This window comes from Microcaecilia unicolor, chromosome 1 (assembly GCF_901765095.1).
Source record: "Microcaecilia unicolor chromosome 1, aMicUni1.1, whole genome shotgun sequence".
NCBI lineage: Eukaryota > Metazoa > Chordata > Amphibia > Gymnophiona > Siphonopidae > Microcaecilia > Microcaecilia unicolor.
The window spans coordinates 49409351-49553529 of record NC_044031.1 but is presented as its reverse complement, the minus strand read 5'-3'; the positions used below and the strand labels follow the sequence as shown (position 1 = coordinate 49553529).

The 144179-nt window shown below is 44.2% G+C and overlaps 2 protein-coding genes across 7 annotated transcripts in view; both read left to right on the top strand.

Moving 5' to 3' along the window:
- LOC115466518 overlaps positions 1-59333 on the top strand; it is a 63225-nt gene extending 3892 nt beyond the window's left edge. The window contains exons 2-7 of the mRNA XM_030197840.1: positions 14093-14302; positions 25145-25184; positions 37556-37740; positions 41162-41269; positions 46657-46737; positions 59057-59333. Coding sequence (XP_030053700.1) covers positions 14093-14302; positions 25145-25184; positions 37556-37740; positions 41162-41269; positions 46657-46737; positions 59057-59329 — 897 coding nt within the window. The 3' untranslated portion in view covers positions 59330-59333. The remainder of the gene's footprint in view (positions 1-14092; positions 14303-25144; positions 25185-37555; positions 37741-41161; positions 41270-46656; positions 46738-59056) is intronic.
- A 14951-nt stretch (positions 59334-74284) lies between these two features.
- On the top strand, positions 74285-143225 carry D2HGDH (D-2-hydroxyglutarate dehydrogenase). 6 transcript variants are annotated; one of them, XM_030197141.1, is made up of 11 exons: positions 74285-74340; positions 74548-74661; positions 100913-101328; positions 103756-103813; positions 110826-110965; positions 112824-113017; positions 120092-120260; positions 121981-122124; positions 134850-134992; positions 139056-139221; positions 142325-143225. In XM_030197141.1, the coding sequence occupies exons 1-11, from the start codon at positions 74309-74311 to the stop codon at positions 142588-142590; spliced, it is 1842 nt and encodes a 613-aa protein (XP_030053001.1). In that variant the 5' UTR covers positions 74285-74308; the 3' UTR covers positions 142591-143225. The 6 variants fall into 6 exon arrangements, with proteins under 6 accessions (XP_030053001.1, XP_030052991.1, XP_030053031.1 ...); XM_030197131.1 differs by having other exon boundaries at positions 121981-122130; XM_030197156.1 differs by lacking the exon at positions 74285-74340 and adding an exon at positions 80574-80741 and having other exon boundaries at positions 74351-74661; positions 121981-122130.
- The last annotated feature ends 954 nt before the right edge of the window (positions 143226-144179 follow it).

Here is a 144179-nt window from a genome sequence, read left to right as displayed (position 1 = left end):
TTTCCTGTATGCACCGCTGCTGCTGTGCTCTGCTGGTCACGCAGCACGCCCCTCTGATCTTTCCCTTACTTTCCAACTCGTGATTCAGGCAAGTGTGCCCCTGTCCTCTGGACACTTGTTGGCACCAAGCAAGGAGGTTGGCAATGGCACACCGCAATGAAATCATGCACCCAAGTGCAATCTGATTGGCTAACTGCAGGGGAGGCGTGCAGGGATTGGCTGTGGCAAGCGCAGGGGCTGTTTTGTTTTTCCCAGTGCCTCCCTCCCTCAATGCTTGTCTGTTGTCTCGTCTGTGCTTTTGGCCCTCCTCCCAGAGCTGTGGCCGCCCAGCTCCCAGCCCTGATTCTTCTTCTGCTGCTGCTGCTGAGGAGGCTGTTGTTGCTTTTGCTTATGTTGGCGGCAATTGGCACAGGTACAAATTGTTTTTTTTTATTTATTTGTATTTGTTAATTTCTAATGTAGTGATTGGAATATATCAGTTTTTGAAATTTGCAGCTGCTATTTTTGTTTTCCACACATCGCTGTTTCTTTATTTCTGGTGTTGCTTCTTAGAGGTTCAGATTAATTTTTGTCTATATATTTATATTTTTAGGTTATGGTTACTTATTCTGTATATGATGAGGATCTGTATGTTCTGTGTGTGTGAAGGAGGCTAGGTATTTTGTTAAGCACTGAATGTCTGTGTAGCATCAATCTGTATTAATCTGGCTTGTTAATCCTTTTCAATAGGTATATTGATGTTCTAGTACCCACTACAATATTTATGTTGCTGCTTTTTCCTAGGTAAACCCTTGTTGTGAGATTCCTAGATGTTAGTGCTATTATGGTAGAGTTGCTCTACTGTTCCCCAATGACTTTTGTAGGTTTCTATATTACTTCACAATATGCCTGGTATTGGATGTTGGGTTTGTATTTAGCTCATACCTCTCATAGTAGTAGCTGAAGGTGAGTTGCATTCATGTACAACAGGTATTTTCCTGTTCCTAGAGGTTTACAGTCTAAGTTTGTACAGGAGGCAATGCAGAGTTAAATAACTTGCCCAAGCTCTCAAGGAGCAGCAGTGGGATGTAATCCCTGGCTTCCCTGGTTCTCAGTCCACTTCTCTAACCCATTAGATAACAGTTAATACAGATAATACTTTTTCCAAACATGTTTGGTAACTGTACAGTAAATTAAAGACCAGCAGATCTAAAGCCTGTTGGGCATTTGGCAACTTAGTAAAAAAAAATTGATAGGCTATTTTATGGTTGCCAGTAACCATAACATTTCTGTTACAGTTCTGCTGAATTCCACTGTTCACGTAGCCAACAGGAAGATACTGGACTGAGAGCTAGGACTGACTAGGAGTCCAGTGTTAAAGTACCTGCATATATTTCCAGAATACTGCAAATACTGTTCTGTTTAATAATTTTCATTATTGTGGTACATTATTTGAATGTTTTCTCTAGAGTGTATTCAGTGTGCCTAATACCATCAGTAACAGAGATACTAGGGGGAAATAGCTGGTGCATATGCACCAGAGACACAGCGAACGGGTCCCTCACTGCTGTGTTCAAAAGTATCCCTATTATCCCTTTACTGCCCCCACCCTAAGGAATTTAACTAGCCCCACCCTAACCACACCCTAGCCTCCCAAAACAGATGAGTCACTGACTGCATATGCCCATGAGGATTTTAACCCTCCCCTCTCTTCCAGCCTTTCAGCCTTGCACTGGTGCCTATTTTAGAAAAGTCTGCTCCCCTTGATGTCAAAACCTGGCTACGCCTCTGGGCAGGGTGCCTAGCCTTTTGAGTCACACAGTACCAACTGCTTCACCTTAGCCCTCGGAGCACATTTCCTGCTCCGCCTGAAGCATATATCATTGAAATGCCGAAGTGCGAGAGGTTGCCATACAAGTACATGCCCTTACTTAACCATTGACTATTAACCATTGACTCTCCTTGATGCCTTCAGCCTCCCCATTCCGTGCAAATCTGAGATAGACACCGCTGTATTTCTGCTACCCTGGCACGTGGCACTATCCCCACCTCCGTGCAAGAGAGGAACTGCCCCTGGTTTTGACATCATCCGTGCCACTGTTAGTATGTGACAAAACACTTCACATTTGCCCACCATTGCAGCTTAATTTGGCCTGCAACACACTGCTGTGTGTTCCATTAGGCTAGGATCCACCAGCACAGACCATGACAGCGACACCTCGCTTGTTGTGGTCTCCCCATCCCCCTAACCCTAGCTACGGCCATCTCTCCACACCAGCAACCATGCAGACTGCATACTGGTTGGCAGTGCTGTATGTAAATAATTATGCCTCGTTCCTGCATTGCTCAGTATGCAAATAATTATGTATCACTCTTGCATTTCCTGGCCTCACCCAAGAGCTATCCTTAACAATGCCGACTCCCTCAGTAACCAACAGCGCCAAAAGAGCTCACTTGCTTCTGCATTACCCGGTTTATCCACAGAGCCATCCTGACCCATTCTGAATCAGCAGTACCCAACATAACCAAGGGACCTGCATGTGGACTCACATCTTTAGCCATGTTTGGCATCCCCAATTATGACTAGAACCCAGGCTGATTAATGCTCGGTGGAGTCAGTATGCTGCAGAAGAAATGTTCCCCACACATGCATTGTTCCATGGTGAAGCAATTGAAATGTGCCTCTGTGAAGTCAACCTGTGGAAAATGTCATTAACGGAAGAAAATGTATTGGCTTATATATGTACTCCAAGCATCTGATGGGAACAATGTAAATGGTGAGAAAGATTTGAAAGAATATGAGGAACCCAATGGGTGCACCATAGACCATCGAATTGCCAGGTCCCGATATTGACCTGGGTGTAAGCTAGAGCTTCATCATCCGTTCAGCAGCAAAGCACCATCAAGCTCTACGTATCCTGTTACACGCTCTTGTGCAGAATCCTGGTGAGGCAAACCCTCACTCTGTGAATATCCTATCCACCCTAATTATGCAGGATTCCTGGTGGCGCCACCCATACTCTGGTCCTAAGAACATCTTAATTAGCAACTCCCAGGGCTTATGGGGGTGATGGTTAATAATGCCAAGCCCCACCCTGTTGTTGAGTATATGGTAACTGGCCTGCCTGGCAGTGGTCAGAGAATAGCTTAGTATACTATAGACTCTGTCCACAAAGTGATAATGAAAGAATATGCCCGAATGGGAGCAATGGAGCCATACCTACTATACTATGTCCCGTTTCCCAGACCAGACAAGAAAGGCTATCACAACAGTATGTAAAGCCAGTACGGGATCTATGCTAATAACCGTCTAGTAGACATCTTAGGACCAAAGTGTATATACCCCATAACAGGAAACACATGCAGAGGTCATCTGGAAGAAGCCAACCTCCTGGGTGACAGAAGGGTAAAGACCCAGAGGTGACAGGACAGAGCTATAAAGGGGAGGGGGTAAGCAGGAGGTAAGCCGGAGGAATATAGTAAAATAGTAAACTCAGCGGGCTAGCTATCAGAATGGACTTTGTCTGGGGTCTTTAGAAGACACTATAGAAACGGGGCTTAACCCAGCATGGGATAAGGGAATAAGTAGGCGTATATGTCTAGATGATTCTAGTTGGCACCAAGAAGAGAGGAGAGTAATGGACCTATAGGTCTATGTCCTTTCCCTTGGATGATGGCAGTCATACCAGGCAGTTCTAAAGGGTCTATAATAATACAAGGTACCAGGTTTATGGTCACTGAACTGTAATCACAAAGTTTTTAGTCCTTTGTGACCTGCGGCAATATGCAACATGACAACCAGGCACAGAGTTGAAGTTGCATTACTGCAAACTACTTACACTTTGCTCCATCAAGATCCAAAGCAACAGGCGTTTGCAGTGAACACATCCCAGGGGAGGAAGGAAACACCACCTATAAAAACGGCCCAATGTGAATTAAGTAAACAACTTTCCCCAAAGTGACTTGCCTGTGAGGAAAGGTCAAAGCAGCCAGGGCACCTCGGCCTGGAGAAGAGACGGCTGAGGGGAGATATGACAGAGGTATACAAAATACTGAGTGGAGTGGAACAGATGGCCCCGACAGTGCCAGAGGGAAGAGCCCATCTTGGAAAATCCCAAGCCACCCCTTGCTCCACCCACAGCACAAATGTTGCCACCAGGGCTGTGGGCACTTGAACAATACCGAGTGTCCCAGAGCCCTTCTTACTTTGTCAGACACAAAAATCATGCACATAATGATGTCCTATCCAGCCCTAGAAACATGGCTGCCAAACCTCAATGATGAGATCACAAGCATGGCCGCCAATGCAGGCCATTGACCTCATCAAGATGGCCACCAAAGCAAGCCACTGACCACACCAAGATGGTCACCAATGCAGGCCACTGACTTCACCATGATGGCCACCACGTTAACTGGTGATGCCTCTCCAATATGGCTGTCCAGGAAAACAATCTCCCAAAGATGGCGTCCCCTGCAATTCTATGACCTCACCAATCCAGTATGGCTTAATGAGCTTGCAGCGTGTCTGAAAGGTTAGCTAGGGCCCCTTCCACCCTGTGGAATGGCAACCTGCTGTGTTTCACATAACCTGTCCTCTAATGTTCTTTTTTTGTAGTGGAGGACATGAACCCACACCACTAAGCTCAAGGTACATGCAGTAAACAGTAGGCCAGGGTGCCACCTCTGGAAAAACCACAAGGGACCCTATCCAAGAAAGAAAGTAGCGTCCCGCCCAAAAATGCGGAGCCCTTAGCGCTGCCCAGTCTACCCCCGCTTTGCAAAATGCTCCATGTTACTCTCTCTGCAGCAGAACTGCTCACATCACACAAACAGCAGATGATCATCTCACAGCAAGGAGACCTCCATGTGTATTGAAAGGGCACTGTACTCACTCCTCTGTCCACCCATTTTGCTTCGTGCCCGGGCAGCACTTTGGCCAAGGAGGTTGCATAAAACTCGCCCTCTCCCAACCTCTGACCACCTTACCTGCAGATTCTCGTGACACTGCGAGAATAAAAGCGAAGGTCAGCATTCACGCAGCCAAGCACTGTCCAAGGCAACCTGTACCCCAGTTGGGAAAAAACAGCCATGGGAATGCAACCAGGCAGTACCTCTAAGAATTCAGCGCCGAGCAAACAGCAGCACAAGGCTCACTATGAGTGAGAGACCACCAACCACGCCGGTGCTGAGCAAGGCTGCGAGAGGCAGTAAAAACAATGCCTGGTAAGTATTCGCTGGATGCTGTTTCCATGCTGCATACTTGAGCTGCTGGAGCAGCAGACAATATGGCGACTGAACTCTTGCTAAACACCCTTCTTGCTGCCTCCAGTGACTTCTTCCCGTTCCCTCCTCACTTCCCCACTTAATCTATTTTTCCCTTATTTCTCCATTACTCATTAGCACTTCCCTTTGCTTGTCCCTGATCAGGCCTGTCTACCTCTACCTGCAAGCCCTACCCTATCCCCCCACCCCACCCTACCCATCCCCCTTTCCTAGTTGTGCCATGCCGCCGCCTGTTTGTGTGCCCACTCTGCCTAGGCATCTGGGTTGACTTCCTTTCTTAACAGTTTTCATCATTTTTTCTTTGTATTGCTTCGTGAAACCAGAAAATTTCAGTTTTTTTTATTTGACAATTTGATTTGTAGGATAGAAAATAAGAACATATTAACATCAGCGTTGCCATACTGAGACAGACCAACGGTCCATCAAGCCTAGTATCCTGTTTCCAATAGTGGTCAATCCAGGGCACAAGTACCTGGCAAGATCCCAGAACAGTAAAAGAGATTTTATGCTGCCAATCCCAAACATAAGCAGTGAATTTTCCCAAGTCCATCTTAATAATGGCTTATGAAATTTTTTAAACCCTGCTAAGCTAACTGCTTTTATCAAATTCTCTAGCAATGAATTCCAGAGTTTAATTATATGTTGAGTGAAGAAATATATTCTCTGGTTTGTTTTAAATTTACTACTTAGTAACTTCATTGCGTGCCCCCTAGTTCTAGTGCTTTTGGAAACAGTAAACAAGCAATTCATTTCTACCTGTTCCACTCCACTCAATATTGTATAGACCACTATCATAGTTCCCCTCAGCTGTCTCTTCTCCAAGCTGAAGAGCCCTAGCTGCTTTAAGGCCCCTTTTACAAAGGTATGCTAGGCACATGCTAAAAATTAGAGCGCACTAACCATGTAGATGCCCTTAGGAGTATTATGGGCATCTACATAGTTAGCGTGTCCTAAAAACGGTAGCACACCATTGTAAAAGACCAACTTAGCCTTGAGTGGAGGAGTAGCCTAGTGGTTTGTGTAGCAGACTATGATCCTGGGGAACTGTGTTTGATTCCCACTGCAGCTCCTTGTGACTCTGGGCAAATCACTTAACCCTCCATTGCCCCAGGTACAAAATAAATACCTGTATATAATATATAAACCACTTTGAATGTAGTTACAAAACCCACTGAAAGGTAGTATATCAAGTCCTCCTTCCCTTTCCTCATAGAAAAGTTGTCCCATCCTCTTTACAATTTTTGTCGCCATTCTCTGTACCTTTTCTAATTCCACTATCGGGCTCATTTTTGAAAGAGAAGGATGCCTATCTTTCGACACAAATCAGAAGATGCACGTCCTTCTCACAGGGTCGTCCAAATCGGTATAATAGAAAGCCGATTTTGGACGTCCCCAACTGCTTTCCGTCGCAGGGACGGCCAAAGTTCAAGGGGGCGAATCGGAGGCATAGCAAAGGCGGGACTTGGGCATGCCTAACACTTGGACGTCCTCGACCCATAATCGAAAGAAACAAGGATGTCCCTGATGAACACATGGATGACTTTACCTGGTCATGTTTTTCTTACAACCAAGGCACAAAAAGGTGCCCGAAATGACCAGATGACCACCGGAGAGAATTGGGGATGGCCTCCCCTTACTCCTCCAGTGGTCACTAACCCCCTCCCACCCTCAAAAGATATCTTTAAAAATATTTTTTGCCAGCCTCAGATGTCATGTTCAGGTCCATGACAGCAGTATGCAGGTCTCTGGAGCAGTTTTAATGGGTGCAGTGCACTTCAGACAGGCAGACCCAGGCCCATCTGCCCCCCTACCTGTTATATTTGTGGAGCAAAGAGTGAGCCCTCCAAAACCCACCAGAAACCCACTGTACCCACATCTAGGTGCCCCCCTTCACCCGTAAGGGCTATGGTAGTGGTGCACAGTTAGGGGTAGTGGGGTTTGGGGGGGGGGGGTTGGGGGGCTCAGCACACAAGGTAAGGGAGCTGTGTACCTGGGAGCAATTTATGAAGTCCACTGCAGTGCCCCCTAGGGTGCCCGGTTGGTGTCCTGGCATGTCAGGGGGACCAGTGCACTACAAATGCTGGCTCCTCCCATGACCAAAGGGCTTGCATTTGGTCGTTTCTGATATGGATGTCCTTGGTTTCCATTATCGCCGAAAATCAGAAACAACCAAGTCTAGGAATGACCATCTCTAAGGATGACAAAATTTCAGGATTTGGACATCCCTGACCGTATTATCGAAACAAAAGATGGACGTCCATATTGTTTCGAAAATATGGGTTTCCCCGCCCCTGGATGGGGACGTTTTGCGAGGACGTCCTCATCAAAACTTGGACGTCCCTTTCAATTATGCCCCTCCACATCTTTTTGAGTTACAGTAACCAGAATTGCACACAGTATGCGAGCTGCAGTCGTACCATAGAGCAATACAAAGGCATTATTATTATTATTTATTATTTATTGCATTTGTATCCCACATTTTCCCACCTATTTGCAGGCTCAATGTGGCTTACATAGTTTTGTTATGACGTTATCATCCTACATGTCAGACCTAATTGACTTACTAGAGAGAAATAACAAAAGTTCATCACGCACCTGCTTAAACCTTCACTGTCCCAACTGCAGAGGACTTAAATACAAATCTATGCATACATCCAGTTTCTCATACATCTGCACACATCTATGGAATGAATTACCAATCGCTATAAAAATAACACACGACTTTACAATCTTCCGAAAATTACTAAAGACTTACTTATTCATAAAGACGTACAAAAAAGATTCCCCATAACAATCTAACTCCCAAATTATTCCAATTACAACTATTACCGAACCCTCCTATTTGTTCATCTTAATTACATCCTCATGACTGAACTTTATATGTTGTCCTGATATCATTATGTTATGTTTATCTATCAATCCACTTCCAATACTACATGATTTACTCATGCACTCTTATTTGTAACAATTGTAAAATTATTATTCCGTTAATATGATTGCTATGATATTCTTATGCACCAATCTGTATCTTTATTCTGAAATTCTTATTCTATAATGTGTATATGTCGTTGTAAGATTTTGTAAGCCACATTGAGCCTGCAAATAGGTGGGAAAATGTGGGATACAAGTGCAGCAAATAAATAAATAAATTATAATATTCTCACTTTTGTTTTCTATTCCTTTCCTAATATTTCCTAACATTCTATTTGCTTTCTTAGCCACCGCTGCACATTGAGCAGAGGGTTTCAATGTATCATCAACAATGACACCTAGATCCTTTTCCTGGGCGGTAATTCCCAATGTGGAACCTTGCATCACTTTGCACTTGCTCACATTAAATATAATCCTGCCATTTGGATGCCCAGTCTCATAAGATCCTCTTGTAATTTTTCACAATCCTCTTGCAACTTAACAACGTTGAATAACTTTCCGTCATCAGCAAATTAACTACTTCATTAATTATTCCCATCTGTATATCATTTATAAACAGTGGCGTAGCTACGTGGGGCCTGAGTAAATTTGGCCCTGGCCCCCCTGGAGATGATCCCCTTGAACCCCCTCCTGCCACCAACCCTCCCCCGCCGCCGTTGCCGCTGATCACAGCAGGAACTTCCTTGAACGAAGGCGCTACTCCGGCGCTGAACTAAAGAAGACTCTCTTCGGCTGCAGCAAACGAGGTATCTAATGCGGGGGCGGGCGGCGACCGCGGTGGGGGAGGGTTGGTAGCGGGAGAGGGGTCCAATGTGGCAGCGGCTGCGGCGGCTGGAGGGGCGACGGCGGGGGGGTTGGTGGCGGGAGGGGGGCCCAATGTGGCGGCTGGGGCGGCGACGGCGGGGGGTGGCTAAACAGTGCCCCCCCACCTCAGGCTCTGGCCCCCCTCCCAGCGAGGTCTGGCTACGCCCCTGTTTATAAATATGTTTTATAAAGCAGCAGTCCCAGCACAGACCCCTAGAGAACCCCACTATCTGCCCTTCTCCATTGAGAATACTGACCATTTAACCCTACTCTCTGTTTTTAATCCACAGTAGGACATTATCTCCTATCCCATGGCTTTCTAATTTCCTCACTGTATATCCTTTTGTTCACTTTATCTGCATCTTCACAAATTGTAATTTCTTTGCTAAATTCTTCTGTAAGCCACATTGTGCCTGCATGTGTGGGAAAATGTAGGATACAAATGAACTATAAATAAATAAATACAGAGGCATTATAATATTCTTGGTCTTATTTTGCATCCCTTCCTAATAATTCCTGACATTCTGTTTGCTTTTTTGGCTGCTGCCGCACACTGAGCAGAAGATTTCTGCGTATACTGAAACTGTACTAGTGTTTGCAATGAATTCATTCAAAATAACTATTGCAACAGGCAAGAACATACTCGTACTATAATTCGACATGTCTAGTGCCTTCGACATGGTAGATCATAGAATATTACTACACCTGTTAGAATACTTCGGAATTGGAGGCCCAGTTCTCAAATGGTTCAAAGGATTCCTCACCACCAGATCCTACCAAGTAACAACGAACAATGACAGATCACCACCTTGGACACCGGAATGTGGAGTTCCCCAGGGATCCCCCCTTTCGCCAACTATCTTCACCCTTATGATGATACCACTAGCCAAACCTCTAGCCAATCACAACCTCAACCCCTACATATATGCGGATGATGTCACGATCTACATCCCGTTCAAAAGTAACCTAAACGAAATAACCAACGAGATCAACCAGAGCCTCCAAATCATGCATTCTTGGGCGGATTCATTCCAGCTAAAACTGAACGCAAAAAAAACTCAATGTCTAGTTCTCACTTCCCAATACAACACAAACAACTATACTACCATAACCACACCAAACGGCACACTTCCTATCTCAGAAAACCTGAAAATTCTTGGAGTCACTATTGACCGAAACCTCACACTCGAGACCCACGTGAAGAATATAACGAAAAAAATGTTCCACTCGATGTGGTAACTTAAGAGAATAAAACCTTTTTTTCCCAAGAAACATCTTCCGCACCCTAGTACATTCATTAGTGATAAGTCACCTGGACTACTGTAACTCTTTATACGCAGGCTGTAAAGAACAGACCATTAAAAAACTCCAAACAGCCCAGAACACCGCTGCCAGACTCATCTTTGGAAAAACTAAATACGAAAGGGCAAAACCTCTGAGAGAAACTACACTGGCTACCACTCAAGGAACGAATTGAGTTCAAGATCTGTACAACCGTCCACAAAATCATCCACGCAGATGCCCCACTCTATATGTTAAACCTAGTGGACCTACCGCCTAGAAACGCCAAAAACTCGGCCCACAAATTCCTCAATCTGAACTTCCCCAGCTACAAAGGAATTAAATACAAACAGGCATAGGCTACTACTTTTGCATATAAAAGCACACAGATCTGGAAAGCACTACCCATGGCCCTGAAAACTATGGACAATCTAACCAGCTTTCGCAAAGCTTTGAAGACACATCTCTTCAACAAAGCCTACTAAATACATCCTAATAAACCATTCCTCAAACTACTCAGGTGCATCAAAACACCTTTCACAATACCTTACCTAGCACCTTACATCTAAACCATACACCTTCAACCGATTATTGAATGTATTTAAGATAATGTAATGACTGCATCATAACAACACTCTGTAAGCCACATTGAGCCTGCAAAAAGGTGGGATAATGTGGGGTACAAATGCAATAAATAAATAAATAAATAAACAAACAACACATAGATTTTTTTCTTAAGTGCTGACTCCTAAGGTGGAGGTAACTATGTTTTGGGTTATTCTTCCCAATGTGCATCACTTTGCATTTGTCCACATTAAATTTCATCTGCCAACTGGATGCCCAGTCTTCCAGTTTCCTAATGTCAGTCTGCACAATTTTTCACAATCCGCATGTGTCTACACAACGTTGAATACTTTTGTGTCATTTGCAAATTTAGAGCCTCTTTCTATCAAGCCGTGCTAGTGGTTTCCCTGTGGCAGTTCCGACAGAGTCCATTCAAAGTGAACGGGCTTTGTCGGCATTGCCGCACCAGGAGCCACTAGAGCAGCCTGATAAAAGAGGCCCTTAATCATCTCACTCGTCATTCCGATTTCCAGATCATTTATGTTTAAATCTGTTTATTGAACATCATAAAACTTGTACATAATCACAAATCAAACCACAAATATAGTATATCTAACTCATAACCATGTTCCCATGCATTTTACATTTTCACCCCAACACCCTTCCCCTTCCCTACGCTCAGATACATATAATAAAGTATATCTCATAGCGCTTCAACATTGCCTGCATAAAACTGCTCCATACCATCCAGAGAACCAAATTGTCGGCATCCCAATACCTGACCACATGGTATCAACTTCCTATTGGCTGGGACTTTATACCCTTCAATGTAAGATGCTGCAAAGAGCCTTCGCTCTTATGACCCTTCGCCTACCAGGTCGCCTCTGTGGTGTTTGTTCTTACATCTTGATGTTCAGAATATGAACCCCAAACCCTCCCCCCCCACCTCCCCCACCCTCCCTACCCTTGCCATGTAATAAGTCCTGATCCAATGCAAGTGGCCTCGCAACGTAACGTAATCCTAAATCTATACCCATCTGATACAGCGGTAATCATCCTACCCCTCTTACATAGTTCTAAGTGCAGTCAAAAATTCAGTATGAATCTTCTCCCCCGTGAGGGCAGAGTCATCCATAAAGGTTCCCATTGCTTTCGAAACTGTTCCCCAGGTACACTATCCCATGTTTTAACCTGGCATCGATCTGTTCTCATTTGGACAATCATCTGAGATCTCCAAAAAGCCAGAGATGGTCCCAGTTCTGATGTCCAGGATTTTAAAATGGAGGTAAGCCCAAAATAAACAGCCATTTGTGCATATCCCTTAAAACCTGCCGGCGGTGAAGAAGTGTAGCTATTTTTGAAAAAGATTATTAAGGGATCTGTCAACATTGTACATCCCCATTGATGGTCAATCGCCTGCTTCCAGATCATTTATAAATATGTGAAATAGCACCAGCCCCAGTACAGATCCCTGAATCACTCCACTGTTCACCCTCCTCCATTGAGAAAAATGGTCATTTAACACTACCCTCTGTTTTCTCTCCAATAACCAATTCCTAATCCACACCAGCCTTTTTGATTGAAGGAATCAGTCAGGATTTGTGGTAAAATCCAGGATTGTGGAACTAACTCCTCTTCCTCCAGCTTCAGCCCCTGGTCCTCTCCATAGGCGGTGGGGAGCCCAACTGTTTGGGGAGGCTAGAGGGGGCGGGGCTAGGGGTGGTGCTTAATACCTTTTATTAAATTTAGATACTAGATTTGTATCATATTTCAAAGAATAAAGTGGTTGCTCAAAGCATGTATTAACCAATGTATACTATTCAAAAATGTGAAGAACAAAAGTTTTTTGTTTTCTTTTTACTCGACAGCTTTTTAATTTATTTGAAAGCTTCCCACATGTTACATGGATATAAATATCATAAAATAAAATTGCTTAAAAATTGTTTGAAGCTAGTAGAAACAGCACTAATAAAGGCTATATTTTATGCTCCTTTTTCTACACTGGCCAAATTTCAGTGAGGATATCCTGTTTACTGATGGGTTCATCTTAACTGTTGCTGTAATCTGCCTTGGGAAACCTGGTGTTATAAAGTAAAATTAAACTCTCCTTTCATTGGGGCACATTGAATCACATCTTCACCTCATCTCTTTTGTAAATGGATTATTCTGTTTTGAGCATGTTTCAGGGACAAGTGATTTTCATATGTCAAAATAATAAAAAAATATATTTTCTTTCATGCAGATCTCTCATTTGTTTTAACATAACTAAATGGGCTATAAACCCCTAATGCAGTCCATTGGTTTCCTTATATTTTGTCCTTGTGATTTCTTATACTGTGCCAAAACCTGCTCCCCCCACTCCCACCCCACCGCCACATTAAATGCCACCATCCCCCTCCAGCGTACCAATGTCCTACCTTGCTGCCCGCCTGCCCTGGTGGTGTAGTGGCCTCTGCAGCTGCGGGGGCAGGAAAGAATCCCACGCTTTCCTGCCAACTGTCGCTACTCCATCTCTGGCGCTCTCTGCTTTTCTCTTCTGTGCTGCGGGTGGCGGCGCCGCCGTTTTCCCAAAATGGCTGCTGAGACTTCGGCGGGCGGAAGCCTCAGCAGCCATTTTTAAAATGCAGCGGAGATGCACAGAACAGCAAAGTGGAGAGCGCCAGATGGAGTAGCGGCAGCAGGAAGGAAAGAATGGGATTCTTTCCTGACCCCGCAGCTGCAGAGACCACTACACCACCAGGGCGGGCGGCAAGGTAGTAGTACGTAGGAGGGGGATAGCAGCATTACTGTGGCGAAGGGGGGGGGGGTAAGCATGCCCAGCCCTGCAGGGGAAGGTAACGGTTGGGCTGGGGAGGCTTAGCCTCCCCAAGCCTTTTATACAGGGCGCCTATGGTCCTCTCCTTATTTCTGGATCCTCTTGGACCTTCAGAGACTTTCAGTCCTAGGTGCCCAAAACTCCTCACCACCAAACTTCCAGCACAGATGAAAACTAAAGGAGAAAGAACATGAGCCTAAGTGGGTTCCTGAATTCAGCAGAATCACACCTCTCCGAGGAGACTTCCCAATGACAAGAGTTTGATCTATTATATACCCCTCTCTGACCTCAATACTCAAAGTCACTAATGACAGTGAAGTCATTTAGTAAGGGACAGTTTTGTAAGAGGATTATGGAAGTAAAAGGTTAAACATAATAAATTCGACTACTTAAAAACTGCACTACTTAAAAGGTTATGTCTTTTTCTCTCTCCAGAATACTTATGTAAGATCCAAGCGAGATGGCGAAGAAACGGGGAAGAAGGAGGAAAAGGAAAAAGAAAACAATGACAAAGAAAATGGAGATGAAGAACAAAACATGCATTCTAATCATCATTATGATCTAGGTTGCTTATGTTGTGTACTCGAAATGTTAGGAATGCCTTGCAAAACAGGAAAGAACCTCACCCATATTCTAGATCAGAGCGTATAATATATATATATACTAGCCGTTGAGCCCGTTAAAACAGGCTATTGGGTTGCCGCTGCCCCCTCCCCCCGAGGTCGCCGCTGGCCCCTCCCCCCAAGTTCGCCGCTGCCGGTACCCCCCCCCCGAGTCGCCGCCAACGCCGGCCCATCTCTTCGTTATTCAACTTACATCTCCGGAGCATGCAGATCAGCTGAGCTCCCGTCGGCCTTCCTTCTCTGCCTGTGTCCCGCCCTTGTGTGACGTAACGTCGGCGAGGGTGGGACACAGGTAGGGAAGGAAGGCCAACGGCAGCTCAGCTGATCTGCCTGTTCCGGAGATGTAAGTTGAATAGCGAAGAGACGGGCCGGGTGGAGGGGTGGCGGCGGCGGCTCCGGGGGGGTGGGTGAACCAGTGGCGGCGACCTCGGGGGGGGAGGGGGAGCGGTGGCGACCTCGGCGGTTCCCTCCCCTTCATGCAGTTTCCCTCTCTGTCCCGCCCCCCCCCCCCCCCCCGTCATCACGTATTGACGCGGGGGCGGGACAGAGAGGGAAGTCTACTGTGCATTTGCGAGTGAGTACGGTCACTCGCCGTTTATATGTTTGATTTTTTTTAAAGGACCACTTTTTTTAGATTGTATCAGCTTACTCCTCTTGTTCAGTAGCTTCTGTCTCGCTGCACCCTACGCCTGGAATAAACTTCCTGAGCCCCTACGTCTTGCCCCATCCTTGGCCACCTTTAAATCTAGACTGAAAGCCCACCTCTTTAACATTGCTTTTGACTCGTAACCACTTGTAACCACTCGCCTCCACCTACCCTCCTCTCTTCCTTCCCGTTCACATTAATTGATTTGATTTGCTTACTTTATTTATTTTTTGTCTATTAGATTGTAAGCTCTTTGAGCAGGGACTGTCTTTCTTCTATGTTTGTGCAGCGCTGCGTACGCCTTGTAGCACTATAGAAATGCTAAATAGTAGTAGTAGTAGTAGTAGTAGCTCTGTGATCAGATTTTTACAAACTGAAAATCTCTATGAGTAAAAATTGATCTTAACTATCCTCTCCTTTTATTCTTGTATTTACATTATCCATATTGTGTGTGTGTGGGGGGGGGGGGGGGAGATTCTATATATGCCGCCTAAAAAATTTGTGCGGTAAACAATTCCGCCTAGGCGTATTCTATAAGAAACGTTTACGTTTACGCATGGTATATAGAATACGCCTAGGTAGACTTCACTGCGACTAGAACTCTATGCACACCCATTTACAGAGCCAGTGCTGGGAGGCGGGGCTGGTGGTTGGGAGGCGGGGATAGTGCTGGGCAGACTTATACGGTCTGTGCCGGGACTGGTGGTTGGGAGGTGGGGAAAATGCTGGGCAGACTTATACGGTCTGTGCCAGAGCTGGTGGTAGGAGGCGGGGCTGGTGGTTGGGAGGCAGGGATAGTGCTGGGCAGACTTATACGGTCTGTGCTAGAGCCGGTGGTGGGAGGCGGGGCTGGTGGTTGGGAGGCGGGGATAGTGCTGGGCAGACTTATACAGTCTGTGCTAGAGCCGGTGGTGGGAGGCGGGGCTGGTGGTTGGGAGGCGGGGATAGTGCTGGGCAGACTTATACGGTCTGTGCCGGGGCTGGTGGTTGGGAGGTGGAGATAGTGCTGGCAGACTTGTACGGACTGTGCCCTGAAGAGGACAGGTACAAATCAAAGTAGGGTATACACAAAAAGTAGCACATATGAGTTTATCTTGTTGGGCAGACTGGATGGACCGTGCGGGTCTTTTTCTGCCGTCACCTACTATGTTACTATGTCTTCTGAAAACAACTGATAACCAATGTAGTGAACAAAGGAGTGAAGAAGTATGGTTTGATTTGCGATTCATGTGGACCTTACACACATTTTTATTTCCTATTCTGTAATGAGTTTATCTTGTTGGGTAGACTGGATGGACCGTGCAGGTCTTTTTCTGCATTCATCTACTATGTTACTATGTTACACCAACGAAAAAGTGGCATAAATCTCTATGTGTAGATTTATGCGTACTGGGCTACATTCTGTAACAATGCGTATAAATTTTTGAACATCTATATCCCCGCCTATAACCATGCCCCTTTTTGCCTATGCACATTAAAATTTAGGTGCAGTGTGTTACGGAATACACTTAGCGATTTGTGCGCGTAGCTTTCAATTATTGCCAATTAGTGCTTATTATTGCTTGTTAAGAGCTGTTAATAATGTTAATTAGCTTGTTAAACCAATTAAGTTATGCTTGTTGTTATAGATTCCACCTGGATTTCCACGCATCTAGTCACGCTATATAGAATCCTGTTCGAAAATATGTCAGAACGTCCAAAATGAACAGTCATTTTCAAAACTGAAATGTCCAAATTATGAACACCAAAAAACCAGGGACAAGGACATCTGTCTGCCAGCATTTGTACAAAAATGGCCACACAGACATCCCTTCAGAGCAGAGGGACAACCTAGTGGTCAGTGCAGTGGATTTTAACAAATGGCATCCAGGTACAAAACTCAGCTTAACTCCTTCATAATATATTGTGAACCCTCCAGGTACAGAAAAAAAAACTACTGTACCTAACTGTTCACCACTACAATAGCCTTCAAGCCTGCAGGTGTCTCCTATGTGTAGATACGGTAGGTATTTTGTTGTATTTTCAAGGGCTCACAATTTTCACCAAAAAAGAACTAGCTATAGTATGATTTGAACCTGGGTCTCCTTGTTAATAGTCCACTGCACTGACCACTAGGCTTCTCCTGGGAGCTGTTTGCTGCTCTGTTGGGAATGCCCATAATGCCTAAGGCTGTCATAGAAACTGATATCCCTTTTCAGTTTCCCTTCTTAAGGGGGTGGGCGGGGGACAGCAACCACTGGGAGATTAAGGAAGGAGTCATGCCTTAATCCCTTCAGTGGTCAGATGGTCAATCAGAGCACCTTTTTGTTACTTGAGCAAGAATCTTCCATCTTAAGTAGAGGAGTGTGGTAGCCGTGTTAGTCCACTCTTAAGGTTATCAATAGAAATCAAACAAAATAAAACATGGAAAAGAAAATAAGATGATACCTTTTTTATTGGACATAACTTAATACATTTCTTGATTAGCTTTCGAAGGTTGCCCTTCTTCATCAGATCGGAAATAAGCAAATGTGCTAGCTGACAGTGTATATAAGTGAAAACATTCAAGCATTACTATGCCAGTCTGACAGGGTGGGAGGATGGGGGTGGGTCGGAGGTATGCATGGGGACATCAAAGCATATCATTGGTATTCTAACAGGATGGGTGTGGATAGGTGAGGGGTGGGGTGGTCAACAGAGACATACAGCTTTATGGTTTATAATGGGCTAGGAACCCCAAATCCTTGTTAAGTCCTTTCTGTTGGGTGTTAAAATATTCAATCATACATCTATATACAAGAAACCCACAGACAGATGCAGCTACCTCCACAACTCCAGCTTCCATCCTTCACATTGTGAGAAGCAGAGAAGCCACAGAGCCCAGAATGAAGGGGGGAAGAGAGAAAAGCCAGAGTGGAAAAACTACAGATCCCAGAATGCATTGCGGGAGGGGCGGAGGCAGGAGCATAGCGAACACAGATTTCAAACTGCATGGAAGAATAGGAGAGAGGAGGACAAACGAGTACCTGAGCTGCAGGAGAGGAAAGGAGAGCGGGCTGATTGGGAGATGGAATCAGCTGAGGAGAGGGTGGAACACCTGAGGGAGGGGGTGGAGAATGAGGGGATGGAATGGGAGGAGTTGGAGCAGGTAGGAGAAGAAGGTGTGGAAGAGGAAAGGGAGGTGGGAGAGGAAGTGGCTGGGGAAGAAGAGTGACTTCTACAGGAGCCCAAAGTATCAGAGAAGAATAATAGTCAGGAGAGATCCGGCGGGTGGTTGTCAAGAGGTAAAGTGTTGACAAGTGAGGGTGGTGGATCTTTAAAAGCCTGGCTAAGCTGTGCTGGGCAAAAAAGCCTAGCTAAGCTGAACGGTTTTGAGGCCTTGCTGAAGAGGGCGTTGTTGGAAAGCCTGGCTAGCCGAACTGTGTTTGAAGCCTGGCTAAGCTGTGCTGGGGAAAAAAAAGCCTAGCTAAGCTGAACGGTTTTGAGGCCTTGCTGAAGAGGGCGTTGTTGGAAAGCCTGGCTAGCCGAACTGTGTTTGAAGCCTGGCTAGCAGAACTGGGTTTAAAGCCTAGCTAAGTTGAACTGTTTTGAGGCCTTGCTGAAGAGGGCGGGGTGGGGAAGCCTGGCTAGCCGAACTGTGTTTGAAGCCTGGCTAGCAGAACTGTGTTCAAAGCCTGACTAGCTGAACTTTGTTGGAAGGCCGGGCTAGCCGAACTGTGTTTGAAGCCTGGCTAGCAGAACTGTGTTTAAAGTCTGACTAGCTGAACTTTGTTTAAAAGACTGGCAAGCTGAACTGTGTTGCACCGCCTTGCTAGCGGAACTGTGTGGCAGTGAGAGCGAACTGCACGGACGGGTGTGGAGTCGGAAGCGGACAGCACGGATAAGTGAGAGAGACAATTACGCGGCCGGGAGGAGCGGCTGACAACATACAAAAAGATCCATCATTTACAGCCAAGCCACAAGATACCACCGTATCTGCTCTGACCCAGGGGACAGAGACAGACACCTTAAAAGCCTGACTGCATCCTTCAAACAGAAAGGCTACAACCCCAAAATAACCTCCAAGAATATTGCCTCCTCCCTCAAAACACCCAGGGAGAATCTGCTACAGTACAAAAAGAAAAAATCCACAGACAGAATCCCCCTTGTAGTGACATACAATCCAGAGCTGGAAAAACTGAGGAAAATCATAAGAGATCTACAACCTATACTCCAGGAGGATGAATTACTGAAAGAGATATTCCCATCCCCACCAGTACTGGCCTTCCGACAGCCACCCAACTTAAAACACAAGCTAATCAGAAGTAAACTTCCATCACAGACTGAAAAGGAACAGAAGGGCACACGTCCCTGTAATTTATCCAGTTGCAAACTATGCCAAAATATTTCACAGTTATCCACAAAGGAAAGATATTCAACATAAAGGGATCTTTCACTTGCTCATCTTCCAATGTGGTATATATCATTCAGTGTAAAAAATGTAACGAAGGTTTTTTTATTGGAGAAACAGGCCAGATGCTTAAGACAAGATTCAATTTACATAGACATCACATGAACAACACAGCCAGTAGGGCCCCCACCCCGGTGGGACAGCACTTCACAGAACCAGGACACTGTACCAGTGATTTCACAGTGAGAATACTGAAAGGTAACTTTAAAACCATACAAGAACGTAAGACCTTTGAAGTCAGACTGATTGAATATTTTAACACCCAACAGAAAGGACTTACCAAGGATCTGGGGTTCCTAGCCCATTATAAACCATAAAGCTGTATGTCTCTGTTGATCACCCTACCCCTCACCTATCCACACCCATCCTGTTAGAATATCAATGATATACTTTGATGTCCCCATGCATACCTCCGACCCACCCCCATCCTCCCACCCTGTCAGACTGTCATAGTAATGCTTGAATGTTTTCACTTATATACACTGTCAGCTAGCACATTTGCTTATTTCCGATCTGACGAAGAAGGGCAACCTTCGAAAGCTAATCAAGAAATGTATTAAGTTATGTCCAATAAAAAAGGTATCATCTTATTTTCTTTTCCATGTTTTATTTTGTTTGATTTCTATTGATAACCTTGAGCAAGAATGAAACTGGTCTAAATCCAAACATCCTTCTTTTTTGCCTTGGATGTTTCTTCCTGTTCCACTATAGCTGAAAGATGTCTTAATTTTGTGCACTAGAGAACAACCCAAAGGTAAAGGTAAGAACCCCTACATGTAGTCCAGTTAAAACAACGTTATTGTCACATCTGTGGCCGTGACCACCCTCAGCCTTACCTTCTTTCTGGGGGTCAGCAGCTCTGCTGGCTTCTGTCTGTCTTTGTGTTAGTCTTGTCTCTGGCTCTGTGTGCTGATTGCTTCACTAGACCTCACCTGTGTGTGCAATGCCTCTCTGGGGAGCCAGCATCTAAAATGGCTGCCACCAGCTCTATGCCAGCTTCCAAGATGGCTCCTGCTTGTCTTTCCTGTGGGCTCACTTCCTATGTGTGTCAAGCCTCTCTTTGGGGTCAAGGTACTTCCTGCTTCTGTCCTGCTGCTGGTGACCTCATCAATGAGAGCCTTCACAAGGAAGTGCTGTGCTGGCATTCTGAGCCTTTGCATTGCCAATGCCTCCGCAGTGCCTTAGGTCCCAAAGTTAGTGTGCTGTTTGCACAGTTAGCTTTCCTTGTCTTTTCTTGTGGGCTTCCAGTCCTTCTGCTTTGCGAGTTACTATCACCTGTGGGCCTTGCCTTCTGGCCCTTCTGTGTTTATTGCTCTGTGGGCCTTCTGGCCCTTCTGTGTTTATTGCTCTGTGGGCTTTCAGCCCTTCTGTGTCTATTGCTCTGTGGGCTTCCAGCTCTTCTGTGCCCATTGCTCTGAGGGCCTCCAGTCTATCTGCGTATATCCCTTTTACCTGTGGGCTTCCAGGCCTTCTGGGGGTATTACTGCAGCCTGGGGGTTTCCAGCCTTTCTGTGGGCTTCTAGCCTTTCTGGGTGTATCTCTCTGACCTGCAGGCTTTCAGCTTTTCTGTGTTTATTATTCTCTGCGGGCTTCTAGCCTTTCTGTTATCCCTGTGCAGTGGTGCTACTCCCTGTCTGTGGTTGGTCAGCGGCTGATGCTGCAGCCATTTCTCTCCTTTCTATCTGTTAGCTACTAAAGCTCCAGTCTAACCCTTCCTCTGGCAAGCGTAGCTGTCATTCCCATTCCCTTGAGCTTAGCTTGTATGTAGCTCCTGTGTCCTCTTCCCTGCCTGTCTGCCTTGCTTTAACCTAGGTACCTGGGAGCACCGCTGGATCCTGACTCCGGTTGTTCCTGTTGCTGGTTCCAGTTCTGGGTTTCCTGTAAGCCCTACCGGCTGCTCAAACCTGAGGGCTCAACCCTCAGGGAAAGGCAGCTAAGCGTAGGTGAAGCCTACTCCAGTGTGTTCCGGTCCGGTGCATTCCAGTCCCGAGTGTTCCAGTGCAGGACTCCAGTCCGGGGTTCCAGTCCAGCCTTGTCTCTTCTCTGCTCCGAAGGTGATCTTGCCTGCCACCGCCGCTCCTCAGCCGTGGTCCAAGGACTCACGTACCCAGGGTTCCCGAGGAAAAAGCCTGACAGAATGCCAAGGCCCTCGAGAACGCGACAGTTATTCAGCATCACACATGTATGTGACCCAACACGAGGCCATGTTTCGACAGGAAAAACCATCTGCTTCAGGGTTTGAACACTTAAAGTTGGAAATCACACAATATAGGTGGCAAGCTTAATGGCGTCTAACTGGTTCTCACTGTTGTTCAGGGGTTTATCATTACAAGTTATATTATTCTGCACCTATGTTGTGTGATTTCCAACTGTAAGTGTCCGACCCATGAAGCAGACGGTTTTTCCTTTGAAACGCAACCTCGTGTCGGGTCATATTCACGTGTGGTGCTCAATAAAGTTGTTTTAACTGACCTTCAGCTGAGGAGATTTCTTGGTCCACCCCTACTTCTTGGATTTTTAATTTTGTGCCCACCCTATTCCCACCCAAAACACACCTCCAATACACCTCCTTGCCATTTGGAAGAACTGCAGTGAAATACATCCTATTTTTGCTTTTGGACATTTTCAGCAGAAGGACGTTTCTTTGGCCGTTCTTCAAAAATGAGCAGGCAAACACAGCGAAGGTGACACAAAAGATGACGTAGAAAAAACATCAGAAGATTTATTCAAAAATATGCATATTCACTGTGTTTGCCTGCTTGCATTGACCTGTGCAAAGGTTTTTTGTTCTTCTGTGCTTGTTGATTCCTTCAAAAATGAACGTCACAATCTGCTAGGTTGTTCCCAAATACACTGCTCTTGCTAGATATTTCCCAGATGACATATAAAATCCCCACTGACAGATGTAAAAGTTTGACTCTCTGCAGAAGCTCTTTCTTAATCTAAATCAGTTTTATTGTCTTCACATTTGGTCATTTGCAGTTCTGAGTACAAAAGCATACAACTGCTCATATTTAAAACCAACCCCTGAACACTTTTCCTAACACTGTACTCTAATGTGGCAAATTTCAAAGTGCGTATATGTAAAATCTGCGAGCACCTTTTATCTACAGTGTACATCAATTTTCAAAGGAAAAAATTCCCCTTTGAAAAGTGGCTCAGGGAAAGTATACACACAAATCTGTACCTGCTATTGGTGCTGACCTTTTTTTCTGTGAAACCCAAGAATGTACTTTTTGGAAATCCAAAAGTATCTGTGAAACTGCTCTCTTTGCCCCATCCCCAACCCTGTGAACACATTCCTAATATATTCATATTTCAGAAGCCCAGTGTGTCATAGGTGGAGGAAATTGTGCACTATAAATTAAAGTACATTTTACTTTCCTTGAGTAGTAAAAATCGAGCACTTCTGAGGCAGTAAGCAAATGGTACGTAACTGCATTGAAAGTTAAACATGCTTGTTTAATTAATTTATTTTTGCTTGAATGATACTGAAATGGCCAGTTGCCAATATTCAATGGCGTTTAACAGAACAGTGCCCCTGAATATTAGATTCAACTGCCCAAGCAAAATCCATGCAGTGGTAGGTCAGTCCAGTAACAGAATCAGGGTGCAGCCAGGAGTTATCTAGGCTCTGGCGATATTCAGTGTCAGTGCCCATATTTATTTATTTATTTATTTGCTGCATTTGTACCCCACATTTTCCCACCTATTTGCTGGCTCAATGTGGCTTACACTATGTTGCAAAAGGTATAATCATAAACAGAGTAAGAGGTATGGTCTAATTTAACATATTACTGTGTAAGAAATTAGGTAGATAGGTCAGTAGAATTATTTACATAACACAAAATAAAACAGGTAAGATATAATGACCAATAGTGATAATGTGATTAACATAATCAAATTAGAAGGAATTAGTATTAGTTGGTTTAGATGTAGAATGGAATCAAGTCATTAAGGAGGATTTTTATTGTAAGTCTCTTCGAATAGGTGCGTCTTCAGTAACTTCCAGAAGGTTGTCAAGTCATGCGTTGTTTTTATAGCATTCAGTAGTTTATTCCATGATTTTGGGACTTAACTAGGTCCTAAGAAGCAACAAAGTAAACGATCTGCAAGATCCAATCTGGAAGTAAGCAAAGCAGATCAGTGAGCGGTCCAAAGTATTCTTTACTGTAGAATCACAATCAAATAAAAAGCCCGACACAGCCCGTGTTTCGCCCTTGAAGGGCTGTGTCAGGGGCTATATGTAATCTTCAACTTCAAACCAACTGTATGGTGTGTAATAATGATAATTATATATGGTTGGTAGTCAGGAGACAAAGGTACCAAGGAAATAAAAACCAGCGCAATCTCTACTTCCAAATGGTGGGGTTCTCCAGATGAAATGGCAGCTTGCACTCATGCGCTGTGATATCGCTGGATATCGGGCTTTTTATTTGATTGTGATTCTACAATAAAGAATACTTTGGACCGCTCACTGATCTGCTGTACTTACTTCCACATATACTTAACTAGCAAGGTTCAAGGTGCGTTTATTTGATTACCCGCTTAGGGTCAGACCATCAAAGTGGTGTACATAGATAAAAGCAGAAACGACAGTCCTAAGGTTGCCTGGTTAGGTATACAGATACAGTGCTGAATATCAACCATATCCACATAACTTCCAGGTGAAGCAGCAGATCCTGCATATTCAATCCAATGCCCGGGCATTGCCCTGAGTAGAGTATCAGACTCTATTTTAGCAGGCGATAGTCAGCATTTAGAAAACCTGAATATCGGGAGTGAGTACCAAGAGGCCTTCAATTACTTCATAAATCCCATCATGTCAGTCAATAGTAATTCAAAAGCCCACACGACAATGTAAAGACCTGTGACAATATAAGTCAAAAGGCCTGCATAAGCAGGAGAACCTTCATCGGCTTTTTAAAACCCACCTTGTCAGTCAGCAATTCCAGAGAAACAGGAAGTCTATTCTATTCCTCCAGATCTGACATAGAAAATGAGCAAGATTGTGTTTCAGCAACGTATATTTTAGTAAGCGACAGAATGAACAGAGTGCAAAGATCTACTTGACCCGTATATTTTCAGAACAGTAGTTAAACAGTGTGATGCATCATGAATAACAAATAGGGAGTGAATGTTCAACCCACAGTGATAAACAGCTTGTAAGCATGGAGTTAACCCTGGATAATATTCAGACAGGTGCAAGGTTAGCATGGGAGCCTTTCAACTGTCCTAACATTCAGGGGTGTAGATATGGGAGGCCTTGGGGGCCCAGGCCCCCCAATCTTAGCTCAGGCTCCCCCTGTCAGGTATACATTCTTCTGAACTTCCTGTCCCTCTCATCCCCACCTCCACCTCTCCCCTTCTCCCTTCTCTCTACCCCTTTGTGGTCCGATATCAGACCTGCCAAGCGGATATGGTCCATCTTCACAAAAACAGTGACAGAGAAAAAGTAGGAAACTACAGGCTGCTAAGTTTTACTTTGGTGTTTGAAAAAATAATGGAGACACTGCTGAAGGGCAGGATAGTGAACCTCCTGGAGTCCAATGGATTACAAGATTTGACGCAACATGGTTTTACAAAGGTAAATGCTGCAAAATGAATTTGATTGATTTCTTTGACTGAGTGACCAGAGAACTGAATAAAGAACATGCACTAGATGTAATCTACTTGGATTTCATCAAAGCTTTTGATCTAGTTCCTCACAGAAGACTCATAAATAACCTGAGCGTTCTGAAATTAAGACTCAAAGTGGTGAACTATTTTGAAAAACGGTTGATTTACAGATGATAAAGGGTGGTGGTAAATGGAATCAGAGAAAAGAAGGTGAGTAATGGAGTGCCTCAAGGATCGGTACTGAGGCCAACTCTAATATATTTCTAAGTGATATTTTGCCAAAGGATTTGAAGGCAAAATTTGCCTTTTGTGGATGACAAGATTTCTAACACAGTGGACACCCCAGAGGGAGTAGAAAACATGAGAAGAGATTTACAAATATTAGAAGGTTTGGCAGTTAATATTTAATACAAAGAAGTGCAAAGTAACATGGAGAGGCATTTTTGATATGACGTCTAAGTCTAACTTTGAATGTTTTTCTCAAAATGTCAAAAATTCAAGTGGGAAATATAGCCTTTTTCAAAACAGAAAAATGTCTATCTTTCTTTTTTTTTCAAAAATGACTATTTGCTAGATGTTTTTGTGCTCTGTTTGCTTAGCTTTTTGGTCCATCTTTAAAAAAAAAAGTCCACGTGAAAAACGCACAAACTCAAGCCCAGGAGAATGCAGCACCCTAGGGAGCACTGCAGTGGACTTCACATAAAAGGTCTGAAGTACACATCTCACCATTGCTCCCTTATATTGTATAGTGAGCCCTCCAAAACTGACCAAAAACCTACTGTACCCAACTGTACACCACTGTAATAGCCGTTATGGCTGCAGGTGTCACCTGTATGTGGGTACAGTAGATTTTTGGTGGGTTTTGGAGTGCTCACACTTTCCACCACAAGTGAATCCTAATAATAAATAAATAAATAAATAGTGCAGAAGCAGGATGAGCCAGTTTGAATTTTTTTTCAACACCTAGTTCTGTCCTCTGGAGTTCCTGTTTCAGTCTTTCCTTGCTTGATTTCAATCCTAGTTGCTGGGTTCAATTACTATTATACATATATGGAATGTAAAACACTCTGATGGCCTGTGCCCTAGGGCAGTATATCAAATACCAAAAACAGAATAATGTTGAAACTTGAAACTTGGAGGAAAAAATCCTGAGGGCATACATCTGAGGAAGGTCATGTAAGGAGAAAAATGCAAATTGCCAACAATGTGTGTCAGGGACAAAGAAGTATTAACAACCCTAGAAATCCAGGAATATAGGCAAACAGCAGAAGAGATTCAGCCTAAAACAGTGTATATCAGGTACAGCTTGACATAAAACGTACAATTATGTTAAACAGCATAACAATAGTGAAATGATCAAACATAAGCATAAATGCAATCAATGAAGTAAACTTGGAGATGGCAAACGTGCCCAGATGATCAAAAGTAAATGTGGGCACTACAGGCCACTAGCGCCCGCATTTACACAGTGCCCATGATCAAAGGGCATCCAGCAAGAGTGCAAGAACACTGCACAGCTCATTTAAATTATATTTAAATGAGCTCTGCAGTAGCAGAGCTTATGTATATTATATTTAAATGAGCTCTGCAGTAGCAGAGCTTATGTATATTATATTTAAATGAGCTCTGCGGTATTCTGCCCCAATGATCAGAGTACAGTGTTCTAATCGTAGCAGAATAGCACCTTAACTTTACGCCAGCTCAGAGCTAGTGTTAGGGCTAAGACTCTGTTCCCACCCCCACACCCCTGCCTGTCAGAGTCAAGCAGCCTGGGCTGCCACTTGGGCTCATGTTCGAAAGAGAAGGACGCCCATCTTTCAACACAAATTGAAAGATGGACGTCCTTCTCCCAGGGTCATCCAAATTCACGTCCCCAGCTGCTTTCCGTCGCAGGAATGGCCAAAGTTCAAGGGGGCATATCGGAGGCGTAGCGAAGGTGGGTCTTGGGCATGCCTAACACGTCCTCGACCCATAATTGAAAGAAACAAGGACGTCCCTGACTTTACCTGGTCATGTTTTTCTTACAACCAAGGCACAAAAAGGTGCCCAAAATGACCAGATGACCACCTGAGAGAATCAGGGATGACCTCCGCTTACTCCCCCAGTGGTCATTAACCCCCTCCCACCCTCAAAAAAGATCTTTAAAAATATTGCTTGCCAGCCTCAGATGTCATACTCAGGTCCATCACAGCAATATGTAGGTCCCTTGAGCAGTTTTAGTGGGTGCAGTGCACTTCAGGCAGGCAGACCCAGGCCCATCCCCCCCCCCCACCTGTTATGTTTGTGGAGCAAACAGTGAGCCCTACAAAACCCACCACAAACCCACTGTACCCACATCTAGGTGCCCCTCTTCACCCGTAAGGGCTATTGTAGTGGTGTACAGTTGTGGGTAGTGGGTTTTCGGGGGGGTTTGGGGGGCTCAGCACACAAAGTAAGGGAGCTACTGTATGTACCTGGGAGCAATTTATGAAGTCCACTGCAGTGCCCCCTATGGTGCCCGGTTGGTGTCTTGGCATGTCAGGGGGACCAGGGCACTAGAAATGCTGGCTCCTCCCATGACCAAATGGCTTGCATTTGGTCATTTCTGAGATGGACGTCCTTGGTTTCCATTATCGCCGAAAATCAGAAATGACCAAGTCTAGGGACAACCATCTCTAAGGATGACAAAATTTCAGGATTTGGGTGTCCTTGACTGTATTATCAAAACAAAAGATGGACGTCCATCTTGTTTCGAAAATAAGGGTTTCCCCGCCCCTGGATGGGGGACGTCCAAATCGAAATGAGGATGTCCCTTTCGATTATGCCCCTCACTATTTATTTATTATATTTGTATCCCTCCACTAAAAGCAGGCTCAATGTGGCTTACATAGTAATAGTTAACACAGAATGTTGTTATGTAAAGTAGGAAATTAAGTATAACATAATAATAAAAGGATGGATGGGTAGAGACAGGTGATAGAGAGAGGAGGGTAAGGTGGACCCCCGGACCTCCCTCCAAAACTGAGACCCTGGCGGCCTAGTGCCCCCAAGTCCCCACAACCTCCCCCCGAAATAGCGACATGGGGGTTGGAGGTCCGACGGATCTCCAACCCCCCTAACCCTCCCAAATGCAAAACAAATCCCTGGTGCCCCAAGTGGGCTCCCATCTCAACCCCCACCCACCCTGGTAGTGTAGCGGACACCTCCCCCTGTACCTCCTTGTTGGAGGAGGGATTATTACGCTCCCTCCTCTTCAGCACCACCTTCAAAATTTCAGCACCCAGGCTGCACTGGGCAGGGCTTCCTGTCCATATAAGGGAGAAATTCGGGCCACCAGGGATTTCTTTTGTGTTTGGAGGTTAGGGGGGGCTGGAGATCCACCGGACTTCCAGACCCCTATGCCCTTGCATGGGGGGGGGGGGTCGGGGGGTTGGGGGTCTGCCAGACCTCCAGCCCCCCCATGTTGCTATTTTGGGGGGAGGCACAATTATGCGCTCAGGCACAATCCTCCTGCACTTTTCCCCTATGATCAGAGATATTAGCATGCTTAAATTTGTATGCTTTTATCTTTGATCATAGGGGCGATATAGCTCTGTGCTGTTCCTGCTCTATTTTTAGAGCGCTATTTGGAACAGCACAGGGTTTTTGATCATCTGCCTATAAATCCTAGAAATAAGAGTAACATGATACAGTATCAGAAATATACATACATTTAACAGCACAATAGAACCAATCATGCAATAGAAATATGATGAATGAAAGCCGAGTACAAATAACAGATCCCAATAGGCAGCATGGAAAGCACATTCGTGGATATGATATTCACAATGTCAGCACAATACAAATGAAACACCTTAATAGACTCACATTAGAACATTCAAATAACACAGATAGGATAGATACAATGGAGTCAATATTCAGCCAGTGGCAGTGAGCATTTTACCAACTACCACCGACGTTATTCCTGAATATTCAATGCAGGGCCATGTCCGGGCTTCAGCATTGAATATCTGGTTTATGCATAGCCGGCTAGCTTTGTTCCCTCTAAGCTTAGCAGCAGTCTTCCAACTGCATTGGTGCCAGTAGGGGGTGGTGCTTCAATATTGGGTTTTCAGTCACTAGGAACAGGCACATTCCCTGGATTCCTGCACAGCTTGCCTGTTCTTCACTAGTGAAAATGTGATAGTGCAACAGCACCCCCCACTGGTAGGACTGTAGGTGGAGGACTCCCACTCAGCTCACAGGAAACAGTACCGGCTAGCATATAACCAGTTAAGTCAATATTCAGAACTTAACTGGCCATGGGCTAGCGATAAAGATAGAACTGTGATTTCTGTGGTCACAGTTATGGCTAAAGTCAGACGATTAAGTATTGAATATCTAAACATAACCGACCCAGTGCTGAGTCTGTCCCTGGAACACCCCCAATGTAGCCAGCTTGCACTTAGGTGCTAACTGGTTATTTCAGTGGAGATAACCAGATAAGTACCAGTGAAAATGACTGGATAGCCGCGAACAAGTGATTTAACCTGTCAGCGGTCATTTCTGTCCAGTTAAATCACTTCAAATATTGGACAGAATGTCTACATATTAGTGACCACCTTAGAACAATCAAATAAGATAAATATGATGCTCATAATGTCAGTATAAAACATCTTAATAGGCAGCTGAGAGGGCAAGTACAGATGAGATTTACAGACAGGACAAGCTGAGTGGGACAAAGTCACTGGAATAAATGATGGGTTGCTAAATTGAAGGCAAATTATATATACAGCTGAGTACGGGTATAAAGAACTACTACTACTTAGCATTTCTATAGCGCTACTAGACGTACACAGCGCTGTACACTTGAACATGAAGAGACAGTCCCTGCTCGACAGAGCTTACAATCTAATTAGGACAGACAAACAGGACAAATAAGGGATAAGGACAAACAGCAGCAAGATTCCGGAATCCCAAAGAGTAGCAATGCAAGATTCCGGAATCCCAAAGACTACTATTACTACTACTTATCATTTCTATAGCTCTATTAGACGTACGCAGCGCTGTACACCTGAACATGAAGAGACAGTCCCTGCTCGACAGAGCTTACAATCTAATTAGGACAGACAAACAGGACAAATAAGGGATAAGGGAATTACTAAGGTGGGAACGATAAAATATGGGTACTGAACAAGTGAATAAGGGTTAGGAGTTAAAAGCAGCATCAAAACGGTGAGCTTCAAAACCTAAGTTGTTAAATCTCTGTTTATTATTGGATACTGTTCAGGCTATCTACTGTATGGAACTGCTTTTGATACCACCTGCAACATTGTAGATGTGCCTATGTATCGCATTGGTGACAATAAAAATTAAAAAAAAAAACGGTGAGCTTTTAGCCTAGATTTGAAGACGGCCAGAGATGGAGCTTGATGTACCGGCTAAGGGAATCTATTCCAGGCATATGGTGCAGCAAGATAAAAGGAACAGTCTGGAGATAGCAGTTGAGGAGAAGGGTGCAGATAAGAGAGATTTACCCAGTGAACAGAGTTCCCGGGGACGAGTGTAGGGAGAGTTAAGAGTGAAGAGGTACTGAGGAGCTGCAGAGTGAATGCACTTGTAAGGCAATAAGAGGAGTTTGAACTGTGTGCGGAAACAGATAAGGAGCCAGTGTAGTGACTTGAGGAGAGGGCTAATATGGTATAAGTTACAGAGTATACTCCAAACTAGTCCAGATGTGGAGTGAGTGGATAGCCGGTTGCCATATTTAGTAAAAGCTTGGGAGAAGAGCCAGGTTTTCACCGGGTTCCTGAAGTAGAGATAGTCTTGAGTTTGGTATAGCTCCTTGGAGTAAGTTCCAGAGCGTGGGGGTCATTCCTGAGAAGGCTCGTTGGTGGGTATCACATCGTATAATTTCTTTTGACGAGGATACAGATAACGATGCTCCTTGAAATGATCTTAGAGGTCTCAAAGGTGCATAGAGGGCTATCTTATTCTTTAAGTACATAAGTACATAAGTATTGCCACACTGGGAGAGTCCAAAGGTCCAGCAAGCCCAGTATCCTGTTTCCAACAGTGGCCAATGACCACTGGGGGAGTAACGGGAGGTCATCCCCAATTCTCTCCGGTGGTCATCTGGTCAGTTCGGGCACCTTTTTGTGGCTTAGTCGTAATAAAAACAGGTCCGGGTGAAACGTCCAAGTGTTCGTCAGGGACGCCTTTCCTTCTTTCCATTATGGGTCAAGGACGTCCAAGTGTTAGACACACCCAAGTCCCGCCTTCGCTACGCCTCCAACATGCCCCCTTGAACTTTGGCCATCCCTGCGACGGAGTGCAGTTGGGGACATCCAAAATCGGCTTTCGATTATACCGATTTGGACGTCCCTTCTGCCACAGACATGCTTTGTGACCTTGGGCAAGGCACTTTACCTCCAATGGTCTCAGGCACCCACATAGATGGTAAGCTGAGGAGCCAGCTTTTCAAAATTATTGGGGATACTAAACTCAATGGAAATTACCTTTCCCTGAACATCATCAAGGAGTTTGTTCAATATTGGTGGGGCTTAAGAGCTCACAACACCCACAGATTTGGCTCCTAAGCGTTTGGAATGTGATCACATTCCCCCCAATATTCAGCCAGTGGTGGTCAGCGTTTTTTTAAATGTTGATTGTCACCGGCTAAATTATCCCCCAATATTCAGTGCTGGGCTATGTCCAGACATGGGGGATAATTTGGGGTGGACAGGATGCCGGAGGTTATGCGGACCTGGCTGATATTTAGCCAGGGCCGCATGAGTTATGCAGCCCCAACTGATTGGGCCAGGGCTGCATAACTTTTTTTGTTTGTATTTATTTTTTTGAAAAGGACCCTGAGCTCTCTCTCACCCCTCCTGACAATGTCCCATCTTTCCCTCCTTCCCTACCCCAGCCCCATATTAAGATCCCCTTGCAAGACCCCCCACCCCTGTAAGACCCTGCAACCCCCTCCCCCTAAACCATGAAGGTAAGTCCCCAGGCTTGCCTACATCCCTGGTGGTCCAGCGAGGTCGGTTGGGGGCAAGATCACAGCCACCTCACTCTTGCCCCCAACAACCCTGCTGGACCAACAATAATGTAGGTAAGCCCAGGGACCTATCTTCATGGTTGAGGGGAGGCAGGGTTAGGGGTCTTGCGGAGGAGATCTTAATATAGGGCTGGGGGAGGGAGGGAAGGAAGGAAAGAAGGGGCATTGATGGGAGGGGTGGGAGGGGGCTTGGGAGCTTTTGGGGGGGGGAATTATGTGGGTGCTGACCCGATAGACAGAGCTGGAACTCACATAGCTAAGTGGCCTTATTTAGGACAGCTCTTGAGCACTTAGCTATGTGGGTATTGGCACTGAATATTGCTGGCACCCGCATAACCTGGGGCTCCTCCCCAATGCCACCCCTAGCACCGCCCCTGACCTGCCCAGTTTCTGTTTCGGTGGTCTCCGGGGATATTCAGCGGCACTGTCCTATTAAGTGCCGCTGAATATCCCCAGTTAGCAGCGGGAATAGGCTCCTGCCCACTTAAATCGCTTTCAATATCGGCCTAATTGTACCTTAATATTTATTACCTACTGTACCTGAATGTATACCACCTCAATAGCTTTGGAGTAGAAGTGTAGCCCAATGGTTAGTGCAGGGGGGTTAAGAACCTGGAGAACTAGGTTCAGTTCCACTGCAGCTCTTGTGATCCTGGGCAAGTCACCTAATCCTCCACTGCCCCAGGTACCAAAAGACGTAGCTTGTGAGCCCACTAGGGACAGAGAAAGTACTTGTATATAATATGGATGTACCACAGAAAGGCAGAATATCAAGAACCTAATAAATATAAACATTACCACTGCACAGCACTGTGTACATCCAGTAGTGCTTTGGCAATAATAAGTATTATCATTATTATAGGATTTTCATTCAGCCCCCCATTAATGATTTTGAAAGCTATGTGGCTCTTTACATATAATATTTGGGAGTCCCACCTCAAAGGATCTTTAACTGGTTTATAATATATAATATTCTTTCTTTTGTACTGGCCTGACTTCTGCCACCAAAATAAACCTGAAAACGTGAAGGGCCATTTTCAAAAGAACGTCCAAGCCAGATTTGGAACATCCAGCTCATTTTGTCCAAAAAAAAAAAAAGTCCACCTCAAAGCTTTTATCAAGCAGGAATGATGTCAATATTTCCTGTTCAAAAATACGTGAGAAGGATGTTTTTGCGCTGAGAATGTCCAAAATGAACACCCATTTTCCAAAATAAAACTTCCAACTTATCAATGCCAAAACAAAAACAGGGACAAGGATGTCTGTCTGGCAACATATGTACCAAAATGGTCATACAGATGTCCCTGCAGAGCAGAGAGGCAGCGTAGTGGTCAGTGCAGTGGACTTTAAAAAATGGCACCCAGGTACAATCCCCACCTTAACTCTTTTACTATGTGTTGTGAGGCCTCCAGTCACAGAAAACAATCTACTGTACCTAGGGTTACCATATGGCTCCAGAAAAAGGAGGATGGATTGAGCCAGCCGGGTTTTACTTCCATTGCTTTAAGCAATGGAAGTAAAACCTGGCTGGCTCAATTACTTCCATTGAAAGCAATGGAAGTAAAACCCAGCTGGCTCAATCCGTCCTCCTTTTTCTGGAGCCATATGGTAACCCTAACTGTACCTAACTGTATTATCACTACAAATATCTTCAAGCCTGCAGGTGTCTCCTATATGTAAATACAGTAGGTATTGTGCTGTATTTGGAGAACTCACAATTTCCACTGAGAAAGAACCTGGGTCCCCTTGTTTACAATCCACTGTACTGACAACTAGGCTGCTCCCGGGAGCTGCTTGCTGCTCTGCTGGGTATGCCCATAATACCTGAGGCTGTCATAGAGCCTGGTTTCCCCTTTCATTTCATATCTTAGGGGGGGGAGGGGGACAGCATACACTGATAGGCAGATGATCAGAAGCAAACGCAAGCGCTAGAGGATATTAGCGCCATACTAGCACCTGCGTTTGCTACCACCCTGTGATCAGAACCCCCTGAGCGCGTGAAACAATGTGCTCGCGGGCTCTGAATGCAACTAGCAGGCAAATGCATGCTAAACCTATTCCTCCCCAATGATCAGCGAGCAGCACAGCAAACATTGGCGTGCTGTCCACAGCAAACCCTACACCAGCTCTCTTATATGGTGTGAAACCCCGCCCAGCACATCCCAGGATGCACTGAGCAGGGCTGGGTGCCGCCATTTTTGAGGATAGGGGCAGGTAAGAAGGCCGCTAGACCACCAGGTTGGGGGGGTTATTTGTGGGCTACTAGGGCTTTATTTGGGGAGGATGCTGGGGGGTTGGGGGGCTGGACACTCACCGAATCCCCAGCCCCCCTGAACTTGTGTCACGGGGGTCAGGGGGACTGGAGATACACTGGACCTCCAGCCCCCATGTCGCAGGGGGGATGGGGGTACTACGCCACCAGGGCCATGCTGTTTGGGGTCTCGTGGTCCCATGGACCTGCAGCCCGTTTTTAAAATAGTGGCGTAGCTATGTGGGGCCTGGGGGGCCTGGGCCCCCGTAGATTTGGCCCTGGACCCCCCTGCCAACGACCCTCTCAATCCCCCTCCCACCGCCGACCCTCCCTCGCCGCCGTCGCCGCCACCGCCTACCTTTGCTGGCAAGGGACCCCAATCCCCGCCAGCCAAGGTCCTCTTGCTTCCTGCACAGGGCTTCTTTGTTCTGTTTCTGACATCCTGCACGCGGGAAGCAAGAGGACCTCGGCTGGCGGGGATTGGGGTCCCTCACCAGCAAAGGTAGGCGGTGGCGGGGGAGGGTCGGCGGTGGGAGGGGGATTGAGAGGGTCGTCAGCAGGGATCGGCAATGGCGGGGGGGTCGATAATGGCTGGGGGGGTCGGCGGCACCGGGGGGGAGGCTAAAATGTGCCCCCTCACCTCGGGCTCTGGACCCCCCTCCTGCCAAAGTCTGGCTATGCCCCTGGTTTGAAAGGTCTGGGCTTTTGACAGCCCAAACCTGTCAAACAAGTGCAGGTGAATTGTGCCTTAGTGCATGCTCAGGCAAAATCCTCCCGCACTTTACCCCATGATCAGAGATAATAGAGCACGTAAATTTGCATGCTATTATCTCTGATCATAGGGGCGGTAAAGCCCCGTGCTGTTCCACTGCTATTTTTAGAGCATTGTTTGGAACAGCCCAAGGTTTTAGATCATCTGGGCATGAAGGATTAAGGAGGGGTCAAGCCTTAATCCCTCCAGTAGTCAGCTGGTCAATCAGAGCAACGTTTTGTAACTTGGATGTGATTGAAACAGGTCTAGATAAAAACATCCTTCTTTTTTGCCTTTGACATGTTTTCCCATTCCATTATCGCTGAAACATGTCCTAATTTCGGGCCAGCCCTCCACACGCCTCCAACACACACTCTTGCTATTTAGACAAACTGCAGTGCTGGATGGTTTCTTATTTTTCTGCCTTTCAAAAATTGCAATTTGAACATTTATGGCAGACGGGCATTTTTTGGCCATTTTGAGACATCTAGGGGCCCTTTGACTAAGCCGCGTAGGTGCCTATGCACGCCCAACGTGCGCCAGTTCGGAACTACTGCCCGGCTACCATGTGGCTTGGGTGGTAATTTAATTTTTTACACGCACCCACTACGCGTGCCAGAAAATTTCTGACATGCAGTAATTGGCATTATACGCATGCTGACGATTACCGCCTGGTTAACGCCTGAGACCTTACCGCTAAGTCACTGGGTGGCAGTAAGGTCTCAGGCCCAAAATGGATTCGCGCCGAGTTTCATTTCGCCGCATGTCCATTTTTAGCCAAAAAAGGCCTTTTTTTTGCAGGTGTGCTAAAAAATGAACCTGCACGCGTCCAATACATACGTCTACAACAGCGCAGGCCACTTTTCGGCACACCTTAGTAAGAACACCCCCTACATAAGTACATAAGTACATAAGTAGTGCCATACTGGGAAAGACCAAAGGTCCATCTAGCCCAGCATCCTGTCACCGACAGTGGCCAATCCAGGTCAAGGGCACCTGGCACGCTCCCCAAACGTAAAAACATTCCAGACAAGTTATACCTAAAAATGCGGAATTTTTCCAAGTCCATTTAATAGCGGTCTATGGACTTGTCCTTTAGGAATCTATCTAACCCCTTTTTAAACTCCGTCAAGCTAACCGCCCGTACCACGTTCTCCGGCAACGAATTCCAGAGTCTAATTACACGTTGGGTGAAGAAAAATTTTCTCCGATTCGTTTTAAATTTACCACACTGTAGCTTCAACTCATGCCCTCTAGTCCTAGTATTTTTGGATAGCGTGAACAGTCGCTTCACATCCACCCGATCCATTCCACTCATTATTTTATACACTTCTATCATATCTCCCCTCAGCCGTCTCTTCTCCAAGCTGAAAAGCCCTAGCCTTCTCAGCCTCTCTTCATAGTCCTTTGAAAATGAGCTCCGTAATGAGTCACTTTTCCCATTGATTTTTTTATACTGTTTTGTTCTTGTAAAATACTACTACTACTACTATTTAGCATTTCTATAGCGCTACAAGGCATACGCAGCACTGCACAAACATAGAAGAAAAACAGTCCCTGCTCAAAGAGCTTACAATCTAATAGACAAAAAATAAAGTAAGCAAATCAAATCAATTAATGTGTACAGGAAGGAGGAGAGGAGGGTAGGTGGAGGCGAGTGGTTACAAGTGGTTACGAGTCAAAAGCAATGTCAAAGAGGTGGGCTTTCAGTCTAGATTTAAAGGTGGCCAAGGATGGGGCAAGACGTAGGGGCTCAGGAAGTTTATTCCAGGTGTAGGGTGTAGCGAGACAGAAGGCGCGAAGTCTGGAGTTGGCAGTAGTGGAGAAGGGAACAGATAAGAAGGATTTATCCATGGAGCGGAGTGCACGGGAAGGGGTGTAGGGAAGGACGAGTGTGGAGAGATACTGGGGAGCAGCAGAGTGAGTACATTTATAGGTTAGTAGAAGAAGTTTGAACAGGATACGAAAACGGATAGGGAGCCAGTGAAGCGACTTGAGGAGAGGGGTAGTATGAGTAAGGCGACCCTGGCGGAAGACAAGACGGGCAGCAGAGTTTTGAACCGATTGGAGAGGGGAAAGGTGACTAAGTGGGAGGCCAGCAAGAAACAAAGGTCTCCAACTATGTTTTACAACTTGTGAAAATTAATTGAAAAAGTAAGGTTTAACTTGATTTTTGAGCTTTACTATTTTCTTATTGTTTTCTTTACATATTTAAACAATTTTAGCATGAATCAAAACCAAGTCTAATGGTTCCCGTTGAATGCACTTCTATGTCATGTACTTACCATAAGTCAGTGAACATTCTGCTTAAAAGAACAGTATACAAAACAGTAAATTAAAAAGTCTAATATAATTGTTGCAAAATTCCCCTGCTTTGCATACCTGACTACAAGAGAGGCAGAGTGTTCTTGCAAATGAGAAAAAAAAATACATCCACTTTCGGGAAAGCATAAAAACGTTATAACATGCCTTCACTACTCTGTACATTCCTAAGGGCAGGGTGTGGAGGACGTGGATAAAAAGAGTAGGAGGCACACACGGCTAGATTTTCAGTTGAGTCCAAAGACTAAGCATGGAGAGCTGCGTAAAAGTTCTGCTGGTGCTGGGAATGACCATGGTGGTCAATTCAGTTCCACCATCTCAAATTCCTTGGAAGGGCAACAAAGCTCTCACTGTGGCCATTGACCTCTACAACAAAGAGCATCATGGAGACTCAGTCTATAAACTACTTGCATATAGGCTGGTAAGTGTTATTCAATGACTTTATAGAATGAATTTTTGTGAAAGGCAATTTTAGAATTGGGGGTGCAGTTTGAGTTTATTCTTTAAAGGAAAGTAAGTGTCTACTTTGATTTATAGAATACTAGCATGACCCAGTATCAACACACCTAACATTTCGGCACTCCACTTATACGCCAGCCATAGAGCTGATGTAAGTGTTGCAGGGATGCACATAACTTACAGCATTCTGCAATTTTTGCACATAAGTGGCTGCTCCACCTGCAAATATACACTATGGGGGAGGGTGGTCTCTTATTTAGGCGCACTGGCGTTTTTAGCACTCGCTAAAAATAAGCGTGCTCTAAACACTAAAGACACCCATAGGAATACATTGGCATCTTTAGCGTTTAGCGCATGCCTATTTTTAGTGCACGCTAAAAACGCCAGCGTGCCTAAGTAAAAGACCCCCTATGTAAGTTAAGCGGGTATTTGCAGAATAGCAATTATGCACCATGCTAGCATTTACATACACCGGTAAATGCAAGTAGTCTAAACATTTATGTGTGTAACATACACGTAAATCTTAGTGCCTAGCTTATAGAATTGCTCCAAATTACTTATGCAGTGGTTCCCAAACTGTGTGCCACAGTGCCCTGGGGCACCACAGCAAACTCATAGGGGAACCACGGCACATTTTAAGACCCCTTCAAAAGTGTGGCACCCCTGGCTGGCAGGAATGCCCAAACACTGCCAGCTAATGCCATCTGCTGCGCGAGCTCTGAGCTCCATGCTTGGGAGTGGTGAGATGAGGGGATTTAAAAATGTACTGGTTAGATTCCTCTTAGTATATTAATTCAAAAGGAGTGAAGCCTGTGAAACTGGGATTACCTTAATCAGTGGAAAATGGATTAGAGATTCAAGTGTTTGTATTGTTAAATAATTTCTGGTTTTAAAAGAGAAAAAAATGAAATCAGGTGTATTATTTCCACTAATATTGGACAATAAGTATGTTTCCAACTAAATTAATTGACTATACACTGTCTTGGGTTTGAAGAAGCCAACCAGACAATCAATGTGGAATAATGATTCAGATAAATAATAACTGGGGATAATCAGGTTAATACCACGTTTTCTTGGTTTACTGTTGTTTAATTGATCTCCTTGTCTTGTTTCACTCTCCCTATTTATTTTGTGGTCTAAGAAAGAGAAAGATTGTATATAATCCATTTATCTAGTTGAGATTGTTTTCCTCTAATATTGTATTAATGTACAGTCATCTCTGTATTACTGTTTGCAAGTGACCCTTGTAAAATGAAAAATTATAAATAAATGATTTAAAAAAATGTACTAGTTGTGGAAAAGCACACAAAAAAAAAAGATATTATGGATTAAGTCCTGACAGCTGTAGGGACTTTCCAAGCAGTCCTCAGGTCTCAGGCTAAGGCAGGGACTGAAAAGATGGGGGAAGAAGAGGTGCTGTTAAGTGCAGTTACTTTGCTATAAGGATAGAAAAAGCCTCACAACAACTTACATCACCAGTATTACATAGCGTCATCTCTCTTCCCAAGAAAGAGCTGCATCCCCACCTTCTTGCCACATGCAGTGTACTTTTAAACATCCATATTATGGCTTTATAAAAACAAGATTTGGTATAAAAGCCAAGGCCATACGGAATACTATATAATGTGGTAATGTGTGAGTTTTGACTGCGGGAGCAGCAAGTCCGAGATATGAAGGGAGGGTGGGTTATAGAGGGAGGATGGCAGATACAACACATCGTTAAATCATTATATATATATATATATATATATATATATATATATATATATATATATATATATATATATATATATATATATATATATATATTGGATTGTTGATGTTGTTGTTGGTTTGGGCACTTTATCTATTTACCAATAAACAGATTTAAAGTAAAAATCAGGATTTGGAGATCCATGCAATACGGATGTCTAAATGCCAGTTTCCTGTCATCCAAAACATGAGTAGAGTTTCTAAAATAACCACTCACAGGCAGTTCACGTCTCTTTATAAAATAGTGGCACAATTGTGCAGCCATACCCGCCCATGCTGGGCCCCTTTTACTAAGGCAAGCCCAAAAGTGGCCTGTGCTGGTGTAGGCGCGTGTTTTGGATGCGCGCTGGTCCATTTCCTGAGCGCGCCTGGAAAAAAGGGGATTTTTTTAATGTTCCAGAAAATGGATGGGCAGCAAAATGAAAACCAGCAGTTGTCCATTTTCGGCCTGAGACCTTAACACCACCCATTGACTTAGCAGTAAGGTCCCACATGCTAACCGGGCGGTAAGCATCCAGCACGCCCCAACTACTGATTACCGCCGGGTAAGCATCATGCGATAGAAAAGAGAAAATAGTTTCTACTGTGTGTTTTAGGTGCATGCCAAAAATAGAATTACTGCCTGGGGCATACGGTAGCCAGGTGGTAGAGACAATTTGGTGTGCGTTGGACGCGCGTAGGCACCTATGCGCCTTTGTAAAAGGGCCCCTCTATAACTTTGTGTCTACTATTAGGCATCAACCCCGGGATTCTATATATGACAACTTAATTTCCGTGCAGAAATTGAAGCATATTCTATAACAATGCAGGTAACTTAATTGGTTAACTAGCTAATCAGCGCTGTTAATAATAAGCAATTATCAGCATTAATTGGCATTAAGATTTACAAGCACAACTCGCTAAGCGTATTCTGTAACGCGGTGCATCTAATTTCTAAGTCGCATAGTCCTTGATAAAAGGACTCCTAAGAGACCTTTCATGTATGAAAAAAGTTTATAAAATTACCTTTTAGGTGCTAAAACTCAATATACTGTACTATATAAAAGTGTACTAAAATCAACTATGTTTTCTGGAACATAGGCCTCTTGGTCATCAGTTTATCTTCTGGTTTTGTAAAGCAGCTGCAAGTGCGCACATTGATAGGCAGAATGCCCATGACATGCCCGTGCCTTGGGCCTTGGGCCTTATTCTATAAAGGTTATGCTCCTAAATTTACGCTTCTAAATTTACACACCTAAATTTATGAGCATAATTTATGCTCTTAAATTTACACTCATAAATTTAGGCGCAACATTCCTAAATGTATGCTAAATCTATAAGCGTAATAGGCCTGAAATTAGGAGCATAAATTTAGCAGCATAGATAACGCTCATAATTTAGGAGCGTAAATTTAGGAGCATAACCTTTATTGAATAAGACCCCATGCGGCTAATGTGCCACTTTTATAGAACAGCATCTAGCACATACGCACATAAATTTGTGACATCCTTCACACATCTAAGTGCCCCTACTCTATAAATTGGAGCTCCCAAATGGTGCCTAAATTTGTGCACTCATAATAGAATAGTCCTTCTGAGTATGGTTTATCTAAGTAAGAGCACTGACAAATTCCTTGTTCAATGCCTGGCTAGGATGAATCTACAGACTCTCAGCAACTAAGATTTACAGTAAAGGAGACCGTGTGCCGGAAGTCAGAGACACAAAGCAAAACAGACAACTGTGAATTCCGAGAGAATGGGGTAAGTAATAATCTGCAGAATGAGAAATGCACACAATTGTTTAATCACTAATTACTCTCATGGTAAAACCTTTAACCTTCACAATTCACTGTGTGTAGATATAAAGAAAGAAAAGGTAGGGATAGGGAAACTGCTTTGCAATAGATTTAAACTCCATTAAATTTGGGGCAGAGGTTTTATTTATAATAAGGCCATGCAAAAAGGATGAAGAAAAGAAAATGCAAAGTATACTTTTTGGTCTAGATTTATTATAGTGCGAGATCACATTTGCATGTGTTAACTTGCATTAGCTCACATTATTTACAGCAAGTAAAGAGGACCTATTTAATAACAACATATATTAATTAATTTATTTATTTATGACATTTTTATCCCACATTAGCCTGAGAGTAACTCAGGTTCAATGTGGCTTACATGACAATTAAATGAATGATACATGCTAAGAATACACAGTGCATGTATTCATGCATGCTAATGTGATCATGGTCTTTAAAAAAATCCAGTCCAACTAGTCAGGATACACAGTAACAGCAACATAAACCCTCTAAATACCAGGCACATTGCGAAGTAATACAAAATTTTACAAAAAAGAAAGTCAGAACTAACTTCCAAAGCAAGGACCCTCCCTATGAAAGGCAGCGCCCTGAATATTTCTGTGGGCCCTAGGACATCAATACATCTATTGGGAAAACTGAACAAGACAAATTACTAAAGAACGTACATAGAAAATTCATGCTACCTAAATAACTAGCCTCGGTCACAAACACAGATACCAATTACAAAATAAGTAATTACAAAATAAAATTAGAAATATGTACACAGAAATTAAACTGAAACCCCAAGAAGCCAGACCTTACATGTAGTACAACACCAGAGTAATAGAAACAGATGCATATCCCCCTCCCCCATACTGTACAAACTGTAAAGATAGCTACTGTCAGGGATGGGGAGGGGGAGCAACCAGGACAATTGCCCTTGGCCCTCCTGACCAGAAAGGATTCCAAGCCTGTCTTAAGCTGAAGAAGGCACACCTGGTCCCCTCCCAGATTTCTACCTTGGACCACAGCCATGTGTATTACCAGCTCAAGCAGATGTACATTCCAAAAACTGACTTATTCTAATCACCTAATAGAAAATAAATTCATTTTCTACATTTCATTTCATTTTATTTTTTATTCATATTGGTCCTTCTCTTAACTTTCTTGCCAGGGCTTCCTGTCCATTTGATATTTCTTTTCTCTCTATGTCTAACATTCATCTTCCCTTTGCGTATACATAATTCATGTTTCAGGGTATTGGCCCTGACTTTTTAGAAAGGTCTACCTTGTAATATCAGATCTGAATCCTCTTTAATATATTCAAGCCTGCTGTAATGGTCTTTTATTCTTATCAGGCTTTTTCTCAGGAAGAAACAATGGTCATCTTCCCCCATGATGGCCCGGTTCATATATGGGCATGGAATGATATCATATCTTGTCTTACTTTCCTTCTCTATTGTATCCTTTGTTTTGATCTTATGAGATTGTCTCTTTTGTTTCCTCTCTGCCATTGCTGCCTTTTCCTAATCATTAGTATTTCTTTGTCCTACTTGTTTTGTTATGGACCTCTAATTTTACTACTGCTTAGATTTCCTTAATTGTTTGCGGTATATCAAATATAAAATGTGAAAATCTCCTTGTGTCCTTCTCCCTATCCTCCCTTCTTGACCAGCATCTCCCCTCTGTGTGCGTAGCCACCCCTTGTCTGGTCTTGGCTCTCTGTGTCTCTATATCCTCCCCCTTTGTTCAGCATTGACCTTCTATGTCCCTATCCCACCCCCCTTGTCTAGCATCAGCCCTCTGTGTCTCAATCCCCTCTTGTCCACCATTGACCTTTTATGTCCTTATCCTACTCCCATTTCCTCAGCCCTCTGTGTCACTATCTCCCCTATAAGCAGCATCACCCCTCTGTGTCCCTATCCCTCCCACCTATTGCATCCTGTGTCCAGCATCTCCCCTCTATCTATACTCATGTCCAGCATCTCCCCTCTCTCTTCCTTATGCTCCCAACATGGCCCAACATCTATCCTGTCCTCTCCCAACCCCTCATGTGGTCCAGCATCTCCCTCTCTTGCCTCCCCCTACCACAGTCTACCTTCCTGATGTGAAGGTGGTAGACTTTATGTGTCACCTAGATAAGATTTTAGACTATGCTAGGGAAGAGCCTGCTGTCTTGGTACAAGTGGCTACCAATGGCATAAAAAATGTGGGAGGGAGGTTCTGGAAGCCAAATTTAGGCTCCTAGGTAGAAAGTTCAGGTCCAGATCCTCAAGGGTAGCATTTTCAGAAGTGCTCCCTTTTCCATATGGAGGGCCCAAAAGACAGACAGACAGCTCAGGAGTCTCAATGTGTGGATCAGACGATAATGCAGTGCAAAGGGTTTTAGATTTGTTAGAAAATGGGCAACATTCTGGGGAAGGAGGAGTCTATTCTGGTAAGATGAGCACTACCTTAACCAGGGTAGAACCAGGTTACTGGCATCAACATTTAAAAAAATTGAAAATGGAAAAGCGCATGGTTCGGAACAAGGTGTGTTTAAAAGATATCACCAAAACAGGGAGGATAGGGAATCTCGATAGCGAGGTTGCAATAAAGACCATAATAGACCAGGAGGCTAATTTTCAAAGCACACAGACTTACAAAGTTACACAGGTTACAGGGGAACAATTCTAGACCTAGTCCTTAGAGAAGCGCATGATCTGGTACAAGAGGTAATGATTCTGGGGTCACTAGATAACAGTGATTGTAACATGATCACATATAATCTCTGGAGTAAGTACACACAGGAAATCCAATATGTTAGAATTTAACTTTCAAAAAGTAGACTTTAGTAAAATGAGGAGAATGCTAAAAAAAGAAAAAAAAAACCTTAGAGGAACAGTTGCAAAGGTCAAAATTTTAGATCAGGTGTGGACGTTATTCAAAAATACCATCCTGGAAGCCCAGATATTCCACGTATTAAAAAAATGGAGGAAGGAAGGCCAAACAACAGCTGGCATGGTTAAAAAGTGAGGTGAAGGAAGCGATTAGAGCTTTAAAAAATACCTTTAGAAAATGGATGAAGGATCCAACTGAAAATAATAGGAAACAGCATAAAGAATGGCAGGTCAAATGCAAAGCACTGATAAGCAGTGGCGTTCCTAGGGGGGCTGACACCCGGGGGCGCCCGCCCCCCGGGTGCAGCATGACCCCCCCCCTCGGCAAAAGGACACCCCCCCACGGTGAAAGAACCCGCCCCCGGGTGCACGCCACTAGGGGGGGGGTGCCGCCCGCCTGTCCGCTTCGTTCGTTTCCATGCTCCCGCTGCCCCGGAACAGGAAGTAACCTGTTCCGGGTCAGAGGGAGCACAGAACGAACGTAGTGGACAGGCGCGCGGCACCCCCCCCAGCGGCGTTCACCTGGGGCGGACCACACCCACCGCCCCCCCCCCCTTAGTACGCCACTGCTGATAAGGAAGGCTAGAGAGACTTTGAAAAGAAGATAGCATTGTAGGCAAAAACAGATAGAGCTTTTTAAAGTATATTTTAGAAGCAAGAAGCCAGTAAAAGAATCAGTTGGATTACTAGATGACTGAGGGGTAAAAGGGGCACTCGGGGCAGACAAAGCCAAAGCTTCGAGGAAGATGTGGAAGAAATACCTGTGCCAGAAATGGTATTCAATGCTGATGAGTCAGAGAACCAGAAACAAATCTCTGTAAACCAGGAAGAGGTAATGGGGTAAATTAACAATTGAAGAGTAGGAAATCAAATCAGAAGGTTTGAGGGAAGGGGAGGAGGGGGATGGGCACCCTGAAGTTGATTGGAGGATTTGGGCCAGGCAGGGCCAGAGCCGTGACTTTGCAAACACTGGCTGCTCCTGAGTGTTCCTGCTGCTGCGGCCTGCAAATGTGTGCCCTGTACTTCTCCATTTCCATAATTATAATTAAAAATACAGCTTTTCCATTGCTAGTTTAAAGGTCTGCTGGTGGCCATACAAGAACTAGCCAGACCAGCTGAAAACTGTCTCAATGGGCCTGTGGCCTAACCCAGAAAGGGTGGTAGATACCTGGAATGCCTTCTCTAAATGGCTAGAGGAGATAAACAAAAGGGACAATGGATGCATGTAGGTATGTCTAATTGTAAGCTGCCTAGAGCATTGTGGATTATAAATATTTTAAATATATAAATAGGGAGGTATCCAACTGAGGTAGTGGCAGTTACAAACTCTACAGCAATGACTAGACATCGTCAAGCTTCTAAGAAGATATTGAAGTAACTTGCACAAAGCAGCATTTATGAACTCAAGAGCAATGTTAAGACTACATCTGGCTTTGAAGAACAATTAGGATAACTTCCATATAGCAGCGGCAACCACTCAGTTTCAATGGTATGGTTAGACTGGGCTTTTAATAAAGAGTATACACTCCTTATTTGACAGCTTGATCCTGAGCAGTAGTATCATGAGTACCTATCAGGGTCAACTGGTACCATTTTGCATCTCAGTGCCCATGAGGCAGGAGCGCCTAGGGATCATTCCTGCACCCACCACTAGTCACCAGGGAAAGTCCCAAGTGAGATCAAAATGGAGAGGGTGGAGAATCAGGATGTGTTTGATGTTGGGTTTGTGTGTGGTGGGGGAGATCAGGGGAACGTTTAATTTTGTTTGGGTGGTGAGATATGAGAGGTCAGTGCTTTTGGAACATCAATCGTAAAAAGCTGCTGCACATTTGGGAGAGCAGGTACTCTTTTCACAGTAGCTGCTTCTGTTGGATATGCCAGCAAATGGATGTGCAGTCCTGTACGTACTTATATATATTTTACAAAAGGCTCTATATTCAGCAGATCCTTTTGTAAAATAAAGGTGGAATTGAGCATGTCCTAGCCTCATGGCTCAATTTCCCTCTCCGTGTTCTATCTAAAATGGGGGAGAATTCCATAAGTTGCTACTGCTTTTGAAAAAAACCTTTGGTTACCACTTACTCTTATGTATAACCTTAACAGCCTTGAGAGGACAGCAAGATTCAGAGGCACATATCATTTCAAGCAGTCCAACAAACTCTTAGACCTCTTTCTCTTATCGGCAGCCAATGAAGCAATACCAGCCTAGCACTCTCTCTTTTCTTCACCCATCAGCACTTTTGTGCCATGTTCTGAACAACCTGTAGATTACGCAAGGCATCTACAGCGTATTAAATACAGGCTGTTACAATAGTCTAGAATACTGACAACTACTGCTTGCATAACTGAATGCAGTGCACGCTGATCCAGATATGGTTTAAGTTGAGCTGAGTTGAGATTTCACAAAATAGTAGATGAAGGCAGCTAAGGACCAAATGACCCAACCATAATGTGTGTGTGTCTTGTGTTGCAGCTGGTGAAAGATTGCACTGCCTTCTTTTCTGAGAGGAAATACAGGACATTGGAGGTTAATTGCGATACAGTCTCCCCACAGGTAAATTTTCAGGAAATGAATGGCTTATGAAAATGTGTTTCCTCAGATTATCTGGGCTAAATTACTTGTGTTCATGATGCTATAACCTTTGTGCACAAGGGCCTTGATGAAGGTGGGCATGCCTTCTTTCATATAAATGTGCACAAACTACATGTAGAGGGGCATAATTGAAAGGGACACCCAAGTTTTGTTGAGGACGTCCTCACAAAACGTCCCGATGGAGGGGCGGGGAAACCCGTATTATCGAAACAAGATGGACGTCCATCTTTCGTTTCAATCATACGGTCAGGGATGCCCAAATCTTGAAATTTAGGTCGTCCTTAGAGATGGTCGTCCCTAGACTTGGTCGTTTCTGATTTTCGGCGATAATGAAAACCAAGGACACCCATCTCAGAAACGACCAAATGCAAGCCCTTTGGTCATGGGAGAAGCCAGCATTTGTAGTGCACTGGTCCCCCTGACATGCCAGGACACCAATCGGGCACCCAAGGGGGCACTGCGGTGGATTTCATAAATGCTCCCAGGAACATAGCTCCTTACCTTGTGTGCTGAGCCCCCCAAACCCCTCCCCAAAACCCACTACCCACAACTGTACACCACTACCATAGCCCTTATGGATGAAGAGGGGCACCTAGATGTGGGTACAGTGGGTTTGTGGTGGGTTTTGGAGGGCTCGCTGTTTCCTCCACAAACGTAACAGGTAGGGAGGGGGATGGGCCTGGGTCCGCCTGCCTGAAGTGCACTGCACCCACTAAAACTGCTCCAGGTACCTGCATACTGCTGTGATGGAACTGAGTATGTGTTGCTCAGGTTGTGAGCCCTTGAGCCAAGGCCAAGGCCTAGTATAGGTGTTAGGCCAAGGCCGAGGTTGGGCTGAACAGGCACTACACACTACCCTAGCTACCAAGCCCTGCACACACACACAGCAACCAATTTGCACCTCCAGAAAAGGGAAGATAGGGCATACAGGCGGGCCTCACGGCCTATTGGGAACCCATTTACTCTGAATTCAAGCAGGTGGGCCTCACAGCCAAACCGGAACCGACTCATACATAGGGAGGGGAGAAAGGAAGCACACACAGAAACACGTCAAGCAGAACCCCACGGCACATACAGGAAATGAGGGACTACAAAATAAAGATACTGTAGGCGGAGACCCTTAGCAGACAGGGAAAGAAAAAGACAGCAAAAATGGAGTGTGGTGCCTAACACACACACCCAGCACAGAAAAGGAATAGTGCTCAGCAATACAGACGATAGTTACAGCAAAACAAGAACTAGAATGATCACAAGGGAAGACTGCACTAAGCAGACAACTGCCAGAAGCAGGGAAACTCTGCAGACAAAGGGTTAAACCAAGCTCTGAATGCACAGCTGCCCCAGGCAGGGAACACTACAATACTAAATGTTTATTTACTAACATTCTTTCCACTACTCATGATGTATTGTAAGCCACTTTGAGCCTGCAAAGAGGTGGGATAAGGTGGGATACAAATGCAACAAATAATAATAATAATAACACTGCAGATAAAGGGTTAAACCAAAGTAGAGAGTTGCACGGGGACAGAAATCCCCACCTGTTCCTGCTGGAATCTCACCCGTTCCCACCCGTCTCCACTGGAATCTTACCCAACCCCACCCATCCCCGCAAACATTTAACCCATCCTAACCCGTCCCCGCAAGAATTTAACCCATCCCCACCCATCCCCGTAAGAATTTAATAGTACATAAAAGAAAATTCCAGTCAGCTCCCTCAGTCTCTCTCTGGATTTGAGCCGCAGCACTGTAGACTAGGATGGAATGGAAGCTGAAACTTAGAACATTCTGATGTGGACATGTAAGATTTGTCTTTGATTTCTGGCACTGTGTGCTGAGAGGTCACCACATGCACGCGCCAGTAGGTCAGGTGACTACCGATGCTCATGCCTGTGTCAGAGCTGAGGTCTGTGCATCAGCCCAGGAGCAAAGAGGATTAATTGTAACATAGTAAGTGACAGCAAATAAAGACCTGAACGGTCCATCCAGTCTGCCAAATAGTCACACTCATTATCAATTCATGATTAAATCAACGAGTGTGATATTATATACTTGATTATGGTCTTTCTTTTGTGTTTCTGGAACATAGACCATAGAAGTCTATCTGGCCTATCCTTATGTTCCAACTGCTGGAGTTGTCGTTGAAGCCCACTCCAGTCTATTCGTCTTCTCATTTGTGGTACACAGACCGTAAAACTCTGTCCAGCACTGTCCTTATGTTCCAGCCACTGAAGTTGCTATCTAAACCCTTTCTAGCCCATCCTAAACCAGACTGCCATATATTAAACACAGACCATACAAGTCTGCCTGGTATCGGTCCTAGTTACTCACAGCCAGAGTCGCCATCTAAGCATCACTTGACACATCCACACACACATGCAGCCATTGAAGGTTAGGTTTTTTATAACTTCCATTTTCTAATTAGAGATCCTCTGTGTTCATCCCAAGCCTTTTTGAATTCCATCATCATTTGTGTCTCTACCACCTCCTTAATGGAAGACTTTCCACATTTGTGCTGTTAAAGCAAGGAGAAGGAGGAGACAGCACTCAAAGAACTTGGTACTCGGTAGATGAGAAGCTGGTGCAGTGCAGCCTACGCTTCTGCGGGAACCCCGCAGAACTGCTTCCGTCCCTGCTGCCTTCCCTTCTCTCTCAGCTCTGCCTCTGGTCACACCCTCATTTCCTGTTTCCACAAGGATGGGACCAGAGGCAGAGAGAGAAGGGAAGGCAGGCTGAAGCGCCGAGTCTGCTTGCCTTTCACTGCTGCCGCCGGACCCCGAGGTAAGAACTTTTAAATTCAGGGCGGCATGCAGGAAGGCGATGGGCAGGCGAAGGACTGGGAGAAGAGGGCGGCCAGCGCAGGTCGGGCTAGCACTCGGAGGAGAGGGAGGGAGGGGGGCCTGGAACTCAGAGGAGAGGGAGAGAGAGGGGGCCTGGAACTCGGAGGAGAGGGAGGGGTCCTGGAACACAGATGAGGGGGGGAGGGAGGGGGCCAGGCTGGAACTCAGAGGGAGAGGGGGAGGGAGGGAGGGGGGCCTGGAACTCAGAGGAGAGGGAGAGGTTCTGGAACTCGGATATGTGGGGGAGGGAGGGGGCCAAGCTGGAACTCAGAGAGGAGGGGCAAGGAACTCGGAGGAGAGGGGTGAAGGAGGGGGACCTGGAACACGGAGAAGGAGGGAGGGGGGCCTGGAACTCGGAGGAGACAGAGGGGGGCCTGGAACTCGGAGGAGAGAGAAGGAGGGAGGCCTGGAACCTGGAACTCAGAGGAGAGGGAGGCATGGAACTCGGATGAGAGGGGGGAGGGAGGGGGCCAAGCTGGAACTCGGAGGATAACCTTGCTAGCACCCGTTTCATTTGTGTGAGAAACTAGTTATAAATAAAAACACAATAATATTAAAATTAGTGATAAACTTAAAACAGATACACTTGTGAAAAATGGTCATAAAGCAATATGTGTAACAAAGGCACACATTTACAGAAAGATATTAGAGATATAATCGTATACTAAAATTGGACATTGAAAACTGAAAGAAAAAAATGACAGCCACAATTCTTCAGTGCATGAAGATAAAATATAAAATGAACATGAATAGTACAATAACCAGAGTAAAAAACTGAACTGCAAACGCTCACCGTCTGACTTCAAAAGTCCATCATAAACATACTCAGCATTTCAGTTAGAAGCAACAATAAAATCCTTGTCCTTATGAAATAATAAAATAAATGAACAAAATCAAATGAGTGCAATAAAGTTTCCTAATATTAGCAATACATAAGTATTGCCATTCTGGGACAGACCAAAGATCCATCAAGCCCAGCATCCTGTTTCCAACAGTGGCCAATACAGGTCACAAGTACCTGGCAAGATCCCAAAAAAGTGCAATACATTTTATGTTATTTGTCCTAGAAATAAGCAGTGGAAGCCATTCAAACCTTTTTTTTAAACCCCGCTAAGCTAACTGCTTGTACCACATTCTCTGGCAACGAATTCCAGAGCTTAATTACACATTGAGTGAAGAAAACTTTTCTCCAATTCGTTTTAAATTTACTACTTTGTTGCTTCATTTTTTGTCCCCTAGTCCTAATATTTTTGGAAAGAGTAAACAAGCAATTCACATCTACCCATTCCACTCCACTCATTAATAGATAGAAACAATGACTGATTAAAAATAAAAAATATAGTAGGTAAAACTAAATCAAATTTAAATAAGGACATATCATATGCAGACCTTTAATTAGTGGAGACAGAATATATGTCAGCATAAAGTCTCTCTATGTGTTACTGACAAAACTGCTACCTGGCATAAGTGGCAGACTCAATTGATAAGTACGCTGGCTCCAAATTTGTTGGATTATTTGTAGTAAATAATTAGCAGATCTTAGTACACACAGCTTCAGCTTTAGAAATGTTAATTTCTTTCTTCATCTCTCTCTCATACACCCCTGAATAATTCACTGCTGAGTCACTTTAAAGTTGAAGTAACAAAACATCTGTTTACTCACAGTTTGCAGTTAGATTATAATCAGACAGGCTTATATATACATATTACTATACATTTGTATTATCAGCTCCTTCCATGTGCTTAGATGGTAATGGATGCTCACACCACCATAGATCCTCTCAGGTTAGGAGAGATCATGAGCTCCATGTGCTCCATGTGCTTCATCTAACCCCCACAGGAAGTTGCATAGCTGTGTGACCTCTCTAACTAATTCACATCAGAGGTCACAGAGTAATCACAGAGAAATAATAGGTGACAGGCAATGCATGTAAAATACAATTACATTCCAACAAACCCCTTCTCATGCATAACTGTCATGCAATTATTTATTCATACAAAGTCCAAGCTTTATACGCAGATTCACAAAATGTTCTCTGGGTAACGGTTTGGTCATGATGTCAGCTGTCATCTCACTGGTGTGACAATAGTGTAGACTGATGACCCCTTCTTTTGCCAACTCTCGCACGTTGTGGTATTTCGTTGCGATGTGCTTGGTGCGTGACTGAACCTTGTCATTCTGTGACAGTCGGATGCAGCTCTGATTATCTTCCATTATCTGGATTGGTCTCTTTTCAGCTATTCCGAAATCCAGCAAAAGTTTTTCAATCCACATCAGTTCTCTGCACGCTTCCGATACGGCCACATATTCAGCTTCTGTAGAAGACAAACTCACAATACTTTGTTTATGACTGGCCCATGAAATTTGTACATTTCCATACATAAACACATATCCACTTGTGGATTTATAATCAGAATGATCCCCTGCCCAATCTGAATCACAGTAACATATTAGTTTTGGATTACTATTGGCTGAAATCTTTAATTTACAATCAATGGTACCCTTTAAATACCTTACCATCCTTTTAACTGCAGTCCAATCTGATTTGGTAGGTGAGCTGACCCTTCTGCTCAAAATTCCTACTGCATTTGCTATATCAGCCCTGTATGTGGTAGCTAGATATAAAAGCTTACCTATGGCTGATCTATATTGGATGTTATCTGGTAAAGGTTCTCTTACTGTTTCATCCTTCAGAAAATCAGTGATCATGGGAGTGCTTACAACTTGGGCATCTTGCATACCTAAACTTTCAATAAGCTCATTTATTTTCTGCTTCTGGCTTAGAAGATAAGAACCATCATTTTGTTTCTCAATTTCTATACCAAGATAGTATGACACATTACCCAGTTCTTTTATCTCAACATTGTGGTTTAAACACTTTACAATGTCCTTGTACTCTTGCTCACTTTTGCTTGCAATGAGCAGATCATCAACAAAAGCTAAAATGTATGCATATTGTCCATTTGTGCACCTAGTGTACAAGCATTTATCTGCTTCACCTTGCTTAAATCCTAAATTTGTCAATATTTCATGCAATTTATCATTCCAACATTTTGCACTTTGCTTTAATCCATAAAGACCTTTGTTTAATTTACACACTAGCTGTCTTTGTTTTGTATTTATGAAACCTGTTGGCTGTTCCATGTACAAGTCTTCAGTTATATCTCCGTGAAGAAACGCTGTTTTCACATCAATGTGTTTGACTTGCATGCCTTTTGAGACTGCAATGCTCAGAAGTGTTCTAATTGTCGTGTGTTTCACTACAGGTGCAAACACTTCATCAAAATCTTCTCCATATTTTTGAAGATATCCCTTTGCCACTAATCTGGCTTTATACCTTTCCACTTTTCCTTGTGCATTCCTTTTTAACTTGAATACCCATTTGCATCCTATAGCTTTCTTGCCAGGAGGTAATTTTGTAAGAATCCAAGTATTATTTTTATCCAATGCATCAATTTCTTCTTGTGCAGCTTTATGCCATTCAGCAGCTTCTTCTGCTGGCATTTTCTCAATCTCATCCCATGTTAAGGGCTCTTGAGCTTCTGCTGACTTTGTTAGGTAAGACAGTCTTGGGGGTGGAACACCTTTGTTTTCCCTGGATGAGCGTCTGACAACAGGTTGGTCTGACCTTTCCGCATCCTCAAAATCTGAGAGTCCTTCTCCAATTGATTCCCCTTCTCCAACTGTACTGTCTTCTTCAATGATCCTTTCTGTGTCTGCTTCCTCTGCCTGTTCCTCGTTAGATACAGGTGAGTTGCTTTCAGACATCTGCCTTGGTATGGCATTTATATACACTGGCATGTCTATTATGGTTCTAGTTTCATATTCTGGATGATAAGGCTCATCTGGGATAATCCAGCCTTTATCAACCCTCTTGTTTTCATCAAAATATGTAACATGTCTTATGCCAACAATGCCAGTTTTCAGATTCAAAATTCTATATCCTTTGTGTCCTGGAGCATAGCCAACTAAAATGCCCCTTTCTGTTGTGGAATCCAGCTTATGCCTTCTTTGCTTTGGTACATGAGCATATGCTGTACTTCCAAATGTTCTTATGTGTGACAGGTTTGGCTTCCTACCATGCCATGTCTCATGTGGTGTGCGCTCAGCGCCTTTAGTTGGCATTCTGTTTTGTAGGTACACTGCTGTGAGAATGGCTTCCCCCCATAGTCTTTTAGGGAGATTGCTATCTGACAGCATACATCTGGTCATTTCCACAAGTGACCTAAATTTTCTCTCTGCAACAGAATTTTGCTCTGGTGTGTAAGCTACTGTTGTGATATGTTGAATGCCTTCTTGTTCTAGAAATGTGCACATGCTTTGTGAAGTGAACTCACCACCATTGTCGGTCTGAAGAACCTTTGGTTTTCTTTCAAATTTATTGCTCACCATGGCTACGTATTTCTTCAGCATGTCTGTGACTTGACTTTTCTCTTTCAGCAAATAGGCCACACAATATCTAGAGAAATCATCCAAGAATATTAGCACAAATCTGTTATTTCCCAATGATGGGATATTAAACGGTCCACATAAGTCACTGTGTATTAAGTCCAGCACTTTATTACTCCTATTTCCTGTGTATGCAGGAAATGAGGATCTTACACCTTTTTGAGTAACACAGTCTATGCATTTCTCCATTTTACCAGCATCTGCACTTATCTGAATGCCGGTGGCCAGTTGCTTACTGTAAAGATCCTGGATCACCTTAGAATCACGATGTCCCAGGCGGCGGTGCCAGATTTCCAGACTACATTTACCATCATTCTTCCTTACTTGCGCCATATGTGAGGCTTCACCTGAAATGTTCAGCTTATAAACATCATTATGCATAAAAGCTTCAGCATACACTTTATCATTTTTAGAGATTGTGCACTTACTGTTTTCAAAATGAATCACAAATCCCTTCTTATCTAATGTAGATACACTAAGCATATTGCAAACTGCTTGGGGAATATACAAGACATCACTTACAGGAATTTCTTTAACTTCGTTAGACACTTTGCATTTTAAGAATCCAATACCTTTTGCTTGGATCTTAGCAGTCCCTGCGTTTGCAGTTTTAAGAATACCTTCCTCTGGACACATTTCCTGAAAGAAATCCTTACAATTGGTTAAATGGCATGTGCTCCCTGAATCCAAAATCCAAGTACTTTCATTTGAATTATTATTTACCATAGTCAAAGATTTTTCTGCCATTAGAAAGCCCTTGTGTTTATCTTTGTCCTTCATACATTTCCTGGTTTGAAAATTCTTTAGTTCCATTGGCTTAGGTGAGCTAGAGGGAGTGTTTTGTGTTTCCTTACACCATTTAGATACATGTCCCTCCTTTCCACATGAGTAGCAAATCAGCTTGCCCTTGGGTGGAGTTTTCCCATAGCTCCGCCTTCCTCTGTTCTTTGCCAAGAAATTTGTTTCATTTCTCTCTGACTTGCTTTGAGAACACATCTCCTCAGAATCATTTATTATGCATTCCTGCCTTAGTTTTGATGTTGTCTGTTCAAAAGATTGCCCTTCAATGGCCTCATTTACAGACCTAAAAACATTAAACTTCTTTGATAGTGAGGTAAAAAGAAATGCTCTTTTCAATGCATCACACATGGGAATTCCTGAAAGTTCTAGCTTTTGAAATGAAGACATAAGATGCATAATGTGATCATTACATTTACTTTTATCCCTTAATTTGGTTTCATTCAACTCTGCCAGCCAAATTGGTTGCTGCTTTGCATATGTAGTTGCATACATAGTTCTCAGTTTATATAAAATGTCCTTTGGTGTATCTTTTCCCTCCACTAATATGGCTTGTTTCTCTGAGAGAGCTTCCAAAAGCATGCACTTCACATAATAGTTTGCATTGTCCCATTCAGCCATATTTTCATCTGTTCTGTCTTGGTCTAAGCATATATCTAATCTTTTTGCTCGAAGGAAACATATGAATCTTAATTCCCACTGCTGATAATTAAACTCAGTTAATCTAGGCACCTTGAGAGAATAGAAAAATGGTGAATTTCCTCCCTCAGCCATTTTCTTAGCCTTCTGTCTGCTGTGTGGGGGGAGAGAGAGACAGACTGAATCTTTCCTTTAAAACTTAAGAGAAAAATGTGGCCTTTTTTCTGCCTGGTAATATTTCTCTTCTTTTTCAATTCCTGGACCCTGGGCCCATAACCCTTTTGTTGGATTATTTGTAGTAAATAATTAGCAGATCTTAGTACACACAGCTTCAGCTTTAGAAATGTTAATTTCTTTCTTCATCTCTCTCTCATACACCCCTGAATAATTCACTGCTGAGTCACTTTAAAGTTGAAGTAACAAAACATCTGTTTACTCACAGTTTGCAGTTAGATTATAATCAGACAGGCTTATATATACATATTACTATACATTTGTATTATCAGCTCCTTCCATGTGCTTAGATGGTAATGGATGCTCACACCACCATAGATCCTCTCAGGTTAGGAGAGATCATGAGCTCCATGTGCTCCATGTGCTTCATCTAACCCCCACAGGAAGTTGCATAGCTGTGTGACCTCTCTAACTAATTCACATCAGAGGTCACAGAGTAATCACAGAGAAATAATAGGTGACAGGCAATGCATGTAAAATACAATTACATTCCAACAAAATTAACATAAAATATATTCTGATTAATCAAGTCAATCTCATCCTAAAAAATTTTTTTGTTCGTACTCCAGTGTAACAAACTGACCTCAAGTGGAAATAACAGTAATGTGGCTGCTACCGCATCATGGGGCCCTTTTACAAAGCACGCCAAAAGGTGGCCTGCGGTAGTGTGGGCTTATGTATTGGACGTGCACTGGACCATTTCTCCACCACATCTGGGAAAAGGGGGGGGTTTGGGGCCGGGAAATGGACGTGCGGCAAAATAAAAACCAACACACATCTATTTATGGCCTGAGTCCTTAATACCACCCATTGACTTAGCAGTAAGGGTTCGTGCGTTATCTGAGCAGTAAACATCCAGCACACACCAACTGCCAATTACCGCCGGGAACGCCCCCGCAGTAGAAAATTATTTTCTAACACATATTTTTGGCACGAGTCAAATTTGGAATTACCGCCCAGGGCATACGGTAGCCGGACGGTAATGCCAATTTGGCACATGCTAGATGCGCATAGGACCTTACATGCCTTTGTAGAAGGGCTCCTAAGATAGCAAACTTTAAAAACGCCAATCATATACTCTGTTTTCATATCAATAGAATGATTACAGAAGCCTAAAGTATAAAACAATTTACAAAAAAATAAAGAAAACGTGTATACCAGCTCGTTAGTGTCAGAAACTAACTTTGTATGGTTTTACTTTAGTATAGAGAATTATTCTCAAACAAGAATAAATTGTCATATAAAGGTGGTAAAATTAAAGAGCGTCAGTCATATACTCTGTGTTTCCATATCAGTATAATGTTTACCACACCAAAAAATGCAGAAAAAAAGTTAACCAATCAATGATAAAGTGGCAGAAACATTATATGAAGCAACATGCAAATATCAAAAATTAACTTTGTAGTCTAGGCGCTAATTATGCCTCCGTACCATACTATACTATCTGATTGCATCGACCGTGTGAGCTTATGAAAGGATAAAATCCTGCACAGAACATAAAATCAAAAGAACTTACCCAAGGCTGTGTAAAAATACTGATGGCGATGCCAACTGAAGGTGGGGGGGGGGGGTGAAGAAGGGCCGCTAGACCACCAGGTGGGGGGATTAACTGCGGCCCACTGGGCCACCAGGGACATCTGAGGGGATGCTGGGGGATAGGAGGGCTAGAGACCCACCGAATCTTCAGCCCCCCAAACTTGTGTCTAGGGGGGTCGGGCGAACCAGAGGTCCACCAGACCTCCAGCCCCTGTTTTGCTTGGCTCAGGGTGGGGGTAGTTAGGGTCTGGTGGTCCCATGGACCTCTGGCCCTTGTGTTTGACAGGTCTGGGTTTTTGACAGCCCTGGTGAGTGGCACTTATCCAGGCAGCGAGTGTGCAAACCACCAGGGTGCAAAGGGTTTAACTTTTGCAAAGGACACACACACACACCTCTCCCCCCCCCCCCCCCCCCCCAGGGACCTGCATACTACTGCGATGGACCTCAGTATGATATTTGAGGCTGGCAAAAAAAAGTTTTTAAAGTTGTTTTTTTCAGGGTGGGAGGGAGTTAGTCACCACTGGTGGTGTGAGGAAAGTCATCCCCGATTCCCTCCGGTGGTCATCTGGTCAGTTCGGACACCTTTTTGACGCTTGGTCGTAAGGAAAAATGGACCAAGTAAAGTCGGCCAAGTGCTCGTCAGGGACGCCCTCCTTTTTTCCATTATCGCTCGAGGACACCCATCTGTTAGGCACATCCCAGTCCCGCCTTTGCTACGCCTCTGACACGCCCCTGGGAACTTTGGTCATCCCACGACGGGAAGCAGTTGGGGACGCCCAAAATCGTCTTTCGAATATGCTGACTTGGGCAACCCTGAGAGAATGATGCCCATCCCCCGATTTCTGTCAAAAGATGGGCGCCCTTCTCTTTCGAAAATAAGCTTGAGAGTGAAAGTTGTATAGGGCTAATGTTGTGGGTTGGGAAGCTTAGGGTTCTACGATTATTTGATTAATTTGAAATATTAGTTAGCTGCCACAAAAAGTAACTCGCTAAGGCAGAACACATTTAAAAGTGTGCACTCATCAAGGAAGTTAGGGTTGTTTTTTTTATTGTGTTGGTTGGAGATAGGTTAGTAGGAAAAAAAAACTGGAAGAAAGTCAACGCTGGAGATCATCACCTGGAAGAAAAGGCACCCACCATTCAAGAGAGCCAGAGGGAAAACAGAACAGCTAAGTGACTGAAAATATTAAAGATGTGCACATAAGAGAAAATAGTAAAGGAAAGCTGAACAATAAATGAGAGATAACTAAAAGAGAAAAAGGGAGTAGGGGGAAACTTACCTATTGAGATCCTTGAAGGTCTCCGTAAATCTGAAAGATTAGAGACAAGAAACTTTAAAGAATCTAGTGTTTTCCAAAATTGAATGTGCTTCAATGATTTATGTGACTAATATTTATACTTTTCTGAAAACGCTCTCAATGTTTCTAGAGACTAAACTGATTGGTGTAGCAAACCTGTAATTGAAATATATATGTTAAATATGCACGTTGGTAAAATTCAACTGATTGTTAATTAACATTTAACTATAATTCAAATATATATATATATATTTTTTTTTCTTTTCATTGTTAAATTCCCTGGTTGGTGTTGAGTCATTTTGGGGAAACACTGTGACATATTTGGTACCATCATTGTAATACCTTGCTCTGCCACCAGGGGTTTTACATAAGTTAAAGGAGATCTGGCAACCAAAACGTAAATAAATGTACATTTAATTTATTGTGAAATGCTGCATAAATTAAACCACCCTAATGACATGCAGTGCATATGTGTGTTTTCTTCTCAGAATGCCCGTGTCCGGAGACAAGTAAGAAGTGCAAGTAGCAGCATCATACCTGGCACAAGAAACAATCGAAGAAAGTGCAAACAAAATAGGAACAGACAATGTATAAAGATTAAAGAAAAAAAGCCAGAGGAAGGAGAAGAAGATTCATTTAATCCTGGCTCTTTGACTAGCATTGCAGGAGTCCCAAACTTTAATCCTGGCTCTTTTTCTCTCCTTTCAAGCATAGATATACCACTACTTACTGAGGTGGAGGATTCTATAAATGGTGCCTAAAAAATCAGCAGCAAAAAAAAGCACATAGTGGTATTCTGTAAACCGCGCCTAAAGTTAGGTGTGGTTTATAGAACAGCACTTAAGTCCAGGGTTTGCGACTATGTTTAGGCATGGCCATTTGCACCAATGAAAACGTGGGGCAAATGCCGGCGTCTAAATTTAGGCACAGAGCTAGGGTTACCATATGGCTCCAGAAAAAGGAGGACAAATTGAGCCAGTCTGGGTTTTACTTCCAGTGCTTTCAATGGAAACAAAACCCGGACTGGATCAATGTGTCCTCCTTTTTCTGGAGCCATATGGTAACCCTACACAGAGCCCCCCTTATTCTAAAATTACATGCGTAACTGAAAACCAAGCCCAGGTCTGCCCCAAACTGCCCATGACCCTCCCATTTCTGCATCCTCTTTTCCAGCACGCACCTAAATTTATGCACATGCATGTTAATTGAATCTAATTAGTTCCAATAATTGCTTGTTGAAAAGCCAATTATTGGCGCTAATTAGCTTGTTATTCAATTAAAATGTGTGCAAAACTTTGGGCACATACCCAATTTGCACATGCATCTTATAGTGTGTTTTATAGAATTAGAAGGTAAATAACTTTAGAATTAGCAACTGCAGCAATTCTTTTGGGACAGACATATTCAGTCCTGCTTTTATCACAAGCCAGGTCAGCTTGATCACTGAGTGATTTTGTTTTTCACATAAAGCCCCACTTTACTGCCCTGCCATTTAGCCCCTACTAACTTATATAAATAAGGCCCCACAATGAGTCTCTGTACCTGGACCTGCATCCCGCTGCATCCTCCACGAGTCATCCCTGATCCCATGCATACCTACCTGAAAAAACACAGGGCTAGATTAATCTGTCCTCAGTTCCCCAGGATCAAAGTCCACCACCCTAACCACTAGGCCACTCCTCCACTCCGATTCCCACTTCAGGAACAGGCAGCTCCTTGTGACTCTGAGCAAGTCACTTAACCCTCCATTGACCCATGTAAGCCGCATTGAGCCTGCCATGAGTGGGAAAGTGCGGGGTACAAATGTAATAAAATAGATACTATTGGAGATTCTACATGGAATGTTGCTACATTCCATGTAGAAGGCAACATTCCATGTAGAAGGCTGCGCAGGCTTCTGTTTCTGTGAGTCTGACGTCCTGCACATACGTGCAGGACGTCAGACTCACAGAAGCCTGCGCGGCGACATTGGTGATCTGCAAGGGCCGACTTCTACATGGAATGTTGCTAGTGGAATAGCAACATTCCATGTAGAATCTCAAATAGTAGCAACAGTGGAGGAGTGGCCTAGTGGTTAGGGTGGTGGACTTGGGTCCTGAGGAACTGAGTTCAATTCCCACTTCAGGCACAGGCAGCTCCTTGTGACTCTGAGCAAGCCACTTAACCCTCCATTGACCCACATAAGCTGCATTGAGCCTGCCATGAGTGGGAAAGTGCAGGGTACAAATGTAACAAAAATAAATAAAATTAATCTGTCCTGAAAAAATAGAGGCTACTACTATCCATGGCTATTATCCTTGTAGCTTCTTCTATTTCTGTTGTGATTTGCATGAGGAATTTTTTTTATGATTGTAGTGCACTAGAGGCCTTTTGGATGGTAAGAATGTTAGTCGACAAGCCGCTTTTGCCATAATTTGGGGTACAGCCATTTACTTTGCCAGATAAATTGTAAGGTTTATTCCAATGCAGAAGAGAAGGATAACATTTTACCCTAAATGTAATTTAAAGTTATAAATTCAAACTAAAATGGAGCCAGATAGCCTGTAGCTATCCTGCTGTAGTCCCAGTCATTATTGGGTAACTGTTTGCAGACATGCTACAAGTTCTCCACCTTTTTTAAGTGAATGAGGCCTTAGAAGACACGTGTTACATGCAGTTTGGGAAGCCAGGATAGAATTGGGCTGATGGAATCCTTTCCAATCCCTCTCCCTGTGAATGCGCATGTGTGTGTCTTGCCTGGAGGGAACTGAGGAAAGGCAGTTTAAATAGCGCATTTCTCAAACATTCTGTTGGTTTGGAGAGAATAATTAAATTAAATTAGATACCACTTAATTGAAAGCATGCCTTTTACATTTAAGCCAGAGGGCAGGTCTTTAGAAAGGGAACAGGTATTGTTGAGCTTCTCTTCTGTATCAATCCCTGATGAGGCTGCACCTTCACTATTTACTTAGATTTTACTCACACTCAGTGGCGATCCTAGCCTGCATGACACCCGGGGCGGATCGCTGATGCGCCCCCCCCCCCCGGCGAAATGACACCCCCCCTGGGTGCACGCCACTGGGGGGGGGTGCCACGGCGCACGCCTGTCAGCTGAGTTCGCTAACTTCGCTGCAGCTCCCTCTGCCCCGGCCGGAACAGGAAGTAACCTGTTCCGGGGCAGAGGGAGCTGCAGTGAAGTTAGTGAATTCAGCTGACAGGTGCGCGCGCGGCACCCCCCCCCAGCGGCGTGCACCCAGGGCAGACCGCCCCCACCACCCCACCCCCCCTTGGTACGCCACTGCTCACACTTTTTTTCAGTAGTAACTGAAAGTGAGTTACATTCAGGTGCGTTGGGTATTTCCCCATCCCTGGAGGGCTCATAATCTAAGTTTATACCTGAGGCAATGGAGGGTTAAGTGATTTGCCCCAGATCACAAGAAACACCAGTGGGATTTGAACGGGCCACCTCTGAATATCAAGACCAGTACTCTAACCACTAGGCCGCTCCTCTACTCAGTGTAACTCTGGTAATTTCATCTCAAAAAAGAAAAAAAAAATTTTTAAGTCCGTGTTTCAACAATTTTTATTGATGATTCAGCAAAGATAACATTACAATGAGGAAAGTACTCGTAAGCAATTATAATTCAATGCTCGTAACATGAGCAAGATACACCTAACAGCAAACAGCAAACTTATCATCAAATTTTTAAAAGGTTACAGCAAAAACCCCTCCCCCCCAACAGCAAAAACCCCTCCCCCCCAACCGCCCCCTTCCTAAATCTTTTAGGTTCAACTATTGTTATTTATGACAAGCAAAGAAACCAGTATCAGCTAAACAAAACCAAGATATTATAAATAGTCATCACGCCTATAACATTTCCTCTCCCCCCCACCCTTACCCTACGATAATCCCCCAATTACAAGATATTACACCTTTAATATAAAAAAGGGGGGGAATGAAAAATAAGAGGGGGGGAAGGACTTCCCAGCATGAGCAGCACGGAACATCTCCTATACCGAAGCACTCAGCCCTACTCAGAATTTATTCAAAATCAAACTTCTGGCCCTATGTGGGAGAGACTGTATATATACTTCCCATATGGCCAAGAACGTCTTCCTCCCCCTAGGAGAACATTGAGCTTGTCTCTGTTCCAACAGTATTAATGCATGTAACCTATTCCTCCAGGCCCAATATGAAGGTGCAGCTTCGCCTATCCAGGCCCCTAGAATAACCCGCTTACCCAACACTGCTGCTTTCCAAAGCAGAAGAACGCTGTTAAAAATAGCAACATGAAAAGATTTATATTTGTCTAAAAGCAAGCCTGCAGGCATGAATGGCAGAGTGCATTCACAAAGCTCCTCAAAATAATGCAGAATGGCTTTCCAAAATAGTTTTATCTTCGAGCATTCCCAGAAAGCATGAGAAAAAGTATTATTATCTTGATTGCATTTCGGGCAGACTGGTGTTCCCATCCCCTCCTATCTAGAAAATTCTTGATGTACCGCCTTTCTGTGGTACATCCAAAGCAGTTTACATATTACATACAGGTACAGTAGTTATTTTCCCTGACCCTAGTGGGTTCACAATGTAAGGGTATTTTTTTTTTAACCTGGGTCAGTGGATGGTTAAGTGACTTGCCCAAGGTCACAAGAAACTGAAGTGGAAATCAAACCCAGTTACCCTAGTTCTCAGCCCACTGCACTAACCATTAGGAGACTATACACATAGCACCCAGTATCAACTACATGGATTCAGTGGTTTGGAGTCCAGGAGCAGCCCAAGACAATCTGCCGCTTGTGGCAGAAAATGAGCTGCCGCACCGGCTTTTCCACTGCCGCCCCCACCCTTTCCTCCCCAACCCTCGTTCCCAAAATTACCTTTTCTATTCTCCCATAAACTGCCCTGCCGCAGGTCCAGCTCCTTCTCTCTACAGCGGGTGGCCTGCCTCTCTGATGTAATTCCCTGTTTCCTCAGAGGTGGGCCACCCACAGTAGAGAGAAGGGGCCGGGACTGGCGGCAGGGCAGCCTACAGGAGTTGCTGCCTTCTTTTGAACAACAAGAAAAGAAAAGAAAAAGGTCATTTCAGCGAAAAGGGTTGGGGATGGAAAGGTGGGGAGTGATGCTTCCTCACTAGAGTGCCCCCTAATGGTAGGGTCAGCACTGTTGGTGTCACAATAAATAGCAACTATTAAGAAAGCTATTCAATTTGGTCTCTTGATTTCACAGTAGAATTTAGAATTTATATGTAAGAAAATAAAATACACATCTGAATCACATACATGACCACGGTGCTTATTTTAGATGCATTATTCGCATTTTAGATGTGCATAAACTGAAAGCCATTTATATTGCATATAACTAAAAAATGTGTGTACGGAAAGGGGGTGTGGTGGGGACATGTTCTGAGCAGGACTAGGGTGGGTCAAAAAATAAACGTGAATTCCCCATTTCAGAAGGGGGATACACGCTTATGTCCACAATGATAAATGTTGGGATTTACACCTTTTACACAGAACATCTAGGTGTCAGAAAACTGCTTGTAGTGAGCAGCGCTCCAATGGAGGGATTAGAGGCAGTTAATCCCCCAGTGGCTGATGTATCCCCAGCTGGGAAACTGGCAGGGAATATCAGACTTTGAGGGAGATGCACTAAAGACTCGTTAAAGCCCTTCCCTTACCGATTCCCTTAGCGAATCGGTAAGGAACGGACATGCATCAAGGAAAAGGAATGCAAATGAACTGCTCATTGTAGCTCACTTGCAGTCTCTATTCCATCGGCAAACAGTCGGCCAGCCGGCCGGTCGAGCATGCACAGAGCAGCCAAGCGTTATGCTGGTTGCTCTGCGCATGCCAAGTCACTCAAAAAAAACAACAAAAAAAAAAAGGACGTCCCTGATGAGCACTTGACATATCTTGAGACCTGGAGGGAGGGACGTCCAAAAAGTTTTGATTTTGACGACTAAGTGCTCATCAGGGCCGTCCATACATGGACGTTCTTCACTTTAAAAACGCAAACAAAAAAAGATGTCCCTGAGGAGCACTTGAACAAGCTGGACGTCTTCCTGCAGTTTTTGTGATGGGTGTCCTTCTTGGACGTGTTTCTCTTACCTGCCTGAACTGACCAGAACCACAGTTCTTTCAACAGCCCCTCCAAGACTGTTTTCAGCTTGCGCCCCCCCCCCCCCCCCCACAGGATCGGAACGTGCAAGGACATCCCTCCATCCAGGTCTCTCTCAGCCAATCACAGCGCATTTAGCTGATACTGGGCTAGGTTAGGGAAATCTCCCTGTTGTCTCTATCCCTCAGCATTACTGTCATTCTAGTGACTGACTCCCTAAGGAAATCTCCAGAACTCTATCCTGCAGCAGTGGGACTTTCTAGGGGGTTACAGATGGTTCAGTGAGCATGAGGTGGTTTCTAGTCTTTGTTTCTAGTCTTTTTAAAGACTAACCAGCTCATAATCGAAAGTGAAAGACGCCCGTATTTCGACCCAAATCGGGAGAGAGGCGTCTTTCTCCCGTGGGAGACCAAATCGGTATAATCGAAAGCCGATTTTGGTCATCTTCAACTGCTCTCCGTCGCGGAGGCGAATAAAGATCACAGGGGCGTGTCGGAGGCGTGGCAAAGGCGGGACTGGGGCGTGGTTATCGGCTGAGGAGAGATCACTAACCCCCTCCCACCAAAAAAAAACCCACTTTAAAAACTTTTTTTCCAGCCTGTATGCCAGCCTCAAATGCTGTACCCACCTCCATGACAGCAGAATGTGTTCTATCCTCTGACAGCCTTTCCCTGGTTCTGATGTGGCTCTCAGGTGAGTGTGACACCTTTTCTGTTATGCGCACTGCAGAGTCACATCAGCAATGCATTGTGGTGGGTGTAGGGTATTGGGCTCCGTGATTCCACTAGCTTGTGTTAAATGCTCACGATGTTGGTAGTTGGTAGGCTCTATTCCCATGGTGCTGTTCCCCCTGCTTACTGGGTCAGAGTGTGCCCTGTTTTGTTTCCGGTAGTCCATGAGGTAGTAGTGGCCATTTTTGTAAGCCAGTTTTAGATCCCTTTCACGTGTTAGCTGTTGGAATTTATTGTATTTTACATGCATTGCCTGTCACCTATTATTTCTCTGTGATTACTCTGTGACCTCTGATGTGAATTACTTAGAGAGGTCACACAGCTATGCAACTTCCTGTGGGGGTTAGACACAGCAGACACAGCAGATGCAGCACATGGAGCACATGGAGCTCATGATCTCTCCTAACCTGAGAGGATCTATGGTGGTGTGAGCATCCATTACCATCTAAGCACATGGAAGGAGCTGATAATACAAATGTATAGTAATATGTATATATAAGCCTGTCTGATTATAATCTAACTGCAAACTGTGAGTAAACAGATGTTTTGTTACTTCAACTTTAAAGTGACTCAGCAGTGAATTATTCAGGGGTGAATGAGAGAGAGATGAAGAAAGAAATTAACATTTCTAAAGCTGAAGCTGTGTGTACTAAAATCTGCTAATTATTTACTACAAATAATCCAACAAAAGGGTTATGGGCCCAGGGTCCAGGAATTGAAAAAAGAAGAGAAATATTACCAGGCAGAAAAAAAGGCCACATTTTTCTCTTAAGTTTTAAAGGAAAGATTCAGTCTGTCTCTCTCTCCCCCACACAGCAGACAGAAGGCTAAGAAAATGGCTGAGGGAGGAAATTCACCATTTTTCTATTCTCTCAAGGTGCCTAAATTAACTGAGTTTAATTATCAGCAGTGGGAACTAAGATTCATATGTCTCCTTCGAGCAAAAGGATTACATATATGCTTAGACCAAGACAGAACAGCTGAAAATATGGCTGAATGGGACAATGCAAACTATTATGTGAAGTGCATGCTTTTGGAAGCTCTCTCAGAGAAACAAGCCATATTAGTGGAGGGAAAAGATACACCAAAGGACATTTTATATAAACTGAGAACTATGTATGCAACTACATATGCAAAGCAGCAACCAATTTGGCTGGCAGAGTTGAATGAAACCAAATTAAGGGATAAAAGTAAATGTAATGATCACATTATGCATCTTATGTCTTCATTTCAAAAGCTAGAACTTTCTGGAATTCCCATGTGTGATGCATTGAAAAGAGCATTTCTTTTACCTCACTATCAAAGAAGTTTGATGTTTTTAGGTCTGTAAATGAGGCCATTGAAGGGCAATCTTTTGAACAGGCAACATCAAAACTAAGGCAGGAATGCATAATAAATGATTCTGAGGAGATGTGTTCTCAAAGCAAGTCAGAGAGAAATGAAACAAATTTCTTGGCAAAGAACAGAGGAAGGCGGAGCTATGGGAAAACTCCACCCAAGGGCAAGCTGATTTGCTACTCATGTGGAAAGGAGGGACATGTATCTAAATGGTGTAAGGAAACACAAAACACTCCCTCTAGCTCACCTAAGCCAATGGAACTAAAGAATTTTCAAACCAGGAAATGTATGAAGGACAAAGATAAACACAAGGGCTTTCTAATGGCAGAAAAATCTTTGACTATGGTAAATAATAATTCAAATGAAAGTACTTGGATTTTGGATTCGGGGAGCACATGCCATTTAACCAATTGTAAGGATTTCTTTCAGGAAATGTGTCCAGAGGAAGGTATTCTTAAAACTGCAAACGCAGGGACTGCTAAGATCCAAGCAAAAGGTATTGGATTCTTAAAATGCAAAGTGTCTAATGAAGTTAAAGAAATTCCTGTAAGTGATGTCTTGTATATTCCCCAAGCAGTTTGCAATATGCTTAGTGTATCTACATTAGATAAGAAGGGATTTGTGATTCATTTTGAAAACAGTAAGTGCACAATCTCTAAAAATGATGAAGTGTATGCTGAAGCTTTTATGCATAATGATATTTATAAACTGAGCATTTCAGGTGAAGCCTCACATATGGCGCAAGTAAGGAAGAATGATGGTAAATGTAGTCTGGAAATCTGGCATCGCCGCCTGGGACATCGTGATTCTAAGGTGATCCAGGATCTTTACAGTAAGCAACTGGCCACCGGCATTCAGATAAGTGCAGATGCTGGTAAAATGGAGAAATGCATAGACTGTGTTACTCAAAAAGGTGTGAGACCCTCATTTCCTGCATACACAGGAAATAGGAGTAATAAAGTGCTGGACTTAATACACAGTGACTTATGTGGACCGTTTAATATCCCATCATTGGGAAATAACAGATTTGTGCTAATATTCTTGGATGATTTCTCTAGATATTGTGTGGCCTATTTGCTGAAAGAGAAAAGTCAAGTCACAGACATGCTGAAGAAATACGTAGCCATGGTGAGCAATAAATTTGAAAGAAAACCAAAGGTTCTTCAGACCGACAATGGTGGTGAGTTCACTTCACAAAGCATGCGCACATTTCTAGAACAAGAAGGCATTCAGCATATCACAACAGTAGCTTATACACCAGAGCAAAATTCTGTTGCAGAGAGAAAATTTAGGTCACTTGTGGAAATGACCAGATGTATGCTGTCAGATAGCAATCTCCCTAAAAGACTATGGGGGGAAACCATTCTCACAGCAGTGTACCTACAAAACAGAATGCCAACTAAAGGCGCTGAGCGCACACCACATGAGACATGGCATGGTAGGAAGCCAAACCTGTCACACATAAGAACATTTGGAAGTACAGCATATGCTCATGTACCAAAGCAAAGAAGGCATAAGCTGGATTCCACAACAGAAAGGGGCATTTTAGTTGGCTATGCTCCAGGACACAAAGGATATAGAATTTTGAATCTGAAAACTGGCATTGTTGGCATAAGACATGTTACATATTTTGATGAAAACAAAAGGGTTGATAAAGGCTGGATTATCCCAGATGAGCCTTATCATCCAGAATATGAAACTAGAACCATAATAGACATGCCAGTGTATATAAATGCCATACCAAGGCAGATGTCTGAAAGCAACTCACCTGTATCTAATGAGGAACAGGCAGAGGAAGCAGACACAGAAAGGATCATTGAAGAAGACAGTACAGTTGGAGAAGGGGAATCAATTGGAGAAGAACTCTCAGATATAGAGGATGCAGAAAGGTCAGACCAACCTGTTGTCAGACGCTCATCCAGGGAAAACAAAGGTGTTCCACCCCCAAGACTGTCTTACCTAACAAAGTCAGCAGAAGCTCAAGAGCCCTTAACATGGGATGAGATTGAGAAAATGCCAGCAGAAGAAGCTGCTGAATGGCATAAAGCTGCACAAGAAGAAATTGATGCATTGGATAAAAATAATACTTGGATTCTTACAAAATTACCTCCTGGCAAGAAAGCTATAGGATGCAAATGGGTATTCAAGTTAAAAAGGAATGCACAAGGAAAAGTGGAAAGGTATAAAGCCAGATTAGTGGCAAAGGGATATCTTCAAAAATATGGAGAAGATTTTGATGAAGTGTTTGCACCTGTAGTGAAACACACGACAATTAGAACACTTCTGAGCATTGCAGTCTCAAAAGGCATGCAAGTCAAACACATTGATGTGAAAACAGCGTTTCTTCACGGAGATATAACTGAAGACTTGTACATGGAACAACCAACAGGTTTCATAAATACAAAACAAAGAAAGCTAGTGTGTAAATTAAACAAAGGTCTTTATGGATTAAAGCAAAGTGCAAAATGTTGGAATGAAAAATTGCATGAAATATTGACAAATTTAGGATTTAAGCAAGGTGAAGCAGATAAATGCTTGTACACTAGGTGCACAAATGGACAATATGCATACATTTTAGCTTTTGTTGATGATCTGCTCATTGCAAGCAAAAGTGAGCAAGAGTACAAGGACATTGTAAAGTGTTTAAACCACAATGTTGAGATAAAAGAACTTGGAAATGTGTCATACTATCTTGGTATAGAAATTGAGAAACAAAATGATGGTTCTTATCTTCTAAGCCAGAAGCAGAAAATAAATGAGCTTATTGAAAGTTTAGGTATGCAAGATGCCCAAGTTGTAAGCACTCCCATGATCACTGATTTTCTGAAGGATGAAACAGTAAGAGAACCTTTACCAGATAACATCCAATATAGATCAGCCATAGGTAAGCTTTTATATCTAGCTACCACATACAGGGCTGATATAGCAAATGCAGTAGGAATTTTGAGCAGAAGGGTCAGCTCACCTACCAAATCAGATTGGACTGCAGTTAAAAGGATGGTAAGGTATTTAAAGGGTACCATTGATTGTAAATTAAAGATTTCAGCCAATAGTAATCCAAAACTAATATGTTACTGTGATTCAGATTGGGCAGGGGATCATTCTGATTATAAATCCACAAGTGGATATGTGTTTATGTATGGAAATGTACAAATTTCATGGGCCAGTCATAAACAAAGTATTGTGAGTCTGTCTTCTACAGAAGCTGAATATGTGGCTGTATCGGAAGCGTGCAGAGAACTGATGTGGATTGAAAAACTTATGCTGGATTTTGGTATAGCTGAACAGAGACCAATCCAGATAATGGAAGATAATCAGAGCTGCATCCGACTGTCACAGAATGACAAGGTTCAGTCACGCACCAAGCACATCGCAACGAAATACCACAACGTGCGAGAGTTGGTGAAAGAAGGGGTCATCAGTCTACACTATTGTCACACCAGTGAGATGACAGCTGACATCATGACCAAACCGTTACCCAGAGAACATTTTGTGAATCTGCGTATAAAGCTTGGACTTTGTATGAATAAATAATTGCATGACAGTTATGCATGAGAAGGGGTTTGTTGGAATTTATTGTATTTTACATGCATTGCCTGTCACCTATTATTTCTCTGTGATTACTCTGTGACCTCTGATGTGAATTACTTAGAGAGGTCACACAGCTATGCAACTTCCTGTGGGGGTTAGACACAGCAGACACAGCAGATGCAGCACATGGAGCACATGGAGCTCATGATCTCTCCTAACCTGAGAGGATCTATGGTGGTGTGAGCATCCATTACCATCTAAGCACATGGAAGGAGCTGATAATACAAATGTATAGTAATATGTATATATAAGCCTGTCTGATTATAATCTAACTGCAAACTGTGAGTAAACAGATGTTTTGTTACTTCAACTTTAAAGTGACTCAGCAGTGAATTATTCAGGGGTGAATGAGAGAGAGATGAAGAAAGAAATTAACATTTCTAAAGCTGAAGCTGTGTGTACTAAAATCTGCTAATTATTTACTACAAATAATCCAACATTAGCCACGTTACAGAACTTAGTTCTTACCTTGAATGTTGCTGAAAGAGGGCATTGTACAGCATTCTGCCAGCTCTGACCTACTGCTAATCTCAGTACCAGGGAGACTCTTTGCCAGTGGGGCACAGCCTCTGATCTGCAGTTAACTGTGAGTAAATGTGCTTATTCCAATAAAGGACATTTTCGGAGAGATTAGTCTTCAGGTGTCAACTGGTGTGCCAAGATTATACAACAGCAACAAGTCCTAGAGGCCTGCGTGTATGCAGGTCCCTGGAGTACTTTTAGTGGGTACCGCAGTGCACTTCAGGCAGGCGGACCCAGGCCCATCCCCCCTACCTGTAACACTTGTGCTGGTAAATGGGAGGCCTCTAAAACCCACTGTACCAACATGTAGGTGCCCCCTTCACCCCTAAGAGCTATGGTAGTGTTGTACATTTGTGGGTAGTGGGTTTTGGGGGAGGGCGGTTGTGGGCTCAGCACCCGCGGTAAGGGAGCTATGCATGTGGGAGCTTTTTCTGAAGTCCACCGCACTGACCTCTATGGTGCCAAGTTGGTAGAAATGATTCAAAGCTGGGTGACTAGAATGTGCGATATCTCATTGAGAAGGAGATATTTTCAAGGTAAAAAACCAGGTTCGTTACAGGGAGTTTCAGCAGGACAGAGCTGTCTGGAATGAGATGGTACGTGCTCCATGTCTCTGGCTAGGTGGTCGGAAAGCCTCATGGCTGAAGGGACAAAGAGGTGTTGAGGCTTCACGTGGGTTCAGGGAGGAGCAGATAGAGACCAATGGGGACAAAGCATGCCATAGGGTAGCAAGGGGTGGTCCTAGAGGACAGCTCTCGATTGGAGGGAAAGGTCATACCTGGCTGACCTCCCAGGACAGAGATAGTGAGAATGACCAGGAAATGATAGCAGGAAACAAAAGAGCCAAGCTTGGCAGAGAGAGAGAAGAGGTCTGGGCAGCCTCACAACCAGTGGTAACAGTTCTTACACAGCCAAGCAAGTGTGGTTGCACTGCCTGCGAACTACATTACCCACAGTGCATTGCTCATGTATCTTTGCAGTGAGAAACTGCAGCAGTGATAGTCCTTAGAACTGAAAATAACAGTAAAAGTATTACACACATTTTAGGATCACGTTGTAAACTAGTTTGAGGCTGTCGGAGGACAGAACAATCACTTTTGTTCAGTAGTATATGTTGATTATAATGTGTACAATAAGTGTATCTTTCTCTGTCATATCAACTTGTAAAATGAAGACACATTTGTTGGTGCGTATAGATGTATTGTATTATATACCCATGTTATAAGTTTATAATTGTTTATTGACTGTGTCAAGTTGTAAAATGTAGACATTGTCGGTTTGCACATCAATGTATCATATACCTTTGGTTCTAATGTTTACAGTTGTTTTTCATTTGTGTCTACTTGTAAAATATAGATTTATTGGTTTGCACATAAATGTTTTCTATACCCATGGTTTACACTAATAGATGTCTAATGTTTATTATCGTTTATCTGTTGTGTGCACTTGTAAAATAAAGATTTCTGGGTTTGCACATAAATATATCGTATACTCTCGCAGGGCATAGTAAGTGGTTTTTTTTATTTTTCATTTTTCCTCTTCTCATCGCATGTCTCTGCTCGCTGCGCTGTGACCGCCTCCAATGCTCTTTGTTTCCCCCTTGCAGGCACCGACAAGTCACAGAGGACCCCCAGCAGAGATGGTAAGCTGTGGCCTCCATTTTCTCCAAAAACTCAATCCCAGCCTGTGGCTTCGGGGTCTGCAGCACAGCCATAGAAAGTCAAGATTTCTTCCTTTGCTGAAGATAATGCTGCAGAGCTCGATGAAGGAAGCGCTTCTGTTTGCGATATAAGTGCAAAGGCAACATTTGGAAAATATAAAGCCATCGAGGAGCTATGGGTTACCATATGGCTCCAGAAAAAGGAGGACGGATTGAGCCAGCCGGGTTTTAATTCCATTACTTTCAACGGAAGTAATTGAGCCAGCCGGGTTTTACTTCCATTGCTTCCAATGGAAAGCAATGGAAGTAAAACCCGGCTGACTCAATCCGTCCTCCTTTTTCTGGAGCCATATGGTAACCCTATAGTCATATTTAAAAAATGGATTCAGCCCCAGAAAGACAATGGGTACGATATCCACATTTGTAATCTTATACATGTATCTGCTAATAAGGGTCTTATATTGTGAGAATAGATGTAGGACAAATCAGCAGGAATCCATGCCCCCAAGTAGCGCAAGGCAGTGTCCTCCCATGTTAAAGGAAAATTGCCTGCCCAGGAGACACACACCTGTGGAAGGATAAGGAAAGATTTCAAATTCAACATAGTCAAATTAAGTGTGAATCCTGAAAGTAACTCAAGTGTTCTATTAACTGCAATAAGAGGGGCAGTGTTCTCTGAGAATTAGTTAGCATGATAAACAGATCATCAGTGAAGGCCAAAGCTCTCTGAGCCCCTTCTCTCATTCATTAGTGCCAGTGTACTAATCCTGATCACTACTTTCAAGAGAGGCAAGCCTAAGATGAGAAAAAAGCCATGAGTAGGGAGAAATTGGAGCATACCTCCTTGGAACTTTGCCTCCCCCTCCCTATCTTTCCCTTTTACTTGCATCTAAAAGAACAGCTGTGAAATCTGTGCACATGCTTTAAGCCACTGAGCAGAGGGTAGTTTTCAGCCCCGTGTATTTATCTGGGTAACTGCTTAGCTACTTGGGCAAATTCATTTGAAAATTAGCCTCATGGGTCCACTTTGTCTATATCCTTTCATAGGCAACAAAAGGCAAATATTTTACGAGGTTTGCTTCATAAAGCAATAGAATACTCCAGTCTTTCAATATTTGTAGATCAGATTCACTGTGAAAAATCTGACTGTTTGATTTTCAGTTTTACTGTTTGGGGCAGTAAATCTCAATCTTCAGGATCATTCATCCTTGGTATCTTTGCTGCTGCTGCTGCTTGCTGTTGGGACAGTAAGAGATCTGGCTCTATGTGATGGTACAGCCTGGGGGAGGGGTGGGATAAAAAGACAAGTGTGATCACTATTGTCATGCCAATAAGCTATCTATCTGACTCTCTTAACACAGCTTGGACAGTCAGAAGACTGGCTTTTGTGATCTAGGCTGGTACTGTCAGAGGAATGTCCATCTGATAACTGCTGGTGGTGTCAGATTCAGGAAACTTTATTGACATGACAATTTGTACATGTGCTGCCAAACATAAGGTGGTTAAAATTAGAGGGAGAAAACAATATAACTGTAAAAATAACAAGATCACTTTATAGAGCACAGTAAGCACAATTATAAAGCCAATCCCCACACCATTCCTTGACCCCCCACCCCTCTCATAAGAGGACTGAACAGAGAGGACCTCACTCAGCTTCCCTGGAAGGAATGCAACAGATAGGATACTGCAGGCTGCTCAGCTGATTGGTTGCAGGAAGGAACAGAAGCTACATAAGGAGGTAGGTTGGACCATTCACTCAGGCTCTGCTGATTGGCTGCAGGGAATAAGGAAGTAGAACTGGATGGGTAGCAGCAGGGCAGCCAAACACAGCAAGTTAGTTTGCAATAAACTAATCTTTTCTGCCCTGTTCGCTGTTTCCACATTACCAATGTGAATCAGTCAAAAAACGAGTATATTGAACCTGTTTATTTTCTGGATTTATTGATTGTACATTGAATGGTAGATTCAGTTTTCTTACAGAGATACTTAAAATCATAGATACACACCATGTTTTCAGCAACTCTATGGTTTCTGCTATAGGACTACAGCAACTCTATGGTTCTTCCTGGCTATAGGACTGGCTTGTCCACGAGCTACAGCCTGGGGTATCCGTCAGGGCAAGGAATTCTTTCCCCTGTCTGCCAGTGCCTCAAGGTAAGGGAAATTATTTCTGCGTGACACAGAGCCTCTTAACACCATGTACGTGAGCTAATAATTCACCACCTGGACTTTTTTACATTCTCAACTCCTCCCTTGTACACAGTGTCTCAGTGTCATGCAGGCAGTCTGTTCTGTGTATGTTGATGCACAGGTAGCTTGTCCAGTCAAGGCTGGCTCTTTGGGTTGCCTGAAATAGTAGAGAAGTAGCAAATTTCCTGTGGCTGGACAGCACAGAGCATCTCACAAGCCCCTTCTGGAGTGTGAGGATGCCAGTACAGGCAGGCAGAAGTATCCCAAGCCAGAAACATGCCCTGGGGCTGTGCAGGGTATACCAAACACTTATGCCCTCTGTACTGTGTCACTGTGTATTGCAGTCAAACACGGGAAGCCAATGAATGGGATGCAGTTTTGGTGCCCCTGCCTCCCTTGCTCTCTTTGTGCTCCATATAGGTTGCTACAGCTCTGGGTACAGGCTGATGTGGGGATCTGGAAGAGGTTTTTTTTAGTATGGATGTGGAAAAATGTGTTTTGAGCCATAACGCAAGACTGCACTGTAAGGAGTGCTCCAGCTAGCACCTTCCCAGTTCTAACACACATGGACAGCCTGCAATCACCATTAAAGGAGTAGAGCTGTTTGTGGCCACATCAGAGTAGATACTACCTTACCATCTCTTGGGAGTTTTTCTGTCCTTTTTGAACATTTGTCTCATGCAGAGCAGCAAAGCAACAGCAGGCTACCAGGTGTCTAATGCTATCATTCCCTCCTCTCCTGGTCGGAGTGTAATTGATGTTGCTTTCAGGCAAGTGGTATTGATTGCAGTTGCTTAAAAGCCACGTTTGTCCACTGGTACATAGCATAGCATAGAAAATGATGGCAGGATCAGTATGGCCCATCCAGTTTGCCCAGAAAAGTGGCAGGGGTTGTACATGCTGCTCTGTGCAGTTTACCCTCTATGCTTTTTTTTTTTAATGTTAAAATTATTAGTTTTGCTTTGAGTGGAAACACTCTATACCTTTCCATTTCTTTGCCATATAGGGATCCTCTGTAGGGTTTTTTGTTTGTTTTTTGTTTACACTTTATTTATGTTCACTGGTTAGAACAAATCATAACTTTCAGGACAAGTCGCATAATACAAAACATCCCAACTAGAACAGATTATCCAAAGGGGAAAAAAAAGAAAAATTGAATATGCACGCTGTTTCTTTCAGCAAAGAGCCGAGAGAGATTCACAGGATGTGGGACTAGTAATCTGTTACACCAACCATTGAAAACCAGTTTTCTATGCTCACACCATTCATACACACCACACACTTCAACCTCTTATAATCACCTGTCCACAAAACCTTAACCTCCCTTCCCAACCTCCCCAATCCCCCTCTACTATCATGGGTCCTAATAGAAAGCAGGCAGTCGGTCAGTCAGTCAGTCAGTCATATGTGGGGCAAGAATCTAAAAAGGACTGTTACAATGCTATGTAACATCTCCTGTCAACATGAAATAAGTGCTTATAAGTATGGATCTCAAACTAAGCCCACTCCCTCATATTTGCTAGCCACAGTTGCATAGGGGGTGGATCTTCTGATGTCCAGTGAGACAGAATCACCTTTTTAACAGTAACAAAGCATTGTATATGAATCATCTTTGTGGATTGGAGAAGACCTATTCCTGCAGCATATCCTGGGAGCCCAGGAGCAAAGTGCCATAGTCCCAGTCTGGGGTACCTTGTACGGTCTGTTCCAGCATAGGCAATACCTCCCACCATACACCAAGAGCATCGCATTCTAAAAATATGTGAACCAGGGATCCCGGGCAGTGTTTGCATTTGATGCAGGTCGCATCCTCCCATAGGCCACACTGAGCCCCTCTGGCTCTTGAGATAGATGCCCTATGCAAGATTGTAAACTGCTTCTCCTGTAATGCCACATATTTGGTGAATTCAAACAGCATGACAAAAAGGCCCATAAATTGTTGCTCAGTATATTGTAACCCCAAGTCTTTATTCCATGTGTCTTGCAACTGGGTGATTCCCTCCCCCCCCCCCCCCCCCCCCCCCACCCATGTTGGCAGAGGACTTGAGTGCCTTGTACCAAAAAGATAAAGTGTTCAGTGTAGCAGGTGTTTGGTAAAATAAAGTATCCAGCTTCCCAAATTCTAGAGTGTCTCCTATAAGCTTTTTGCAACGCACCCCAATAGTGCTTTACTTGAAGATATGAAAAGAAGCATTTACAGGGCAAATGCCAGGCCGCCTGGACTTGATCAAAAGGTGGAAAAATCCCCCCCCCCCCCAAGCTGTGAGGAGATCCACCAGTGTATTGCAACCCCCTTCTGTCCACAGTTTAAAGATGGAGTATCCTCTGCTTGCTGGGAAGTGCAAGTTTCCTTCTATAAACAATAGGGGAGATGCCTCCGGGCTTTGGCTCTGCCAACGCTGCCATCACCTCCTCCATGCTTGATGGAAAGGTGCCAAAAAGTGTGATCTGTGCCTGGAAATGGGTGTAGAGTCTCCCTGTCCATGAATGAGGTTAATAAGTGTTAAAGAGGAGCTCCACCCGAACACCCACCCCTTAGGAAAATATTTATCCTGGCCTGTGTAAGCCTCAGACCCAACAAATGATGGCAGCTACATTAGCAGGCTTATTTTCGAAAGAGAAAGACGTCCATCTTTCGACACAAATCGGGAGATGGGCGTCCTTCTTTCAGGGTCGCCCAAATCGGCATAATCGAAAGTCAATTTTGGGCGTCCCCAACTGCTTCCCATCGCGGGGACGACCAAAGTTCCTGGGGGCGTGTCAGAGGCGTAGCAAAGGCGGTACTGGGGCGTGCCTAACAGATGGGCGTCCTCGAGCGATAATGGAAAAAAGAAGGGCGTCCCTGACGAGCACTTGGCTGACTTTACTTGGTCCATTTTTTCTTATGACCAAGCCTCAAAAAGGTGCTCGAACTGACCAGATGACCACCGGAGGGAATCAGGGATGACCTCCCCTGACTCCCACAGTGGTGACTAACCCCTCCCACCCTGAAAAAAACAACTTAAAAACTTTTTTTGCCAGCCTCAAATATCATACTCGGGTCCATCGCAGCAGTATGCAGGTCCCTGGGGGGGGGGGGGGGGGGGGAGGAGGTGTGTGTGTGTTGGTGAAGGCGTGGATGTCCTTCTTTCAAACATTTTGGACGTCCTGAACTGCCCCTCCCACACACACACACACACAGGGACGGCCAAATTTCAAGTGAGTGGAGTGGAGGAGTGGCCTAGTGGTTAGAGCACTGGTTTTGCAATCCAGAGGTGGCCATTTCAAATCCCACTGCTGCTACTTGTGATCCAAAATCAAAATAAATAAATAAATAAAGGGGGGTGTCAGAATCATAGCAAAGGCATGGACGTCCTTCTCACAGAAACATCCACATTTTGAACATCCTCAACTGCCCGTCGCAGGGACGGAGGCATAGCGAAGGCACCTAACACTTGGACGTCCTTCACCCACACTCAAAAAAAAAAAAAAAAACGTCCCTGACGAGCACTTGGATGTTTTCACCTGGACTTGTGTTTTTTTTTAAGGTTGTAGACAGCAATTTGTTTGAGATTGTAGATGGCTATTATACACGCAGCTTGTCTGCGTGTATGAAGCCGTCTTTGGCATGCGCAGAGCAGCCACGCATAATGCCTGGCTGCTCTGCACTGGCTTCCCCTCATTAGGAAGGAAATTGTGTGCAAATGAGCCAACAGCGAGCAGCTCATTTGCATGTGATTTCCTTCATACATGCCCGTTCCTTTCCGAATCGCTAAGGAATCGGTAAGGGAAGGACTTTTTCCGTTCAGTTAGTGCATCAGTTAGTCCACTGCAGCTCCCCCTAGGGTGCCCGGTTGGTGTCCTGGCATGTCAGGGGGACCAGTGCACTACGAATGCTGGCTCCTCCCACGACCAAATGAGTTGGATTTGGTCGTTTTTGAGATGGGCGTCCTCGGTTTCCATTATCACCGAAAACTGGGGGCGATCATCTCTAAGGTCGACCATCTCAACATTTATTCTCGACCATCTGTAAGGTCGACCTAAATGTTGAGATTTGGGCGTCCTTGACCATATTATCGAAATGAAAGATGGACGCCCATCTTGTTTTGGTAATATGGGTTTCCCCACCCCTTCGCGGGGATGTCCTGCGAAGATGCCCTCAGGAAAACTTGGGTGCCCCGTTCGATTATTCCCCTCTATATAACCTAATATCTGGCACATTTAGTTCCCCCCTGAGATTTGTGTAGTTTAAGCTTTGTCATACTAATACACGAGGTGTTTTTTTGTCTTCCAAATGAACTTGGTAATGGAATATCTATATAGATGCTCATCTCGACGTTTCAGCCATAGCGGCATGGTTTGTAATGGGTATAATAGCTTTGGCACTATTATCATCTTTACTAAGGCTACTCTACCTATCAATGATAAGGGAAGACCTCTCCACTTTGAGCAGAGAGCACAAATAACCTCTAAGTGCCTCCATACATTGGCCTGATACAATGTCACGGGGTTAGTACTCAAGAAAATTTTCAGGTAACACATAGGTTGTCAGGAGGGGGGAATAGTCCCAGTGCCATGGAGCTTCAGGTTCCCCTGCAAGTACTAATAGCTCTGATTTCAAACAATTTACTTGCAGCCCAGATAATTTCCCAAAAGCTCGGACAATATCTATGGCCGGATCTAAATGTCATGGAGCTTGCTCCAGAAATAATAGAATATCATCCGCAAATAAACTAACTCAGCATCCCCCCCCCCCCCCCACACTCTTATACCACGAATTAGGGGGTGTTCCTAAGTTTTATAGCTAAGGGTTCAATAGCCAGTAAAAAGATAAGTGGGGAAAGAGGGCACCCTTGCCTGGTATCTCTCTGCAGGGCAAACAGATCCAAGAGCCTGCTATTTATCGACAGTTGCGCCCTAGGCTGAGTGTATAAGGCATGTGCCCATCCCAAAAACAAACCCTGTAATCCATATCTTTCTAGAACCCAGAATAGATATTCCCATGAAGCTTTTTCCATATGTAGGCCTACTATGGCTTCCATACCGTCCTTCCCCTTATGTTCATGAATAACTGACAAAACCTTCATGAGACTCATAGAGGCATATCTTACCCAGTACAGACCCCACTTGATCTGGATGTATAATGTCTGGTAGGCACGTATCAGGCACCGCGCCAGTGTGACTGCTAACAATTTAATGTCCTGATTAAGAAGCAAGATAGTTCGATATGAACCTACTTGTGTCCAGTCCTTGCCAAGCTTAAGAAGTAAAACTACATGGCCATCTTGCTGTGAACCTTGTTGTTGTCCTCTGTTATCATATTACAGATGGCAGTTACAGGGTCCGCTACTAGATCCTGTAAGATGCGATAATACTCTGGACCTATCCCATCTGGACCCGGTGCCTTTGTCAGTTTGAGGGATTTAATGCTGGTCATCTCTTCTTTGGTCTAGTACTTTTAGCTGTTCCCCTGTAAATTTTGGGAGTGGGAACTCATAAACTGGTCCAGGGACTCCATGTCTAAATCCCTCTTCCCATAAAGGGTTGTGTAAAGTAAAACAAACTGGTCAATTATTTGGTTTTCCTGTTTATATAGGGTCCCTCTCGTGTCCCGGATAGACCGAATAACTTGTCTCTTCCTAGGCATCCCCACCAAAGTTGATAATTTCCCTGCCTTACCCCCCCCCCCCCCCCAATGATAAAGTCGATATCTTGATAGTACAGTGTTTGTTCAGCCTTTTGTTGAAAGATGGCATCAATCCTTTTCCTAATTTCCCCCAACCTCACCCATGCAGTTGAGTTCAAATGTTGTATAATATCACCTGTGGAGTGTTTGAAACTCGCTAGTGAGAGCAAGCAATTCCTTCTCCCTCTCCTTCCTTTTGTGTGCAGTGTAGGAGATGATGTGGACCCTGCATCACCACCTTTGAAGCCTCCCAAGAAACCTCTGCCCCAGAGACTTACCGATGTTGAAGAAAGGATGTCCGGTGTGGCATTAAGATTCTGATATTCTTTCCATTGAGCCCTCAGAAACAGCTGAAACTCTTGGTCATGAAATAGATGGGGTGAGAACCTCCAAGTGCGTTCCTTATGAGGGACAAGAACGCCAAATGGAGTATCACTGCTACATGATCAGATACCAAAGGGGCATGGATCTTTATATCTTGTACAGTAGGTAATAAGGACGATGCTATCAGGATATAATCCAGCCGAGCATAGACATGGACATGGGAATAAAAGATATAATAAAAATAGAAAGGATGTTTTAATAGCCATATGTCTTGGAGATTTAAAGGCTGTGCTGAGTCAGAAAGTTTATACCCTTGTCAACCTGGTCTCTCCCTGGAAGTTTAGAGGGTTTGCAATCAACTGACAGATCTGCTGTAATATTAAAATCCACTCCTACAATAAATTGATAATCCAGGTAGCCACTCAGCAAGCCCAGCAACTTTGAGAAAAATTTATGGTCATATATATTGGGGGCATAGATATTGCATAATATCAGTTTGATTCCCCACAACTCACAGGCACCCCTCTTTGATGACCATTAAAGGCAGAGTAATAGGCCTCACCCACCTACCACTGGTGGAGTTTCTCATTCTCTAGACTACTAAGGTGGGTCTCTTGTAAAAATGACACATCAGTTGCCACTTTTTTCAAGTAGTTGAAGACTTTGGTATGTTTAATGGGGGAATGCAGCCCATCCACATTCAAACTGACAACTTGTATATCAGCCAGTCTCCAACATACTCCAATAGGCCATCCACAAGAGCATATGAATCAGAACTGGAGAGGAGTCTCCCAGCTCAACCCCACCTGTGGTGGTATTTGGTCCCCTCCCTCTGTCATGAAGGTAGTTCCCATTCTGAATCTAATGATACTCGCTAAGCCGACAATCCTTCCCCATACCCTTGCCCCTCCCGGTTTCTCAAGGACCAGTGTATCTTCATGAACGCCCTTACCAGCATCATATACAACAAGCATCCTGATTCACTCAACTACTCAACCTCCCCCCCACCCCCAAAACCCCCTCCCTCCCTGCCCCTCCCCATCTTCCTTATTCTTTCCTCCCCAAATAATGAATGCAGTCCTTCCCTCTAATGGAATGCTCTCCTTTCCCAGTTCACATTCCTTCCCACCTCATAGAGCTTAACCCCATCCCTCCCTCCCCACCCAGCCACAGATTGTTATTAAAGCATAAGCATCCCCTTTACAGCTAATATTTAAATAGTAAAACTAGACTGTATAGAGTGATCATAGAAGAGAACATCAAATATAAAATCTCTTCCTTTTCTCCTGTGAACAATGCCGCGGCTCCCAGACCTTCTGCGTTGAGCTCTTCCTGGGTGATAGCAGTGTGGCACCAAAAGGGGCTATACTGGCAGGGTGACCTGCCCGCCAGCTCCAAAAGCACTCTCTAGTACTAAACTTGTGCCACCTGCATTATGCAGTTGTAGTCAGGAAACAGCTTAAATAAATGTTACCAAAATGGGTAACAACAAACTGGAGTTCGTGATAGTCAAACAGTGAACAGAACATAGCGAGCCTGATGTGCAATGGCGCCAAGTGTCAACCATGTTTGTAGAGGCCCTCTATAAAGGCCTTTACCTCATCCGCCAACTTCAACAGCAGTGTCTTGCCCTCATGCCACACTCTCAATTTCACTAGGTACACCAGCGCAAACTCGATCCTCTTTTGGCGGAGTGTGGTACAGAATGGGGACATCTGTTTTCTCTGAGCTGCCACTTTTATGGAAAAGTCATTAAAGATGACGATACGGCTCCCCTCATACTCCAGCAGTCCCTCTCACCTGTAAGCTCTCAGGATCTGCTCATTTTCCCTCCAAGTGTTGTATCTCGCTATCGCCTCCCACGTTTTTGTTCTCCTTGCATTTTGCTTCCAATTCGGCAGGCTTGTTCGCAGCCGTATTGGCTTTCTCCAAGTGTCAGACCAAGTTTTTCCGAGAGCTATGTGCTGAAAACCTTGTGTAATTCTGTATCCGAAACGGTTTCTGGGAGCCCTACCATATGCAAATTATTGCGTCTGCTTTGATTTTCGTGCTCCTCAACTTGTGTCTCAAGGGCAGCAGTGGCCGTCCGCAGGGTGGCTAATTGCTGTTCCATCTGGGTCTCCCAGTCGGATATCCCATCTTCAGCATCGGTAAGTCTCTTTCCGTAAGAGTCATATCGCTCCCGAAGCTCTTCCACTGTGGACTGTAATTTGTTGAGTTAGTCCTCAAGAGCCGCTGCCACTGAACAAGATACCTCTTGCACCCAGTCGCCCACCGGAATTGTGAACACCTGCTAGGAATCCACCATCTTTTCACACTGCGCTCTCACTGTTTTTACTGGAATAACGTGGCGGATGGGCAGCAAGAATTACCACTGTACATGGAGGAGAGGTTTATCAAGAACTATATCCTCAAATCTACTCCTTTTCCAGTCTGCGAAGTGGGATATTAGCTGATTTTGGGGGGTTGGTGCGGGTGCTCCACTCTTTCACGTTCTCTCAGGCAGGAAGCATCACATGACCCCTGGGATCCTCTGTTTTTAATTCACTCCTTTTAAAATTCTGTCATTATTTGTATATTCATCACTTCTTGCGGAAGAGTATTCCAGACATCGACCACCCTCTCTTGTGAAAAAATACTGCTTTTAAGTTTTCCTCCTTGCTGCTTGATTTCATGTCCTCTAGTTCTGTAGTTTCCATGTTTGGAAAAGGTTTGTTTGTCCATTAATAGTTTTCAAGTATTTAAATGTCGGCATCATATCTCTTCAGTCCCTCCTCTAGGGTTATACGTATTTGTGTCTTCACATCTCTTCTCATACATCTTCTGGTGCTGACCTCATTCAGTTCTGGTTAATTTCTTCTGCAGCCTCCAAACCTGAACACACTACTTGAAGTGAGGTCTCACCAGTACTTGCACAGGGACATTATCACTTTCTCTATGCTGGTTATGCTCCTCTCTGTGCAACCGAACATCCTTCTGACCTGGACCACTGCTTTGTCACATTTGTTTTGCTACTTTGAGATCCTCAGCCACTGTCACACCCTGGTTGTCTCCTGGTCTCTGCACATGAGCCTCTTGCCTCATATGGCATACAGTTCCTTTTATTTATTCAATAGGATGTATTTACCACCTTTTTGAAGGAATTCAATCAAGGCAGTGTACAGCAAGGTGTACTACTACTACTACTATTGCTTATCGTTTTATAGTGCTACTAGACGTACTCAGTGCTGTACACTGAACATGTAAGAGATGGTCCCTGCTCGACAGAGCTTACAATCTGGCCAGTATGTCACTGTTGTGTGTTATGGTGGGGATACCCTCACCTACCAGTAACACAGTAAATGACCCCATCATGGTCTATCTAGTCTGCCCAATAAGGTGACCAGAGCTGTGCATGCCACTCGGTGCAGGCCCCAGCCCCCGTGCTTAAACACTGGTTGTCAAGTCTGCACCACGCCAACCATACAGGCAGCCAAACATGATGGAGTCTGGGTTATAACCATGTATCTTTTGATTTCTGTATCCAAATCACTATATATTTTTTCACATTAAAGCTTAATTGCCAAGCATTAGCCTAAGCTTCTAATATTCTTTCCACTCCCTCCGGGGCGTCAGCTCTGTTGCTAATTTTCATGCCATTCGCAAAAACATATACTTTTCCCATCTAATCTTTTGGTAATATCACTCACAAAGATACTGAACAAAATTGGCCCCAGGATGGTTCCTTGAGGCATTCCACTACTCACCTTTCTTTCTTTCTTTCTTTCTTAAGAGTGAATCGCATTTACCACCATCCTCTTAGTCTCGACTCACTGTGAAAGCATGCGTCTGAAACAGAAGCATGATCGAGTGGGAGAAACAACGGGGAAGGAAGGGTATGTGGATTTTACCACTGAAATTACAGGGAAGGCTAATTTTGAAAGTCATTTCCATGAGTAAAATGGTACTTTACCCCCAGAAACGGGGGGTTTGAAAATCTCCTTTCCTGTGTGTAGATTAAGGGTCCTCCACATGGCAAGATTCAGCTCTTGCCTTTGAGCTGGGCTTCTGTAGTATATTTATTTGTTGTTATCATTGCTGAACCAGTAGGTTTCTTACTTGTTTCACTTCTTACCACTTCTGTTTCCTGCAGCAAACAAAACTGTAGTATTAAGTATTTTAGAGATACAGCTAGTTACTAATAAGGTAAATGTTTCTTAGCCTTTTTTTTTCTAGAGGTATAAAATGAAAAAGGGGGATATTAAGTAGAAGGTAGCATTCTTTATAAAGAGAACATTGTAGAAAACCAATTTATAAATATGGAAAATTATCAAATTGTTTTTACACTATGAATAATATTTTATTTAAACGAATTTCTCTGAAAGAGTTTTTTGTCAAAGTTCTGAGGGACGGTAGAAGCTGACTGTCATCATTTAGGTAAAACACTTGATTCTAGAGGTGCGGGAGGACAGTTGCACCTGTATCTTCACTCACCCTTGTTAGCTGGACAGTGAAGGCATGTGATTTGCCCAGATTTGTCATCTGGGGTTGATGGAGATTTTTAAGGAAAACAACAATTTATTAACAAAATAAAATTTATAGCGGAATGCATTTAAATATGGATTTATTTGTACAGTACTGATAGTGTGGCTGTTTGTTTATGAACAAAATATCAATGAGTTTCTTTCTTTTTATTAAAAGCATGTTGACCAGATCCATTTTGAAAAACTACCAGCCAATCGTTTGTCTACGCAAAATCTCAAGTACTGGTTTCAGGAGTCCAGTGAAAGGAGGGATCATCCTACAGTCTGTCTCCAGCGATGTTTATGCAAATTTGGCTGTGGAAGACTGGATCCATGACAATATGGACTTGAAGGACAGACATGTCCTTTTCATTTGGAAAAATTCCCCAGCTGTCGTGATTGGCCGACACCAGAACCCCTGGGTGGAATGTAACCTCAAGTTAATGAAACAGAGAGGGATACAACTGGCCAGGAGGAGGAGTGGAGGTGGCGCAGTCTATCACGACCTGGGCAACGTCAACTTCACTTTCTTTACATCAAAGAAAAAATATGACAGAATAGAAAACCTCAATCTAGTTATAAAGGCTCTTAGAACAGTGCAGCCCGAGCTGGCTGTGTCTGCCACGAAGAGATACGATCTAGTATTAGATGGGAATTTTAAAATTTCAGGTACTGCTGCAAAAATTGGGAGGACTGTTGCTTATCACCACTGTACCTTACTGTGCAGTGCAGACAGATCTCTTCTACCGGCAGCACTGAAAAGTCATTATCATGGCATAAAGAGCAATGCCACGACTAGTGTGCCTGCTTCAGTAAAAAATCTCCTGGATGTGGATCCAGCTTTAACTTGTGAAGCTGTCATGATTGCCATGGCAACAGAATATGCTGCACAGCATCAAATCGACCGTCAGGTTAAGCTGGTGGACCCCATGGACGAGGCTGTGTTCCCTGGAATTGGAAACAAATACACCGAACTACAGAGTTGGCGTTGGATTTATGGAAAAACGCCAAAGTTTAGTGTTAGTTCGTGCTTTCAACTGGTCTATCAGCAATCTAGAGTCAACGTTAAGTTACATATGAATGTAGTGAATGGTGTGATTGAATCTTGTAGTCTTGATTTGGCCGATCGATATCTGCCAGCTGAAATGTGTGAGAAGCTGCAGAATAATCTTACCGGCAGAATGTTTTGCCCAGATGAAATCGAGAGTGCGCTGGTTGAAGCAGACTCTGGTGATCTAGAGCTGCACAATAATGGAATTTCTTATGTGAAAAGATGATGACAGTAAAGTTTTTATGATCCTGTTTCTGCCTTTGCTTCCTGGTTGTGTAAATTACTATAGACAATATTTTCACACCCGAGGTGCCAAAAAAACCCTTTAATGAAGCTTTTCACTAGACTCGACATGGACTATGGAGGATTGTTCTTCTGTTTTTCTCCTGTGTAAATTACTATTTCATTTGAGCGTCAGCATTTGAGTATAACATCCCAAGGAAAGTAAGAAGGGGATGGGATTTGATGTACCACCTTTCTGTGGTTACAATCAAATTGGTTTACGTATTAAATACAAATACTTATTTTAAGTGACTTGCCCAGAGTCACAAGCAGCTGCAGTGGAAATTGAACGTAGTTCCCCTGGTTCTCAGGCTGCTACACTAACCATTAGGCTAGACCTCCACTCAGGAGACGTTAAACACTAACAACCAGATCCTTGGCAAAGGAATCGTAAGCCTTTGAGCAGAACTTTTACAGTAACTGGACAAATTGTGCAAACTATACTATACTGCAGTATAGTTTTCAACACTTTTTGAAAAGGGCCTTCAGACCCGTTGGTGGTTGCATTTTTCTGCATCGTACATAACTCTGAGCCTGCTTATTGGTTTTATCATTCTCTTAAAGTGATGTACCATGGTTATCCCTTTTGTCCACTTAAATACGTAGACATAAGAGGGGAACAAACAGCAGTAAGGATACAGTACACTTGCACAGGGTTTAAATAGTACAATCACCTAGGTATGAGGTCTGCTTGTTGCATTATAGCTCTCTAAAGGGGGTTCTCCTTTGAACTCTGGGGGAAGGGGTAGATATTCAAAGCTATTTGATCAGATGGGAGAGGCCCCTGCCTGTTAAACCGTGCTGAGCAGACCACACCCAGATACTCAGGCCCAGATGCACAAAACTTTAACGACCCTTTAACGAAGAAATTTTCAACCATAGCATGCATTAAAGGCCATTTTCCGACGACGCTAGCAGCTAACGAAAATGGAATGCAAACAAGTCACTTCCAATTGAAATGTGAACAATTCGCAATGCACTAACCATACCGACGATTGCAACGAATCATTTACCGTGATATATTTAACGTGAAGTCAGACCTATCGTTAAGGCCTGAGCTGTCATACAGACACTGCTCCCCGCTTCTCCCTGCAGCATAAAAATCCAAGCTGGCATGTTTGAAAATAAAAAAAAACCCACACAAATACGTGGCTCCCCACTTCCCCCTGCATAAAATTGAAAAAAAAAAGCAAAAAACGATCAGGAGGGGGCAAAGGCGCTCGTCAGGAGCATCCTGTATGGAAGCCTTTGCCCCCCCCCCCCCCCTGCCAGAGGTCGACGCTGCTCCCCGCTTCCCCCTGTATTAAATAAAAAAAAAAATCAAAAGAAAACTCAAAACTGTAGCAGCCACGGCCCCCCTCCCTTCCTCTCTCTCTATTTCTCCTTCTCCCACAGCTCCGCCTCCTGCTTCTAAAAATATTTGTTTTAAATCTATTCTTGAATATTCTTTTCCATTTCAGACGGCAAGAATTTGGTATATATGTTCTCGACTACTAAACTGCTTACCTTCATATCTATCCTTTAGAAAGGTTTTGAAAACTTTTTTATTTGAAAGTTAACACTCTGCTGTCCTCTGAAGCCAATTTCCCGGTTCTGTAAAAAACTTTAAGCTGCCCCCGTCCCCCTCCCTTCCTCTGTTTCCCCCAGCTGGGGGCGGGCCCAGGTCTCTCTGCTGAGCTAAAGGGGATCTTTTGTTAGAAAGGGAGGTTTATGAAGGACGTCCTTTGTGGAGTCTTGAGGAGGACGTCTTCAACTGCACTCTCCTGCTAGGATCACAGAGCTAAACGCTTGACGTAGGAGGAGCCAGCATTTCTAGTGCACTGGTCCCCCTGACATGCCAGGACACCAACCAGGCACTCTAGGGGGCACTGCAGTGGACTTCATAAAATGCTCCCAGGTACATAGCTCCCTTGCCTTGTGTGCTGAGCCCCCCAACCCCCCCCCAAAAAAAAAAAAACTCACTACCCCCAACTGTACACCACTACCTATAGCCCTTATGGGTGAAGGGGGCACCTATATGTGGGTACAGTGGGTTTCTGGTGGGTTTTGGAGGGCTCACTGTTTCCTCCACAAATGTAACAGGTGGGGGGGGGGGGGGGGTAAGGACCTGGGTCCACCTGTCTGAAGTGCACTGCAGTACCCACTAAAACTGCTCCAGGGACCTGCATGCGCTGTCAAGGACCTGAGTATGACATCTTAGGCTGGCACGAAATATTTTTAAAGATGTTTTTTGAGGGTGGGAGGGGGTTAGTGACCACTGGGGGAGTAACGGGAGGTCATCCCCGATTCCCTCCGGTGGTCATCTGGTCATTTCGAGCACCTTTTTGTGCCTTATTCCTAAAAAAAAAAAGCACGTCCAGGTGAAAACGTTCGAGTTTTACTTTAGGACATCCTTGCTTTTTTCGATTATGGCTCAAAGACGTCCAAGTCTTAGGCATGCCCAAGTCCAGCCTTCACCATGCCTCCGACATGCTCCCTTGAAATTTGGACGTCCTTGCAACGGACTGCAGTTGGAGACGTCCAAAATCGGGATTCAGTTATACTGATTTGGACGTCCATGTTCCGATTTATGTTGAAAGATGGACGTCCATCTCCTTCGAAAATGAGCCTGAAAGTGAGGTAGTCACCTCAGGAGCCAAATTTTTAGGGGACAGCAAGAAATAGCCCACTCCCCCCCCCTCCAGTGGCTACATCACTTTGCCAGCCAAAAGTGCCAGCACTACCAGCAGTGAATGATGAGGGGAGAACAAATAAAATGGGACATAATGAATTAAATGAATAGAAGAACAGCGATTACAGCAGGGTCGGGAAAACTGGAAAGGCCGAGAGAATAGTTAACAGAATAAAGAAACTTAGAAACTAAAAGGGGACAGGAAAAATCAAAATGAAAACGGAAAGCAAATAAAAGAATAAACAAAAATGAAAATAAACTGAAGAAGGCAAGATGAAAGAAATGAAAGAAGATAAAAAAATGCAGAATGGTTTGTAAATATTTTGTTGAACTGCTCTACATCTGCAGCTGAACATATAGGAGAGTTGAAGCAGATGGAGTTAGATTGGGCCTAGGGAGAGAGTGTTTGTATGTCACATTAGTCCACTTGAATGCACAGCAATTAATGTTAATTTTTTTTTAAAAACACGCAAAAGACCAAAAATAAGAAAGGTGATATTATTTTATTGGACAGCTTAATACTAGCTATCTCCCTACCTTCTGCAAGACAGACCAGAATGAGCAAAAGTAAACAAGTGTATAGCTAATTGGTATTCTTTCCAACCCTTCTGCAGGTGTACCTATGTATGTTTGTTGGGGCAGTTGCAGGGATTTGGGGGGGGGGTTTATTTTGGGGGATGAGGCAGTTTTGGGGAGCAGTTAGTTTGTGGGTAGTTTTGGGAGGTAGGAGCAGTTTGCAGGGTTGGCCCGGAGGTATGTGATACCCTTGGAAAACCTTCAGTCTTGTGCCTGCCTCCCGTAGGGCAACTCAAGGCTCTACCCCCCATAGTCCAGCATTTCCCCTTCCCTATTCCTCCCCCCAAGTGGTCAGCACCCCACTTCCTCTCCTACCCTCCCCCCAGGTGGCCAGCATCCCCCGCCTCCTCCCTACCTCCTTAGGTGGCCAGCATGCCCCCCTTTCCATGCTCTACCCCCACCATTGAGCATCTCCTCTCCCCTTCTCTAATCTAATCCCAAATCCAGCATCTTCCCCCTCCCCCATCTTCCCTGCCACAGCTGTCCTATCTTTTCCCACAACCAGACTGAAGTTGCAAGCAGACTTAGTGACAGCATGTGACCTCAAAACACAGGCCCACACTCGAGCGTTGCCACATTCTGTCCTCCTCCAACACAGGGGTTCCTATTGAGGGAAGGACAGGGTGCTACACAGTCTGAGTGCAGTCCTGTTTGAAAAGGTTCTGTGCCAATTCTGAGTCTGCTTGGAACTTCGGCACAGGTCTGGCAAGAGGTAGGGCAGTGGCAGTATGGAAAGAGAAGAGGGGGGGGGGAGATGTCAGACACAGGATGTGAGAAGGGGAGAGGAGGAGGTGTTCCCTTGCTGTGCTGCTGCCCCCAAATGCTGCCACCCTAAGTGGATGCCTAGGTCACCTAGAGGCAGTGCCAGCCCTGGGGCAGTTGGGGGCAGGGGCGTAGCCAGACAACAGCTTTTGGGTGGGCCTAGGCAAGAATTGGGTGGGCACCAAGTGTTCTCCTCCCCCTCCACCCCACCACCAAAACAGCTGGCGGAAAAACGCTTCTTTCCACCTTGGCAGTCTGCAGCACGCAGACGCTGAAAACTGAGCATGCACAGGTGCCAGTATTGTGGAGAGTAACGTTTTTGTTACCATCAGGGGGACATCTTCAGCAGGCAGAGCTTGGGATCCCCACCAGCTGCCGCTAAATGTCTGCTACTGTTGGGTGGGCCTGAGCCCTAAGTGGGTGGGCCCCGGCCCACTCAGGCCCACCTGTGGCTACGTCACTGGTTGGGGGTAGTTTTTGTGGTGGGGCAGTTACTATAAAATAGTGGGAAATTACCCAGGTAGTGAAAATGAAAGTTCATGGCACAAAATCCAAGCATGATTCTGATTGACGTGGAACAAATAAGGTGCAGGAGAGATCTTCCTGGTTGATAAAAGGGCTATATTAATGAAGTCAGTCCAATAAAAAGTTATCACTAAAACAAAGAGACTGTGCCATTGCCTATCCTTGGAGAGTGCAGCCCTTTTGGGTGCTGAGGTGGCAGGGTAAGGCACCATCTCATCCCCTCATCAGGCAGCAGATGACTCTGAGCTGCCCTTGGCCACTGCTTTTCTAAACTAACCCCTCTGTCAACCAGGAAAAGCGAATGGCTGCAACTAACGCAGCTGCTGTTTTCTTCCTCTCTTTGCCTACTACAGCCACTGTTGCTGATACTGAGGTGCAGTGACGTAGCCACAGGTGGGCCTAGGTTGAGCCAGGGCCCACCTACTTAGGGTTCAGGCCCACCCAACAGTAGCACACATTTAGTGGTAGCTGGTGAGGATCTCAAGCTCTGCCACCTGAACACTTCCCCCTGATGGTAACAAAAACGCTACTGTCCACAATACCGGCACCTGCACATACTCAGTTTTCAGTGAATGCCTGCTGCAGACTGCCAATGTGGAAAGAAGTGTTTTCCCACCAGCTGAGATATTATTTTGGGGGGGAGGGGAGGAGAACACTTGGTGCCGACCCACTTCTTGCCTAGGCTCACCCAAAATCTGTTGTCTGGCTACTCCCCTACTGAGGTGTCAGAACCCCAAAACCAGCAATTTCCTTCTCTTGCCAGTTCAGGTTCACAAAATCCAATGCAGTCGCCTGAGTGCTACATCTGAGTTTACCCCTCCCACCACCGGAACTACAGTTTCCCATGCTGCATAATTTACTTTCATTTCGCAACCCTCTGTTTGAAAACCACTGCTTTCCTTTCACATGCAATCTGATCTTCAAATCCTTCTGCTCTCTGGCAGCTCTTTACTGCTATTTAACCTTTGGTGGTTAACGGAGATTTAAAGGTGCCACGTACGTTTAACCATACCTGACTGTTGTTGCCAGTGTGTCTCCTTAATAGTTCTATTTATTTGGATTTTCCTCACACCTTTTTTCAGTAGTAGCTCATGGTGAGTTACATTCAGATACACTGGGCATTTCTCTGTCCCTGGAGGGCTCACTTCTAGCCTGCTTTTTACCTCTGCCAGTTTAGACCCTGTTTTTTTCCTTTTATAATCAAGTATCTATTTAATTTATTATAAGTAATAGAGTGTTCCTGGTTTCCCATGAAAAAGTATCTGTTTTGATTAAGTTCATATACTTGTGTTCTCTGATTGTTCTGAGACAACATGGTAAATCACGCCAAAGGAATCTGATTGAATTTGACTGGGTGACCAGAGAACTGGATCAAGGACCTGTACTAAATGTGATCTACTTAGATTTCAGCAAAGCCTTTGACACGGTTCCTCATAGGAGGCTCTTGAATAAACTTGACAGGCTGAAATTAGGTCCCAAAGTGGTGAACTGGTTGACAGACGCTTGAGGGTGATGGTTAATAGAATTCACTAAGAAGAAGGAAAGATGAGTAGTGGAGTGCCTCAAGAATCGGTACTGGGGCCGATTCTATTTAATATATTTGTGAGCAATATTGCCGAAGGTTTAGAAAGTAAGGTCCGCCCTTTTGTGGATGATACCAAGATTTGTAATAGAGTGGAGAGAGAGTGGAAAACATGAAAAAGGATCTGAAGAAGTTAGAAGAATGGCCTAATGTTTAGAAATTAAAATTCAGTGCTAAGAAGTGCAAAGTGATGCACTTAGGGAATAGAAATCTAAGGGAGACATATGTGCTAGATAGTGAGGAGCTGATGTGCATAGACAGGGAGAAGTATCTTGGGGTGATAGTATTTGAGGATCTGAAGGCGATGAGTGTGATGAGGTGGTGCCCATAGCCAGAAGGATGCTAGGCTGTATAGAGAGAGGTGTAACCAGCAGAAGAAAGGAGGTGTTGATGCTCCTGTACAAGTCGTTGGTGAGGCCCCACCTGGAGTATTGTGTTTAGTTTTGGAGGCCGTATCTTGCTAAAGATGTAAGAAGACTTGAAGCGGTTCAGAGGAAGGCGACAAGAATGATATGGGGCTTGTGCCAAAGGACATAAGAGAAGAGACTGGAAGACCTGAATATGTGCCCTGAAGAGGACAGGTACAAATAAAAAGTAGCACATATGAATTTATCTTGTTGGGCAGACTGGATGGACCGTGCAGGTCTTTTTCTGCCGTCATCTACTATGTTCTCTGATTGCTGGAGTTGTTTACACAGAGTTAAAGGAAAGAAAATTATTCCAAGCAGAAATTAATTGAAGCCTGCTTCTTATCAAGGAGCACTCCAGATTTGCTTTTTTTGCTTGCTTGCTTGTTTGTTTGTATGACCTGTGCCCAGTGATTTCTATTGTATGAAATATAAAGGTTAGTATTTAATTGGAGCGGTGACCAGATTAATTTAAACATGGGTGCCAGTGTCTGACTTAATCTGTACTTATGTAAAGGTATAAGGACTAATGGGTGAAAGGATGATGATATAAATACACTTGAGTGTATGTAGTCTGATTTCTGTGTTGACTCAGCCCCTTCTTATATGGATAGTATCAGGATGTTTGGCAATTTTAATCAGCTTAATGCTGTCAGTAAAGTTTTGAAAATAATCACATAGTTAAATGTTCCACTAGCTACTGGTGAACTTTTGTTTTTAATCATATTTTTTTATTAAAAGTGTTACATTTGTTTACTTGAAAAATCTTGAGAATAACAATCAAGTGCTTCCAGTGATAATGTAGATCAAGCTGTACAAAAGGAACGTAAATATTTTACCGCAGATTGGGGAAGATTCTATATATGGTGCCTAAAAAATCGTCACGAAGATCAGTGCCGACTAATCGTATTCTTTAAGTGGCGCCTAGATTTAAACGTGGTATATAGAATACGCTTAGTTGATATCTCAGAGCCTAAAGCTATGTGCTTCCATTTACACCAACAAAAACATGGCGTAAGTCCCAGTGCGTAGATTTACGTACACTGGACCATATTCTATAACTATGTGCATAAATTTCAAAATGCCCATTTCCCTACCTGTAACCACACCCCTTTTTGCCTGCATGCGTTAGAAGTTCAGCGCATTTCATTACAGAATACACTTAGTGAGTTGTGCGCTTAAGTTCTAATTAGGTTCCGGCCGATGATGAAGATAGGGTCAACTTGATCTGGTTAGCTCATTTGAAGAAATTTATTCTAAGAGCTCTTTGAGGCCTTTTTCCTTCCTAACCAAAAATCTTTATAAAGATTTTTGCAAGTCTCTACTATAATAAAAAGCACCTCAAGCTGACTCCGTGGCTTCACTGAAGTGAAGGGTTCGTAAGGTTCGTCAGATTCGTCAGTCTGTCACCATCTCTCTCGGCCCCACCCTCGCGTCAAAACGTGATGACGAGGGCGGCGGACCTATCAGAGGTGCGAGGGCGGGGCCGAGAGAGATGTTAACAGACTGACTAATCTGACGAACCTTACGAACCCTTCACTTCAGTGAAGCCACGGAGTCAGCTTCACAACGTTGCAGGTTGTTTTATTACATTACACAGCTCCCTAATTTTGCAGTTAAACATCGCAGGGTGGCTGGAGAGGGGGGGCAACGACACTGGAACTGGAAGGGAGGGAGGGAGGGAGAGAGGGGGGCAATGACCCTGGAACTGGGAGGGTGGATGGGCGGACCCTGGAACTTGGAGGGGGGGCGGGCGGACCCAGGAACTGGGAGGGAGGGAGGGGGTGACCCTGAAACTGGGAGGGAGGGGGAGAGGGCCGATCCTGCAACTGGGAGGGAGGGAGGGGGTGGGGCCACCCTGGAACTGGGAAGGAGGGAGGGAGGGGGGGCCCTGGCACACACTCTCATTCTCACACACACACACTCTCGCACCCAGTCTCACTCTCTCTGTCACACACACTCACACATTCACTCTCTCTATCACACACACACTCTGTAAAACACACACACTCCGAGGAAAACCTTGCTAGTGCCCGTTTCATATGTGTCAGAAACGGGCCTTTTTTCCTAGTACTATAATATTTAGTGGGATGCGTATACATTTTCTGTTATCTTGCGATTATTGCTTCCCACGCCCATTAATATACGTTTAGTTGATTCTATAAAATTGGGGAATTGTTCACTTTGCATTTGTCCACGTTAACTTTCATCTGCCATTTGGATGCCCAGTCTTCCAATTTCCTAAGGTCTTTCTGCAGTTTTTCACAGTCCACATAAGTTTTAACAACCTTGAATGGTTTTGTGTCATCTGCAAATTTAATCGCCTCACATGTCATTCCAATTTCCAGTTCATTTATAAATATGTTAAATATCACCAGTACCAGTATAGATCCCTGTAGCACTCCACCCTCTTCCATTGAGAAAAATGGTCATTTAACCCTACCCTCTGTTTTCTGTCCTAACCCACAACAGAACATTGCCTCCTATTTCATGACTCTTTCATTTTCTCAGGAGTCTCTCATGAGGAACTTTGTCAAAAGCTTTCTAACATTCTAGATACACTACATCAACCAGCTCACCTATATCGACATGTTTATTCACACTTTCAAAAAATGAAGCAGATCGGTGAGGCAAGACTTCCCTTGGCAGAATCCATGCTGACTCTGTCCCATTAAACCATGTTTATCTATGTGTTCTGTAATTTTATTCTTTATAATAGTTTCCACTATTTTACCCGGCACTGACATCGAGCTTACTGGTCTGTAATTTCCCAGATCACCCTGGAACCGTTTTAAAAAGATCAATGTTACATTGGCCACCCTCCAATCTTCAGGTACAATGGACGAATTTAAAGACAGGTTACAGATCACTAACAGCAGGTCAACAATTTCATGTTTGAGTTCTTTCAGTACCCAGTATATCATCTGGTCCAGGTGATTTATCACTCTTTAACTTGTCAACTTGACTCTTTATGTCTTACAGGTTCACCAAGATTTCTTTCAGTTCCTCCACATCGTCACCCTTGAAACAGATCTCTTACATCTTCTTCTGTAAAGACCGAAGCAAAGAATTCAGTTTCTCTGCTATGGCCTCGTCCTCCCTGAGTGCCCCTTTAGCTCCTACATAATTTAACGGTCCCACAGATTCCCTTGCAGGCTTTCTGCTTCTGATATACTCGACCAATCCATCATAAACGTCTGATCTCGGCAACACAACATACCTAACGTACGAAATGGAAATAGCACAACTCTTCCGTTGAACGATTCCCTAATGTGGTTGTACTACTACTACTACTGCTACTTGGCATTTCTATAGTGCTACTAGGGTTACGCAGCGCTGTACAATGTAACAAAAAAGGGGCAGTCCCTGCTCAAGAGAGCTTACAATCTAAAGGACGAAATGACAAGTTGGGGTAGTCTAGATTTCTTACCACAACATCACTTTGTATTTGTTTACACCGGAGTATGCAAACGCCTCTCCGGTAATACGTAAGCCACATTGAGCCTGCAAATAGGTGGGAAAATGTGGGATACAAATGTAACAAATAAGTAAAAATAAAGTTGCTATTGTGAGTTTTTGCCTCTATGGGAAGCTTCCTTTTACCTGTACTAAGCGCACGTTAGGGCTTAACGCTCTTTCTCACTCCTTAACGCTCTTTCTCACTCCTTTGCTTGTCGTATGCTTTCCTGAAATGTGAATAAAAAAAAATTGCCCTCACTATTGCCAATGGGAAACCGTTCCTTGGATCCACCAACCTTTCCACAAGAAAATATTTTCCAAAATTGTTCCTGAGCATTCGCTCTTTCCCTCTCATCTCGAGATTACCTTCATTTGAAAAAGTCCTACCTCATGTATGTTCATTCCTTGGATGTATTTGAAAATTTCTAACTGATTATCTCTTTTCCCTCCTTTTCTTCTAGGGGTACACATCTTTAGGATATGAAGGTCTCTATTTTAAAAGCGCATCCATGCATAAATAGTATTTGCAAGTGAGGTTGGCATACAAGTGTAAATATTGATTTTACAAAGCAGCTGTTTACACGTTTGACCCCCCCCCCCCCCAAAAAAAAAAAAAAAAAGTGCTCAGCATAAGGCTGAAGGTGGTAGGATTTTGTGGGGTTTACTAAGAAGACAGAGCTGGTTTTGACAGCTTGGTGAGAGAATCAGAGTAAAGCCCAGCCCTAGTGGGCAGGACATAGAGTTAATAAAAGGGAATGCTTGAAGAAAATTCTGGTCTTTGGTAGCCCCCCCCCCCCCCCCCCCCCCCCCCCCCCCCGTGAAGACCCATAGCACTGAGGGGGAAGTCCTGGGAACTAAAGCAGGAGGAGATTTTTGCAGTGTGTGGTGAATGGAAACCTTTGCTACATGGCAGCGGGTGCCTGCAGGGAGTTCCTGAACTAAGAACACGGAGTGCTTGGGGGACAATACACCCCAGGTAGGAGAAGATGCACCTGTGAATGACCCCTGTTCCGGGATGGGACAGAGCATTTGAAGAGATTGTGTGGAGATGGTTGAGGACTGATAGGGAGCAGTAGGGCCGTGCCAACACGGTAAGTGAGGTAAGCACGGCAGGAGGGCGCCGTCCTCTGGGGGGCGCCCCGCCGCACCATGCTTACCTCGCTCTCCCACTCCCATGTCCCAACTGCCCGCCCTCTTCTCCCCCCCAACAAGATCCCTTTTAAATTTACCTCCGTCCGGCAGCGAAGGCGCAGCGTCAGTGAAGGAGGCGGCGCTCCCGACGTCTCTACTAGTCTTCCCTTCGCTCAGTGTTCCGCCTTCTTCTGACGTCAAGGAAATGATGTCAGAAGAAGGCGGGACATTGAGCGAAGGGAAGACTAGTAGAGACATCGGGAGCGCTGCCTCCTTCACTGACGCTGCGCCTTCGCTGCCGGACGGAGGTAAATTTAAAAGGGATCTTGGAGGGGAAGAAGAGGGCGGGCAGTTGGGACATGGGAGCGGGAGGGCAGGGGAGAGAGGAGCGTGGATGGGAGGGCAGCGATCATTTTCACGGGGGGAGGGGCACGCGCGTGCCAACTGTTCGTCTGCGGGGGGCGCTAGGGGCGCCAACTGATGTTCTGCAGGGGGGCGCCACAGACCCTTGGCACGGCCCTGGGGAGCAGTGCAGAGGTTATCGTGCTGATACCCTGGTTGCAAATAGAGGACATTCAGAAGTGCTTTGTTCTGGTTGCAAATAGAGGAGATTTAAGATAGAACTGAACTCTGAGTTTGAAAGCTCTGATATCATGTGGAGACTGTTTTTCACTGTGCTGACCATCTGAAGAAAAACACCCTGAATTGTACAGACCAAGTTAACAAGTTTATGAACTGTTTGGGTTTTTTTTCAAAGTTATTGTTATTTATTTATTGGGATTTATTAACCGCCTTTATGAAGAGACTCACCCAAGGCAGTGTACAGCAGGTACAGTTTAACATAAAACTTACAATTGGGCACAAAATTTAAGAGCTCCAGGTAAATATGGAGGCAGCCTTTAGACTTTGACCTGGCCCCTTGAGAGGTGTGAGTCGTAGGCTCCCCCTGGTGTTTGGAGTATCCATTGTAAGACAAAACAATATTCTGTTGGAGCAAAGGAAACACCTCATGTGAGGTTGCTGTCGGACATCCACCACTACATCATATTTCATAACTGATGGAAAGGGTGTAGTATGGAGGATAGAGGTTGGATGTACTGGTTACATTGGAACTTGAGATCCTGTTGAGGCCATCTCATTTTCAGACAAGCAAAAGGAATTGCATGTACTATAGCAGCCATATGACCCAATATCTGTAAGCATACCCTGGTTGTGATTTTCTCCAAAGTCTACATTTCACAGATATGCAGCACCAAAGAGTGCAGTCAGTCTGGCAGCAGAAATGATGTTGCTTGTATTGTCTTGATTGGCCCCTGTGAATGAAAGTGTTTGTAGATTCAAGCAGGGGCATAGCCAAGGGTGGGCCTGGATGGGCCCAGGCCCACCCACTTTCCATCCAGGCCCACCCACCACATCCCTCGAGTCGCAGGTCGCTGGCTGCCTTTTCTTCGGCGCAATGGAAATTCTTGTCCTACCCGCGGCGCTGCCTCGGTCCCTGCATGCTACCCAGTAGTACCTTCGGTCCCTGCATTCTTTTCTTCGATCGTCGCAGGCAGCTCCGCTCCTCTCTGCCGTGTCCATCCAGCCCGCTCTGATGCACTTCCTGTTTACAGAGAGCCGGATGGACGCGGCAGAGGTGAGCGGAGCTACCTGCATGAATGGCAGCGCTGCCGGCGACGATCGAAGAAAAGAATGCAGGGACCGAAGGTACTACTGGGTAGCACGCAGGGTCAGGGACCGAGGCAGCGCCGGCAGGGAGGACAAGAATTTCCATTGCAGCCGTGGTGGGAGAGAGTGATCAAGGATGTTGCCATCAAGCCACCTTGATGGAAGGCATCTAACCAAGGAACTGATTGGGCAGGAACAACCAAGGAGCTCTCCTCCCCCACTAGCTATCATGTAGATTTCCAGTAGTTGCCACGGGCTCAGGAACACTGCAGTCAGCCACCCAAGATATAAGTTTCTTCAGCGGGGAGAAGGTCTTTGGCTGATGGGGCTTAGGGATCCCCCCCCCCCCCCCCCGCCGCACAGGTCTTTTGTTTACCTTGAGAGAGGTGCCAGGAGGGAGTGGAGGAGGGGTGGAGATGAAATTTTTGGCCCACCCACTTTGGCCTCGGGCCCACCCTAAATTGGCTATCTGGCTACGCCACTGGATTCAAGCTTGACTTCTGTACGTTAATTACACAGCCCAGAATAGTAAAGCAAGTTGAAGCTGAACACTGAGACTACTGACTAACCTTTGAGTGAGAGTGCCCAGAGAAAGAGTACCCTCGGCGTACCGGAGTTATTCCAGCCCCGACCTGCATCCAGTTCGAGTGATCCAGCCAGAGGGAGCTCTCTGTGTGGCACAGTTCTTCCTATGTATTTTACAGTGAAGACCACTGATCTTTCTGAACTGGCTCCTCCTCATCTTTTAGGCGGAGGAGTGGTTAGGGTGGTGGACTTTGGTCCTGGGGAACTGAGGAACTGAGTTTGAGTCCCACTTCAGGCACAGGCAGCTCCTTGTGACTCTGGGCAAGTCACTTAACCCTCCATTGCCCTGTGTAAGCCACATTGAGCCTGCCATGAGTGGGAAAGCGCGGGGTACAAATGTAATAAAATAGATACTATTGGAGATTCTACATGGAATGTTGCTATTCCACTAGCAACATTCCATGTAGAAGGCTGCGCAGGCTTCTGCTTCTTGTCAGACTCACAGAAACAGAAGCCTGCGCGGCCACATTGGTGATCTGCAAGGGCCGACTTCTACATGGAATGTTGCTAGTGGAATAGCAACGTTCCATGTAGAATCTCAAATAGTAGCAACAGTGGAGGAGTGGCCTAGTGGTTAGGGTGGTGGACTTTGGTCCTGGGGAACTGTGGAACTGAGTTCGATTCCCACTTCAGGCACAGGCAGCTCCTTGTGACTCTGGGCAAGTCACTTAACCCTCCATTGCCCCATGTAAGCCGCATTGAGCCTGCCATGAGTGGGAAAGCGCGGGGTACAAATGTAAAAAAAAATTTTAATTAAAAATTGTATTTTAGGGGGGGTTACATGCATGGTAGTTCCACTATCGGAAAAGAGTGCACATTTCGGAATGTGTGCATTTAGGTCACCTTTAGATGTCCACAACTTCAGATCTGATGACAAATTGAGAGAGTGAATTTAAAGGAAATGCAAATTCTGTTTTGTTTTGGGGTTTTTTTTGTGGCCTGGCTGAATGCACATAGAGCCAAGGACATATTTATAGGCTAACAGGAGTGCAGTCTCATGTTCTAAACTAGATTTTATATTTTAGGGTAACTATGGCTGGTTCCTCTGTTGTCTACCACAGTTTGATGTGGTGCTGCTCTATCTTACCAAGATGGCGGATAACCTGCTACAAGGGTTGGACTTCGGCACACTTTGCTAGTGCTGCTTCATATACCACGTTCCATGAGAACTGGAAGGTGAAATCATCAAAGGACTCCAGACACAGAGTGACAAAGCTGTGGCATGTTGGTCTCTTCAGAAACAGAGTATTTTATTGTACTTCTTCTGCCGGTGCCTGGGAGGTACCTCTTACTAGTGAAAGATATGGTGTGCAAAGGCTGCCTTTCTCACATGTTTCAGATAAAGATTTGGCCTTTTTTGAACATACAGTTCCTGGCAGAGTTATCACAGATCCAGATATGCTGAAGCCATTCAATGTGGATTGGCTCAAGATGGTGCGAGGTAGGTGCTTTTCAGTATATCATTGTCTAGTGTCTTTTGCAAAATGCCAAAAGCCAATCTGCAGTACTTTATCAAATAGCCCAAATGCCCAACGATACCTATTGCAGTCTACTTTTATACAGAACTAGCCTGATGCCCACTGAGAGTAATACATCTCAGGTTAGATTTCATGGACTTGCTATTCTGAGCCTCTTATGGGCGTATAGTTTAAAGCCAGCATTCAGAGAAGAAGGGGCCTGAATTTGGTTTTGTTGCCAAAGCGGTCCCAAAATCTGTTTTTGGCATATTTTCAGTCCCATCAAAGTCTGCTGCTTGTTTTTGGCGGTTGCTGATGTCCCCTCACCTACCCACTCGTAGGCCCCTGGGCCTACCTTACAGTCCTTGTTGGTCTAGGGGTGTAGCTGGGGCAGGAGCAATCTCCATTTGCTCCGGCCCGTGCCTGTTCTGCTCTCAAAATGGCTACTATGACTTCTAGCGGCAGTTTTGCGAGACTGCTGCTAGAGGTTGCAGCAGCCATTTTGCGACTGTGAGGTAGGACCAGCTCCACACTCAAAATGGCTGCTGCAACCTCTACCAATATCTCTATACTTGAGCAGTTTTGAATTATACTGCCCTTTTATATGAAAGGCTATTTAATAAGATGCTGTAAGCTGAATCTAGTGCATTGTGATTACCTCTCTGAGGTGGAAACCTGGATTTACACTATTAAAAAAAAAATTTAAGTGAAGTATATGGAAATGGTGCTACGTTTGTGACTTGCAAGTCACTTATAGGCATTGTACCCAAGGATATCTGGCTGATTTTGATATAAGTATCTTGACGATGGGCATCTGATCTGTTATGGACTTCTTTTTAAATATATAAGCTGTGTTTTGATGCTAATATCATGTCCTGTTTTTAATTTCCTGTTGAATATAATAAAGACTTTTTAATTTTTAATGAATCAATGTTTGGTCAGTTTATTTGTTTTGATTGTATTTATGTATAATGTATTGGTTATATATTTATTTACCTTTCGTTATCATTTTATAAGTCCTATTTATTGCAGTGCCATGTTGTTTGCTGTTTGGTAGTGGTGGTATTTGAGAAAGGGAGCCACTGTTATGTGACTGGATGGGCTTTACAGTGCTTAGATACTGTTATATTCTATGTTATTTACTAAAACAATCCTATGTATCAGAGTGCTCCATATTCTTTCTGTCTAGTTGGTGTATTTGAGTTGTGGGTGAGAGACATTAACAGTGAAAGCCTTACTGTCTTGTTGTTTTAGTTCTTTAGACCATGTTACTTATGATTCACCGTGGCAAAAGTTTGTATTTAATAATGCAGACTGTTAGCATAACACCACCAGAATTCACCATATATTGGTGGTTCCCAAACTTTCTCAGGTCACAAGTCTCCCCCTCCCACCCTGTCCCTGCCTCTCCCCCCTTTCCATCCAGCGTCTCCCTCCTTCTCTCTCTCTGGAGTGGAGGAGTAGCCTAGTGGTTAGTGCAGTGGACCTTAATCCTGGGGAACTGGGTTCAGTTCCCACTACAGCTCCTTGTGACTCTAGGCAAGTACCTGTATATACTATGTAAATCGCTTTAAATGTAGTTGCAAAAAAACACAGAAAGGCAGTGTATCAAGTTCCATTCTCTTTACCTTTCCCTTCCATTCTTCTCTCTCTCTCGCCACTTTCATCCAGCCTCTGCCCTCCCTCTCTCCCCTTTTCATCTAGCATCTGCCTTCCTTTTCTCTCCCTTCCATCCCTCCCTTTCTCGCCACTTTCTTCCAGCCTCTGTCCTTTCGCCCCCTTTCATCCATCCTCTGCCCTCCCTCTCTCCCCACCTTCATCCAACCTCTGCTCTCCCTTCCTCTCTCCTCACTTTCTTCCAACATCTGCCCTACCTCTCTCTCCACTTTCATCCAGCCTCTGTCCTCATTCTCTCTCCCTTCCATCCTCCCCTCTCTCCTCCTTCCATCCAGCCTCTTCCCTCCTTCTCTTCCCACTTTCATCCAGCCTCTGCCCTCCCCCTTTCTCCCCCTTCCATCCAGCAGTAGTGATTCGGGTGGCAGTAAGAGGGAGGTCGGAATTTGCCGCGGCACCCCTGAGAGTTCACTGCGAATCACAGTTTGGGAACCGCTGCCTGGTATGAAGTATTTTCAGTAATCATTATTCTATGATTATTAACAATTCATTTTTCTTTTGCTGATGAATGCACCAGGTGCCTCAAGTTCTCCCATTGTCTGAGAGCTGGAAATGAATAACTGCTCTAAGGCTAAACTGGTTGTCATTCAGTAGCTAACTGGGGCACACAGATTATGTAGGACTTTCAGGCTTTCTGTCAGGCTTAACCTCATGACCGGGCTTCACTACTCCGATCCCACCACTTACATTGTGCCTATTCCTTGCACCTATTTATTTTATTTTTTTGTTGATGTCAGGTTGCAGTAAGGTGCTACTGAAGCCAAGAATATCTGGAGAGGTGTCTGAGATCCTAAGGTAACCATATTGTGTTTTGCAGCCAAACAAAAGGTACATTAACCACTAACATCAGAATGTTTACTATGATGTAAACATTCTGATGTTTACTATGTTTACTTTGATGTAAACATTCTGCTGGACATAGTAAAGTATGAGAATATGGAATAATTTTGGTGGAGAAGGTAAGCTGGTGAACTAATAATTAATAGAATAAGAAGGCAAGGCCGCCGAAGGGGGGGGAGCAGGGGGGGGGGAATTCTCCAGGCCCAGCACCAGCAAGCTGCTTCTTGCTGCCTGCTTCCGGGTCTGTCCTCCCCTGCTCCTGCGTGCTGCCCAGGACCCGGATAATTGCATTAGCACAATATCGCGTTAATACAATCATCCTGGTTCTGACTCCCAGCACAGACAGGAGCAGGAGAGGACAGACTGGGGGAGCAGGAAGCGGCTTGCTGGCATCCCCCCCTCCCTTGGAGGCAAAGACAAAAAGGCGCGGGAGCAGCGGTGCGAGGGGGGGGGCGGCCTGCGGCAGTCCGGTTCTGCCCTGGGCCCGGCCATGTGTCTCGGCGACCCTGTATGAAGGTCTAGTGCTGTATGAGCAGGCTTTCAAAACTACCCTCACCTATTGTGGGCACAACTAAGAAGAGGGGAAAGGGAACGGTACCGCCTTTCTGTGCTTTTTTCCCCACTACATTCAAAGCGGTTTACATTATATACAGGTACTTATTTGTACCTGGGACAATGGAGGGTTAAGTGACTTGCCCAGAGTCACAAGGAGGTGCAGTGGGAATGGAACTCAGTTCCCCCGGGATCAAAGTCCGCAGCACTAACCACTAGGCTACTTAAGAGAAAGCAGCTGGTAGAGCTTGCTTTGGGGAATTCCTCTGAAGCAGCTAACAGGAAGTAGCACAGTGGAGTAAACCGCAGGGAACACCACTGTCCCCTGTTATTGAGCTGAACAAGCATAACTCAGCTGCAACAACAGAAAATGTATCTTTGGCTTTCAGTTGGGTTTGCGAAGGTGCTGCAGTTTACCGACACCGTTATTGACGCTTAGGTTGGTTTTCAAAGGGTTTGTGACAGCTCGCTGCTATTTTATTCACAGAGTTAAATGTAATCTCAATCTACTATCTTGAAATGCACTTTATTTCTTCAGATGTAGTATATGAATTGATGTGGATTGATGTGGACTTCTGATGCCAGGTGTTTGTCGAAACATGGTCCGTGCCAAGTCCTGTTTTAGATTTAGTGTGAGCTGTGTTATTAATAAAGGATTGTGTTTATTCACATTCGCACCCAGTCTATTTCGACCTCTGCTGTTTGCTTCTCCTATGTCTTTCAGTGCTTATTCCTTTTTTTTTAATTAATTTTTATTGTCACCAATACAATCTGTGATCACACTCCACAATGTCAATAACACAGTCAAAATGCATACAATGTATATCCCATAGGATATCTAGTATAAACCAAAGAGTCCAACAACATAGTGCAGCCCATTTTGCATCGGCTTTTTCATATACCCCCACATCCATTCATCTCATCCATCCCTTTCTTCTGCACACCATCTCATACCATCCATAACACAGACACACCCTTCCCCCCCCTTCCCTTGCCCAACCCTCCCCCGCCCCCCACCTTCCCTTAACTTAACTGCTGTAAATAGTCTGTCCACATCTTCAAATATTGCTTATTTGCTAGCTTTAAGGATTTGGTATAGATCCGGCTCTCATTCTTGCCAACCTCTCTCATCCTTACCCTCCATGCTTCATTTGGTATGCTCTCAGAGGAGGTTCAAAATTACAAAACAGTTTTTTTTTACTAACAGTAGGGTCATATATATGAATCACCTATACGGCTGCAATAGTCCCTAGGCTATCAATAGAGTTTGTATAGTTGCATAGTCCCACTCTATCCATTTTTGAGTGACCTGGTGAATTAATTGAAAGGCCTCGTTCCAGAGTGAGAGGCTCGGACATTCCAGGAAAGAGTGAAGAAGTGTTCCCCCTCCCCGTTGACATCTAGCACACTGTCCATCCCCCCAAAGGCCCATAATTGCCCCTTTAGCCTTGGTAATATAAGCTCAATGCAGTATCTTATATTGTGTTTCCTGTAAATCCGCTGCTTTAACCATTGCATATAATGTGGCAAAGAGCTTACTGAACAGTTGGAGTGTATAATTCGTGCCCAGTTCTTTGTTCCACTGACCCACCAACCTTTCCATACCCCCCTCTGAGATGTGCATTTGTAAAATCTTATACCACGTGGAAAGGCTGTTTACTTTGTATGGTGTTCGAAGCAGAATTTTATCTAACGAACCCCACAGCCACTGATCCCCATATACCCCCTTCAGAGAAGAATAGTAATGCCTCACCTGAATATACTGTAGCAAGTTATTATTAGGGACGTCCCATCTCTCTTTTATTTGATCAAAAGATTCCATAGAATCCCCTCCCTCCACTAAGAGATGGCCCAGAATCCTACACCCATTTTTTTCCACTTGGTGAACACTGAGCATCCCATACCCGCCTGGAACTCCGCATTACCCACCATGCCCAAAAAGGGGGACGCATCTGGTGACTGATGTTGATGCTCTCTCCACCAAATCCACGCCCTCCTCATGGGTCTCAAAAAGCCCAGCTTACCCGCTATCTGAGGGTTAGTACTATTCTGCATGTGTATTACATTTATAAAGGACCATGGTCGACTCCAATCCTCCAACCCTCTATTTGGCAAAAAACGATAATGATCTGCCAACCCTTCAAAAATAAAACGCATAAGTGCTGCAACATTATACATGCGAAAATCAGGTAATCCTGGGCCGCCTGCCCCCTTGTTATGGGAGTGTTTCTGGTGTCCAATTCTTGCCCCCTTCCCACACCAAATAAAGGAGCGGATAATGGAGTGGAACAGACGCTCCTCCTTCCTTAAAATCCAAATAGGTGTCACCTATAGGGGGTAGAGAACTTTGGGTAACAGGACCATTTTTACTAAAGCTATTCTCCCCATCAAGGAAAGCGGCAGATCCTTCCAATGTACACACAACTACCTGATTTTTTCTACGGGATCCGTTACATTCTGCTTGTAAAATGTCCCAGGACTAGTGCTAAGGAAAATACCCAGGTATCGCAATGCACCCTTGGCGTATGGGATTGGCAATCCTACTACTCCCGGGTCCCCATTATGCCCCGATAAAGGTAGTACTTCCCAAAATTTGGGCTCTGGTCCCCACCTGGCAATGTCGCTGGCGTCCCTTGTGGCTTTGGGCATCTTCTTCTCACACCGTCACATGCAACACTTCTTCTTTTTCTCTCTCTCTCTCTGTTTCTCCTCCTCCCACCCCCCCAACCTCTCTTCTTTTGCTTCGCGCGAACCCGCGCTTAATTTTTTTTTTAAGCAGTGTTAACACGTCAGCAGGAATAGGCTGCTTCAGCCAATCCCAGGGGCCTTCTTTCAGCCCTCGGGGGCGGAACATGCTGAAGGAAGGTCCCTGGGATTGGCTGAAGCGGCCTGTTCCTGCTGACATGTTAACACTGCTTAAAAAAAAATTAAACGCAGAAGACGGACAAGAGCAAGAGGCAAGGAAGTGCGAGGGGAGAGAGCAGAGAGGTGCTGCTTGAGGGGGGGGGACAACAAGGGAGAAAGCCAGCTAGGTACTGCATGTGGAAGGGGAGGGAGGGAGAGAGAGAGAATCTGCATCAAGAGGGTCGAGACTCGGGAGAGAGGTGCTGCTTGGGGGGAGGGCAATGAAGGAGACAGATACTGCATCATGGGAGGGGGGACAAGGGAGGCAGCCAGCCAGCCAGGTACTGCATGGGGGGAGGTTGGAGGGAGGGAGAGAAGTGCTGCATGGGGGGGGGGGTAAGGAAGGAGAGAGTTGTTGCTGCATGGGGAGTCAAAGAAGGAGAGAGATGCTGCATTGGAGGGAGCAATGAGGAAGACAGGTACTGCATGGAGGGGGGGGGGGGGTAAGGAGAGAGTGAAGTGCTGCATCAGGATGGGTAGAGAGGGACAGAGTTGCTGAATAAGGGGTGGGTCAATGAGGGACAGAGGTACTGCATCAAGATGGGTGCAAAGAAGCAGAGAAGTGCTGGATAGGGAGGTTAGGTACCAAAGAAAGAGATTCAGTGAGGTGAGGGGAATGAGGGAGAGAAGGGCCACAGAGAGGGAAAGAGGTGCTGGACTTTGGGGATGGGAAGGACAAGAAAGAGAGAAAGGTGCCAGGACATGCAGGGAAAGAAGGAAGAGGGAGAAGTGCTGACCCTGCAAAGAGGAGAAGACACAACAGAAGTGAGGGAAAAGCAAAGAATACTTGCTGGACCCCTGGGGGAAGAGAGGGGGAGATGCTAGCATGTGGCTGGAGGCATAGGGACACAGAAGAGATATGTTGGATAGGGCAAGAATAGGAACACAGAGATGGGAGATGCTCAACATGGTAGGAAGATAGGGGGTGATGCTGGGTCAGACAGATAGGGATGCAGAGAGAATGGTGGACATGAAGAGAGAGGAAGTGCCAAATGGACAAGTAGACTCTGGCAAAACAGTTAAGAAAGAAAGAGGAAAGCAGAAATCAGAGACTGGGACCAACACAATAAGAACAATAAAATGACCAAACAATGAAGGTAGAAAAGGACATTTATTTTCTATTTATTGTTTAGAATATGTCAGTTTTTGGAATGTGCGTCTGCCAGAACTGGTTTTAGACATGGCTGGGGGCCTGGTGCCCACAAGAAAAACCTTACTCATTGGTCTTCAATGAGCAGAATAGCAGTGGTAAATCTCCAGCATTGAGATGGGCCACCTTTGCTGGCAAAGATATCAAGTCCCGCCAGCCAAATTAAATGGAGTGCCGCTGCTCCCCGCTGCTTGTGTCTGGCTCTGAGCAGCATGCCAGGACTTCTCGCACAAGTATGCATGAGAATTCCTGGCATGCTGCTCAGAGCCAGAAATAAGCAGCAGGGAGTGGCAGTGGTCCATTTATTTGGCTGGTGGGGCTCGGCCTCCCTGCCAGCAAAGGTATGTCTAGCATGCCCGCATGGGGAGGGAGGGGGAGAGAGAGAAATGCATTGCCCCCCTAGTCCACTCAAGGCCCCCCCCAAATTGCAGGGCTGGCTATGCCCAGAGAGAGAGCCTGTTAAAAATTTTCCAGCACACCACTGACTCACAGCCTCCTAAGAGTCTGGTAAGAAAGGTGGGAATGGGAGCTGTTGTGCAGCTGACTTACTTGAGTCGCAGGAGAAGGGCTTAGAAGGAAAGTTCCAGCCCTACTCTTAAGTTGTGGAAGCAGTTAACTGTCTGGGTTGGAGAGAGAGGCAGTGCTGGGAGCTATAAACCTGATTAATTAGGAAGGTTGCAGCTGGGAAGCAGACAAGAGCTAGCTTGGCATGTGGGGAATGAAAAGGGTGGTGTATAAGCTCATTCCAAATATGTCCTGATAATAAATGTGCCCGCATATTTAAAAGGAAATGAAAGTTACTCTATTGGGGCTATAAAGCAGATCAAAAAAAATTAAGTGCTTTAAAAAAAAAGGTGTGGATGTGTAGCTCTGTTTGGAAGACTGGTGTATGGGGATATTGGTGGCTGGTCTGCCTACCAGGGGCAGCCTGCAGGAGGTGCTACATCATACAGTACTCCTGCTCTTGAGCTTATCACATAAACCAGCTCACTTTTGAAAGAGATCCCTGGCCATCTTCCGACACAAATCGAGAGATGGCCAGCGATCTCCTGAAATCGGCCAAATCGGTATAATCGAAAGTCGATTTTGGCCGGGTTCAACTGCTTTTCGTCGCGAAGCCAGCAAAACTTCAAGGGGGTGTGTCGATAGGGTAGTGAAGGTAGGACGGGGGCATGCTCACGAGATGGCCGGCTTCGCCCGATAATGAAAAAAAAAACCCAGGCTTGACGAGCATTTCACCGGCTTTACTTGGTCCCTTTTTTTTCACGACCAAACTGCAAAAAGGATCCCCAACTGACCAACCCCCTCCCACACACACAAAAAAAACTTTTTTTCAAGCCTCTATGCCAGCCTGAATTGTCATACCCAGCTCCCTGACAGCAGTATGCAGGTCCCTGGAGCAGGTTTTAGTGGGCGCAGTGCACTTCAGGCAGGTGGACCCAGGCCCATCCCCCTCCCACCTGTTACACTTGTGGTGGTAAATGTGAGCCCTCCAAACCCCCCCCCCAAAAAAAAAACCCCCACTGTACCCACATATAGGTGCCCCCCCCTTCATCCCTAAGGGCTTTGGTAATGGTGTAGAGTTGTGGGGAGTGGGTTTTGGGGGGGATTTGGGGGTCTCAGTACCCAAGGTAAGGGAGCTATGCACCTGGGAGCTAGTTTTATTTATTTATTTTTTATTTCTAGAAGTGCCCCTTGGGTGCCCGGTTGGTGTCCTGGCATGTGAGGGGGGCCAGTGCACTACAAATGCTGGCTCCTCCCACGACCAAATGCCTTGCATTTCGCCGGGTTTGAGATGGCCGGGCCCGGTTTCCATTATGGCTGAAAAACGAAGCCGGCCATCTCCTCTACACCCGGCGATCGATTTAGCCGGCCCCAACCTTATTTCGAAAGTACGGTTGGCTCCGCCCCCTTGCGGAGCCAGCCCTGAAGATGGCCGGCGCTGTTCGATTATGTCCCTCAAAGAGACCTAAGTTTACTCCAGTAATTTTTCTCCATATTTTCAAGTTGTCATTACTCTATACTCTTTAGTTGTCACTAGGCATCCATCTTTTGCAGTCTGAATCTTTACCATTTTCTGACTTTTATATACTGGGAAGATACTGGAGATGTTGACCAATATTTTATTTTAATTTTTTTTTCATTATATTTCTCACATGTTGGTCATGTGCTACAAAACTGTAGAGATTGCAAGTATTATACTAAAAATTGTAATTGTTCAGTATCATCAGTTTCAGATTTTGATAATCTGTCTTTTGTTTCCACGTCATGTTTGTGAGCATATAGTATTGCACATGACACCGGCCTGCAAGCATCTGCCCATATAATAAGTTTAGCTTCTGTAACTGTGGTCTTCCGCAGGTACTGCAATGAAAGGAATCTAGCTGTGACTCCCCAGGGGGGCAACACAGGACTTGTAGGAGGCAGCGTGCCCGTTTTTGATGAGATTATTCTCTCCACAGCGCTGATGAATCAGGTCATCAGTTTCAACGGTGTGTCTGGTAAGAGCTCATCTTTCTCCCGGTAAATTCTGATCTGGGACTGGAGGGAAATGAACACTTATGGCAACAGCATATAGTTTTCTGTAGCTGAAGAAAATATGTGACTTAACAAGGGCAGTGAGCTTCAAGGAAGGAGTGAAACAGGGAGGTGACAGGAACATGCGATCCATTCCCTGCTTCATGTATTAGGTGCATGGAAACCTCCAATCTACACATTGGTAATACTGAGTGACTGGGAAATTGATGAAGGTGATGTGGCAGGAAGGAGTGAAACAGGGAGGTGACAGGAACATGAGATCCATACCCTGCTTCCCCGTCCATGTATTAGGTGCATGGAAACCTCCAATCTACACATTGGTAATACTGAGTGACTGGGAAATTGATGAAGGTGATGTGGCAGGAAGGAGTGAAACAGGGAGGTGACAGGAACATGCGATCCATTCCCTGCTTCATGTATTAGGTGCATGGAAACCTCCAATCTACACATTGGTAATACTGAGTGACTGGAAAATTGATGAAGGTGATGTGGCAGGAAGGAGTGAAACAGGGAGGTGACAGGAACATGAGATCCATATCCTGCTTCCCCGTCCATGTATTAGGTGCATGGAAACCTCCAATCTACACATTGGTAATACTGAGTGACTGGGAAATTGATGAAGGTGATGTGGCAGGAAGGAGTGAAACAGGGAGGTGACAGGAACATGCGATCCATTCCCTGCTTCATGTATTAGGTGCATGGAAACCTCCAATCTACACATTGGTAATACTGAGTGACTGGGAAATTGATGAAGGTGATGTGGCAGGAAGGAGTGAAACAGGGAGGTGACAGGAACATGAGATCCATACCCTGCTTCCCCGTCCATGTATTAGGTGCATGGAAACCTCCAATCTACACATTGGTAATACTGAGTGACTGGGAAATTGATGAAGGTGATGTGGCAGGAAGGAGTGAAACAGGGAGGTGACAGGAACATGAGATCCATACCCTGCTTCCCCGTCCATGTATTAGGTGCATGGAAACCTCCAATCTACACATTGGTAATACTGAGTGATTGGGAAATTGATGAAGGTGATGTGGCAGGAAGAACTGTTTCTACAGGCCAGAAAAAAATGTATTCTCCATGCATTGCTTCTAGTTACTTACTACTACTACTATTTAGCATTTCTATAGCGCTACAAGGCTTACGCAGCGCTGCACAAACATAGAAGAAAGACAGTCCCTGCTCAAAGAGCTTACAATCTAGTAGACAAAAATAAAGCAAGGAAATCAATTAATGTGGGGGAGTGGTTACAAGTCAAAAGCAATGTTAAAGAGGTGGGTTAAGAAATTAATTTTAAAATTCACCAGAGCCTCTAGGGTGTGGTTGAAGTAGATGGCCAGAATAACAAGTTACGCATATATAACACAAAAACATGGGCTCACACTTATACAACACTTTTTAATAGGTTTATAAGTAGATGTGCTAATACTTTGGGTGGAGCGAAGGTAGAAGTATAACTTACAGTACTTGAGTGGCACCACTAGGAGATTTTAGAGAGATGGTTGTGAACCTTCTAGTGGGGGGGATAATATTAGATTGGGTAAGGGAGAGGAGGAGGGGGGTGTGTGTGTGTGTGATGTCTAAAGTGTTTCTAACATAGGTAATGCCAAATCAAAAATATCCATGAGGCCAAAAAGTCATTAAAAGGTCCTAAAGGATGGCAGTCAAGATTGGAAAATATGTTTGACCGTGTGGTGCCAGTAAAAACTTTTAATTATATATTTGGTCATGGAGAGAATTATCCAAGTTCGAGCCTTGTGATGCAGGAACTGACTCAGCTTCTAGGTAACAAGAGAAGTTTTTCTTTTGGGTTTCAGGAATCCTCGTTTGCCAAGCAGGCTGCATTTTAGAGACCCTGAACCAGTATGTGGAGGAGCAGGAGTTTATCATGCCCCTCGATCTCGGAGCAAAGGGCAGCTGTCACATTGGAGGGAATGTGGCCACTAATGCAGGTGGAATTCGGCTTCTGCGATATGGCTCTCTGCGGGGTACAGTCCTGGGACTGGAAGCGGTGAGAGGAGAGTCATCTCATACCTGTACAAGTCTGGGCTTTTTCCTATCCATCACAGTCTTGCTGTGTTCCTCTAACCTTTTACCTTATGTTAACCCTCACTCCAGTATTATCTCTCAATACTGCTGTATTATATTTGAACTAACTACTTACCTGAATTGATGCTAGTATCTTACATAGGATTATATATTCTTTCTTCTCAGTAGCCTGCCCCTAATAGTTACCAGTGTAATATATTTTGATTTTACTCTTTCAGTATGTATAAGGACAATATTCAGAAGATTTTAGCAGTTAATCGGACACATCTTCAGTTTTACATTTCCTGCCCTATCTATCAGATACATTTTATTCTGACAACTTGGTTTTTTTTTTTAATAACATCTTTTATTAGCGAACAGCAAGATCACAAAACAATCATACATTCATGTCCTTCTCTCTTGGGAGTCTGTGCCTCCCTCTCCTCTCCCTTCTTTAAACTGTCTCTCTCCCTCAGTCAAACATGACTGTGTAACTGCCCTGGTAAATTTAAAACCCAGCAGACATTGATGTTAGCTGTGTGGGGGAAGGTAGGAACAGAGCAGTTCTGGGTACAAACTCTGTGAAAATAGAAAAGCCCCAGGAATAGAGAAGTGATTACAGTATGTTACTGCCTTTAATGCTCTTTGGTTGTATTTATTCCTTTGAATTAAAGGGATGGAGTTATGTTCTCTTATGAGTTTGTCAGAGCCTTAATAATAGATAAATCTGTAGTTAAACACTGTACATTGGGGGTTATTTGAGGAAGCTTCAGATAGGGCTACATTATTGATCATAGGCTTGTCTTACCTTACCAGACAGGCCTATTATTTTATTTATTTATTTATTTATTTATTAGGATTTATTTACCTCCTTTTTGAAGGAATTCACTCAAGGTGGTGTACAGCAAGAATAAGTCAAACATAACCAATAGACAATTACAGCAGTAAAAATATTCAAACAATACAAAGTATGGCATAGTATACTACATTACAATGCTAACACAATAAAACATTTTAATAGACAGCATAGGGTATAATCAATGATGGAACATATAAATAAGATAATCAAGAGTAAGAAAATAAGGGACTAGTTAAAGAGAGTTGCAAATGAGGTCAGAAAGGTGCTTGAACATTATCTTGGCTAGGGTAGGAGTGGATAAACATGTCTCACTATAATATGTGCAGCCGGTGTCATTTGTGTCTTCCATTAAAGGCCTGGTTGAAGAGCCAAGCTTTCACCTACTTCCTGAAGTAGAGATAGTCTTGCGTTAAGTGAAGCCTTTCAGGGCGTGCATTCCAGAGTGTGGGGGCTACTCCGAAGAAGGCTCGCTTGTGGGTATCACATCGTGTGATGTTCTTTGGAGAGGGTGTGGTTAGGGAAACTCTTTGGGAGGACCGTAGTGACCTTGAAGGTGTGTAGAGAGAGATCCTATTTAAGTACTCTGGGCCATTTCCTTTAAGGGCCTTGAAGGTCAAACAGAGAATTTTAAATTTGGCTCTGTGTTATACCGGTAGCCAGTGAAGTTTATGCAAAAATGGTGTGATGTGGTCACGTTGCTTACAGCCTTCTATTAATCTTGCTGCAGCATTCTGAATCAATTGTAGTCAGACCAGTGCAGAGTGCATTACAATAATCCAGTCTTGATATTATCATGGCATGCACAATTGAGATAAGGCTTGCCTTCTCAATGCAAGGAGACAGGTAGCGTAGTTGTCACAAGTGATAGAAGCTGCTCTTGAAGGTTGCTTGGATTTGAGGGATCAGAGTAAGTGTTGAATTGAGCTGTATTCCATTGTTCCTGACTTGTGATTTGAGGGGGAGTTCATATTTCCTCAAAGAGATTTTGATGTCAGGTATGTCCCTATTTGTGTTAGGGACCCATAGAAGCTCAGTTTTACTTGGGTTCAGGCAAAGTTAGTTGTTTTTAGCCCATTCTTAAATTGATGTTAGACAGGTAGTCAGTTTATTCAGGGCTGTGGGTAAGTCAGGTTCAATGGGTATGAGTAGCTGCATGTCAACCTCATAGATATAGAACCAAGTGTCCATTGACCGAGTCAGTTTGGCTAGTGGTTTGAGGTAGACATTGAATAGAATAGGTGACAGTATTGATCCTTGTGGTACCCCACAGGTCAGTGCCCATAGTGGTGATGAGGTGCTGCCGAACACTATGGACTGTTGCCTGTCTGATAGATAGGATATGTACCAGGCAAGTACTGTTCCACTGATACCTTTTTCTGCCAGTTGTGCTAGCATATCATGATCCACAGTGTCAAAAGCTGCTGAGAAATCTAGTAGTACTAACACCGAGGCAAATCCCCTGTCTCAGTTTCTGTGAAGATCATCTAGTAGGGATACAAGAACTGTTTCTGTTCCATAACCGGGTCTGAATCCAGATTCACATGGATCTAGCCAGTTTCTCTCTTCTAACTAATCATTGAGTTGATCACAGACTATTTGTTCTATAAGTTTTCCTAAAATTGGGATGTTGGGTACTGGCCAGTAATTTTCAAGTTTGTCCTGGTCAAGGTTTTTCTTCTTTAGCAAATGTTTATTATAGAGTCTATTAGAAGGCTATAAAGCCATAATATTAATAGTTTTGGTTGGGGAAGCAATCACAGTATATCTAGTATGCAGGCATTCAGAGGTGTTGAGAGCAGCACTTCGTGACACTTGGCATGTGCCTTTACAGGTTACTGGCTTCTCCGAGGCACTGCTTAGGTAGCAGACCTTTTATGCTTTTTTGGTCCCATAGATCCCTATGAGCCACCTGCAATTTCATCATAATTGGCATATACATCCAATTATGACCAAGTTCCAACTTTCTAATCTCTCATCCAATTATGACCAAGTTCCAACTTTCTTATCTCTCATCCAATTATGACCAAGTTTCAACCTTAGCAAGTTTTCTTATCTCCAAGCTTCGCTCATCCTTAAATTTAACTTTTCTGCACCTGGCCCAATTATTTTTTATAGTTTCTCAGCATGCCTGTGTCCAGCTGTACACAATCCTTGCCAACGTTGTAACACTTCCAAGTTTCATTAACTTAATCAGACTGTCACATTTCTTCAGTAAAGTATCAGGACTGAGAGATGCTATGATTTTACAGGCCTAGTTTGCTTAGAAAGCCTTAAGTAGAGGAGTGTGGTAGCCGAAGAAGGGCAACCTTCGAAAGCTAATCAAGAAATGTATTAAGTTATGTCCAATAAAAAAGGTATCATCTTATTTTCTTTTCCATGTTTTATTTTGCTTGATTTCTATTGATAACCTTAGAAAGCCTGAACCTGTTTTTCACTGCATTCAATTTGTGACAATTATTTACACAAAGGACGCACAACTGACCTTTTTAATGTTGTTGGTAGTTGCCCATTAGAAAGAGAGGAGGTCACGATTTTTGTGGCATCTTCTATGAGACCCCTGCTTTCATGCTGCACTATCTTTGATGGGCAGGGGTAGAGGGAGCAGGTAGTTGGTCAAAGGTTTCTTAGGATTTTGTCAAGGCTGTCTTCTGTTATTGGGTTTAAAGAGTCCCTTATGTCTGTGCCAGGAGGGGGCGAGTTTGTGCGCCCTAGATTAGCTGATTGGAAACTGGGTGAAACTGCCTGTAAATCCTGGCGGAGATTTTTAATTTTGTTTGTAAATTATGCAGCAAAATCATTGCGGTTCATTTGTGACTGGGCAGGCTGGTTCTGTTATGGAGGTTTCTGTAGGCTGCTTGGTTGAATTGGCAGCTTGTTTGATGCATTGAGAGAAATATTGTTTTTTGACTACTGTTAAGGCTTGGTGATACTTTGTCATATGGTTCCTACAGTATAACCTGTAATCATCCAGGTGAGATTTACACCATCTCCTTTCCAGTTTCTGTCCTTTGCGCTTAAGGGATTGAAGTTCTATCAACCTGTTCTGACACTGTAGTTGTCTTTTTATCCACATGCGGATAGTCCAAGGCCTCTAGGAAATTCTCAGCAGTCAGCTTTTTCTTGTCTCTGATCTCTCCTTCCAAACTCTGGGAGATGCACAAAAGCACATTTTATTTCATGGCCCCTTTTCTTTGAAACATTAGAGCATAACCCCTGTTGAAAACATTTAAGGTTGCTTTGAAAACTTATTTCTTTACTAAATTCATCTCATAAAGTGTCTTTGTGGCACAGAGCAGTAGCACCTGATGAGTATGCAGTAGGGCTTGCCAATTGTCTTCTGGTGTGAATGATTCCTGTCCTTTTTTAGGTTTTTATTTTGTATTTGTACATGCTTTGATTTGTATGTTAAAAAAATTATCAAGCTGTAATAAACGTAAACATACAGCAGGTAGATTAATCTCCAAAAAATAGTGTTGCTTACCTGTAAGAGATGTTCTCCATGGGCAGTGAGATCTTTCAGCCTCAAAAGTGGCGACGTCCTACGTTGATGGAGTCAGTTGGGTAGGGTTCCAAGCACAGAAATCTCTGGAAGAGATCTCTGTGCATGTACCAGAATTCTCACCTACTCTGTACTCCATTTTGTCAGCGCATACTAGAGCGCGCTTCAACTCGGGGATGAGTGGGAGAGTTTGTATGACTGAAAGATCCCACTGTCTGTGGAGAATGTCCGTTAAAGGTAAGCAACTGTATTTTCCCTACGGACAGTGTGGATATTTGAGCCACACAAATAGTGACTCTCCAGCTGAGTATTGCTATAGTGAGAAACCAAAGAAGCGATAGGACTAATCTTGAAATTCACACCGGTGATGTCAGAGGAGAGAGTTGAAGCATCAAGTTACAGTGAACTCAATAAAGCATGCCCAAATGAGGAGTCTGATAAATCCAATTGGTCCAGACGGTAGTGTTTTGCAAAGAAGTGCAGAGTGGACCAGGTAGCTGCCCTACAAATGTCTTGGAGTGAAGCTCTTTATAGATGGGCTTTGGTTGTTGCCATTGCTCATAAACAGTGTGCAATGATTCTAGGAGTGACAGAGGAGGAGGAAGCATTGGCTGCTGCATAGCAAAAAGATACACAATCCACTATCCAGGGTGAAGAAGTCCTCTTTGTAACTGGTGTGTAATTCTTCCAAGGATCAAAGGATAAGCATAATTGGGATGGCCTATCTGGTGTTGTAGACTTTTGTAAATGACTGTAGAGCCCTTTTACAGTCTAAAATATGTAATTGGCATTCATGTTCATTGCAATAAGGAGGTGGATGAAACACCAATAAAACCAATGGCTTGTTAACGTAAGGATGAGGTCTGAGAACTGCTTTGTTGTAGAGGAGTTGTGTATATGTGGAGTAGTGTACTAAATCCTGGATTATTTCCTGTCCTGACTGACGTGGAGGGGCATTTTCGATATGACGACTAAGTCCGACTTTGGATGTTTTGCTCAAAATGTCCAGAATCTGAATTACAAATGTAGCAATTTTTGAAACAGAAAAAGTCTCCCCCCGCCCCCCCAAAAAATGGCCACTTGCTAGATGTGTTTGTGCTGTGTGCATTTATCTTTTTGGTCTATTTTTGAAACAAAAACGTCCAAGTGAAAAATGCACAAAATCAAGCCATTGGGATGTAGGAGGAGCCTGCATTCTTAGTAGACTGGCCACACAGACATCCCAGCAGAGCAGTGGGGCACCCAAGGGGGCACTGCAGTGAACTTCACCTAATAGCTCCTAGGTACACATCTCATGTTGCTCCCTTATATTTTATAGTGAGCCCCAAAAACCTACGGTCCTCAACTGTCCACCACTATAAAGCTCTTATGGCTGCAGGTGTCACCTATATGTAGGTATAGTAGGGCTCACACTTTCCACCACAAGTGTACCAGTTAGAGTGGATTATGGGCCTGGGTCCCCTTCTCTACAGTGCACTGCACTGACCACTAGGCTACTCCAGGGACCTGCTTGCTGCTCTAATAGAACTGGCTATAACATCTGAAACTGTCATTATTTATTACATTTGTATCCCACATTTTCCCACCTCTTTGCAGACTCAATGTGGCTTACAATACATCATGAATAGTGGAGATATATATAAGAGATAAACATTTAGTATTATATTAACATGATAATGATGGAGCATGAAGTATATAACAAGCAAATAGAAAGACAATACTTGGTATGTGTGAAGGAGTTCATTTTTGTTGGTCTTTGTTGTATATCTTGTTAAAGAGATGAGTCTTCAATAGTTTGCAGAAGTTGGTTAGTTCATGGATCGATTTCAGGTTGCGCGGCAGTGCATTTCAGAATTGTGTGCTCAAGTAGGAGAAGGTCATGAGGGGGTCAGTGACAACTGGGGGAGCAAGGAAGGGTCATGTCTTAATCCCTCCAGTGGTAATTGGGTCATCTAAAGCACATTTTTGTGACTTAAAACATCTAAGTCCTGGACCTTTTTTTCCCCCTTTCTTTTGCTTTAGGGTTTTTAAACTATATTAATATTCTGTAAATCCTTGAATAAAGTAGCAGGCACCTCTGGGGATTTCCAATTCAACAATTCTTACATGCAATTAGAAATGCTTCCTCAAAAATATTATAGTCATTTTGGCCCTAGTCCTAAGTGCACACCCCACTTTAAAAATAAGATTGTGCTACAGCATTATTGGAAGTCCAGCCATTAGGCAAGATTAAGGGGCAGCCTAGGGCAGCAGCTTCTTGTGGGCACAACAAAAAGCACCTGGAGTCGAAGCAAAACAACAGGTCCTGAGAGCCACACAAACTCAAAGGAACTATCAGCACATACTTTGACCTGCATTTGTATATGTTTGATGATCATGATTACATTTATCTTGTTGGGCAGACTGGATGGACCGTAGAGGTCTTTATCTGCCATCATCTACTATGTTACTATCAAAATATTAGGGGGTCTGAGAGTTACTTGAGGGGGGTTGGGTGTCTACCATCCTTGCACAGAGTTGTATGAGCGTTTGGAATTTGGACTCTTACTTTCATAACCCTCTATGTTACCCACTTGTCAGCACGACCACCCCAAGACCAATTTGTGTAGTGTAATGCAGGTTTGTCATTAGATAATGTGGGGAAAGAGTCTGCATCAGCTCCCCTGTCTCATTTCTTTCATATGTTCTTTGGTCTCCAGGTGCTGGCTAATGGTCGGGTTTTGAACTGCTTGACCTCACTTCGAAAGGATAACACAGGATATGATCTGAAGCAGCTCTTCATTGGTTCAGAAGGAACTTTAGGGGTCATCACTGCTGTTTCTATACTTTGTCCACGGAAACCAAAGGCTGCCAATGTAGCCTTTCTGGGTAAGATGCAGTTCACCTTGCTTTACTTTGCTCTTGTTGCTCTGGTTCTCCCAATCTGAGAGTTTATTCATATTTAGGGAGAAGAGACTCGTAGGTGATGCAGGCATACTGTGCTAATAGGAAGGTATGGAGGGGGGGGGGGGTACAGGCACCCTGTGCTTTGAAAGGGGTTGGGAAAGCAAAATGTTCAAGGTATCCTGTGCTTTGAAGTGTTCTGAGGCACATATAGAATGGTACCAGAAAACCAAAAAGCGGGAGACGGAAGAAGGCTAAGCAAACGTTGGAACTTAAAAATGTTGGTTCAGTAGGTGGCAACAAAATCAGCTACATATGGTCTTTAAAAAGACCGTGAACAAAAATAAATATGCTTCAAAACAATCCATTATGACCATATATCTCAGAAGAAATCATTTATTTATTTGTTACATTTGTATTCCACATTTTCCCACCTATTTGCAGGCTCAATGTGGCTTACATAGTACCGTAAAGGCATTCGCCAAGTTCGGTAGGGGACAAGTACAAAAGATGTTATGGTGGAATAGAGAAGATACGATTCAGGCACGTGGGGTTAAACATCATGAAAACTGCTTATGTGTTTTTGGTTTTCCGATTGCTTTCTCCATGGGATTCCTGTGGTTCCTGTTCCTCTACATATAGAATGGTATCAGCACCTTTGTGCCTTGTAGAGTGTTGGAACTGTTGAGGTGGTATATTTCCCTGTGCTCTGGAGACAGGTAAAGGACGTATGAAATGGCACAGGTACCTCATATTCTGGAGGGTACTGAGCATTTATGGGAAGCACAATTTTCAAATTCATTTACACAGGCAAAACAAAATTACCTGCGTAAATGAGCTGCCTGAAAATTGCATTCTCTCGATGTGGCTGAAAGCGAGTGAGGGGCAAACCTGGTAGCACTACAAATTGCCATATGGCAGATACCCAGCTCAGTTCCAAATCAGGTCTTCTCTCAGGTGAACCTGGGTTTAGGATTCTGCGTATGCAGCATTTACAGCCATTAGGGGAAGGAGGGGAATAGGGGGGGAAGGAAGGAAGAGTAGGGAGTCATCGTCATAGCTGAAGGTTACACCTAGTGGCTGGATCAGTGCTTATGATTACACAGTTCTGGAAAGAACCCTGGTGGATGGTCCTCAGTCTAGTGCCATCATTCCAATGATCAAGCTAGGTATATTGGAGGATAAGAGATTAAAACAGGGTAAAAATACATCAAGTAGTTGTAAATAGAGGTTCATTGCACCAGGATCCCAGCACTGGGTCCTATGTAATTGGAAGCTCAGAGGAACAGGAGAAACTGCCAGGTTAAAAAAAAACAAAACAGAAGTATGTGTTTTGTTCCACAGTGCAATACATTTAGTTGCATTTAGAGGAGGTATCCCTGGGGGGGTGTCTAGGTTTTGGGGGTAGGTACTAATTTCAGATTTCTTCATGTTATTTTCAGTAGAAAAAATACTTGCAAAAACAGCACGTGCAGATGTCTGGGGGTAGTTGCAGTTTTCAAAGCAAAAACTACATGCATGCTTTTGCTTTTGAAAATTAGTGCATAGTCTGTGAGTACAAAGTATCTAGCTTTGTCTCAGCATCCTAATGGGAACAGGCATCTCGTGCCTCCGAGGATGCTGTGGGAGTACTGAATGATGAAGGCTTGATTTTATTTATTTTTTTTAACTAGTTTCTGATGTTGTCTCTGCAATTCCTTGTAAGGTTGTGGGAGTTTTGCTCACGTCCTAGAAACATTCAAAGTTTGCAAGGGCATGCTGGGAGAGATCCTGTCTGCATATGAATTCCTGGATGATGAATGCATGAAGCTGGTGCAGAAACACCTGAAACTAAACAACCCTCTTACAGGTGAAGGTGATAATGGTGATGTTGGTATTATAAATACACTGACTAGAGCAGTGGTTCTCAAACCTGTCCTGAGGGACCACCAGCCAGTTGGGTTTTTCAGGATATCCCTAATGAATAGGCATGAAACAGATTTGCCTATAATGGAGAGATAGTAAGCAGGCAAATCTCTCTCATGCATATTCATTAGGAAGTGCTGCAGGGATCTGTACTGGGACCGGTGTTATTTAACATATTTATAAATGATATGGAAATCGGTATGACGAGCGAGGCGATTAAATTTGCAGATGACACAAAACTATGCAAGGTTGTTAAAACGCGTGTGGACTGTGAAATATTGCAGGAAGACCTTAGGAAATTGGAAGACTGAGCATCCAAATGGCAGATGAAGTTATGTAGACAAATGCAAGGTGATGCACGGTGGAAAGAGTAATCCGAATCATAGTTAACTGATGCCAGGGTTCACCTTGGGGGTCAGCACTCAAGAAAACGATCTAACATAGTAGATGACGGCAGAAAAAAGACCTGCACGGTCCATCCAGTCTGCCCAACAAGACAACTCATGTGTGCTACTTTTTGTGTATACCCTACTTTGATTTGTACCTGTCCTCTTCAGGGCACAGACCGTATAAGAAAAAGATCTAGGTGTCATTGTAGATAATACCCTGGCCAAAAAAGCAAACGGGATGCTAGGAATTATTAGGAAAGGGATGGTGAATAAGACCGAAAATACTATAATGCCTCTGTGTCGTTCCGTGGTGCGACCGCACCTTGAGTACTGCATTCAGTTCTGGTCGCCATATCTCAAAAAAGATATAGCGGAATTGGAAAAGATTCAAAGAAGAACGAACAAAATGATAAAGTAGATGGAGCTCCCCTCATATGAGGAAAGGCTAAAGAGGTTAGGGCTCTTCAGCTTGGAAAAGAAACGGATGAGGGGAGATATGATTGAGGTCTATAAACTCCCGACTGGTGTGGAATGAGTAGAAGTAAATCGATTTTTTACTCATTCCAAAAGTACAAAAACTAGGGGACACGCAAGGACGGTCTACACCCAGATAGTGACTGAATAGATATGGATGGGCTTGAGTGTCAATTTTAAGGGGCTTCAACATTAGCTTCAGAACTTTTAGTACAAGAACAGTGCTGGGCAGACTTCTACGGTCTGTGCCCTGAGAATGGCAAGGACAAATCAAACTTGGGTATACATATAAAGTATCACATACCGTGTAAAATGAGTTTATCTTGTTGGGCAGACTGGGTGGACCGTTCAGGTCTTTATCTGCTGTCATTTACTATGTTACATGGAAATACTTTTAAAACAAATAGGAGGAAATAATTTTTCATTTGACAAATAGTTAGCTCTGGAACTCTTTGCCAGAGGATGTGGTAACAGCGGTTAGCATATCTGGGTTTATAAAAGGTTTGGACAAATTCTTGGAGGAAAAGTCCATAGTCTGCTATTGAGACAGACATGGGGAAGCAACTGGTTGCTCTGGGATTTGTAGCATGGAATGTTGCCACAATTTGGGTTTCTGCCAGGTACTTGTGACCTGGCTTGGCCACTGTTGGAACAGGATACTGGGCTAGATGGACCATTGGTCTGACCCAGTATGGCTACTCATGTTCACATAAACTGGCTGGTGGTTTTCTAGGACAAGTTTGAGAATCACTGAACTAGAGTAACATTGGTCAAGATATAATGGGAAATACACTATGATTTTACAAAACAGAATGGATTGTGCATCTTGAAAGAACTCATAGAATGTTACCTCTTGCAGAATGGGGGTATCATGTAGTTGATGGATAGGATGCTTCCAGAAGGGGTGGAGCTTATGATGAGGCAAAGTATTAAAAAGATATGTCCTTCCTCTAAAGTCTCTTGTAATGCTTCTGTTTTCTCCATGCTCCTTTGATGTATTTGCACTAGGGACTGCAGCGACATCTTGAGAGTGTTTCAGCTCCCAGCAGGTGTTGGCATGTCTCAATTTCTACAGTTCTCATTCTTTCTAACTTGCGACAATGAAGCAAAAGAGCCTTACACATATTCATAAATCACCTGTTACAGTGATGTGAAACCATGTTGGGCAGGGCCGCTGGTTGCCATGAAATTTTAATTAAGACAAGATTTGTTGTCTGGTTCACAGTTTAGTGGAGAACACCACAGTAAGATGAAAGTATGATGTAAAGGCTTCTTTTGGTGTACTAATTCAGGGAGCAAAGGTCTTGCTTCAATTTCTTGACACTGAAAACTAGAAAGCTTCATGTATGTTACTTGATTGACACCTTATGCTAAGGGGAGACTTTGAGGGTAATTTCATAAAGGTTTTTCTGTATGTAAAGCCTGGTTTACACATGGAAAAAATATTTTATAAAAATTACATGGCTGTATACATTTCAATAGATATGCTTGCCAAAAAGATTGTATGTTCTATGGGGGAAAGTCTATATATGGTGCCTTAAAAATTGGTGTCGTAAAACCACGCAGTTAGCGTGATTTTATAAATTATACCTAAAGTTAGGCGTAGTTTGTAGAATACACTCACGCGCCATTCTTGCGACTAAAGTTTAGGCACACCCATTTAGGCCACCTAAAACCAAGCCTAAATGGATCGGGTGTATCCATAATAGTGCGCATAGCTTTTTGAAATACCCACCCATTCCACATCCATGGCCATTCCCCCTTTTTGACTGTGTACACTGCATTATAGAATATGCCTAGAAAGTTGTGTGTGTAAATTCTAATTAAAGCCAATTACTGCCACTAATTGGTTGTTAAGTACCAATTATTTGTACTGATTGGCTTGTTAATCAATTTTTTTTTTGTTACATTTGTACCCCGCGCTTTCCCACTCATGGCAGGCTCAATGCGGCGGGCAATGGAGGGTTAAGTGACTTGCCCAGAGTCACAAGGAGCTGCCTGTGCCGGGAATCGAACTCAGTTCCTCAGGACCAAAGTCCACCACCCTAACCACTAGGCCACTCCTCCGCTCCCCTTAAGTTTTGCGTGCAGTTTGGTTGTGTGGCCAAATTAGTGCACACAACTTAAGGTGCCATATATAGAATTTGAGGATATCTATGCAGATCGCACATAGGTGTTCTTGGGTGCATATATTTGGCTGGAGCAGGGGTGGAGTTGCGATGTAAATGCATATTTTTTTATATGAAAGTTTCATATATTATACATAAAATAAAAAGGTGACAAATCAGAGTATTTCACAAATCAAAAATACAAAAAGCAACAGTTAAATATCAAGTCCGCATCTAGGAAGAGAAGTAGAGAGAAAACATAGGGAAAGGGAATGGGACTTGATATACCAACAACATTCAAAGTGGTTTAGATAGTATATACAGGTACTTATTTGTACCTGGGGCAATGGAGGGTTAAGTGACTTGCCCAGAGTCACAAGGAGCTGCAGTGGGACTCGAACCCAGTTCCCCAGGATCAAAGTCCACTGCACTAATCAATACACTACTCCTCAGATCAGTATTACATAATTCCTTTTCTTCATCCATTCTCCTCAGCAAAATATTACTAACTAGTAAAAAAGGCCTGTTTCTGACTCAAATGAAACGGGCGCTAGCAAGGTTTTCCTCGGAGTGTGTATGTTTGGGAGAGTGTATGTGAGAGTGACTGTTTGAGAGTCAGAGTGAAAGTGTGAGTGTGTGAGAGAGAGAGTGAGTCTGGGTGTGAGTGTGTTTGTGAGAGAGTGTGTGTGTGAGAATGAGAGTGTGTGCAAGTGTGTATGTGAGACACAGTGTGAGAGAGAGTGTGTGTGTGTGGGCGAGAGAGAGAGTGTGTGTGAGACACAGATTCTCTGTGAGAGTGAGTGTATGAGACCAAGCGAGTGTGTGAGTGACTGTGTGGCACATAGAGAGTGAATGTGATACAGTGTGAGACAGAGTGTGTGAGAGTGAGAGTCAGAAAGACATTGTATATGAGAGAGAGAGTGTGAGCCGTGCCCTCCCAATCCATGGCCATCTGTCCCCTGCCCCCTCCATTCATCCTTTTCCAGCAATTCCCCTCTCTCCCTGAGCCTGCCCTCCCAATCCATGGCCATCCATGTTTCTCTGTCACCTGCCCCCTCCATTCATCCCTATCCAGCATTTCCCCTCTCTGCCTGAGGCCTGTCCTGCAATCCATATCCATCCATGCTCATCTGTCCCCTCCATTCATGCCTATCCAGCAATTCCCCTCTCCCTGAGTCCTGCCCTTCCAATCCATGCCCATCCATGCTCCTCTGTCACCTGGCCCCTCCATTTTTCCCTATCCAGCATTTCCCCTCTCTGCCTGAGGCCTGCCCTGCAATCCATATCCATCCATGCCCATCTGTCCCCTCCATTCATCCCTATCCAGCAATTCCCCTCTCCCTGAGTCCTGCCCTTCCAATCCATGCCCATCCATGCTCCTCTGTCACCTGGCCCCTCCATTTTTCCCTATCCAGCATTTCCCCTCTCTGCCTGAGGCCTGCCCTGCAATCCATATCATCCATGCCCATCTGTCCCCTCCATTCATCCCTATCCATCAATTCCCCTCTCCCTGAGTCCTGCCCTTCCAATCCATGTTCCTCTGTCACCTGGCCCCTCCATTCATCCCTATCCAGCAATTCCCCTCTCTGCCTGAGGCCTGCCCTCCCAATCCATGCCCATCCATGCTCCTGTGTCCCCTGCCCCCTCCATTCTTCCTTTTCCTGCAATTCCCCTCTCTTCCTTCCATGACCCCCCCTCGCATCCATGCTCCTCTCTCTCCCCCATGTCCCAGCCTGGCCCGCCCTCTTCTTCCCCCCCCCCCCCCTTCGCATCCATGCTGTTGTTTTTCCCCTGCCCTCCTGCTCCCAGTGTTCAACTTTGCTGCCCACCCTCTTCTATCCCCCCAACATCCCTTTTCTTTTTTTTTTTTAAATTTACCTCCATGGTGGCGGTTCCGGCAGCGCAGCGTGAGGGAAGGAGGCGGCGTTCCCGACGTCTAGCCTTCCCTTCGTTGTGTTCCGCCTTCTTCTGATGTCATCATTGACGTCAGAAGAAGGCGGAACACAGCGAAGGGAAGGGTACAGACGTCGGGAGCGCCGCCTCCTTCCGTGACGCTGCGCTGCCGGAACCGCCACCACGAAGGTAAATCTAATATACTAAAACGCACCGTGCGTGGGTGCGATCAGTTTGTTTGTTTTTTTTTGTGCCCTCGCGATCCGTTTATTTTTCCCCGCCCTCGACGTCATGATGTTTGACGCGAGGGCGGGGCAGCGAGTCTTGGTCAGTGGCTTCACCACCACGAACTTACGAACCGTTCTGGGAGTCTGAGTGACTTCAGAACGTTGTCCTCAGAACGTTGAGAGTGCGTTTTATTATATTAGATAATAGGAATTATAAGCCTTCAATCAAATCCCCCCCCCCCCTAAAAAGCCAAACATTCTTCCCTTGAAGAGAGGACTCCCAATTGAGCAGGTTGTAAAAAAAAAAAAAACACCTTTATGCTTGAATAAGTAACTGAGCACTTACAAAGACATTTAAGGAAAAAGGTCTTGCCTGTAGCTAAAACTTGAGAAGCTCAGCCACAGAAAAGACCTTCTTCTAAGTTGAGTAGCCCAGCTAACATCTGAAAAGCCTATGATCACAAAATACTCATCCTTCTGGACAAATCTTTTTATAACAGCAGTTGTATCAGACTCTTTAGGAGACCACAAGTGTAGCCCTATTAAGAATGCTGTCAGTAGATGACTCAAGAAAATCAGAACTACTACTACTATTACTTATCATTTCTAAAGCGCTACTAGACGTACGCAGCGCTGTACACTTCAACATGAAGAGACAGTCCCTGCTCAACAGAGCTTACAATCTAATTAGGACAGACAAACAGGATAAACAAGAGATAAGGGAATATTAAAGTGAGGATGATAAAATAAGGGTTCTGAACAAGTGAATAAGGGTTAGGAATTAACAGCAGCATCAAAAAGGTGGGCTTTTAGCTTAGATTTGAAGACGACCACAGATGGAGCTTGATGTACCGGCTCAGGAAGTCTATTCCAGGCATAAGGTGCAGCAAGATAAAAGGAACGGAGTCTGGAGTTAGCGGTGGAGGAGAAGGGTGCAGATAAGAGAGAGATATAAGGCAAAACACCCACAGTCAAATACACTTTATATAAATCAACTATTTCAGTAGGTTTTTATATGACCTCAGCAATGCAACTCAATAGTCTCTTCTTTACCAATGAGCATTATGCATTATAGTCATCACTGGTCAATTATTTTAATATCTTCCTAAGAAGTCTGTTTCAAAACTTTTCATAAAAATGCGTAACGGTCGTTGGTAAAGAAGAAACCATTGAGTTGCATTTCTGAAGTCATATAAAAAACGTATTGATATAATTGATTTATAAATGTCTTTGAAAGTGTACTTGACTAGCACCCACCAACTTATTATTGCTTGGAGCGGTTTCAAGAAAATCAGAGACATCTAGATAGAGCCTCAATCTCTGTCAGCATATCCTTGCCACCTTCAACCCCTCTTTGAATAGAAGTCCTAAAAATATAATAAGTAGTAGAAAATTGGACATATTCAAAATTTCATGAGAAAACTTCTTTAACAGTTCTTTTTTTTTTTTTTTTTTTTATGCTTTTAGAATTATTTACAAGCCATATACAAACTTGTACAGGTAATTCTGAACCACATTTTTATACAATAGAATAACTTCAAAATAATTATATTATCCTTGTTAGACCACAATAACTAAGATCACGTGAAAAAGAAAATTTAACAGGAGAAGTCTTTAAAAGGAAAAACAAAACAAAGCACTATATAGCTTAGCACACATCAATCCATTCTAAATATTATCTCAGCATTGGTACTAACCAGCAGTCAATTTCTTAATTTTAACAAATTCACTAAGATGTTCAGGTTGGAAAAATACATATTTTATCCCTAGGTACTTAACCACACATTTACAGGGATAATTAAGGTAAAAGAATGCCCCCAAGGCTAAAGTTTCAGCCCTAAGAGAAAGAAAAGCTTTCCTTTTCTCTTGTGTAGATTTAGTTACGTCTGGGAACATCCATACCTTCTTGCCTAGGAAAAGTACATTTGCGTTTCTGAAATATAATCGTTTAAGCGCTTCCAAGTCCTGCTCAAACACAAAGGATACTAATAAAGTCCATCTTTCCGAATCTGTAGTCATAGAGGTCTCTAGAAGATCAGTCAAATTAAGAATATCTTTGTTTTGAGTTGGTAATGTAGTTATCTCAGAACCAGATTGTAAATTGTCTGATTTCTTTGGCTGTATATAGTAAATCTTGGCTATTGGAGGAAACATTTCTGGAGTATAATGCAAAATTTCAGATAAATATTTCTTGAATGCGTCAAGTGGACTAACCCCCGCGGACTTTGGGAAATTCAAGAAACGCAATGTTAATCTACGGTGAAAAATTTCAATCTGTTCTATTTTTCGGTGGGTAAATAACCTATCTTTAACTGTTGTTAACTTGAATTCTTGCAAAGTTTTCATTTCTTGTTTTAACTCCGTTACTTGCTGTTGAAAATCTTGTTTTATATTTTCCACGCTACTAGTTAGTACATCCATTTTACTTACAAGAGTGGAGACTTCTTTTGTAGAATTGGCTACTGATAGGTCCAAACGCTGGAGAGTTTCCCAAATACTCTCCAGCGTCACCTCCCCAGATTTGATGCCCTGAACTCTCGGTTCAAGAGGAGAAACAACTCTCTTCTCTCCGACGGTCTTCGCTGCTTCCACGCCTCGATTCAAGGACCCTTGCGCTACCAGTTACGGTCCCAGGGAACCCCTTTGAAAGCAGCGTCCTTCGGGCTGGGGTGGTGGCTCGAGTTCCGTGGGAGATAGAGTAACATCAAGACCCAGGCTCTCTTGGTCTCCTCCCAGAGAAGCAGCGGGAGTGCCCCCGGATATCGGAGTAGATGAGATTGTGGCGTATCTCTCCATTGTTTGTTGCCCAACGGGGGGTCTGGGCATCGAGGCAACACTCCTGACCAACCCTTTCCGTTTAGTGTGAGGCATTTCAGCGAGGTAAGAGGTTTCTTTTTGGCAAACAAAGTTCGGGAGTTTACAAGCCATGATCTAACGTGCCCCCCATCTTGTCACGTGATCTCTCTTTAACAGTTCTAAAGAAGAAAGGAGTCTAGTCTTAGAAAATTCAGGAACCAAAGTTTCTTAGATTTCATTAAATTCTCCGAAGACTCCACCTGTCGATGTAAAATCAAACTGTCCTTAATATTAGATGTCAATGTTGCCTGCTGCAGCTTCACTCCAGACTCCACTCTCTGCTCAATGAGTCTGCAAAATAGGCCAATTTATCTTCATTCTCCTTCAGTTCAGGAGCAGACAGAATTCATCAATCCGGTACATGAAACCACCTTTCAAATATTAGACAAAATATTTGGTCTAATGATGATTTATTAATAGAGAAGGGGGACCCCTCATCTCCTGAGGATGAACCTCTGTGGCAACCCCCTCTGTGAAGCATCATTAAGGGATCCAGAAGATATACTAATATCTTGAACTCCTTATAACAGGAGCTACAGATCAAGAAGAGCAGGGTGGTGGAGTCCTAATAGGGGAACTCAGTGATGCTCCAGAAGTTTGGACAGAGTCATTCAATCCTGATGGAACAATAGGAGAGGACACACATGAAGGATGCTGTATATATTTATCCGTAGAGCTCATAGTCTTAAATTTAGTAGGGTCTTTAGGTTTAACCTTCCTGTTCCCCAACTCGACTCACCAAATGTCACCGAGGGGTACTAGAGGGGCCAGTTTTTCCCCTTTGTTTGTATGATAATGGCCAAATGCTCTGGCTGCATGTAACAAAAATGTTGTTAAGTTGCCCACTGAGCAGCAAGTGATTTCAGACACTGCCACACCCAGTATCCAGATCTGGAACAGCATCTTCCCTCGGGTCAATAGCAAATATGGCTCCAGCACACAAGATGGATCAGACATGTGTCTAGTAGTCTCCTCTCCACAGCTCTCTCCCATACATGCATGTTTTATATATGGGTGCACACCTAGAGGACACACATATGCATGCACAAACACACATTCTATTAGCCAAACCAGTGTTCACATCTTAAAACAGTGGTTTGCTGAATAGAAGTATCAGCTATATCCAACTTCTCTGTTGGCTTCTCTTTAGCTTAAAAATCCCCTTCAGAAATGGAGAAACCCAGAAATTTTTATGATGTCAGTTTCTGGGGGGGGGGGGGGGGGGGGGACTTATTGAGAAATCAGCTGCTGCTTTTAATAGATTAGGCATGAAAATTCTTACATACTGGTAGTAGAGAGGAAGGTTTCCAGGGCTTTTTCCTGTGGGCCTGGGTGGAAAGCAAGTGTTTGTGACCCTTGCTGCTGAAAACCTCTCCAACCCAGTTGCTCATTTTTTAAAGTTTAGAACAATGTTGCTCAGATACTGATCTACCAGAACACAGAAGGCTTAACACAAGCATTACCCATGGATTAATAGTGAGAAGAATGATTCAAAGCACAGCCCAGTAGGGAGTCAAGCAGAGATTGTTCCACAGTCACATTCTTATTACCAAATCTTCCTTTTGTTGAAGTCTGTGCCAGTACACGAATCGGTGCTGTCTTTACAGAGCAGAGCAACTACTACTACTACTTATCATTTCTATAGCGTTACTAGACGTACGCAGCGCTGTACACTTGAAAATGAAGAGACAGTCCCTGCTCGACAAGAGCTTACAATCTAATTACGTAGGGGTCCTTTTACTAAGGTGCGCTGAAAATGGGCTGTGGTAGTGTAAGCGCGCGTTGTGGACGTGTGCATATCCATTTTTCAGCACACCTGCAAAAAAAAGGCCTGTTTAAAATTTTTGCCGAAAATGGACATGCGGCAAAAAAAAATTGGCACGCGTCCATTTTGGGTCTGAGACCTTACCGCCAGCCATTGACTTAGCGGTAAGGTCTCTTGTGTTAACTGTGCAGTAATCGCCTATGCGCATCAAATCGGAGTTACCGCGTGATTTTCGCCACGCGCCAGAAAATAAAATATATTTTCTGGTGGACGTAGTAGATGTGCATCGAAAAAGAAATTACCGCACTGGCCACGCTGTAGTTGGGCGGTAGCTCCAAATTGATGCACATTAGGTACACGTAGGCACCTATGCGGCTTAGTAAAAAGACCCTGTAGTATCTGTTCCTTTATTTACATTTAGTGGGCTGATATTCAAAAGAGTTTAACCGGACAGGAGAGGCTCCAACCAGGTTAGGCCCTGCTGAGTGAGCCGTTAGCAGATAGTCAGTGGCATTCGTGCTGCTGAATATCCACGCTGACTGGCCATCCCCTAACTGGATAAATTAGAAGTGAGCTGGGGCAGAGTTAAGTCAGTGTGAACTTTTCCAGTTAGCGGCAGTTTTCACTCCACTAACTGGCTAAGTAACTGCGTAAAAGCTGTCCTGAGGTTATGCACCAATTTAGCAAATAATGAGGACTTATGGTTCACAGTAAGAATAAGTATAGAAATGGAAAGAGATGAACACCTGTTTCGCTGTCGCTTTATCCAGGGATTGGAGCCTCAAAACCTGCAAAACAGTATGGCAAATGTCACTCCTAAAAACAGTGAACACCTAATATAAATAAAAAAAATCAAGAAGACCGGGCTCACAGTAACATGAAGCCAGTAAAATCAGCCAGATCTTCGTGATTTATTTATTTATATTAGGTGTTCACTGTTTTTAGGAGTGACATTTACCATACTGTTTTGCAGGTTTTGAGGCTCCAATCCCTGGATAAAGCAACAGCGAAATGGGTATCCATCTCTTTCCATTTGTATACATATTCTTACATTGAACCATCGGTCCATTATTTTTTGAATTGTCATTTTGATGTGAATGGTCTGTATTGAGAGCCTTTTGACGGATTAAGTATTCTTGTGCACCAATTTAACCAGGCACCGGGTCTGAATATCAGCCGCGCAGGCCCCACCACTGACTATTCAGGTTTAGTTCATCCCAAGGAGATTTTAGGACAGGAGATGGTATGAAGTCAAAAAATTGAAGCCATCTCCCCCCACACAGTCATAATATCGTGTGATCCCAAACATTTGCAGGCAGTACTGAAAACAGGATACTGGGCTAGATGGACCATTGGTCTGACCCAGTATGGCTGCTCTTTTTTTTTTTTTTTTTTATTATACTTTTAGAATTATTAACAAGCCATATACAAACTTGTACAGGTAATTCGGAACCATATTTTTATGCAATAAAGTAACTTCAAAATAATTATATTATCCTTGTTAGACCACAATAACAAAGATCACGTGAAAAAGGAAATTTAACAGGAGAAGTCTTTAAAAGGAAAAACAAAACAAAGCATTATACAGCTTAGCACACATCAATCCATTCTAAATATTATCTCAGCATTGGTACTAACCAGCAGTCAATTTCTTAATTTTAGCAGTATGGCTACTCTTATGTTCTTAATAGCAAACTTGTGAGGTTTGTGACTGCCTGTGTGTGTGTGTGGTTTTTTTTTTAATTAATTAGCTTTTTTATTTATTTGAAAGCTTCCCATTTTTAACCCAAGTTTTCTTTTTAACCTCTGAGGAGGTCCTGGGGCATGAGCTGCAGTCCCAGTGCCGGTGCGTGCGCTGCGGAGTAGCAGACCTATTTTTGGAGCAGTGGGAGGCTCGATTTTTGTAGGGGGCAGCTTTTAACAAAGGCCCCGGCTCTTCCTGAACCTTGGGGCTGAGTTGTCGAGACTCCCACGGCTCCAAAAACAAGTCTGCTGATCTGGAGTGCCCGCACCCGTGGTGGGACCACAACTCACACCCCAAGACCCCCCCCCACCCCCACCCCGAGGTAAAACAAAATTTTGGGTTACATATGGTAGAGTTTTAAAATAAATAAAAAAGCTGTCGAATTTTTTTTAAAAACCACACATAGGCAGTCATAACCTCACAAGTTTGCTGTTGTTTTCAATAGCGTCTTTGAATGTTTGGGTTCACACAATATGGCGGCAAGCGCCACCCACTGGCTTCAGCTCACAGAATGGGCCAGATAGGCTCATGGAAGGTGAAGAAGCAGACAGGGTGGAAGATAAACTTACAAGTCTTTATTGTAGAGAGCAGGTAAAAGGAAGCCCGACACAGCCGTGTTTCACCCAGCACGGCTGCTTCAGGGGCGATATAATACCTCAAGGACTTTCCCCAAGGCAGGAGAACTAGGATGTAGTATAATTACCTCCTAGGTAATACAGAGCATCAAACAAACTCCTTGAGGTATTATATTGCCCCCGAAACAGCACTGCTGGGTAAAACACGTCTTTTCTACAATAAAGACTTGTAAGTTCATCTTCCACTAGGTCTGCTTCCATTTTACTGGGATTAGCGGACCACTTGCCCATCTGTTTTTAGGACCAGATAGGCTCATTCCATCTCCTGTCATAAAACCTCCCTTGGTTCAGCCTATGGCTGAAGCGGCTTACCAGCTGTTTACCACCACAGGCTGAATATTGGGGCACATTGCAAATTAAAACCTTTTACGGTACCTGCACTGTCATATGCAAGTTGATTACTAGTACGATGAAACCTAATTGCTCTTGGATATAAAAAGTAGACACGATTCTTGCAATTAAAATTCCCCCACAGCAAATCATCTTGGCAAAGTATTTGGCTCTGAATATGTCTGTTGTTAAAAAAATTCAGCCCAGAGCAATTTCCCATGTATTGCTCACACCATTTTCCATTCTAGGGAGTCCCTTTTATGTGTTGATTGAAACTTCAGGCTCCAATGCTGGCCATGATGAGGAAAAATTGAACAACTTCCTGGAGCAGGTTATAAGCTCAGGTTTGGTGATTGCTGGGACCCTGGCTACAGATGAAACAAAGATAAAGGTTACTCTCTTCTCTGTGATGTGTTTCTTTCTTGGCACCCTGTCTTGTCCTGTTCCTCACTTTAGTTTTCTTTCTCTGTGTTCCTGTTTTCTCCCTGATCTCATATGCTGGAATCATTTCACATTGGACCTGAAGATAGTGTTATATGAAATTTTGGATTTAGACCAGGGGTTCTTAACGTTTGGCTTCCGAACCCCTTTAACTGATCACTCTCTTCCTAAACCACATGTCCACTAGCAGTGTTGAGCAGTAATATATTGCATTTAATAGTAATGAATAACTGTAATGATTACTTCCGTGCAGGTGTAATGAATTAACTGTAATGTATTACATTTTTCAGTAATGAGTAATATAATGTCTAGTTACTTTATATAGTTACTTTTTAGTGACACCCATCCGATATTCTTTGCATCACTAGGCCCATTATTGGGCTGCTTCCGGTTTCCGGCAAACTTCCTTTTGAATGAAATTGTTGAAGCGTTCAGCACGAGGTGATAGACATGTCTGGGTCGTCAACATTAAAGCGCTCTGTTAATGTCAAATTTTTTGATTTAGTAAACAAAAAAGATAACAATACTTATGTTACGTGCAAGTTGTGTTTGGTAAGCCACAAACCTGAGTGGCTGAGTGATGAAACCTGAGTGATGAAATGGCGTCAATGCCAGCAAAGAAATAAAATCTTGTTCGATCAACTATTGATTTTAACCATGACATCAAAGTGTTGCAGACTCAAGTGGATGACCTGGTCATGAACTTGGTACAGTCCTTAAAACATATGCTTCACCTCTGGTTCGTGCACTTCAAAGTGGGCTCAATAATTGTTTTGGTCATTATCTTGACTGCAAAGATTTGATTCTGGTTGCAGTTTCGTCTTCGTTGAGTTGAAGGCGATGAAATGAAGATGAAATACCAAGAACTTCTTTTCAAAGTAATGAAGACAGTGAAGCTGTAATCAGAACAAACTGCACCAACTTCATCCAGCAGTGATTGCGGTGATGAAGATGATTTTTTTTGTTGTTACATTTGTACCCCACGCTTTCCCACTCATGGCAGGCTCAATGCGGCTTACATATTGTATACAGGTACTTATTTGTACCTGGGGCAATGGAGGGTTAAGTGCCTTGCCCAGAGTCACAAGGAGCTGCCTGTGCCTGAAGTGGGAATTGAACTCAGTTCCTCCTTTCCCCAGGACCAAAGTCCACCATCCTAACCACTAGGCCACTCCTCCACTGTTTTCACAATGTTGATGGCAAAGACAAGTGATGTTGCTGCTGAATTGGACCTATTTCTAAATGACAATTCTCATTAAGTAATCAGTATATCACAGTTTCTTCGTATCAAGGCACTGCTCTTGAAATATAACAAGGGTTTGCCTTCAGGTGCTCCTGTTGAAAGGCTTTTCAATATGAGCAGCAAAATTATGACTCCAAGAAGATACAGAATGACAAACAAATATTTTGAAATGCAATTTCTCCTTCAATGTAATAGGAACTGTTTTAGTTAACGTTTTAGCAGGTATTGTACTTCAAAAACAGTGCCTTGATACAAGGAAACTGTGGACCTATTTCTAAATGGCACTTCAAAAACTGAAACTCTATGATCAACCATTCTGATTGAACAAGTTTTTGTTTCTTTGCCTGCATTGATTCCAGAAGAAGTGCTCTGCCTGGTGCTGCAACACCGAGGACTGCTGAGTACAGATAATGTTTGATTGATTTCTGCATTGCTCATATGCCAGCTATTTTCATGGGTTTCTTTTTTCCTTATTTGATTTAAATATCTCTCTAATTGTATTGGATCCCTATATTTGAGGATGTAAGCATTTTCTAATTAGATGTTTTCTTTGATAATAGATGGATTTCCAATTGATAGAATTTTATGTAACATTGAAACAACTGTTTATATCCAAGAATTAAAAAGTAATTAAGGGGTCTTTTTACTAAGGCTAATTAATTTATCTCACGCTAAAGGCTAAGACGCCCATAGGAATATAATGGGTGTTTTATTATTTAGCGCGCATTAAATCTGTTAGTGCAGCTTAGTAAAAAGGACCGCTAAAAGTAACATATTACTTTCACAGTAACTTAACATATTGCTTTCATTAAACATAGTAGATGACGGCAGAAAAAGACCTGCATGGTCCATCCAGTCTGCCCAACAAGATAAATTCATATGTGCTACTTTTTATTTGTACCTGCCCTCTTCAGGGCACATACTGTATAAGTCTGGCCAGCACTATCCCTGCCTCCCAACCACCAGCCCCGCCTCCCACCACCAGCTCTGGCACAGACCGTATAAGTCTGCCCAGCACTATCCCCGCCTCCCAACCACCAGCCCCGCCTCCCACCACCAGCTCTGGCACAGACCGTATAAGTCTGCCCAGCACTATCCCGGCCTCCCAACCACCAGCCCCGCCTCCCACCACCAGCTCTGGCACAGACCGTATAAGTCTGCCCAGCACTATCCCCGCCTCCCAACCACCAGCCCCGCCTCCCACCACCAGCTCTGGCACAGACCGTATAAGTCTGCCCAGCACTATCCCCGCCTCCCAACCACCAGCCCCGCCTCCCACCACCAGCTCTGGCACAGACCGTATAAGTCTGCCCAGCACTATCCCGGCCTCCCAACCACCAGCCCCGCCTCCCACCACCAGCTCTGGCACAGACCGTATAAGTCTGCCCAGCACTATCCCCGCCTCCCAACCACCAGCCCCGCCTCCCACCACCAGCTCTGGCACAGACCGTATAAGTCTGCCCAGCACTATCCCCGCCTCCCAACCACCAGCCCCGCCTCCCACCACCAGCTCTGGCACAGACCGTATAAGTCTGCCCAGCACTATCCCCGCCTCCCAACTACTAGTAACTGTAATATATTACTTTTTCCTTGCACTAACTAGTAACTTTAATATATTATTTTTACAAAGTAACTTACCAAATACTGTCCACTAGTGACTACTACCAGCTGCATGTGACTAACCGTTAGCTGCTAACAATGTTAACCGCTAATATGTTGCTAAAATTACATTAGTACAAAGTTATACTACCCATAGCTGTCTTAATAAACTGTCTTTACTCTGTCTAGAAAGTTTCAGCAAATTGCCTTAGATTTCTCCACACCCCATTTGACCTTACTGCCACTGGGTTGTGGCCTTCGAGGACCGTGGTTGCCCACCCCTATTCTATAAGATATGTGTGGGTAGTATTTTTCAATAGAATGAGATTCTCAAGTCAAGGGGTTGTCATTGGAAGCTAAGCTCAAAAGGAATGTGATAAAACACAGAAAATGCTGGACAGCTGGAGCCAAGAGAATGAGACCGAAAACCGACATCTGTGTTTCATGTGGAGATGGAGGAGAGTTTTGTCTGCAATTTTACATCACTTCTACTTTTCTAAATGAACAGGGGAGGGTAATTAAAAAATATATATTTATGCAATTTCAAAGTACAAGATATTAGAAAAATCATATCAGAATAACATCATATCCAACTTAACACAATAAATCCGAATCTAAGGAAATGGAAAAATTAGAATACAATGTTGTTAGTCCACAATTATGTAAAAAGAAGCTAAAGACAAACGGGAATAGTAGTAGCAGTACTATTTGTTTTGGCGTCTCTGGCGATGAAATAATCGCTAGTGCTTGCTGTTAGAGAAGCAAAGATCGGTTGGCTTTCTTTTTGATTCCAGCTGTTTACTTTGAAAAACACTGTTGACCCCCTGACGCAGGCATCATTGTTGCTGAAACACGGCCACGTCGAGTCTTCTATTCAAGTTATGTTATGCTGGTTGGAATAAAGCCTACTTGATTCTTGGACGTTAACATCTCCTCACTCCGTTTGTTCTTCTTGGTCTTGTTTCCTAGGCAATTATTTTAAAAGAAGGCCTGAAAATTGCTTCCAAAATTCATTATAAAATAAAAAACAAAAATAAAAGGCTGCATTAGAGCAAAAAGCTAATTTTGTCATTATTAGATAGGGCAGTATTTATAAGAGAGAATAGTTATGATTTGGTCTCTGCTCTTAACCTTCCTTTTGATTCCTTTCCTTCAAACCTGGGAAGAATAGGCTCTGTGGGCACTCAGAGAACGCATCACGGAGGCCCTGACCCACGATGGCTATGTATACAAGTATGACATTTCACTTCCCGTAGAGAAGCTTTATGACCTTGTATGTGATACCAGAGCACGGCTGGGGAAGAGCGCAAAGAATGTGGTTGGCTATGGACACCTAGGTATGTACTAGTTTCAGATTAACAATTTAGCAATGTGCTAAAGCCACTTTTCCTGTATGTGCCACTTCTAGGTCTTAGTCCTCAACTGCTCTTTTATTCTACATTGTTTCTCTATGAGGTTCAGTTAGACTGTCCGATTACATTTTGATACAGTACAATATGCCTCAATAAATCTCCAGCTTTCCCCTCCCTTCTGTGCTTCTTTCAGTGGCGTAGGAAGGGGGGGCGGTGGGGCGATCCGCCCCGGATGCACGCCGCCGGGGGGGTGTCGGCTCCGCTGGTTCCCTGCTCCCTCTGCCCCGGAAGAGGTTACTTCCTGTTCCGGGGCAGAGAGAGCAGGGAACCAGTGGAGCCGACGCAGCTCCCAGCGACGTGCAGTCGGGCCGGATTGGCCCTCCCGCCCGCTCCCCGCTTTCCTATGCTAGTAAGAATGTGCTCCGGGAGGGAGGTGCGCGCCGCGCTGCACCTGGGGGGGGGGGGTGCGCAGCGGCGACCCACCCCGGGTGTCAGCCGCCCTCGCTATGGCACTGGCTTCTTTGTTCCTTTCTTGAATTAAATTATCATTTTTGTGTCTTTCAGTGCCACTCCGAGGCCTGTAGTCTTCAAGTCTTGCCACAGATTTTCTATTGGATTGAGGTCTGGGCTTTGAGTCACTCAAGAACATTCACTTTCTTCTTGCTGAGGCACTGCATTGTTGCACATCACCCTGCTAACACCATCCCTACAGTAATGTTTGGTGGCAGCATTACATTTTAGGGGTGCTTTACAGCAGTGGGGACAGAGAGGCTTGCGAAGATCTAGGGAAAGATGGATGGTGCAAAATACGGGTAGATCCTGGAGGAAAATCTGCTGTAATGTATTACTAAGGTGAAGATTCAGCTTTTAGCAGGACAGTTATCCTAAGCACAAAGCAAAAGCAATGATGGAGTGCTTAGCAAGAATAAAGTGAATGTCCTTGAGTGGCCCAGTCAAAGCCTTGACTTGAATCCAGTAGAAAATCTGTGGCAAGACTTGAAGATTGCACAGTGAGATGCACAGATTTTGTCCATTCGTAGTAGAATGCCTCAAGTTGTTTCAAATTGGGTGATGATTGTCTGTGGACTACAGAGATTGTAGACATTAGAGGGCAACTGAAACCAGGGTTCTAGTTTTGACCAAAACTGAATCATCAGCTGAAATTTGGCATTTGGCGTAGACATAGAGTCCTCCTCCTGGTCTAGCCAGTCATCTCCCCTCCCCCCAACAACCCCTCTGCTCTCTCACCACCTGAAGGCCCTCCCTGGCCCTACCTTTAAATACCCTGGTGGTTTAGTAGTCTGTTCCAGGCAAGAACGATCCCCAATTGCTCTTGCCCCACAGATTCCTCAGCCAGAATGGCTGCTGGGACTTTTGTGGCAGCCATTTGGGCATTTCTCCTGCTTATATTGATTCCAGTCTCCAGTTGCTCCTGCTTGTTATGTTGGTTCCAATCTCAAAATGACTCCTGCGGCAGTCTCTGCAACAATCTTGGCTGAAGAACCGGCAGGGACAAGAGTGATTCTGGATCGCTTACCCAGAAGAGGCCACTAGACCACCAGGGTGTTTAAAGGTATGCCCTGGGAGGGCTTTCAGGTGGGTGGGTGGCCTGAGAGGGGGAGGCAGAGAGTGATCGCAGGTAGGGGGAGAGTTTCGGTTTCAGCCGAAAACGCACTGGCATTTTTGGCCAAAACCCGAATCTGGATTACGGGCTGGTTTCAGTACTGAAACCGAAAACGAAATTTGGTTGGCCTCAAGTAGACATTTTTCCTAAATGATTCATGGCTGCAAGGGGCACACCTTTTGACTCAGGACTTGGTAGAAGACCTTTGCAATTAAGACTTCCTGTTTTCTTATTTTTAATTACTTTTGAACATGCCCATAATTGTTATTTCACCACATTGACAGTGTCGAGTATGTTGTTTTGTTACATTTGTACCCTACACTTTCCCACTCATGGCAGGCTCAATGCGGCTTACATATTATATACAGGTACTTGTACCTGGGGCAATGGAGGGTTAAGTGACTTGCCCAGAGTCACAAGGAGCTGCCTGTGCCTGAAGTGGGAATCGAACTCAGTTCCTCAGGACCAAGGTCCACCACCCTCACCACTAGGCTACTCCTCCACTGGCAACATTCCATGTGGAAGCCTGCCCTTGCAGCTGCGCAGGCTTCTGTTTCTGTGAGTCTGACGTCCTGCACGTCACAGAAACAGAAGCCTGCACGGCTGCAAGGGCAGGCTTCTACATGGAATGTTGCTAGTGGAATAGCAACATTAACATTCCATGTAGAATCTCAAATAGTAGCAACATTCCATGTAGAATCTCCAATAGTATCTATTTTATTACATTTGTACCCCGCGCTTTCCCACTCATGGCAGGCTCAATGCAGCTTACATGGGGCAATGGAGGGTTAAGTGACTTGCCCAGAGTCACAAGGAGCTGCCTGTGCCTGAAGTGGGAATCGAACTCAGTTCCCCAGGACCAAAGTCCACCACCCTAACCACTAGCCTTCTGAAACAAACTCTTACTTATATGCATTTTGAATTCTACAACAGCAGAATGTGAAACATGTTTAAAGGTATGAAGACTTTTACAAGGCACTCTATCAGTGGCATAGTCACAGGGACATGCCCCCCCCCCCCCCCACCAATTTGTGTTCATGCCCCCCAAGGCCTACTGGTTTGGCTAGTAGGGGTCTCCGTGCCCTGCCAGCAGAAGCTTTCCTGAGACAATATTCGCCGCCGCGCTGACTGCCCTGCTTTCCCCTTCCTTGCGCGCATACTCTTGCTCAATTTCACTAAAACCAAGTATGCGCACTGTTGAGGGAAAGCAGGGCAGTCAGCGCGGTGTAGTGTATTGTCACAGGAAGGCTACTGCGGGCAGGGCTTGGAGACCCCTACCAGCCTAGGTATGTGAGGTTATAGAGTGGAGGGGAGGCGGGGCAAAATATGCCTCCTCCCCCCACTTTGGGCTCAACCCCCTCCCCTCCTAAATAAACAGAGGTCTGGCTACACCTCTGCACTCTATGTGGATCTGCAGGGATAAAATAATGACCCTCATAACTGTATGCGTTCTTTTCCTTGCAGGGGATGGAAACTTGCACCTGAACATTACAGCTGACTCATATCAGCAGACTCTTCTCAATGCTATCGAGCCCTTTGTGTATGAGTGGACAGCAAAGTATCAGGGCAGCATTAGTGCTGAGCACGGACTGGGCTTCAAAAAGAAGCAGCACATTTACTACAGCAAACCAGATGAAGCAGTCGAGCTCATGCAAAAAGTAAAGGCTATGCTAGACCCTAGAGGGATTCTGAACCCATATAAGACTCTGCCTACACAAGGTTCCCACTGACGGCAAAGATCATTTTCCATTCAGCTCTATTTTATTCTCATTTCTATGATCACTCACTGGCAGACTTCTTGAAGACTCAGCTTCACCAGTTGAGGTCATTATGATCTGAGGGTGTCAGGTATCTGTCCTGTATGCCAAGATTCATCTTGAAGAGACAAGGAAATGCTCTTTGGCTATATAGTAGGCCAAAAAGAATGGAATTGACTTCCAGCTGTGCTTAGATTAATGACTGATACTGCTTGAACGCGTTTCTATTTGTGAACTTCTTTGGAGATTTAGCGGCTCATTTTCAAAGCACATAGACTTATAAAGTTCTATAGGTCTATGTGTTTTGAAAATGAGCACCTTAGGCATATTAGTTTTTCGTAAGTCTCTGTCCCTTTGCAAAATGTGTAGCATACATTGTGGAGGAAGTATGGGCCGAAGATGGACTTGAAGAATTAGATATTTTTAGTGTTGGCTTGGGTTGGTGCAGAGCTATGACTAGCCATTGTGGTTATTTGAGATTTTATATTTTTGCTGTTATTTGCTTTGATAGTGTTATGCATTTTGTGTATGTGTTTGATTTTATGAATGTATAATTGTAATCTGTCTTGGATAAGGAGGAATATAAATAATAAGCAATAAACTATACCATTTGGAATGGAATTGTAGCAGATGAAAAAGCTGCTGTTTTTAAATTTCTCTTCTTGCTGCCTCTGTCTTCCTGTTTACCTGTTCTTCCATCGTTAATGTGCTGCTCTTTCTGCCTCAAATTTAAGAACATTTTGTTGATTTATTTTCTCCCTTTTCTGTGCAGTTTGTGCTTGTTACAGTTTGTGCAAAACGAGCCCTTGCTATGGACTCCACCACATCCTATATAATAATTTGCACCTCCAACATTCTACGCCTGGATGCCTGGGTTTGTAACATCCATTCCCACTCATTGCCCCGCCCTCGCGTCAAAATGTAATGACGTCAGAGGGCAGAACAATGAGGGGGAAAGGAACACTGGAGGCGAGATGATGTCAGGAGGAGAGAATCGCGGGACATCGAGAGGAGGGAGGGAGGAAGGGAAGGGCAGGGCAGAGGAGAATTGATGGACATGGATGGGATGGGAGGATAGTCATAGGCGCCCCGTATAAGAAGCTTGGGGAGGCTAAGCCTCCCAGCCCAACCGTGACCTTCCCCTGGCTGCTGCCCCCGGATGGTCCCTCTGCTCCTTCCTGCCATCAGCTCCCAGATCAACAGCCGCCCTCTCCGTTCCTCCCCCCATGCGCATGTTTAACCCTTTTACTTTCAGGCGAGAGACGGCAGTGAAGAGGACGACACAGCGGGCTCGCCTCCAGCTTCTCCCTTCCTTCACACAGTGTCCCGCCTTCTGCGATGATAACTTTTCCTGTTTCCACGAGGGTGGGACACTGTGTGAGGGAAGGAAAAAGCTGCGTTGTCCTCTTCACTGCCGTCGCTGCATCTGAAAGTAAAAGGGTTAAATGCGCGGGGGGGGGGGGAAGGAACGGAGAGGAGCGCTGTCAGGGAGCTGAGGGAGGGCAGGGAGAATTGTCAGACATGGATGGGAGGGCAGGAGGAGAGGAGATGGCTGGAATTGG

Excerpts from the sequence above, each read along its gene's own strand:
- D2HGDH (XM_030197131.1), top strand. The coding sequence starts at position 74,309 with ATGGGTAGCAGCAGGGCAGCCAAACACAGCAA. Across the intron at positions 110,966-112,823 it reads CAGTTTCAACGGTGTGTCTG|GAATCCTCGTTTGCCAAGCA; the intron begins GTAAGAGCTCAT and ends TTTGGGTTTCAG. Across the intron at positions 134,993-139,055 it reads CAGATGAAACAAAGATAAAG|GCTCTGTGGGCACTCAGAGA; the intron begins GTTACTCTCTTC and ends TGGGAAGAATAG.